Source organism: Pseudopipra pipra, chromosome 3 (genome assembly GCF_036250125.1).
Source record: "Pseudopipra pipra isolate bDixPip1 chromosome 3, bDixPip1.hap1, whole genome shotgun sequence".
Lineage (NCBI taxonomy): Eukaryota > Metazoa > Chordata > Aves > Passeriformes > Pipridae > Pseudopipra > Pseudopipra pipra.
This window is the reverse complement of record NC_087551.1, coordinates 104749191-104871086: the sequence shown is the minus strand read 5'-3', so window position 1 is coordinate 104871086 and position 121896 is coordinate 104749191. Positions and strand designations below refer to the sequence as shown.

Genomic DNA, 121896 nt, shown 5'->3' with positions numbered 1-121896 from the left:
GTCCTTTCTATTAAATTCACATATGATATGATAACACATATACATAGCACTTCAACTTGGTGTTTGCTGTAGATACTGTGTTAGCTTATCAAGCTTCCAAGTCAGCATGCTTAGATGTGATCAGTGTTGAGAACCTCTGCTCCTACTCTTTTCTCCATAAGTTCTATGTGAGTTTGGGGAAAAATGAAGGATTTTCAACACAGAAAATAACAGAGCAGAAGCAGTGTTGTGGTATGGGATAATCGTGACTTCACAGGACACAGCTTGGGTTACTACTTGCTTTCCATGTTTGAGCCAAAGTATGTGAATTATGCCAGATAAACATTTTACCTTGGTAGAAACACTGAAGAAAATGTTTCATGGACTATTTTAAAAACAAAATCTGACTCAAATAGATTCCTGGTCATCTATCTATAGCTCTGAACGATGGAAGTTATCCATCTTGAATTCTCATGATTCCTGCAGTATTGGTTCCCTCATTTGCATAAAATGAATAGAATAAATTGTTACGAATCCAAAAATATACGGTTGCCAGGATACCTCTTGCTAGATGCAAATGAAAATGGGTTTGTACCGACCAGCTTAAAATAGTTCGGTACTTAGATATTTTCTTATTAACATTAATAGTGATAAGTGAAACGTTACATATCCAGTGAGCTATTGAAATTATTGATGTTTGTTTTGCCAAAGGAATATTATTTCAAGCAAATCTGAACTAGTTGTACAATGTACTTCTGCTAAAATACACTGCAGTTAAATTGTACAAGCAGCATGCAGAATGAAGAAATATTCCATGCTTGCTCCTTGATAAACTTTTGAATTTAAAAGGCAAGTTTCCTGTTAATTGTTCTTATGATTTTCAGTGCTACAGCATTAGCAACAAGCTAATGTATAGAAACATTATTATTGTGCTTTGTCCATGTATATGTGGCTAAGGTGGGTATAGTTGAGAACCATACCCAAAGAAGTCCCACGATCTAACCACACTTCTGTACAATGACACAGACAATGTCCCATTATTTAAGGTATATTATTCTGACTTGCTAAAAATAAAATTTATTTTTTTTAAGCAGTATATTTTATATATCTCAATTTTTTTAACTGGATGCATACATATCAATATCTTAAAAAGCCTATACCAGAAGCTTAATCGTATCACTTTTCTGAGTAAAGTTGTTTAATTTGCATTGAATGACTAATTAAGATAATTGAGGCACAAAATAATTAAATTTTTATTGTGTGCCATTCAAAGTGTGTACAAGTATTTAAAAGGGGATTATACATCCTATATATTGACTTCTAAACAGGTAGATAAACACAGATCAGATTTCCAGCTGTATTCATATGAGACTCCAGTACTTTTTGTGAGTGATGTAGCTGCTCTAATCTGCCATGGCTGCTCCCTTGTCAGCAAAGGGCTGGCTGCCCATGCTTCTGCCAATGTCATGGATCAGTTGACACAAGAGATAAACTACCGGTTTACTATGATAAAGGCTCGATGTTCTCTGAGAAAGAAAGCTCTTCAAGCTGAAGATACCTAAAACAATTGAGATGCAGGAATTTTCTCTGTTCCCTTACTAATGGTTGGTTCTTTGAGAGGAGAGAAAAATACTGATGAAGCCACAGCAGCACTGTTCTTTCACAGGAAACAATTTCAAACACAATTCAGAGTTGTAAAATGATAGATTAACTCCCTCCTCTCCTCTTTTGGTTTGTGATGTCTCAGAAGTTGCTGGCTTCACTCCTAATTTCCAGTGCTATAACCGAGAAAGAAAACTATGTTCCTAAATTATAAAATAACATTGTGGTTCCTCTTCAGAAGTTACAAAGAGCTGCAATTCCAAACAATATCAGTGGTATTCTGACTTACGGAAGAGATAAAAGGATTGTACTTAATATTTATATAATTTACTTCATAGAATATATTATTATTATTATTATTCTTTTTTTAAATGGTCTTTGTACTAATTTTCATGTCAGTGTGCACAGAGCTAAAATGAGCATTAAGGAAGATATCTTTATTCCACAAATCAACTCCTACATGCAATACTTGAGAAAACTGCTAGATAAATGCATTAGTTCTGCTTAGCAAGTTAAACATCAAGAGCTGAAAACGCATGTGCCCATCTGTTCTGAGACCGCTGTTTGAATCCAGATGACTGTTGGTACAATTCTGCATAAAGCCATGAGTTTCAAGACCTGCAAGGCATCATGCTCTACAAAAGACTAAACAACACTGTTCCAGGTAGATAAAATTCAAGTATTTGCCAACATTGTAGATGACTTCATGAATCATTCCTTTTTAAAATAAATATAACTATGTCACCATTCAAATTCCAGGAGATGTTATAAGGACAGCACCTAAAAAAATCAGGAGATTGCTGCTAGGCTGCTATGAGCCATGGCAACTGGCTGTGTATACACTGTCATAACTGTGAAATAAAATGTGTTAATGCCCCTGAGATTTGAGATTGCAAATCGATTTGGATGGAATTTAGTGTGAGATTCAGATTCCTAAACTTTAGATGTCTGTATGCATGTGTCTTTAGCTAAATGTCTTAAATATCCACTGTGGTGAAGACAGATACATAGGCAGTGGACATTCTGAGCTACATCTATAGGTCACAGGAGATCCAGGGCTTCTGGAAGACCAGTAGAGAACAAAGCAAGATACCAAGGGCATCTTAAGAATCTCTGAATGATTCTGGTTAACCTGCCCATGGATCAGGACCTGGGTAGCTCTAAGTTGTGATAACGCAGACTCTTACTGGCTGGTCCATTGCATTACTCACCTGAGAACTGATTGTAGGTACCTGCTTCTTGTGATGTGTGAGAGAACCTTATGAAAACACCACACCTGGATTCTAGTACTGCCTGTAATGGGAGATTAGACACCTAATTAATGTCTAAGAAACAGAGCTGTCTGTATACCCAAATTTAGAGGCACAGTTCACCTGTGTAAATACAAGAACATGTTTTACCTGAGAAAGTTTAGGGTGCTTGAGGTACTGGAATGGGGCTGGTAGAGATAAGATAGAAATTTAGGTATCTAATATCTCTTCAAATAAAAAACTAGGCACTATGTGAGATCCCTCACAGAGTCGAAGTGATCAGAATTTACTTCATTGAGGAATCTGATCTCTACTGATGTGCTTGCAAACTGAATTTGTCTCGCACCAGCACTGGGATAACAGTTTCACACAGACAGTTGTGGCTTGGCTGATACACCAGTAGCTGGTTAAATAATTGTTTTCTGATCTCTAATGTCATTGTCCAAAGCCGAGAATCTGAAATCTATCACTCGCCTGCCATTTCCCCTACAGGCTGTTCAACTGCAGTCTTATGGCGGTATATTACGCTACAGCCATGTTCTGATGTTCTACAGTTCATTTCATCAATATACAGCAGTCCCTTTGTTTTGGCAGGGCTTAAAAGCTGGACTTTTCTAACTCCTAAATATTACCTATACGCAGAATAAAAATATTCTTCTGGCTGTCCCTGATGCATTCAGTGTAAGCAACCTGAGAGCATGCACTTACAGAGTCAGAATATTTCCAAATGATGTGACAGCTGCCTCTTCTTTTGTAAAACCATCCGGTTAAGACACATCCATTATACAGCAGTCAGAATGCATGCCCCAGAAAAATAATTAAAAGAGGACGTTAAGCTGCTAGCTGGGAACCTGAGGTTCAGTTCTCTCTCCTGGTTCAAGTTTTCCATGTGACTGTTCTTCCCGCTTGAAAGTGGAGCAATGCTATTTACTTCTTTTAAAGGGTACTTTGAGACTTGTGGGTAAAAAATGCAAGCCAGCAGCTTAGTGTTCTACTAAGCTGGGTGCTGTAAGAGTAGCTATATTAGATATGTGCTACAGTAACAGACACACAGCCTTTTAATAGACTAAGTATGTCACTTGAATTATTTTCTAACTAGAAAATTTGGAATTTTCAGACCAAAGAAGAACAATTCAAGGACATCTGGATACAGCCTGGGTAAAGGCAAGAAGTTAAAGCATGGAAGTGATGCTGCTCTGGAATGCTTGCTCAGAGGGAGTGACAGGAGAGAGGGTCAAGTCGGCAGCAGGCCGACTCAGTGCTCACAGCTCCACCAAACCACTCAGCTTCATAATGCTCCCAAACTTGCCTTATTCATGAGAATCACACCTTTTGGGGCACACAGCTCTATTCAACACATCTGCCCCAGGCAGGACGCAGCTGTGAACTCTCAGGTTCACTGGCACAGAGCTGTGATGGCTTTTGTGGTCAGCATCACAGCTTCTCACATTTAAAGACCTCAGCAAGCAAAACCCTGGTATGAACAAATAAGTAGGTATTTCTGAGCTGTACTTCCAGTATTGTCACTTGTAGGCTCTTGTTTTTCTCTTTCTTGCTTTCTTTCTGTTGTTCTGCAAATGATTCACAGACTGGCTTTTGGGGAAGGGGGAAATGAAGCGCTGCACAGCCATTCTAGCGACTTTAACCTCATTTAACCCTCAGCACAGCAAGAGGAAGTACAAAGTATTTTCACGAGCTGTGAATGGGCTCAGATCTCTTTTTTTTTTTTTTTTTTTTTTTTTTTTTTTTTTTTACGTCTTGAGGAAGCGCTGCCTTCTGCAAAGCTAGAAATTTATAAAAAAACCCCAAAAAACCAAAAACGTATCTGCAGTCCCGAACTCCAGCATTTACACACGCACGCCCCGTCCCGTCCCGCCTGCCCTCCACCCCAAAACAGAGCCCACGGGCTGGGAGGAGAGGAGAGGGGACGGGGAGGGTTTGGGTCAGCGCCGATGTCCCCGGGGGGGGTTGACAGCCGCTTGCTGCCCTGCCCTTATTCCCAAGCGAACATCCCAGACCCCCGAACTGCGGAGCCAGGGGGACCCCACGGACGGTCTGTGCGGGGGTGAGCGACCCATCCCCCAACCCCATCCCCATCCACCACCCCTCGGAGGGCGCCTCGCCCCCCCAGCCCTGGGCGGCGGGAGGCGGGTCCGGGGGAGCCGCGCCCGGGGCGGCCGCCGGCGGGAGCCGCACGCAGCCACCGCGGGGCGGGGCGGCTCTGCCACAGCGTCGCGCTGGGCCGGGCGGGCTGGGCCGGGCGGGCTGGGCCGCGCCGCAGCGCCGGCGGCTGACTAGGAGGAGCAGCGGGGGATGGACGAGGGTCCCTGCAGCGGCCAGCAGCGACGGGCGGCTCAGGTAAGGGCGGAGAGGCACCGGGGGCCGCCACCCCCCCCTCGGGAACTGCCCGGGGGCGGGCGAGCTGAGCCGCCTCTGCCGCTCTTCGCTCGGCGCCCCCGCATCACCCCGCGGCGGCGGGGCGGGGACGGCGCGCTGCAGCCCCGGGGTTCCTGCGCTCCCCGAGCCCCCCGAACCCTCGCAGCCGCCTTTGTGCCCGCTGCCCGGCCCCGAGTCACCCTCCCCGCGGTGCCGGCGCCGGGGGACACGGGGGGGACACGGCCAACTGTTGCCCGGGAAGCGCCGTCCCCGGAGCGCTGCCAGCGCCCGCGGCACCGCGGCGGTGAGTGCCGGGGGGGGCTGCATTCGCTCCCAGCCGCGTCCGGAGAGGCATCGGGTGCGGTGAGAGCCCCAGTGGAGGTTCCCCGCTTGGCCTCGCCCCAGCCTGGGGAGACGCTTCCCCAGCCACTGGCCCTCCTGGGTAGAAGTGTCCGGGTTGTCGCTGCCGGGGGGTGGTGCCGGAGTCGCCGCGGCCGCGGGGACGAGCAGCTCCCGTGCGGGGACCCGGCCCGGGGCAGTCCGGCCGGGCTCCAGCTCTGGTCCGGGTGTTGGTCACACAGCGCGCCGCTGTTCGTGGCTGGAGTGAGTACTGGGGGGAGAAAGGGAGATTAAGCTTCCAACTTTGATTATACCGAAAACTTTCTGCTCCAGCTGCTGGTAGTTGCTGGATGGGGGGTGGCATAAGCGTGGTGTTTCCAGAGGGATGTACCTAGACGACAGATGAAAAACAGGCTCTGTAATGCTGCCTTCCTCTCGTTGGAATCGCTGTCCACGTTGAGAGGTGTTACAGTGAACAGATACCACGCTTGCATCCATTCTTCCTATTATTACTTTTTCCCCTAATTTGATTTCGAGACCGTTTAGCTTTAATTTTATTTATGTGGGGTTTATTGTGCTATGGTCTTCATAATACATGACGCCACTGTGTAAAATCGAATGCTCCATAATTCGCTGGCAACACAGCGAGGCTCTTAATTGCACAGGCTTTCAGTGGTGTTGCTAATAACTTGCCGAGGGTGCTGATGTGCGTTGGTTTCCAGCCTGTTCCTGGTAGACTCTGGTTGTCGTACAGCCCATCTTTGTGCTCTGATTTTGTTTACCAGTTCTAAAGGCAGTTTATATGTGTATGGGGAAAGGGTAAGGTAAGGGGGACAGAGGTGTGTTTCCTTTGCTTCTTCTGTTTTGACCATCTACACGGTCAGAAAAAATTGAAAACAACTTTGGCAGTGAACTCTTAGGTGGGGAGATCTGGCATGAAATACTGTCGTGACATGAGGTTCCCTTGTGGGCAAAGATTTTCACGTGCTCAGCACAGCTCTACAAAAATACCCCAACTCATATTACACAGGGAAGAACTGAGCTGATACTTCCCTTTTCGCTGTTATGGTAACTTTTGTGTTTTTATAAGGCGTTAGGAAGACTGATACATCAGCAATGTACTTTTTAAAAGTAGTATAAAAAGATCAACCTTGTAACTTCTCATGTTTAAATATCTTTTCTACTGTCCTGTTCTACCCCCACTCTCCCACCTCACTAGGCCCAAATTATAAACTAATGATAAACCCCTACTACTTCCTAGGGTAGACTTAAAAAAAAAAAAGTTTTAATGAAATGAAATTACAGATCATGGGAATATCATGAAGGGTCTGACTTAGGTTCATAAAAAGTGTAAGGTAGCAACTAAGAATAAAATTCTTCAACTTGAACAACTGTAGTATAGTTTATCTGGTCTTTAAAATTTCGGTCTATGTAAACTACGGCAAACATAAGCAAGACTTTCTGGGTTACTGGTTTACAAGGGTACAAGGTTTTCTGAATTCTGGTTTCTCAAAGACTGTGCAATGTTTTATTGTATTCTGCTCTGTACTTTTTCAGTACCTTTCTGTGTTGTTTTTGCAGTGATACATTTTTTTCCCGTGAACTTCTGTTCTTTATTAAAAACAGAAAATGAACAAAAAAACAAGTGATTAAAAAGACAATGTATGCCAGTAATTAGAGTAAAAAAAACCTTGATTAAGTCAAAAAGGAAAACTGATGACCATTTTGGATACTACTGCATAGTTACTGTCAGCGGATGTCATTTTGCCATAATAGTGAGTCTATTAGAGAATTTTACAGTGCTGAGAAGATAATTCATTGTTAGTGTGCTTAGCTTGTCCTCATGACATCATTTTTGACACTCTTTTGTCAGGCTGAAATGTTTTGGCCTCAGCAGTATGGTAGCCTCACAAAGACATTGAGGATTTGCATGTGCAGTATGTTGCAGATTTGCACGTTATGTGTTATACAAAATGAGAGCTTAAAATGTCTGTCAGTAATATAAAATGTTATTTAGATGAATAACCATTCCAGTACTTTGACAGAAATAATATTTTATAGATGTACAGATACTACAAGTAAGACCTCTTTAGTCAATCGTATTTCTATCTACTTCCAAATACCCTCCTAATTAGAGTTTTTAGAGAAACTGTAAAATATTTTTGTAGAGTCACTGGCATTCTTTAGCACTAGGTGCACACTACATACAGCAGCACATGAACTTGATAATTCAATTCAGATTTTATACAAACCAGAAAAATACTATTCTATATCCAAACCCTGTATACGATCCAGACATCATTAGGTCTGTTAAATCCCTGGAGACAAACTGACTGTGTCAATGTGACCTATAACATCAATGTACAGGGGCATATGCATGCCAGCAACGTATGTTGATTTGAAGGAGCTGAAAGCTTTTAGTGTTTCCTCTGTACTGAATTCAGAATGTATTTGGATCCATTTCAATATTACCAATCATTCTTTTAGCAGTGCTTTCTACTCATGTTATCTAGGAATGCAAAACAGTAACACTAAATCAGAGAAAACAGTTTGAGAGGCATGAATTAAAATACTTAATATATGGGGCAGCTTGAGAGCTACAAAAATGCAGTCATAAATTTTAATTTTGTTGTTTAAATTAAAATTGTAATAGAAGCTGCTATGCACTGCTGGGAATGATGATGAGAGCAACGTCAGTGATGTGAGATGTACAGATCTGAATTCTTGTGAAGTACCAAGAATTTGCCATTCTTCTGCTTTCATAAAATTCCAATTCCCACTTCCAATTAAAATGAAAGGTGTGTCTTATCTTTACTTACTGCTTATAGAAGTTCTTGGTTTAAACTGGTAGCAGTAGTGGATTCTACAGAAAAACTAACAGTAATAGATATAGGACAAATACCTTTTAGGACAGATGTGACCCAGTACAGCACAGGTGCTTGAAAGATTTTTATTTATTATTGTGGATTTAAAATGTTTAGAAATAATGCCAACCATGAGATTTAGATAAACATCAGTCAGCCTTATCTTTACTCAAGAACAGTTACTTTTGCATGCTAGCAGCTGAAATACTCTTGTCTAATTTATGAACTTCTCAATAGATTACAAAACCAGTGCTCTCTGGGACTTCTGTTTGCTTTTTTTTTTTTTTCTTTATCCATAACAACAGTACTTCTGTAGCACTGTTCATAGTGGACAGGTTGACTTTTAACATCATGGTTTGGATAACTGGCAGTGCAAAAGGTGAAGCTAATGCATAAGTCCCAGGCTTATTTTTAAGTAAATCTGTGTAAGGAACTTATGACATTTGTAACATGTGAAAAGTTAATTTTGAAGGTTCCAGTAGCCTGGTGGAACCTTCCAGTGGTGTTATGTGTCCCTCTGTGTGCTGGTCTGGTTTGGTTCAAGACTTAATAAATATAATTCACAAGCATGTGTCCCTCAGGCATGTTGAAGAGCATCGATATGGCGTGGGAGTTGTCATGTCTAGAATGTGGCATGGAGCATACTGGGATCTTGAGTTTGATCCTATTTGTCTGTGGTGAGCTCTGGATGACAGAGTGCGAGTTTTCACAATTTAATAACACTGGAGGTTGTTTGGTGTTTTTAAGGGGATGTGTAGACTTACACTGACTGTACTCTCCTGTATCTCTCTGATACACATAGGTTTAACTTAAAGTTTAAATAGTTGTTAGAAGCTTTTTTATATATAATTTATGGGGTTTGGGCAGAGGGGGAATCCTTTTCCCTGCTATATTACTGCCTGAATTCATAAATTATTTGAGTGGCCTATTTTACAATTAGATGCCTCAAAGCTAAGGTTGATGGTCTTAAAGCCCCTGTCTGAAAGCACACTTTTCCACATTTTTTACTGTGAAGAAAATGAGATGCACAGAGCTTCATTTCTGCATCCATCCAGAGCTATTACCAGAGACTGTTCTGGAGAGTGGCATCTCTCTCCTGCTTCACTGCATTTGGCATCCAGAGATGGAAATGTTTCCTCAGGATTTGAAAAGCCTTTTTTGCTAAGAAATAAATGCATTCTACCTCAAACCTGAGGTAGAAGCATTTGCAGTGATGTTAATCTCTCCCTCTTCTCTTTGTTTGATGTTGCATTAGTTGCATCCCGTACTCATTAAATATGATGCTTGATTCTCTGTCCTCTTTTCAGCTTTAAGTACCTTTAGCTAACATCACCTTCTTCCCAAGAGAGTGCAACAAGCAGCGTGTCATAAGCTGTCCTTTATTTCACCTGCAACTGTGTTACTTTGAAAAACACCCCAAACAATAATTAGGCCAGAGGGAGAGTGACTCCTGCCCTGTGATTAAGGCATTCAGGTGAGGGAAATCTGGTTTCTATAGGTGTTTCATTGTTTCATCCAGTGAATATGTTTCCATTTCATGGCTTCAGCAGGAATAATCTTAGGACTGTGGTTTGGGGCACTACCCTGGTGTGCAGAGATGTGGTTGGGAGCCAGTCTCTCAACCTGAAAAGAGCCTACCACCCACTTTTACTTCCTCTGTGGTTGCTTTCCTTGTGCTTTTAAATTGCTCGATGGTGCTTGGGGCCATGCTCCTGCTCTCTCATCCGAAACTTCAAAATTGCATGACTCCTTTCCTCAGGAGCTTGTGAAAAGAATAGCTTTGTATCTTGATACTGGGGAGGCCTGAGGGTTTTACAACCCTTTTTAATAACGTAGGTACCTCTCGAGCTTCCAGGAATAGGAGACATCAGTTTAAGGTACAGCCTTCAGAACTTTGTTACCTACTAGATTAGATGTTTTTCTGCTTACTATCCCAGTTATCTTACTTTCCCTTACCCAAATTTGTTGTAGCCATGCTCAAAATTCTCCCGTTGAGTCCAATTTGTGCTTCTAGACTCATATGGACTAATAAATCTAAGAAGAGTATAAATTTGGGGGGTGGAGTTGGAGGCCAGAATTTGGCAAGACTGAGGACTCCAGGAGAAAGTCTTTAGTTTGAGTTTAGAACACAATTTGAGTCCGGTTTAATTCAGTTGTCCAGTGTAGGTGTCTTGTCCTTGATGAGATGCTTTATGACATCCATCACATCTTGGTGCAGACGTGAGGCCGCCAGGAGACCCATGTCTTGCATGGATCCATGTCCTGTAGCGCCTGCCAGTAAGGTGGGATATTTTAAAACAGCTGAATACTATTTGCTTCTGCAACTGAACTGAGCTCAGTAATGTCCTAAGACTATTGTTGCCTAGGCTGAATGTAGTTAGACTAAGAAGTGGGAGGAAGGGCTTGTTTTCTTGTTTTTCAAAGATAACCTGCTTTCTGTTTTATTTTCTTTATTGCGAGTGTATTTAATACCTAACTTGTTCATTATAATTTTCATTTTGCAGCTGCCCCAGATTAAATCTGGAAGGTTAGCTTGAGTTAATGGCTTTCTGGGAAGAGGGGGAGAAAGTTCATCTTCTGGTTTCTCTCATGCATGTTAATAGTGGTGTGGAGCTGTGGGGCAAAATTCATTACTGTTGCTAGCTGGTGTGGAAATGCTGAGTGATGGTACCACTTACAGAGCAGAATTGGTTTTGGAGAAGAAGGAAAATTCTCTCTGATAACTGATCTGTATGATCCTATCTCCAGTAAATTGATTCTAGAATTGTGTTTAAATAGCTTTCATGGGAGATGTACAGTGGTATTTATTTAGTAGAGGTGATCTGTTGGTCCTGATTTTTTGGAGGGGATTCCTATAATGCTGTGGAAACTGAGGAGGGAAACAATGGTGGGGAAAAATTCTGTAATAGTATTTCTCAAGAGTTGTTCAGACCTGTTTAGATTTGAGAAGGCTATTAAGGCTGTTAAATTTGTTACATTTGTTTCCAGGAATAGTCTAATTTTGTCTCAGTTATACTTTCTCCCACCCACACATATATGGTCTGACTCCATGTAATGTATAGCTCTGCAATTGCACAGTGCTCTGCTTCAAGGATCATCTGTAGGCAGTTGGTGACTCCTTCAGATAAAGATTTCATGATGGACATTGGCATCTTTAGAAGATTCTGGAAATAAGTCTGTAATCCTCTCCCTAATCATTGATGGTGGCAGAGGAATTTGAATCTGCTAATTCTCTGTTTTTCCTGTGTTTTTATTATTAAAGCATAAAAGCCCTGTAGGACTGGAGCACTTTCCTCACCCTCTCACAAGGCTGTGCTTCAGCAGGGCTCTGTAATACCAATTACTGTGGGGGCAGTTTGCCATTCCAGATGAGATCATGATGGGGATGCTGGAAAACGAATCTTTCTCAAAATGTGTTTTATGCTCTGAATACTTGAGAGATTTTGTTATAGTGTGATATTTAGGTCTATGGGGTTTATATTTTTAATTAGTGAAAAGATTAAAAAATCCACTTAAAATTTGCTGTCAACATCTCTTGTATTCAACAGGAAAACAGAAAATAATTCCTGATCTTGAGATATTTTTGGGATTGTGTTGCCTGTAGAAGTGATTGGTATTTCTGCAACTAGATAACAGTACTACTTTTGTTTATTTTATTTTTTTCCCAAAAGACAAGGGGAGAGCACGTGTTAGAGGCCTTAGATGTATAGATAATATATATCTATTTTTTGTCCATTTTTATACCATGAGACACAAAATGATTGGGCTCCAACTACTTATGCCTTTGTTTTACTGAGGTTTTGATTCATTAAGACACAGACAGTATCATGTTGTCCTTTACTGAACTAAAAGTAAAACTGCCAAAAAAAAAATCCCCTTTTGTTCTGCTGCTGAGGAACACTGTGGGCTGCCAAATCCTGACAGTCTGAGTCACCACAATTGTAATAAAGTGTTTGTACTTTGGCAGTTGCTGTTATTCAATGTCTTCTAATTTATAAGGCAAAGGGACACCTACAGGTTAAAATACTATTTTTTAAAGAAACAGTCCATGTTTATAATGAAATAACATTTGTCAATAGAGAATTAAATACATTCTTGAAACACTTCAAAGCTTCCAAGGAATAAATGATTAATCTTTAACAGTAAGGAATATATACATTATACATATATATTTAACAAAAATTCCATGTTCTGTGTAAGAGTAGTGCTGGACTTCAAAAAATGATGAGATTATTTTACTCTGCTGTTTTGGCCATCTGATCTGACCTGATAATGATCTGATAACCAGGGAGACTGTTTCCTTCCTTAAAAAAAAAAAAAAAAATGTTTTAAGGACAGGGCCTCTGACCCTGGAAATGCTTATCTGCATTTTAACTTAAATGCGTGGGCCATGACCCAGCAAGCATAGCTCATGTAATTGAATTCAGTTGTTTTCATCATCACTCCCAAATAAAGTAGTCAAGTATAAGTTGTAATAGTCAAATTAAGCTGTAATAATCAGATAACACTCGGAATGACTGCACATAAACAGCTGAGGGAAAGCAAGGTGGCTCTGAATGGAGGATGGGTACCTGTAGGACTGACAGGTATGTTCCCAGACTCCACAGCAGGTGTCCCACAGGTGGCCATGTGTACACGATGGTGATCTGGCTGATGGATCCTGTTGCCTGTGCTTGGGCAGGAGAGGGGAGTTCTTACAAATTCTTGATCCCATCACCTACACATGGAGAGGAGGTGGGTTTCTTTACAATTTCTCAGTACGGTAGATGTTTATGGATGAGAGTCCTCATGTTGTCTGGTATTGGTTATTGGGGCAGAAACAATGATTTCTTTCTTTCTATTGATAAAATAACAACAAGGCTTTTATTCCTTTTTTTTTGCCTGATACATAGGGAATTTTGTGTATCATTTACCTTTCCCTAAAACTGAGCTAATGAGATTTCCACTGTTCTCTCTCGCAAAAAAAAAAAAAAAAAAAAAAGCCAAAATTGCTGAGTTGGATCATGAATAACTTTCCCTGAATCTGTCTTGTAGAGCAGCTGAAGAGAAGGACCGAGCTGGGTGTGGGTGGTGGGCACTGGGGCGGTGTGGGACATGTGGAAATTCATGCAGCAGAAAGCACTATAATTTTAATTGCTGCTCAGTGTCACACTATCACTACAGCTGTTTCCCAAAGAAGCGCTTTGCCTGCTATTGACAGGACGTGCACACAAAGGGAGGAGATGGTAGATAAGCAAATGCAAATATATTATATACCTTCTATCCTTTGGTTTTTAATACATTCTGTAGTAACGAGTTCAGCGTGAAACACTCAGTGACATGTAATTATATATGCATTAAGTGGCAGTTGATTCATAGTGTCCCTCTTTCTGGGTGTATATCCATAATGCACAGAGGTAGGGATGAGTGAGGAGTAGCACAGCTCTGAGCTGCTTGATTCATGTGGCACTGCAGTCCTGCTCGGCTGCTGACTTCCTTTCTCCTTTTTTTTTTGCCCATAAAAGGAGAAAAGTGTTGCCATATGACTTGCTCTAGAGAGAATCACAAGACGAGGTGGCGGGGAGGGGGGGGGGAAGTTATTCAGGTAGCTTTGTTTCTTGTATGTGGTACAAGACATTCTGCTTTCCGTGTTTTAATGTGGTATTACTAGCAAGGCATGTGGTAGTATTTCCTTCAGCTGACAGTGAAGTAAAACATTTCATTCTTTTAATAACTTCTCTTTTTTTTTTTTTTTTTTTTTTTGTTTTCTGCACGGATGAAAGATTCTAAAGGGAAGCTGGATATAAATGTGTTTGGAAAGGAGATAGCCCCGGTTCCTAGGGATTAGGCTATCCTCCAAACCTGCAGACACTTTCCTGCTGGTTGTTAAGGAATGACTGTATGTGGTATTCTCCCATCTTGTGCCAGTGCCTGTAGGTAGACATGCTTGAATTCATTGCTTAATTTTGGACTGTTAAAAAGCTTCATCTCCAGCTTTTCCAGAAAACAGACTAATTGGGTGATTCTCTGAAGACTTGCTCAGAGACCAAATCTGAATAACTGTGTCTTTGTGAGAAGTCCATGAGCTTGCTTACTCTGCAGTCTCACAGTGACTCTTGGTGTACAGTAGAGCAAGAGTTGCCTGACTTCCTTTGGTATATTCTGAGAAAAAGCACAGCCTTGCCACTGATGAGGGTCACATTTTCTCCATAGAGCAAAGGCAATTAACAGCTCTAAATGAGCTTCTAGCATGGGTGGTGTGTGATGGGCTCCTGGTTCTGCCAGCACCAGGATGGTCAGCTCCAACCATGCTGCCAGCTGATGTCCTGCGTGTGTGTTCAAAGCCATCTCTGAGTCGATGATTCACAGTATTGATCAGCTTGGGTTTAGTCAGCCTTGTATGTTCCCTTTATTTACTGATGCTGTGAAACGATTTGACATGGGGGCGCGTAAATCAGCTGTCTCTCTTCTTGCTCAGCCCAACACAAGATGTTTTAGAAATCACAGCAGAGTGGATGTGTCTGTGTAAACCAGACTTTTTCCTTTGACAGCTATGAAAAGTGGAGATCTTTGACCTGAACATTTACTTTCATATGAAATGAAGCATTTTGTCAAGGAGCCCAAAGGGAGCTGGAGAAAATTAAGATCTTAATGAGCAGTCCCTTTTCTGGCATCACCCTTTTCTAGTGTCGCTGTAGGTATCCTGGGAACAAAAGAAAAGGATCATACTAATTCTGGATCTAAAGTAATTTTTTAATTTTTCTTTTTAGCTGTTGCTTTGTGGGTTTTTTTCACATCAGAACTAGGATGTAGGCCAAGATCTGTGAAAAACAGATGTCTTTCTCATGCCTCCAGTGTTATCATCACTAGGATTTAATAAATTTGTTGATTCACATATGTGGGTGGGCTTTTGGTTGTTTTTCTTGAAAGATCTGATGGTTTTTTGGTTAATTGGAGTGATGGTCTTTAGTTGGGTGTTGATGTCACTGTTGAGATAAATTTGTGACTTTTCATCTCTTTGGAAGACTGAAATTGTACCTGTAGTTCAAGGCACTATGATTAAAGTATTCCCGGGTAAATCAGGCTATGGGAGTTCATCATATGGGACTATTAGGTTGAGGCAGGTGGTTATTAGATGGATGATTAAGTGAACTCACTGGACCAGATTGGCAGCCAGTACTCCAATGGTTATAAATGGGTGGTCAAGGTTTGACAGAGTAATAAGCAGTTTTGTCAATACTGTGGTGAATTGACCCTGTCGGGGTGGTAGGTGCCCACTGAAGCTGCTCTATCACTGCCCTACTCAGCTTGACAGGGGAGAGAAAACATAATGAAAGGCTTGTGAGTCGAGATAAGGGCGGGGAGAGATCGCTCACCAGTGACTGTCATGGGCAAAGCAGACTCCGCTTGGGGAAATTAGTTTGACTTAATCAGATCAGAGTAGGATAATTAATAATAAACTCAAATCCTAAAATGCCTTCCCCCCATCCCTCCCTTCTTCCCGAGCTCCACTTCATTCCCAAATTCTCTGTCTCTTTCCTTCAAGCTACACAAGGGGGATGGAGAATGGGAGCTGCAGTCAGTTCAGCACACCTCTACCACTCCATCCTTCTCACACTCTTCCCCTGCTCCAGCATGGGGTCCCTCCCACAGGAAACAGTCCTTCATGAACTTTTCTAATGTGAACTCTTCCCACAGGCTGCAGTTCTTCACAAACTGCTCCAATGCGATCCCTCCCTCAGGATGCAGTCCTTCAGGAGCAGGCTGCTCCAGTGTGGGTCCCCTGTGAGGGGACCTGCCAGCAAACCTGCTCCAGCATGAGCTCCTCTCTCCATGGGTCCACAGGTCCTACCAGGGGCCTCCTCCAGCATAGGCTTCCCATGGGGTCAAAATCCTTTGAGCATCCATCCACCTGCTCTGGAGTGGAGTCCTCCCCAGGCTGCAGGTGCATCTCTGCTCCCTCGTGGACGTCCATGGCTGCAGGGACACAGCTGCCTCATCATAGTCTGCACCACAGACTTCAGGGGAATCTCAGCACCTCCTGCCCCTCCTTCTGCACTGACCTTGGGATCTGCAAGGTTGTTGCTCTCATGCTCTCACTCCTCTCTCTGGCTGCTGTTCTGCAGCAGTTTTTTTCCACCTTTGTAACTGTTACCCCAGAAGTACTGCACCATCGCTGATGGGCTCGGCCTTGGCCAGTGGTGGGTTGTGTCATCCTGTCCTGTTTCCCCTCCACCTCACTCCTGCTACCAAAACCTTGCCATGGAAATCCAATACACAATACCCTTACACTTAAGACAAGAAGGTAAGTCTGAATTGTGACTGAAGAACCATCATCTTTAGGTCAGCAGCTGTAAAAGGGGTGTATGTTTTTGTACTGTCCGGATGACTTTTTGGTACCCCATGACACTGCACAATCACATCTATACAAAGTTTTACACACAGTAATTTTTGCCAAGTATAATATTTACATTCAGATTTGCACCATGGTAGTTGTGTTTTCCTTTGGAAAAATTTTATGTGCCTCTCTTGTGTTTACAAGAACTTCTTGCTTATGTTCTTTTTTGTGCAAAATAAGGGTAAATGTTTCTGATTCAGGTTTGCATTAAATTTTTTAAAGTTGGGATTTCTGACTTAGAAGAGAGAAACAATTTGTGAAGACATATATAACTTTGTGAATTATTGAAAAAAACAGAGATTTGTCCCAAAAATGCTGATCTTGATACGGTGAATTTCTTTGTTGTTCGTCACACTGATGTGGGTGGGGTTTGGAGAAGCAGAGTTTCGGCTGCTCTGCATTGGGATGCTGTCGGTAGAGCTATGCCCACTCTATACCAGCTGACAGTCAGGGCCAATGTTCTACTGGCAGCAGTCCAGGCTTGCTGAAATTAAGAAGTAAGATGCTCGTGTTTAGTCTGCCTGAACACATTAAAAAACTGCGAAAACCTAGAGTGCAAATTTTCACGTGTGCTGCATATAATACATGCAGAAACACAAATGCCCAACTGTTACATGTTTATATTGTTCTGTTCCTTTGGTTTGAAAGCAAGAACCACCTAGCTGAGGATGTGATATTAAAGCTAGGAGCTATAAAGCCTGGAAAAGGTGACCTGTTAATTCTGAAATGCACGTTCTGCTTATGGAATTAACTTCTAAAAATGATATTCTCCAGACGCAGCTGGGTACTGTATTTGTGATGCGTGTTCATAGTAGGAACTAAATAAGGAGTGAATATGGCATGCAACTCTGCTGTTACATTTTTAGTACTGCTCATGATACGGTTTTGTCCTGTGCCAACTAACACTCTCACAGATAATGCCCAAGCATAGTTCTGGGGTTAGGAGAGAGATGGACCATTTCCAAAAGGCTGTTTGGATCTGGCCAGGCTGTTTTGGAGGAATAGGATTTTAGTTGTCCAGCTACAAACTGTACCATGTTTGTTGGTTCCAAGCCCAGAGCGTGGCTGTGTGCCTTAGTCTATTTTCTGACATACATGTGGCCACGGATCCTGCTTTCCAGGAAGCTGGGATTCAGATGCTTCTTTGGGAAGGCAATGGCAGCATTGTCTTTGAAAGGTAGGAGAAAAAAATTCTTTCAAGCCTGGAAGTGAGAGGCTGTGTCTGGAAAGCAGGAAAAATAATCCAGAGCAACTTAAAATCATAGAATAATTGAGTTTCACAATTTTTTTGGTAAGACAAACCCCAGGGAATATGCAGGTATAATCAACAACTTTGAAAACAATTGCTTAAAAAAATATATGTATTTTTTAAGAATTATGGCCTGGCATTTTAAATCAAAATTAATAAATTCAGTGTAAGCAGATGGCATGTACAGTGTCCTCAACCAAAGGATGTATATCTTGGCAGTAGAGTAAAATTTATCCCTGACCTAAGCTTTGCCTTCTGTTAGCTAAAGGAGCAGCAGCAACCTACTAGCGCAAACCTGAGTTGGCATGATTTTTAGGTTTTCCCTGGGGAATCCCTGTCTTAAGCAAATGTCTCAGCCCTTTTTTACTAATTGGCTTTTTGCCTTTGTCAAGGAGATGCAAGCCTAACCTTATATTTAGCAAAAACTGAAGGGTGTGAAGTTTTGTGTGTGGGTGTTTTTTTTTTCTTTAAGCAGTGTTAAAGGTATTAGAGTCCTAATGACTTAATAGTGTCTGGTCCAACAGACAACTCAAGGGTTGACTCTAGTCTGTGGAGCACAACCATCTGTCTCACCACCTTCCTTCTGCAGTACTTGAGGAATAGCTGTTGGGATGGCGTAGGTGTCCTGGTGAACTTACCATATATTCCTCCACCTGGAAGTGGTCCAGTGGTCAGAACTAAGCTTCCAGTCCCTGCATAGACACTGACAGGCTAAGTGCCATTCCTGCACTGGGAACTCCTGCTATCTGGTGCAGTTTGTGGTATGAGGATTGTGTGGGGAGAGAATCAAAGCTCAGGTCAGGATGCTTTAAGGATGAGCTGCCCTGAATTACCTGCATTGCCATCAACATCGTTTGCATCTTTCTGCATAATATTTATATAGTAAAGCTTGGTAATAAAGGTTTTAATGAGTCTGTGCTTTTTCAGTATATACATTGATAAGTGTGTTTAGCTGCTGCTCCTTTTTTATTTTTTGTATCTTAAATCAGAATATAATTCTTTGCTTGATTTTGGAACTTGTACTTTCTAGTTCTTGGGTAAAGGACTTTGAAAACATGAAATAATATTGTGGTTAGGATTGAGAGTCTGGCCTCTGACACACACTTCATCTTATTTAACTCTTCTGTTTTGCCTTTGAACTACAACATTACGTAGTCCATTCTGTAATGCGGCTTCACTTAACTCTTCATTTGCAAATAGAATTAATTTAGCATCTTTGCTATTTATGCTTCGTTGAATACTGATCGTACAGCCTTAATTATTTCTTACACAGCAGGAAACTTTCAAAATAGCAGCTGTGTTTTTCCTTAAGTCAAATTGGTTGTGAACTACGACTGCTCAAATCCCTGGGTGGATAATAAGCTTTACTCCCAGCAGGTCCCCCAGACTACTACGCTGAGGGAACCAAACTGATTCCTGTGTTTTATTGTATAAATGCATTTTAACTAGGGATAAATTGACTTACTGGATGTTACCAAAACATGAAAAGAGAATTTTCTCTTCCATGTTAATATGTGATGGTTTGCCTCCTTGTTGATATCCTTCCCTTAAGGCAGCATTAAGGTTTTGCTAAGGTTCCCAGAGTGTCTTATTTATTTCTGTCCATTTTTATCTTGCTGATGTTAAGGAATGATTACTTTCCTTTCTTTCTAACTTGCAAATTCTCTCCAGGAGAAGAGCGATTGCTCATAAATTTGTTTCTTTACCCTATGGTTAAGTTACAATGTTGCAAGAAGTGTCTTTATATTTATTTTATAAACACATTAAAGTGTTCTTCCTCTTCATTCTCCTCAGCTTTCCTATGGAAAATTCTGATATCAATCTTGGGCTCTTTATCTCCACTTCTAAAGGAATATTCCTTTTTAAATACCTGAAACTGGAAACTTGAAACTTTGCAGAGTCGTTTATCCTCTTTCCCCTCCCGTGGCACTTGCTCTCCCACTCAACCACATCTCTCTCCATCCAAATGTGTTACCTCAATGAACTGGCCTTGCAGCCCATTCCACACAGTTATTGCTTGTGAGCAAGAAGTGCTTCCTGGCATCACCTGGTCTTTTTTTAATGCCCATTTCATACTGGTTTATCACGATAACTCTGTGAATTGGACTGACATTGTTCTTAGATCCCATTTGATCTTTGTGTTAGTTTGATTTTGTTTTATACTGAAATTTGGATATCTGTGATAAATTCTTTAAAAGGTTTAAAAGCAAGCTTCCAGAATGGAATGTGTATGTTGTTAAAAATCTAATTTAGTCCTAACTTCTACTTAAGTTGTGCTGAGGGATAGCCGTTCTGTGTAGGTTGCAAAGTTTTTGTAATTTTATGATACAGCTAAGCAGGAGATACTCCTTGATAGTTGCTGGTTCTTTGTTTCCAAAATTTAGTTTTTCTATATAAATTTAGTGCTGGAGTTCCTAAGTCTTTGGGACATCATTGTTGTTGGGTCAAGAGGGAAGTGTACATATTTTCATATATCTTGAACCAGTAAATGCTGTAAAAATCAATGATATTTAGAGTTGGTTTTTGCAACCCAGTCATGCTGGAGGGTCAGAAGTTGTCTCTTACTACATAACTACTCTGTAGGAAAAGGGATATTTCTGCGTTCTGTGAGGTGCTGCCAGCACTTTCCCTATCCTGAGGTGTTCCTGCTTTGCCTGTTCTCTGATGCCTCTTTCCCATCTTCTTTCCCATGTAAGATGCATCACTCTTCAGGGTGAACTTGGTGTCCTAAACAGTAGTTCACTGTCTGTACTGAGAGACTGACTGACCTTTTACTCTGGGCGTAATACACAGTAGAAGATACCTTGCAGGAATACTCTTTGTTTTTGAAAAAAAGGCAAATTACTCAGTATTTAAGGCATTTAAGTAACTTTTCTGATTTTTACTTAGTAATTGAAACAGTTTCATTAATAACAGTCCTTTTAAACAACTCTTAAAATCCACAGATTGCAGCCTCTGTCTAAGTATCAGGAAGGCTCTGGATCATCTTCAACAAGGTAAGAGTCAACTCTGGTACTTTCAGTCTTGCACAGAACAGCTGTCTAGCAGATTTGAATGTCATCAATGATAAATGAACACTCAGCCACCCTTGAATGCCATCCTATTATGTAGTTTTACTGTTGCACCTAACTGGTGCTTTAAAAATGCTATCTGGGCATAATATTCTCGCCTTGGGGTTTTTATTTGTTTGCCTTTCTTATTATGGAATAACAACTGAGAATTCTTCTTCCCATGTACTTTTTTCATTTACTCCACTGTTTGTTTTGAGTCGTTTCACTGTTATTGTTCTGGTCTGTGTAAACCCTTGGGACAGAATTGGCTTAGGCAGAGAGCAGTTTGTTCTCATCCCTTTTGAAGTCATGATTCTGTGATTTTTACAGGGCTTCTACTGCCATTTTTTCCCCCAAATCTTGACTGAGTTCCCATCAAACTCTCTGAAATATAAGTTCTAAATACCTTCCATTGCTACAGAACTGGAGAGAATTTGCAGCCAGCAGCAAAATAAAGCAATGCTGAAAATAGACATTTTTCCCCTAGAGAAAGGGAGTTCCCTGACTTGACCAGCTACTAATTGGTACAAAGATTTGTTTACACAGAGGAGCTGTTGCTAATTAGTTCCCTGTGTGGGTGTTCTACTTGGGAAATTAGTGTTACATTTTGATTTAATTTAATCTACTTTTATAATGAATTGTTATAATTTGCAGTAAGGAACGTATTTTTAGGAAAAAAACCAATCTGCACCGCATCACCCTTCCCCTGAGTTTCAAAAGATAATTCCTCTTTAGGCAGAAATCAAGCACTCTTACTATTTTGAATTTAAATGATAAAAATGCATAATTAGATTAGAACCAGTTTTTAGTCATATATCTATAAATATAGCTGCAGAAACACAACCATGTGTTTTTCAAAGCTAAAACTTAATTAAGCTGATTTATGGACCTGATGGCTTGGCCTCTGAGGTTTTGTGGATAGTGAACCTGAATATCTGGGAAGAGTGTTTGTGGAGTTATATTAGCATTATTGAGGTTATGGTTGAAATAGAAGTTCAATTCCAAGTTTTCTGTAGTGGATTTATTTTTCTTGTTACCTTTACCTTTATTCTGGAAGCAAACTTGCATCTCTCTAAGTTATTTTATTTAGAGGGTTGAAAAAGTGACATTAGAATAGCTGTCCCTGCAGATCCTTATGGACGAACTGGTGCCCTTGTTTTTCCAGTAGATCCCCCCTCTTCCCCACACTTGCAGAATGAAATTATCACTATTGGGCATTTAAATTACATTCTTCATTTCAGTAGTTACAAAAGATTGGAAAATTAATTTCTGAACTTAGAACTTTAACTGGACTTTTTCAATATAAATACTGTTTTAAATAAGTATAGCCGTTGTACTAAATTGCTAAATGTTTTGGAAATGTATTCCCATTTTCATGATTTCATTATTATATCTTTTAATTCTGTGCACACCAGTATTAGTGAACATTATTTTCCTTTGGTTCTACCAACCTTTGCAACAGCTCATTATAAAATCCAACTTAAATTGATTCTGTTCTGCAGAATTATATGGGATAAAGTTTAGTTTAAGTAGCTGATTGTTTCGACCCAGCTGCATTTTTGAATGGTATTGCTCCAAAAATTTTGGAATGATACAAAGTTCACTTTGAATAGAATAATTTCTATTTTTCCCGGGAATTTCTTTTTTAAACTAGAAAGCTTAGTCTGAAAATTGAGATAGGGAAAAGCACAGTGATCCCAAGTGTAATCTTGAATGTTTCTCATGACAGACGGACATTGAATGTTTAGCATCACCTCTTTGGATTTTTGAATGTGAATTGGAACCACTGTATTCCTAGGTAAGACATAACCAAGTGTTTGTGTTACGTACTCCCTTTCTTTATGTGTGAAATGCAAGAAAGCTAAAGAGTGCAATATGCTGGACTTTACTTTGTGCAGTGTTTATGTCTTTGTTGAATGAGTCCAATGTTATTTGACCTTTTAAATAATAATAGTTCACTTGCCCTAAATTTTAATATTCCCTGAGAGAAACCACACCAACAAATGTATGACCATCTATGTGCAGGATTATCTTTATGATCGGGTGTGTAGTTGTTTGATCAGCATGTTGCCGTCCAAAGTGGCAGGTGAGTTCTGTTTGCCCCTTTTCTTCTATCAACACCTTCACTCAGCAGGATATGCTGGTTTAGGGAATTTGCTGCTGAAAATCTGTGGGATTGCAAAGGCTTCCTGGAGGATTACTTTTGTCAGTGTAGAACTCTGCATCAGCTCACTGCAGACTCAAACAAGTACTGGTGTCAATGCAAGGAAATCAGTGCCAGTATCTGCAGCAACAAATTTATTGGCTTTAAACTTCTTGTTTCTCTCTGCTACAAGAAAAGGTTTGATATATGAGGAAGTCTATGAAGGGGTTGTGAACAGCTGCAGACTTCAATAACTGAGGAGGAAGCAGAGGAGCTAGAAGGTTTTGATCTGTAGATGTAATTAAAAGAGAATTTGTCACTGAAGATTAGCTTTTTTTAGTGAAATACTAGAGGTTGTGCCAATTTGGCTATCCATGTTTTCTGCGTAGGTTACAAGGAACAGAAGGGAGATCTCAGGGTCACACTACACATGTGGCCAAGTTGAGGTCAGCACTGTGACGGGGTTTCCAGGCTGCGAGTCACAGACACCAGGTCTGCTGGTTCTGCCCCAACCACTGCTGTTTGCCAGCCCTTTCTGGGCTGCTGGGAAACGTAAAACACAGGAAATTCGACTTGGCCACTTGCAGCATCTAACGCTTAAGATCTGAAGGGCAATATCTTTATCGTGGGAAGTAAGGCTATGCTAGATGGTAGTTTTGATCTGGTGTTTTCTCAGAGATGGAAGACACTGAGTATGGAAAGGACTCTTTGAGCTAACCCTGCTTTATTAACAGTGAATGATGTCATTAATTAAGCTGCTATGAGAGGCATCCGACAAGCAATGCTGTGGGCAAAAGACCACAAAAACTTCCATTTGTTGCAGGTAGAAACAAACCCAACATGGCAGCAGCCTGACTGAGTTTCTGTTAAAGCAGGTTCACAGTATCCAGGTGAACACAGGGCAGTCTGTCAAAATAAAGGTGTTTGTAATCATGCAGGTATACTCAAAAGAAATAAAGCCAGGTGCAGAGGTGTTTGGAAGGTGTAGAGATTCATTAATTTAAGGCCACAAAGGATGTGGAACCAGCATAGTCAAAAGACAGCAATATTCCTGTTTCAGTTCACTGGATGGGTGAATAAACCCAGGACCAACAGAGAAAGTGAATGTGAGGGGTGACAGTAGAGACTTACTTAGATGAAAGGCTGCAGTCAGAGCTTTGACAATTTCTGCAGTGTAGGAAATTATTCTTCTCTGTGTTTTAAACTAATGATGTGAACTTGTAAGGACTGTATACTTTACCAGCGAAGCTACTTTGTGTATTTTATTTTTAAGTTTTATTTTCTCCTTTAAAATGCCTTCCAGCCTTCCATTTTGTTGGAGTTGTATGGAATTTGAAGTAGGAATTATGTATATGACATACCTATTAAATTTTATAATAGCAATTTAACTAATTAATGGCCCAAGCTACTTTTTAAATGCAGGATGATCCTTCTGAGTCAGAGAGGACAGAATCTCAAAAATGAGTGCTCTGCATGGGCTTATCTACCCCAGGGGTGGGGAGGACTGAGATCTTACAGACAGGACAAGTAGAATGAAAAGGGAGAATAAAAGGAAAAATGGTAAGAATGGAGATAAATACTCTTGACGTGTCAGAAGAAACAGAAAATGAGGAGAAAAAAGGAGGGTGAAATGAGGAAATAGAGGTTTGTTAAGTTACGGATTATTTCAAATATTATTCCATAGAAAGTTAATATTACTACAGCATGTTTCACTGCTTTTATTAAGCTAATTGTCAGGAAATAATAGGAATTAAAACAGGTAGGAAAATGTGTTAGTTTTTTTCTTTTACCTGATATATTTTTGAAGTCCTAACTGTCTACCATTAGAGACCTTTTACAGTTATTAAGACTTTTTTTTCCAAATGAAGCCCTTAAATATGCCTTTAGTGACTTTAAAGATTGATTTTTTTTTTCAGAAGACTGACAAAATACAAGCTATAGAAGCATCTGAAGATTTTTTTTTAAAGAAAATATTCTGAAAATCAAATCTTAATATGACAGTGACAAGCCAATAATAAATTCTAAATACTAATGTGACAGAAGCAATTCTTTGTGCTCATAGCTCTGAGCTCCTTGAGCTGTGCTGGGAATTTCACATGACAAGGATTTCGTTTCTCTCAGTGCAAAGAGAAAGACTGAATCTCGTGGACCATTTTTAAAATGACCAGTATCCCTTAAAACTATTTGGAAAAGTATGACATTAAATATTGCTTTAGTTCTCCAGAATTTGAATTTTCCTATCAGATTAAATAATTGTATCTGTGTTGGCTTTTAAATGACCTTGGGGGCAGGAGAATGTGGGGTGGGAAGAGAGTAAACTAGTTTTCATTTTCAGTTTCCTGTTTTCTAAGTATACATAGGCAAGTTTCTTAATTAAATAATACCATAGTAGATCTAAGTTAGACAAAGAACTATGATGGTGAACTATGATGATTCAAGTCTTCAGATGGTAAGTATATTCTGAAATAGTGACTGGTTGACAAGAATTAGGCATCATTTTCTACCAAAAGCAGTGTGAACTGTTAAGATGAAGTTAGCAATGCAGGGAGAACAACATCAAACTTTTAACCTAATTTCCACAATTAAGTTGGATGCCTGAAGTATGCTTCACTAACTGCTTGAGGTGCCAGAATTAATATCTAAAGCTGAATCTCTGGAGTGAATTTGTGCTTCACACACAAATGTGTCCTTGGGTATCACCTCAGGCCATGATAACTTACTAACATCTCAGCTACCTTGATAAAATAAGCACTGTGGTCGTAGAACTTCAGAATGCATGTTAGAAATTTTTTTAGAAAGTAATTAAAAGTTTATAAACAAGATGATAACATTTCACACCTGTTGCTATGCAGTCTTGGAGAGATTGTTTTTATGCCCACAGAGTACCTTGTACAGACCTGTTCTGTACTGTTGCAAGGAGTACCATGTAATGAGGTTTTCAACACTGATTACTAGTTAATTCTTTGGCGAGTATTTTACAGATATAATGCATAATCATGTTTCGGGAAGACCTGTGAAGAAAAGTACTCTGATAACTGTAGGGGGCTGCCTTGCATTGTTGGCCAGATGTGTTTTCCCAAGAACTGGGCACAGTCTCAATCTGGAATTTGGCTGTATGCTAGATTTTGGTCTGTTGTGCTAGACTGTGACTCAGTCAGAGCCTAAAATTAAAATGCTTTTTCTGAGTTTTGCATCCTCAAAGAAGGATGGTTTCCCAGCAGGTGTTAATGATGAGTTGTTTGCTAATTTACAGCAGTGAAACTTAATGAAGTTTTTGAAATAAAGGGTAAAATTTTTCTAAAGTAGCAAATGACACATAATTGACTTCTTCTGAAATAAAGGCTCTAATATTTCATCAATAGCAAAAAGTACGGCTTTGTGTTATCTCTTTTTTTAATAAAAAAATTTGCAAGAGATTTTTCTTTCACAAAAAAGATTTGCAAGCTCTTTTTTTGCAATGTTCACCTTCATTAGCACAACTTGCTGACTTCCTTCCTCAGCTGCAGTTCTTCCTACACTCAGAGGTCAGAAAAGAGCAAGATCAACAAGCCACACATCTGGCTGTCCCTCTTTCCAACTGGAACAAAGAAACAATTTTTTAATGGCTTTTTGAGTTAATTGTAAACAATTTGGTTTTGGAGTCGCTGACTTGCAGCAAATGTTTGTAGTAGGCGGATGTAGGGAAAAAGGACCATGTCCAAATGCAATTCCTCTGTGGCCAGTGAGGAAAAAAAAATCACTTAAAAAAAAAAGGAATGTCTTGCTCATTGTAGCATTGGAGTATGCTGAGAATTTTGAGTACATGTGTAGGACATTTCACAAGCTTAAAATGTATGCTTTGATGAGGCAGGGAGACACTAGTTGCTCATTTAAATTTTCTGTAGTCTTGTCTACAATAATACTGATTTTTTCCCCTTTATTTTCTGTAGCTATTTATGTATGAACAAATTGACAGTGATAAAAGACCAGGGACAAACAATAGGAATAGGGGAAAACTACTTTAAAATGAGAGTTCTGTTCTAATACTTTTTTCTGGTATTTCTACTGTTCCTAAAGGCATTTTTCCAGCAAACAATTGTCAAAACCCCCCAATATTTACAGTCATTAATCCTTAAGTAACATTTTGAAAACAAATCTCTAAATAATTAGTGAAGTGTCATTTTCTTACTTTCCCAATTACTGTAATTTTTTAATACTATATAGCATCGGGTAGCATCAGTATATCTAATTTATTGGATTTACTTTTTTTTTAAGTGTTTTATCTAAAGTAAACACATGGTGTGACTTTTATACTTCACAACAGGAAATACTAGAATTGTTGATTTGCAGCACTACTGAAACCCCAGCTACTTTTAAAATACCTTGTTGTACGTTTATGTGTCTAATTTGAACTCATATTGCTCCCAGATTTTGGTTGCTCTGTTTAATAGGTCTGTCATGATGGTTTTATTTCTAACCTGACAATCCTGCTAAATATTTCCAAATGTTTTGATGTGAAAAGTAAATTGGTAATGCTATTTGGAACAATGCCAAGGTTTAGGAAAAACTGGAATAAAACGAATCATTCAAAAAAAATGTTTTCCATCAATTTGTTTGCAGGGGATAAAATGTTCTTTACAATGATTATTTTTTGTCAAAATTAGGTGTTTGGGTTGATAATGCCACTTAGTGGATAACTGCCTCAACTGCAGCCCACTTCCAAAACCAAATCAGGTGCTGGACAGCTATCTTGATCTGTATTGAAGTTTTCCTCCTGCTGGGAATATGCTGACCATAGCATGTTTTCAAAGAACCTTTAATTATCAGCCCCTTTTTAGGAATTTTATTATAGCCAGTTCAATTTCTGAGTTAAGTGTATTAAATGTAGGAATTATTTATTACAGAATTTTAAACTTCTTATATGAAAGTAAGGTTTTTTAATTTGATTTGAAACAGTAAACAACAATCTTGGTCACTTTGCTCTGATTCTTTAGGTTAATAAAATATTAATTGGTACTATGGTGGTAATTTTAGGCAATACTTTGTTTTAGCCCTCATGGTTGGAAGATGGGTGGCTGGGCAAACACTGAACTAGAACAAGCCCGTAATTCAAGAACTGAATTGAAGATTCAAGTTCAAATTAAATCAAAGTCTGATTGAGAGTAGTTATTGCCTTTTGTTGGGTGACAGTGTGGAGGCCATACCCAAAACAGGAGTGTAGGACTCGAATGGGCCTTGCTGGAGTTGGAGTTTTTCTGACTTCAAATAATTCTCCTTCAGAAGATCAGAAAAGTGAGATAGGCACCAAATGTGCATTCCACCACTGTTATTTACAGTTATTATTTCTTGAATATATTCCTTCCATAAAAATTCTACAAAGTAGTTTGGATGGTAGTATTAATAATGTGGTGTATTTGATATAAAATTTAAATATATAAAAATCCAACTTTAATACCAATGTAGATATACATATATATAGTTTATATTGTTCATATATGTATATTTTTTCCAATATTAGTGTTTAAAAAAAATCTAGTCTATAATAAAAGACTATTAATCTTTTTGCAGTTTAAAGACTTTTTTTATAGAAAATATTTTTGCACTTTTGAAATGTGTATTGATTTAGGTCTTTTAATTTCTTTTCAGTCTATAAACTCTGTTCTTTGAACTTTTTTTTTTTTTGACCTAAGTAAATTTGCATTACTTGCAAACCTGATAGTCTTCAATCACTGAGTATTTTTTACTTATTTTCTCAGGCTTTTCTGAAGTTTTCATTGATGTCGTTTTTATTAGTAAGTCAGTTGAATAAATTGCAACTAAAATAGTAATTGAGTCAGAGGAGAATAAAACAAAGTTCAATTTCCAGAGATGTTTCCAGTGCTGTGCGGAATTCCTTGTGTACATGAGTATATGCATATGCTTGGGGAGGGGAGGGGTGTCTGCCTGTGTAGTTTTTACACAATTTGAATTTTTCAACAAAGTTCTAAATATTTTTTAATTTCCTATTTAAATAGTTGCTTATACTTTGAAATTTTCTTAGAAACTAATGAATGTTGTCCTTACAAGGATGTATTTATTTTAGATATGACTTATGCCACCTCTAAGTGTGAATGGCAAGTTAGTTACAACTGAAAATGAAACAAGGTTATGCGAAAGCAAAATTTCAAATTTTGCTCTAAACCTAAATATAGTGTATTTTGTATAGTTCCATGATTTGCCTTTCAAACAGGATTCAGCAAAGGCAGTAAGAAAATCTTGGATGTGACTGCTTCCTTCCATTTTTCATTGCAAGTAACTGGCATTTTAAAGTTAGTGTATCTCATACCAAGTATCTCTTCTTTAGTCAGACTACCAAACCATTTCTTCTTTCTCAACTTTTAGACTGCTGCTTAACTTCAAAAGAAATAATGCTAATCAAAACTGCTTGAATAAGTGTAAATAGAAATGTTATTTCTGTTCAGAAGGAGAGAACAGGACTGGTGCTAGGGCTGATGTGGAATGTGTCAGATGCCCTGCTGAGAACACTCACCACCCTCGGGATTTCACTCTGCTAAGCCTAAACAGCCCTCATGTGCTGTTCAACCTTTGAGTGGAAATGACAGTTGTGGTAATTTTCGATGCAGTCACAGTTACTTTTAAACTAAGTTCTGAGTTTCAGCAGGAAAAAAGGGAAAGCGATATAATTTTATTTTTTTTAATATTGGTATTAGTTCTGAAGTGTGGTTATTAAAATATTGGCTGGGTTAGTTTGGGGTTTTTTCAAGCTGTAAGGGTAGAGGAGAAGATCATCTACTGATGGAGGAGCTGGAGTCCCTGCAGGAATCCAGGCGGACGCATGGGTCTCCTGCAGAGGGATGTTGGCACTGTTGGGCTGAGCTCAGCTGGCGTTAGGGCTCATCCTGGCCTTTACTTAGATGGGGAGATGGGCTCTGGAGGTGGTCAGTGCACTGGAGCACCTCATTCATTATAAAGAAAGGCTGAGGGAGCTGGGCCAGTTTAGCCTGGAAAGGAGAAAGCTGAGAGGGGACCTCATCAATGTCTTTAGTTATCTGAAAAGGGGAGCATCAAGAGGATGGAGCCGGGATTTTCCCGGCAGTGCCCAGGACGAGACAACGGGCAAGACACTGATGCCCAGTAGCAGTCCAGCTGACCCCGAGGAGGAGCTTTCCCGTGCGGGTGCCCGGGGAGGCCGCGGATCCCCGGAGCCTCGGGGCTGTCCCGCCGGGCGGCAGCAGGGGGCGCCCCCGGGCCGCGTGTCCCGCTCCCGCCGCTTTCCCTGGAAAACGAACCTCCGGGGCTTGCCCATCTCCTGACGGGGAGGGAATAAACCGGCGTACATCGGTTTGGGGCCGATCGCCATCCACAGCGGTCAGTCAGCTAAAAATGGATATATAGCAAAGCAAAGGAGTGGAGTATAAGGTCACGACTGTGCATCAATTTTATCCGCTTAATAAAAAGTTACCGTGCAAATTTCATTACTTAAATTAGGAATAGCTTCCAGTAGTGATTAGAATTAATTACTGATGAGCCTGTCAGGATCGCTAGGTGATTTCAATTTTTTTATGTTTACAAGGAGTCTTAATTTTTAATTAAGAGGATGGTTTTAATTTGGTGTCGTCTGCAGTAGGTCCTTCCCTGTTTGTCATCTTAGGCAAATAGCAGATTTGTTAATATACCCAAAAAAGTTACAACGGTGTTTAGCTAGCTCGTGTTGGGGCACAAGGCTTGTTTGGCAGTCAGTGTAAGTAAAACACTGGTTTTGAAAACAGATTTACTAGGGAATGCACTTCTTAAAGTATTAAGCACAATATAAAATTAAAAATCTTTGTGTTTGTATCATTAATGTGCTTGTCTACTAACTAAATGCAATTTTCAAAGCAGGCTGTTTTGCAGAAAAATGGCATGGAACCATTCTGCCCTGTATGTCTTAATGAATTGAGTCTTTAATGTGAAAGAAAAGGAATTAAGAAAATAATATCAGAAGGATTTTAAAAGTGATACAAAGTTAATTAAGAAAAAAGGGGGAGTTTTATTGAAATTTATACTTTTCTGTAACTCATGCATGCTTACCCTCACCCAGAGACACCTGGGTGACCTTTTTCTGAAGTTCTAAATAATTTTCTTAAAGTCTGTATTAACCTCCAGTTTATCTACTGTGGTTTTTTGAATATTTTTTTTGCCTAGTGGAACTCTTGCTATTTCTGTCAACAGCTTTGTAACAGAAATTGGTCAGGAAGTTTTCTTATTTTGTGTAATGAGATATTAAATAAGACCACTATTGCACAAATGGAAGTATTTTAAACTAATAGCAACTAATCCCTACAAAGATCCACATTTCATCTTTAATTCCTCAAATTGTGAGCTATTGGTACATATAGTCAGCCATAGCTCTCTTAATTCCACTAATGTCAATATCTTCGATCTGAATGTATTGTCTGCTTAGTATTTTAATATATTGTTTGACTTCCCTCCTCTTTTCCAGGAAGCAATACTTGTAAAGACTGCTTTGGATCTGTATCTTGCAGATCTGGTTTGTACCCTACAAACCAGAAACACAAAATGGCAAAATGCATTATGTCCTACCTACTGACACATTTAGAGCAGATCACTGGCAAATATGCAGTAAGGAATCCGGTCACTGTAGGATTTATGGTTTCATATCTCAGGACTTGACTGAGATTAGATGTACTGCTTTGGCATTTATGTATTAAAATGAGAAGTAAAATAGAGAAAGACAAAAATTAGGATGCAAAGACTTATTCCTGTTATCAACTGGCACAAGAAATAACTTGAAAATAAAATCAAACTGAGGAAAGTTTTTACCATCTTTGCCCAAAAAACTAGATTATGATGGTTTTCATCTAGTTTTTTCAGCCACTTCCACTGGATTTTCTGTGAGTATGATAAAAATACTCTGTGTGGCATAGTCAGAAGACAATAATCAGCAGTCATTTATAGGCAGAAAGGACCAGCAACATTTTTTTCCTGTTTCTAATTTTTCACCCAAGAGTCTGTTTCTGATTCTGTATCTAAGAATTTATCTGATCAAGAATAGATTTTTCACTCATTATATTCACAGATGTTGAAACCAGATACCTTCTCAAATATTCAAATCATTAGATTTACAAAACTGAATGGTGTTTAAGATGGCTTACTTCCTGTTTCACTATGATTTTGGTGAGAAATTATGAGGACAAGAAACTTTTAAGGGGAAGATGTTGGTATGGCTGCCCTTCTCTTACCAAAGCTTGGAAGAAATCAAACTCCACTTAGGAAAAAATACAGTGGTTTTGTTTTGAAGGAAGAGACACTTAAAACTAGCTGTCCCTGCTGTGTATCAGTTTGGTAAGCAGTGGTATCCTGCTTTGCTTATCTAACAGCATCAACTGATAGAGGCTCCATTTATCATGTACAGAGGAATTATGTCCCCATTTTGTGTAAAGCATCTATGCAGGCAATGGCATATTCAGACTAGGTTACTGTAGTTACTCTACACTCAGACAGAAGAAGCAAAGTGCAACAGTGTTTTCCTGATTTCAAATATAATTTTATTCTAATTACTCAATTGGCTTCCATTTCACATTTCTATTGGTGTTTTTTTGTTTGGTTCATTTGTGTTGTGGGTTTTATTATTAGTATTATTATTATTATTATTATTATTATTATTATTATTATTATTATGACCTATGAATCAAAATCCAGATATTTTGGTTGGCTGGTTTTCATTCTTTCATGATGGCTGCTCTGACATTATGTACTTTGAAAATACATACGAGTTCTGTTCAAAGTATATTCAGGTGTGAGAGTTGACATATAGAAAAATCCTCCTGTTGGATAAATTTTAAGTACATCTAAGGTAATTTTTTTCTTTTTTTACCTTTTAATTTTAACAAAACCACAAGCCAAGCTCTGTAATCCTTGGGGCTACGGGTACTAATGTTGATGGCCAAGTCTTTAAACATTTTATGATTAGTGAAAATGTATTTGTTATTACAAACCATTTATTAATTCCCTTTTACTTGTCTCACTTTTGTTTAGGTTTTAATTGTGTCCTGCAATCTGCATATCAGTTAACAGCAAAAGCTCTTGGCTGGAAGTGTTGCTTATCTAGGAATTTTAATAAAATGATTGTTCAAAGCAGGAATGATTCTTTTATCTTGAGTTACTTTCACCTTGAGCGACTTTCTTCTCTTATTCCACTTTTCACTTCTTTATATCTATTTTTTGGCTTTGAATTTGTCGGGGTTTCTTTTTGTCTGTTTGTACTTCACCTGCCTAAGGAATGTGTGGCACTGATTTTTCTTTGCTTGCATATAGGTTTTCTCTTGGTGTACTTTATGTATGTCATTTATATTATGAAAATCTTATAAATACAGGATTTAGAGGCCAGCATTGGGGATAATTTTTTTTTCTGGGAAATGAATGTAGCTTGCTCTCTGAAAAAAAAAAAAGGATATTTGCTAGAGAATACTGTATGTACTTCACTATCAAATGTCTTATATATATTGGTGTTTTGTGCAATTAGCATCTCAAACACAAATATATGACTATTTTTACTTTTTTCTTTTCTTAGTATAACAATACAGTCTTAAACTTATTTCTAAAATTAATTCCATGGAGGATTAATACCACTTTTGAAAACTAAATGTATTTGCACAATTGAGACTATTAAATACTAGTTGTTATGTTATTCTTAGTCAATGCAACTACAATTTATAAGATTTAAACATTTCTCAGTAAAACAGTGGAAGATAATGATAATAACATATCCATGCAAGTATTCTTAACTATAATAAAAATGGAGAGATGATTAAAAAGAAACCTACTGTAGAGTTTGATGGGAATAAATTATAGGATCATAGGATCATTTAGGTTGGAAAAGACCTCCAAGTTCATTGAGTCCTGCTGCTAACCTGATTCTGCCAAACCCACCACGTCTCTAAGCACCACATCTACATGACTTTTAAATACCTCCAGCGTTGGTGGCTCACCCATTTCCCTGGGCAGCCTGTTGCAATTCTTGACAACCCTTTCAGAGAAGAAATTTTTCCTAATATCCAATCTAAACCTCCCTGGTGTGACTTGAGGCCATTTCCCCTTGTCTCACTGCTCATTATCACTTCCATAGTCCTGCTGGCCATACCATGACTAATACAGGCCAGGATGCCATTGGCCTTCTTGGTCACCTGGGCACACACTGGCTCATGTTCAGCTGGCTGTGGACCAGCACCCCCAGGTCCTTTTCCTTTTGGCAGCTTTCCAGTCACTCTGCCCCCAGCCTGTAGTTGCCAGTTGTGCAGGATCCGGCACTTGGCCTGGTTGAACCTCATACCACTGGCCTCGGCACATCAATCCAGCATGTCTAGATCCCTCTGCAGAGCCTTCCTGCTCTCCAGACAATAAACACTTATGCCCAACTTGGTGTCGTCTGCCAACTGACTGAGGGTGCACTTGATCAGAGAAGCACAGAATCATTTAGGTTGGAAAAAAACCCCCAAGTCCAACCTTTGAACGATCACCACCAGATCAGCTAGACCATGGCACTAAGTGCCACATCCAGTCATTTCTGGAACACTTCCAGGGATGGTGATTCCACCACTTCCCTGGGCAGTCTGTTCCAATGTTTACAACCCTTTCCATGAAGAAATCTTTCCTGGTGTCCAGCCTGAATCTCTCCTGTCACAGCTTGAGGCCATGTGCTCTCATCCTTTCGATAGTTGCCTGGCAGAAGAGACTGATCCCCGCCTTGCTACAACTTCCTTTCAGGTAGTTGTAGAGAGCAATAAGGTCACCCCTGAGCCTCCTCTTCTCCAGGCTAAACAACCCCACTCCCTCAGCCACTCTTCATAGATCTTACTCTCCAGACCCTCCACCACCTTCATAGCACTTCTCTGGACATGCTCCAGCACCTCAATGTCATTCTTGAAGTGAGGAGCCCAGAACTGGACACAGTACTCAGGGTGCAGCCTTACCAATGCAAATCTCCTTGTCCAGATCACTGATAAATATATTAAATGGGACTGGCCCCAATAGTGAGGCCTGGCAAACCCCACTAGTGTCTGACCACTAGCTGGATGTAATTCCACAGCTGAATGTAACTCCACTCACCACCACTCTCTCAGCCTGGCCATCTAGCCAGATTTTCACCCAATGTCCAGTGCACCCATCCAAGCCATGAGCAGCCAGTTCTCCAAGTAAATTTTTTGCATCTTGCACTTCTGCTGTTTCCTTACAAGCATTTCAACAAACTGTATAAGTGAATATCACAATGATTTGGAATCCTGCTTTTGATCTGAGAGATCTTGAGTTTGTTCAGATGCTGGTGTATTTTTGAAACCACAATTAATTATTCATGCAGTAAGGTCAGTTCCAGTGCTTTAATGGCACTTATGTGCTTAATGTAGTTCCCTCAGACTGTGGACTGGATGCCTCCTGTCTCTACTCATGCAGGTGTGCCACTAGAACTTATGATTCCGGATCTTTCAGTGCCTCTTCTGAGTTTGGGAGCCTCTGTTTCTCCTGAAACTCCCAGTGGAGCTGCTCATGAGAACACGCACAGCCCTGCTTCGTTAGGGTGATCTAAATGAGTTTAAGCAGTAAGTATTTGCTGATCCAGCTCATTTTGACAAAAGCCTTTTAGACCGTGTTTATGCAAGCAGGCAGATTTAGGAAATAGTATCTAGCAAAGGAGCACTGATGAGCAGCAAAGGCTTGAGCTGGTGAATGTGTCCTTTTTCACTAACATGTGGTTTAAATGCTTTATCTGTCTATCTTCAGTGTAGCTGCAATGTTGCTGATAGTTTTGGGTTGGTGCTGATTAAATTAGTCCTGTAAGAGAAGAAATCAATTAGTACTTCTCTAACAATTTATATTTTACTGTAGCTGTCATTTGAAAGGAGTGCAAAACTCCACACTTGAAAATTATGTAGTTGCTTAAAACAGTGTGTAAACAAAGATTTTAAAGAAGAGTTAAATAACATGATATTTAGCTTTGGACATTCAGTGTTTCGTTACTAATACCCAGTTTGTGAACACTTACTACATTTTCAAAACTGGATTTAAATATATAATAAGAAAATATTTTGGTATATAAAATCGATGGCAAATTTGTACGGTTGAGTTCTGATTTGTTTGGGGGAGGGGGCATAGTGTTTTATATATCACAATTCAAAAATAAACTGATTGGTTTAGTGGGGGAGAAGAAATTTATTTTCCCATCCTAGGTAATACCTCTAGAATGTTGAAACTGAATCAATGAAATTTTAGGAACACAGTTATGTTTTGGAAAACCAGCCCATGCTATTTTCTTCAAAGCTCAGATTTTTAAATATGCTACTGGATAATGGTAAATAAAATGCAAAATTCTAAATGTACCTTCTTGTTCATTACTGGTGTTATGGCTTATGTCTGTGTGCTACTAATTAAGTGTTGAGCATCAAAAATCAAGCAATGAGCTTTAAACTCTCAACAGTATCTTAAAAAAGTATTTTCTATATGCTTATGTAATATCTTATGGTAAGCTTTAATGATTTGGATAGCAGTAGAGAAAAAGAAAATGCAAACGTTGTTGTCAACATGTCATAATTTTTAAAGCATAGTTATAAGTTAGAATTTTAAGGGATTCAGAGACTAAAGAGAAGCCACTGTCATTTAGTAGTGCAACATCAGCAATATTTTTATATATACATTGAGTCTCATTTCAACATTTAAACTGATTTTACAGTAAGTAAAATAAAATGCTTTCCAGTTTTATTAAATGGATTTTTATGCTCTTAAGTTAAACCTTCCTTATTTGCTTCTGTGCATCAGCTGTTATTTGCATTTTTCTTGCAACCACAGTATATATCCTGACCTGCTCAGAATGATTTCCATTAGTTACTTTGAAATTCCATTAAAAATTATCCTGGAGGTAACTTACAGTTCCTGAGGTTTGGCATATGTTGTTAGAGTTTTTAAGGGAAGACAGTTTGGAAGATCCAAGTACTGGGAAGCAGCAAGCTATCCAGAATAAAATAATTCAGTTTGAGGCAAGGAATTGTGTTTATTAGCACATCCATTAAGGTGAAGGTTGGCATTTTAATTCGGAGTCAAAACTTAGTGTTGAATGATGAATTATACTTGAAAACTTCTTGGAACTAGATGTTGCTTTTAGTTTTGTTTTTTAGAAAACCATTAAGAAATTATTTCAATTCATAGAGAATTAAAGCATGTTTAGCAGCTGCCTGAACCATATTTTCTGGATGTTGATGTTGAATATGACTATTTTTGAAGTTGAGGTACTTTGAAAATAGATGGTGTCAAGCCAGAGCCTTCAGGATCATTGGAAAATGCTGCCTGACCATGAACATGTGTATAAGTTTGTACAGGGTTCTGTTTCATACTTGTGACCTAAATAGCTGAATCAGTTTTTACACAGGGATTGAAGGAAAGGGGAATAAAATGAAAAACAAGCTAAAAAATACAACAAAAGTTCCAGAAAAATACTCAGAAATCTCCCAAGCCGAGTTGTGCTGTACTTGTGTAAGAAGGATCAGAAAGCAGAGCTTGAGCACATGACCTCAAGCTACTCAGTGCAAATGAGGGAGCATATCCTCAGGTTTTTGGCACAAAGGGTTTCTTGCTGTTCGAAGCATACTATCAGCTAAACCAGTTCTGGATGCAGTGCAGACTTTGGCAGTAGAAGAAATGGTTGGATACTCTCTGAAGATTGAAGGCAATGAGGTAAGATATGGCTTAAAATGAGTTGAAAGTGAAGAGTCCATGCTGAGTCAGTCATTTAGATTGTGTTACTATTGCATAGTGTAATTTTTTTCTTTCAAGGTTGTGAAAAGGAAAATAAGTGTATACACATTGTCTCGTTCCTCTTAGCTAATGCTGATAAAATGTATTATGCCAGTTTGATGAAAATATTAAATTATTGAAGATACAAGTTTTAACACTTATAAAATCTGTTTTGCTTTGTCTGCATGTTTTTCCCCTTTCTAGGAACAGTATATTTTTTTTCCTGCATATAAATGAATGTAACTTTACAAATAATGGAAAATGCTTCTTTATGTTTCAATTTTGTATATGCAAGATGCTGCTAATTGCAAAGGGCTTGACAGTCTGCTCACTGGATTTGTTCTGGAGAGAAAATTTTGAAGTAGTATTTAATGCAAAACAAAGCCATTTGTCTAACAAAAGCCTTGTTTACATGAAGCTGCATGCTCTGAAGAGAATATTGATTAAATTTATATCATTTTATGGTATGATTGTGGCTATTTTGAAATCTGCAAGCCTCACATTACCTTCCTAGGTTTTCCTGCTATAGAAATATATCCCTTATATGTACATAGAAATTAGGATTGATGATACTTTCTCTACTGTAATGCTTGTGGGAGAACTTGAAAAAAGCTTTGTCTTGTAGTATCAGCCATGTACATGCTTAGAATAATTTTTTGTGGTCTGATTTCTTAAGTGGGAAAAGAGTTAAACTGAATCACAGATGAACATCAGATCTGAGCCCCAAGAGCTATGGCATAGAGTACTGAGAATATCTATCTTTGAGGCAAAAATCAGTTTTCAACCTGCATTTTAAATCTAAAATTACATTTTTTTACATCCCTCCAGGCAAACCTTTGTCCTTATATGTGCTTTTCATGGTTTAATTATTCTCTCTTCTGACAGAAAGTTTAAGTTTGACCAAGAAAGCTCTACTTCTACATAGTTTTAGAATAATTTATCTTCTTAAGGACTGTACTGGTAAAAAACTTTTCTTCAAATCTCCTTCCTACTTATCTTTCATAGAGGCTTCCTTTTTTAAGAATTGGTCACTTTTTCTTTTGGGAGTTTTTCATAACTTGACATGCAAAGACTTCCAAGATGATAAAAGATAGGAATAACAGATAAAAAGATAGAGTTTGAACCTCCTCTTTTTTTCCTTTTTTTTTTTTTTAATGCATACATGCATTTTTAAAAGTTAAAAAGAGCTGTTCTTTGTGATAGATTGTCGCAGTAATATTTTATAAAATCTTGGTGATTGGAAACAGATTTTTTTTCTTAAATTGGGTTATTTTCTTAACATGGAATTATGCTGAGGAACCTAGGACAAGTATTAAGACCTCAGTTTTTACTTTGAAATGGTGTTTGCTAATAAAGAATCCAGCAATTTAGAGGATTTACAAATAGAGATGTAGCTCTGAGTTTGTTTCTCTTGAGAAGTAAATAAACTCATAAATACCTGTTTATATTCTGGGATGTTATATGGAAGTTTAAATTTCAAATTGTTGAATGGAATTATTTCTGTGTTTGTCCAAGATTTTCCTCTTTCTTTCACTACTTATAAATACCACAGAACTGACCATCAAAATGTTTCTCATGGTCCAGAATGTGACAAAGTGTAGAATATATGATGCAGACTGTGTCAAGCCTTTAGCTGTAGCATTCTGTGTTTATGTGTATAACTGTTTACGATTTTGTTGCATTTACTAGGTTTGCTGGGATGGGTAATCTTCTTAAGGTCCTTACCAGGGAAATTGAAAACTATCCACATTTTTTCCTGGATTTTGAAAGTAAGTTCAAACAATTACAAGACAATGACAGATTCTTTTCCCTGACTTAACAGCAAATTGAGGAAAAACTTTTAATATCTGATTGCTTAGAGTGTGTATTTTCCACCACAACCAATCTGTCCAAGTCCTTGTCTCTAAAATCACTTGTTCACTCAGGACTCCTTTTCTCTTCCTTTTCTATTTTTCAGGAACCAAATGGGAAATCTTTTAAAAGTTCTCACTTGCACAGAGCTTGATCAGGGGCCAAATTTTTTCCTTGACTTTGAAAGTGAGCAAAGCTTCTTGCCTGGCTTGCCTTCTTTGCTTATTATTTCCTAATAAACTGCATGTGCTCATGCATCATAAAGCAATTCAAAAGGGATTTGCAAACAAATCAAATTACACTTCAGTAGAATACTGGTTTTTGATATTTAAAGAACCATACAAAATTCCTTCAATTCATTCTGAGCAGAGAAAGAGACAGAAAGGTAGATATGCAAGTAAAACCTTACCTTCAGTTAAATTCAAAACGTTTATGAGCCATTGTTAAATTTACATGAGTTAACTCAGCCTCGGCTTTTTTTAACAAATCAGGGTTAAAAAAAAAATTATGATTCTTCCTTGAATGGAAATACCTATTTGAAATAAAAAGCTGAAAAAATATAAGCAGTGGGGGTGTAACTATTTTGGTTGGTTCAGTGATGATTTAACTGGGATTATAGTTTCTAAAAAGTAGTGAAAGGGTCAAAGTGTATGCACTTGATTGCATCTCTCTTAATTGCATGGTTATGAGTTTGCAGAACGGCATACTAATTTCCTCATCCTGTCTATATTTGATTCAAAGCTGTTTCACTTTTGCTGATTATATTTTCCCTGCATGTACTTCTAGACATTCTCATCAAATCCTTTAATATGGCTTTAATCTTTCTTCACTACATACATGAAATGCTTTTCATTTAAAACACTAACAGTGTGTGATGTTTTGTCTCTTAATACCTCTCTTCTAAAAAAAAATTCAAAAAAAATTTTGAGAAAAGCCAGTGTCTTTAAAATAACTTTCTTTTGTAGCATTGGTTTAAGAGAGCATTTTGGATGTTTAGACACATATTTTATCATCTTGAAACAGTTTTGTTCTTTCATTATTTATTCCTGAATTATTTTTCTGAAAAAAGTAACTGACATATTCTGAGTGTATGTGTGTGTCTGCACTCTGAAGCACTGCTTCAAAGAGTCAGCTAGGGTGTATGACTGTAACTGTGTTCATATCTTCTCATCTAGATCATAATAACCTCATTATGAAGAATCAATTTTAATTGATGAAAAAAAGTTAATTGGTTAGTTTGGGTTTAGGACAAGTTACTGTGAGCCATGTATCCCTCCTCCACTGTCTATATCACTTGAAAATTTTATTATCATCCTGCGATGACAAACTTTATCCAAATCACCACTTAATTTTTTTTTTTAATCAAACTTTTGAAAGCCTTGTGCTCTGTGGCTTTGCCAAGGTACTGCGGAAGTTTTCAGCTGATACCAGCTGAGGTTCCAGATTTAATCAGCCCCACTGTGGCCTGGACAATAAGAAAGTGTTCCTGACCCAGGCTGCAGGAAAGAGGTGGTCTGGCAGTGGGAAGCCTTGGTAGAGGTAGTGATGAGAGGGGAAAATATCAGGTTTGTTGCCTTGGCAGTGAAGGTTGATTTTTGTTCTAAAGGCACATGTCCAAGGACTGAATGTGTTGAAGTGCCTTCTCCCAGGGAAGGTCCAGTGGTCAGTGCACACTAGTCAGGCACAACTACATGCAGAGGAATGAAACTGTCACCTCCAAATTTCCGTGGGTTGGTGCTCATGAGTGGAAGTTTAAAATGTTTTTCCTGTGAAATACAGTCCTGGAGGTTTTTGTTGACACAAAATCTGTATTGGGTCAAAGAGGTGTGACTGAAGATCGCTGTGGTTGTGTGCTTTGGTCTCCTTTAACTGACCATCTTACAGTACAAAAGGATGCTCTCAGTGGACATAGTTCAGAGTCTGGTGTGTGTGGTGTGTGCTTGCTGGACATGTGACTTTCTGTGGCCTGAGCTGTCAGTTTGAGCTCATGGATGAAAATGGTCACTTCAGTTGGCCATTTGGAGGATGAGGGGTATGCTGAGCTGATTTACTGTATTCATTGTTTGCATCAGCATATTGCTTTCTAGGTTTTGTGCACGTTTTCATTAGGCAGGAGCTTAAATCTCAAAGTAAATATGTCAGCACTGCTTCTGAAATGTTTACAGAGGTTTTGGATTCTCCTACCCCGGCATTTTTTTGCTGTTCTTCATTTGGTATGTATTGTATCTGAAAGGAGGGGGTGTGACGTACTCCCTGCTATGTATACAACGTGCCACACAAATACTGCTTAAAAAGCAAGAAACAGCCTTCTTTCTCCTACGCAGGGGAAGAACAGATACAATATGTCTACGTGCCTCAAAAAAGCAGAGGCTTTAATGTGTTTATGTAAAGAAAGTGGGAAAATAACATTAAGGTGTCAACTTCATTTGACAGTTGATTTAATCTGTGCTGTTCCCAAAGGGAACCATCCCATGGGTGATGGTTTGCCACATGGTCTCATATCCTTGTGCTAGAATTGAGATGAACAAACACATGATTGCACTCATCATGAAGGACAGCTGTGTGGGAAAATTAACTTACTAAGAACTAGACCCCACCAAATTACCACTTTACCTCTCTCCCCCACCTACTAAGTACTCGTCCAGTCAGGTCAGGGTGATGAGGATGATGGTGTGGTTGGAGGAGCCCTAGCAGTGGCACATGGATAGGAACAGAAATGCAGGAGGGGATGACAAGCACTTGTATGGATTTAGATTTATTTATGGTTTGGATTTTATTTATTATAGATAGCCTATGTCAGTATAGTAGCTTTTTATTCTGTTATTTTCCCTTATTATCCTTAACTAACACATTTTAGAGGCAAGGATGAGTTGTTCCGTGCAACAAAAATTAATTTATTTTCTTGTTAATTACTCTTCCCCAGAGCAAAATTCTGTTTTGCTGAAAAATTTGAGGAGAACAATCTTGTATTGCATCTTTTGAAAAATTCCATTATGGGTTTTTGTTTGTTTAAAATATACTTAGTGGCAAGTTGCTTTTCATCAGCTGCGTGCTCACTTTGCTCTTGCATATTTTTCACCAGACTGATTTTTTCATATCTAACCTTTCAGCATCTGTTCTATGAAATTCTTGAGGTCTTGAAAAATGGGCAGGTAGAAACAGGAACACTTAGAAAAATTAAGTTTTTTCAATGTATTCTGTTACTTTTTCAAACTCTGCCTTGTGCTATATTTGAAAATGGGAAGGAATCATGAAAAAAAAAGAAGTAAGTCTCAAAATTTCACCTTCCATTTTTTGTTGTTGGGTTTTTTGGTTTTGGTTTTTTATTTTTAATAGCTATTTTAATTTTTCCCTAGAAAAGTTTAGGTTTAAAAAAAAAAAAAAAGGTTTAAAATCATCTCTTTTCCACTGCTTTCCTGCAGCTGTCCACATCATCAGTTGTAATTCCTTTTGACACCTGTTGCTTACATTATTCTTCAATCCAAACTGGGAATCAGGTTTTGTAACTCCATGGTCATACTTGAAAAAACTTGAATCCAGCATTAATTGTAGTTAATGTTGTATAGCAAAAGCAATTCTGTTTGCTCCCCAGTATTAATTTTAGAGTTAGGCAGTTACTCTGGATCTGTGCAAGAAGCAATCTGAAGAAACATTAATCCAGCCTTGAAAGCAAATGAGAAATGGGAATTGTGGGCATGTGGGGAATAGTGTTCTCCTATGCAGGTGGAAAAGCCTTTTCTTTGAGGTGAATTGCAAACTATATGTATTTAGCCAAATTACTCTTTTTAAGGTCTACTGAAAGGTTTACATAAAGAAAAAGAATTTCGTACTTCTCGGAAAGTGCACTGTATGGCTGTTTTATACTGGGATCTTGGTGTGGGTATTTTTAATCAGACTGCTACCTATTGGATTTGATTATATACCACTTACTTTACCTTAAGTTCTTCTTAGTTCTCAACTTGAAAAATAATGTTAGGAAGAGAGAGTGCCTGGCAGGTCTTGAGAGTCCTAGATTTCAGGATTTCACAAGCCCACAGGGTGAATTCTCTTGAAATGGATTTTGTCAGTTTATGAACTGTTTTGTTCTTTAGATGTTGACCTTATTTAAATTAGTCACAGATAAATGAATTCTGGGTATTTGAGCTCTTTGCATAGCAGCTTACAATTGCTCTTTTTTGCAGAAAATCTATTGTCAAATTACTGCTGCCTTTTTCAGGCAGAGTAAACAAATAATTCCACATGAATTCTTGGAAATAATTTGGAGTTTGAGGCAACAACAATTTATTTTGAACCTAAAAGACTAAAGCTTATAGATTATTGAGAGGAGGTGTCCTTAAGGGACATCTACAGTCCCATCCTCTCCTCAAATACCTTTTAAAAGACCAAACTCTCTAACCTTAATGTGAGCAGGCTCCTTTTTTTCTTAAATGTTAGCTGGGTGGGCTTGTTACCTGATCCTAATTTAATCCCTCTCATAGCCCCCATGATTCTTATTTTCTGAGATTCCCCCCCATCCCCAGAACGATTCATGAAATTTTCAGTTATTGTTCATGTATGATTAAAAGGGTCTCTTATTAGCACATGTCTGGCAGCAAAACAACTGCCCACTTTTCACATAGTAGGATATTAATTAATACCCTTACTGCACAGGCAGCAAGGCTGGGGATATGCTCTGGACCCAACCTGCAGGAAGTTACACTCACCTCCTGTGCAGAATGCCCTAAGCAGGAGCTACAGCTCAGCTGGAGAGAGGCTGGGTGTCCATTCCATGTCCACCACAGAGCTGAGCCCGGCGCTGGCATCCTTGGCACAGCACTCTGCCTGTAGGATAAAATTCAAAAACCCATTGTAGCCTGGATAGGGTACTGGTGCTGTCCAGTATTAGGGTTTTTTAATATATGGAGTATAGCAGGTTCTGGCACCCTCTAAAGTGTATTACTCACTGTAGTTGTAATGCCTTTGCTCTTTTCTAGGAGTTTTTCATCTAATTTTGTGCCAAATTGGCATGGAAAAAAATATTGTCATGGTTACAAACTTGAAATAGGACTTTAGCATTATGCAGTTAAATATGTGTACTGCTCTCTTAACTGGCTGGATGATGGAATTATTGGCCACCTTCAGCAGATGACATGAAAAGCTGAAAGCAGAGCCTGTGAGAGCTCTTGTTTAACTCACTTGCTTTTGCTATGGTATTGAGGCCAGAAGGGTATGGTATTTTTATGACAAATATGATTCCATATTCACTGAAATGGAAGCACTAACCATCCTCAGTGGGAATCTTCTTAACCACCTGAGAGTGGAATAAACTTCTGAGCTTTTGCTCTGCATTTCAGATTGAGAAAGGTTGTGTGAGTTTGAAGTGCTTCTTTTAGTACTGTTTTGTTATCTCTTCATTAAAATTAATTACTGAAATACCATTATCCTTCATTTTGTATTGATAAAGGCTTCATATCCTTTCTATATTTAATCTGGTCCTATGAGTACTACTGTCTTACCTCCCTAGCAGTTTCTAATGCACATTTGGTGAAGGATGAGATAGATACCTTGCACTGCTGTAGGGGTTTTCTGAAACAAGTGACAGGTATTTTTCTAAGATAATAAAGAAGATCCCACTTTCATGCCTGAAAGTAAGTATTTCATTCACCTGAAATACTTAATGCATCCACAAATGGATTGTGTTGGATCCAGCTTTCCTCCTTGTTTTTATGAAGTGCAAAGTGCCATCCAAAACATGGTATGGACCATGCATAAAGGTGAAAGAGAGCATGTGTTCATGGAAGGGATGAATTATCATGTCCTGGTTATTTCTGATGGAACCAATAGAACTGCATTTCTCTCCAGAGCTAAAATTTTGAAATTTTGCTGATAGAATCTGTATATGGAAGATTCAAGCCTCCACTAGGATTCATGTAGTTGTTGGGTTTAGGGTTCACATTAGAAATATTTGGCCAAAGGGCTTTCTATTTTGTCTTATTAAAGACAGCATGCTCTGAATGCTACTCATGAGTACTCCAAAAACTCAGACTTGAAATCAAAGTCTGGTCATTACGGTAGCTTATTACTAAGAAGGGCTGCATCCAGCATGAGTTAGTCAGTGGCAGTGGTTTTATTTATAAATGGGCTCAGATTGCTTAAGTGTGTGCTGGTTCTGTGGTGGCATGAGGATAAGTGGTGAGCGCTGCCAGGCAGTGATCCCATACAGTGATTCAGGACTGGCATTTTTTAGTTCAGAACATAGAAACAGGCTTTGGTATCATTGGAATAGAAAGCAGGTTTTAAAAGCCAAAATCTGCCATGAAGTCTCTATTCCTTTTAGTTCTTGTTGCTGTTTTTATTGTTGTTGTTGACAGTAAGATAAAATTGTTTTCAAAGTGATCCACTGAAGTTAATTTAGCTGACCATTTTTGGCAGGATCTTCATGTAAAATCCCTTTTGAAACATGGCCATGGTCTTTTCAGAACATCTGTTTGCATAACATGTATTTCATAAATAAGATGCATGTTTTTTTTTAAAAGCCTGAATCATCCTCCCTACCTTTATTTTTAAGCTAAACATTTCCAGCATAAATATAAACAGCTTCTGCAAATGCAAGCTAAGCCTGTTGCTCTGTAGCCTTTGCAGCCCTATTCCTCTCCCTTCTCTTTCTTTCCCATCTCCCACACACCTACCTTCCTCTTGCTCCTACTTCCCCAGGTGCTGTGATATTACAGAAAGCTCAATGAGTTTCAAATATTCCTCCTTCCCCAACTCCAAAAGATAAATTTGAAAAATATTTACAATAAAGGGTGTAACTAAAGGCCATTTTGAAGTCCAAAAGTGCTGAGCAATCTATAGCATTTACATCCCTCTTAGGCACTATTATTTTTTAAGCAAAGAAATTGTGAAAAGTAACATAAAAGTACTTTATTAACCAACAAGGTTAACAACATGCTTCACATGCAAATTTTACATTCATGAACTGCATTATCAAGTTATTTTTCTCTTTGGTGTTAGTATTCACTGAAAATGTTATTTTAATTAACTTTTATTTAACTGTTAAAATATAGATACTGATTTATGTGCAACTCTTACCTTTCCCTACTCTGTTGTTATATGATTGGTAGCTGCTTAGCAAGATCACCACTTTCCTCATTAAATTCAGAAGGGTTTTCTGTTTTGCTTGTTTATCACAAGGTGACAGACCCTTTCCAGTGTATACCTGAGATTTCTTGCAGCTTGAGGAAAGAAGCAGTCTGGAACACTGTAAACTTAATGTAACTGATAGACTGGTTCAACATCCATGTCTCAGATGGGATTTTCCTGTGAGGTTTTTCCCTTTAATGCTACTTTCCCTCACTTTTTGAAAGATAATGGAATTTTTTAGTCACGTGAAGTATTTTGGCTATAAAACCCAGCTAAGTAAGCCCAGCTTATGTTTGCTTTCACTTTTTAAATAAGATTAAAGAAAACTTCCAGAATAAAAGGAAAGTCAAATCAATGTTGTTTTATGTTGCCAGTCTCATGGGACTCAAGATGCCATAGGAATATAGGAAAGATTTTAAGTGCTATTTGCTTCAGAGCTACAGACATGTAAATCTCAGCCATTTGTGTCCCGTTCATGCAAGGTCCATAGATAACTTGAAACATCTAAACAAATTATCCTCACCTGAAACATCATGGAGAGGGTGACTGTTCTTTCCATACACTCCAATGTGAACTTGGTTCATTTGCTTCTGATGGGGGCTGGGTAAATGAATCCTGTACCGATACATGGGTATAAAAATGTGTCTGTTGTCTTAAGAACAGTAATAAGACTAAATAGAAAAAGTATTTTTAATAATTCTTGTCTACTAATGTAGAAATGTGTACTGTAGCTCGTCTTAACTGATGAGTTTTGAAGTTATCTCGTTCCTTTTAATTCAAACAAATAGTCACTAAGTTCTAAGATTCACCTTCAAAGTAATTTTTTCCTTCCCTAAAAATTAAAATTCTATCTTTACAAGCTAATACAAAACTAAGTAAAAAAAAAATAGTTGTATCTCTGTAGAAATCTGCTGGGGCAACATCATTGCAATCCCATATATAAGTCATCTAGTCTTTGGTCAGTGCTTGTCATCTTCATGTTTTAAAGCAAGAGAAGACTTGTCTAACATGCCTATGTTCTGGTCATAACATCACTCCTGGATGTCACATTGCTGTGTAAATCCCATAGGATTAGATTTGAATGGGAAAATTGATCTACTTTCAAATGTCATTTCTCTGAACAATAAAGGTCTACAGGTCACTCCCACCCTGAAAACTGATTATTGGCAGATCTGGATTTATTTTAGTGGCAGAAATGATCTCTGGCATACTGAGAAAAAATGTATTTTTAACAGTAGCGTATCTGTGTTTTACAAAAGGAGAAATAAATTACTCTAGTTAAGGAAACCCAGAGCAAAGTCAAAGTGGAGTAATATCCCACTGCTCCGTCCATTGAAAGGCCTGATTTTATCCCCAAGCTGCAAGAAAAGTGAACAATTCTTTGTAATTGAGCTGTGGAGCTCATAAAAGAGAGGGACTGATGCGTTATCCTATTTTCTAATAACATTGCTTTATGATACTGCTGCTCTTTAAAATGCTGCATTTTGAGAAGAGGCATTATGAGCCAGAGCATAGAAAAACTGTACTATTTTTCCTTCCTTGCTATAAAAAGCAGAGACTTGGATGTTAGCAGAATGGCAGTGCAGTATAATTGTATATTAAAAAAAATCTACATCAGTATGGAGTTACTCATAGTCAAGCTGGATATAGTGTTAAGTAGAACTGAGTAATCTTGCCATTTGTATTGCAGCTTCCTTTTGACTTTGTGCATTTTGCTTTTCTGTTTCTTAGATGCACAGCCCACAGATGGAGAAAGGGAGGTATGGAATCAGATCAGTGCAGTTTTACAGGACTCGGAAAGTATGCTTGCAGACCTTCAGGCTTACAAAGGAGCAGGACAAGAAATTAGAGATGTATGTTTGTTAATGAGAGTTCTTTGGAAGCAAAATCAAGCAAAACTCAATGTGTTCCTAGCTTCTGTTCTCTATCCAAGGACATTGAATGAATTTATATGAAAGTCTCATTAAAATTGTATTTATAAAATGCATTACAGATTATGCATAATATTCAATATAAATGCCTAATGTGAAGTCATTAAATGATGGCTGTTGGAACTTCTTTTAGGTTTTTGTTAGTAATTAGTAATTATTTTTCACTTTAAGAAACACCATTTTATATACCCTGTTTCATGTATCTCCTAGTAGAGAAGTTGAGGACATGGAAGAAATAATACTTGGATGTTAGAAACACATGACAAAAGTAGTTGTTCTTCTGTGTAAGTGGAATAATGAACCACAGTAAATTTTAACCTTACATCCACTTTATTCTGTGAAACTGGTCCTGAAGTACAGTTTTGAACTGTAACTTACAATTTTTCTCAGGTGACCAAACCTTTTCCTGCATCAGCTTTGCAGTTACTGTTACTGTGAGCTGTTGATTACTTAAGAACTTCAACATGTTGAAGATCTCAAAATCATCAAAACCTTGAATAAAAGGCTACTTCTGTAACCAGTAGTCATATAAAAGGCTTTTTACCTGGTGCTTTTACAATAGTTTTGTTCCCAAGAGAATACACTGACACCCTATGTCAGTGGTGCACTGTAATGAATGATTTTAAATCGGTATGTTACAGGGGGACAGGGAAGGTGGAAAACATGGTATTTTTTTTATTTATTAATTTTCTGTTCCTATGTAATATAATTTCTCAGAATTGTTCTGTGTTTTATAATACTTACTTTCTAAAATAATGTAGAAAAATTACAGACTGCCTTTTGCTTGTTATTTGTTTATCACAGTTCTTTACAGTAATATTTTCATTTCAGGCAATACAAAATCCCAATGATATCCAGTTGCAAGAAAAAGCATGGAATTCAGTCTGCCCTCTGGTTGTAAGGCTGAAGCGCTTTTATGAGTTTTCACTCAGATTAGGTGAGCCCTGTTTTAGTATGTTTGTTTAATAGGTTATTTATATATAGCAAAATAGAAACTTTCTTTATACACAGATTTTTAAAGAATTAATATTCTTTCTGTTTGATATCAGCAGACATTTAACTGCATTACATTTTTCAAGGCATATTTTTAATCTTAATTTAACTTTCTCATCTCTATAAACACAAAAAATTATATAATTGCTCTTTGAATTAGGACTCTGGAAGAGAAAAAGTTTGCAAGAATATATGTATGAAGTGGAAGAGCTCCCAAAGCAAGGGAATTCTACAGCATCCTGCTAACTAAGTCTTTCACTTTTTGAGTTATGCTGGTAATTATAGCCACAAGAGCTGATTTATATTACTATCAGTGCCTAGGAGTACACTTTTAGTAACAGAGATGCCAGAATAATCTATACTGAGCTGATGGCTAATTGGGGAAGATGAAAGAGAAAGAGTTGAATATCTTGAATGAATATAAGAGTTGAATGCAAGAAAAATGCTTCCTCTAGAATTCTTGATAGGGACCCCAGATAAAGGGAAAAGAGCTCAGTGATACAAAATGGAGAGAAAATGGCAGAGCCTGAAGAGGCAGGTGTCTTTGACTAATGTTTCTCACTTTAGGATAGTAAGAAAAAGCATTTCTGTTAGGGCTCTGCATGTTCAGAGGGTTCCTTCCCTTCAAAAGCCGTATATTTAGATATGCACTTAAAACTTTGTCATAATGTGGACTGACTAGAATTTGTGCTTCTGATTTTATATTCAGAGAAAGCCCTGCAGAGCTTACTGGAATCATTGACCTGCCCTCCTTACACTCCGACTCAGCACCTGGAACGGGAACAGGCTCTAGCAAAAGAGTTTGCAGAAATATTACATTTTACTCTTCGTTTTGATGAACTTAAGGTTAATAAAATCTTTTAATACATTTTGATTTTACCATGTGTTTTGAACCAAAACTGATTATTTCCTATTTGTCTTCTTGAAAGATGAGAAACCCAGCAATTCAGAATGACTTCAGTTATTACAGGCGGACAATAAGTCGCAACAGAATAAACAACATGCATGTAAGTAAATAAACTCTGATCTCCTGCTCACACTGAGGTATTTATCAGGATACATTTATGCCATTTATAGTAAAGTTTTTGCTTTTGATTCGCTAGCTGTCGTGTTCTCTCCTTCACACTGAGAGTTAATCAGCAGTCCGGATGAAGTGATTAGAGTGGAACTATTCATGCAACAATCTGCTTGCTGACATGAACGTGTACTGTATCTTTTTCTTGCTGCTGGCAAGATTTTAAAGAGCTTTACTGACTGTTTTTTCTCCTGTTTTCATCAGCTAGATATTGAGAATGAAGTGAACAATGAAATGGCCAATAGGATGTCCCTGTTTTATGCAGAAGCCACACCAATGCTGAAGACACTCAGTAATGCAACGACACATTTTGTATCAGAAGTAGGTAATGGGGGAGAAAGGTCTAACACAAGCATCCTTGATTTTAATTTTGCATGATGGTTTACTGAACATGGACTTCTTTTTTTACCTTCCAGAACAAAACGTTACCAATTGAAAATACGACGGATTGTCTAAGTACTATGGCCAGTGTATGTAAAGTCATGTTGGAAACACCGTAAGTTTTATCTTAAATCTTGGGGGTTTTGTATGAGAGAAACCTGTATTGTATTTTAAGTTGCCACCTGGGGCACCTCAGTTTTTTCCAATAAAAACTGTATCTTTGCCTTAAGTTGTTACCACTTTTTGTACACAAAGCACAGCCTGGTATTAGAAAACCTTGCCTCCTGTTTTAACCACCTTATGATGTTTTCCATGAATCAGCATTAAGTTTTGTTCGAGGGAGCTTACATGGTCAGCCTGCATTTCAACAAAAGGTTAAAATATGAGTGGAATCTCATGCACTCATAGGCTTCAGTGTCCGTGTCTTGTCTAGCCTGGCCCATAGGCCAACTGCTGCCTCCTGTTTGCCCATGCTGCTCAATTATTAGCACACAAAGGCAAGATTTTGGCTCTTCCACGCAGAGCTTTAGCAAATGATACACAAGGACTATTTCAAGGATCATTGAAGTAGATATTTTTTTGGATGTAGCCATCTTATTCTAGATATGAAAAAATTCAGCTGTATGATTTTTTCATTCATATGAATGTATTCAGCTATACAGTTGTGTTCATATCTACTGGTGTAGATAATAGCCAGTGGGGTTGTTTATTATTGTTTTGCTGTGCATTTAGCGGAGTATTTTTTAGGTTAGATGTCTCTTTAGTGGAAAACACATACCAGATAGAGCCAAAGTAGAGCTTTCTGCCTTTGAATCATTTGCTCATGGTGCCATGTAAAAGGCAGAATTTCTGAGGTTTGTTTATGAAAATTCTGGAGAAGTATATATTGGGGCAGGACTCATCTCACAACCCCAGGACATCGTAGGAATAGTAATTGAAAAGTAGCCGTATGTGTCAGCTCTTTTTTTGGCCAAAGAAGAGAAACAAAGTTATGAGTCATCTACTAGAAGATTATCTGATATTTAATTCTAATTTTGGGATAATCAAGCATTATCACATCAAAATGTCTGTAGCCTTTAAATCTGTTCGTGTTATGATGCTGTGTAAGAATAAAAGTTCAAATTGGAAACTGAGAGGTACTGTAGTACAGATTTTAATATTTTTAATGTCATTTAAGTGAAAAAATCAAGTTTTGTATTGAAAATAAATTGATATTTATATTGAAATATTTCTACATATTATTTATATTTATAAATTAATTTATATTGAAATGAATTTTCTGTTGAAATTAATGACACTAAACAAATCTATGTATTATCTTCTCAAAATAATATTTGTTAGAATAAATATGATAATTTCTTTTTTTCCCAGTTTCTATTTTTCTCTGCTGCAGTTCATTTTTCATTTCCTGACAATGGTTTCAGGGATTACAGCCTAGAGGGGCTGTCTTAACAGTGCCATCCATAGTCTTATGAAAAGTCAGAGAAAAACTCTGGAATTAATTCAGACGAGTCCTATCTAGTGGTACTTCATACTGAGACTCCAGTGTGTTGGGTCTCTGAAATTAAACAGAAGTATGATCAGTCTCCATCATATTTCATGAAGTTTTCTCTGAAGTTATCATCACATACATTTTGTGAAGTGAGGATCTCAACTGTGCATGAGTATTAGCAGAGGTTTACATCTCTCTATTTGCTTTCTAACCATTCTTCTAAATTGACAAGGGCTTATGATACTCAAAGATCTTTGAAGTCTTACTAAGGTGCATCTTCAGCCTTAAAATACACTTTTGGTTCAGATTTCATGCACTCACTGTCTAATTTTTTTAAATTGTCTAGTAAAAGTCAAGACTATTTGTTTCTTTTGTTCTGTTTTCCAGAGAGTATAGGAGTAGATTCACCAGTGAAGAGACCCTTATGTTCTGCATGCGAGTAATGGTGGGAGTTATTATTCTGTATGATCACGTTCATCCTGTGGGAGCTTTCTCAAAGACATCAAAGATTGATGTAAGAGATGCTTTTCTTTAATACTCTGTAGGTTTGGGAATACTAGTCTGCAGCTCTCTTTCAGCACAAGCTTATGACTTGGTACAAATAATTTTAATTCCTTTTGGATGGCAAAATTTAGAATTTGTCTTCACCTGTGTACTTTAATACATCAGTTCGTTTGAAAGTAAAATAAGGATCAACTTTTTTTCTTTGCATTTTCTTCCAGATACAGATAATAATTTTTTTTTTGTTAGGTCTGCTTTCTTGCCAAGTTACAGTAAAATAATTTTTTATTACCTCTACCCTGGAATATGGTCCATGGTCATAATTTTTTTTAATCATGTATTTTATTGACCCTGAAATGCTCTTTTTGGCAGTAGTTCTCTTGTAAATAAGTAGATATTCAACATTGTCTCTGCTTTGTGTGAGATCTGAAGTAGCAGAACTGAAATGTTACTGTTGTAATGCTGATAATGATCCTTCAGTTTTAGCATTAGCATGGCCAGTCACAGGGAAATCAACCTTATTTTTCCTTTTGAAAAATTGCAAGCACACATAAAAAAAGCACTCTTATTTTTTTCTATATGGTTTTACAAACCTAAATCTTATGCATGACGTCTTTCAGCAGAAATAATCTGTTATTCATGAAAAAAGATGCCAAGTCTTTCCCTTTACAAGACAGCTCGCTTCAAAAGAAAAGAAAAAACGTATATATTATTGCCCTCCCTGACCCTGGGTCTTCATTAGCATTTTGCATCTGCAGATACCAGTGTTTTGCCGCATCTCCTCTTTGACTCTATGCAGAGGGAAAGATGTGTCACAGAGAGGTGAATTGATCTGCTCAAGGTCATGAAGCAGATGGAGCGTGGGACTTGAATGCAGATTTCCTGACTGCCAGTTCAGTTTCTTGCCTACAGAGATAACACAAGTGAAATTTTGATAGGACCAAATATACATACAGTGTGTGTACTTTGTTTCTCACGTTTATCCTAAAGCCCTGTAATCTTACAGTAAAGTTATGGAGAGGCAAATGGGAAGCGGGAGGTGTATGACTCAGGTTTTTTTTAATGACTACATGGTCCCAATCTTGACTAAAACTAATTAGTTTAGGGATTCTTCTCAAATTAAAACATCTTATAATATTTCAGATGATGAGTTTGTTTTACTGTGAAAAACAATCCTTTTCTCCCACTTCTTGGGAGCCATTTCAAGAGAATTTCAGGGACAGTGGAGTATATTACCCTTTCCTTACTCTTTCAAAACTGGAGGCTGTATTTCAAGCTGTTAATTACAGGCTCCTAGCTTAGGCAGCCTGATAGCTTCTCTTTTTGACTGTTCTAGGGATTCTGATTCTAACAAAAATGAAAAAGAACTGTTTGAATTTTCATCCCCTTTGAGGGGGATCTGACAGGACATGTACACCTCTACTGAGTGAAGTGCATATAGTCTTGAGTGTCTCTGGTTTGGGAACAGTAGCGGTGTCACTTCAAAACACGTGGTGCTACCCAGAGAGTTTCATCTGATCTGCTATTTGCAAAGCTAGTTATGCTTTCCAGGTAGAAATGAGCCAACTGAGCAGTAATCAGTGTCTGTTAGGCTGGTCACTGCCAAGGAGGCTGAACTACTTTTCTGAGTAATTTTTGTTGGCAAATAAATGGACCCTGACTTCAGTTAAGTTTTTCATCAACCACTTCCTTAATAAGGCAGAGGTGCCTTTTAACTGCAAAGAAAATACTGGTGCATAGATTTAGCACTCTAATGTGACCTGGAAAATTAGAAGATTCAGATCTTGAGTCAACCATGCCTTGATCTGTCATTTTGAATAAGATGGAATTCATCTAGACTAATTTCTGGATAACTTTATTAGATGTCTTCATAGCAGTGGGAAGAAATAGGTACTTCTGGGGCATAATTCATTACATATAAAAGTGTGTTCTGAATAGGTTAGAGAGATTTCTTGTTTCTCTCTATTGAATAGATAGGGAGTCTGTAGAGTGGGTCAAATGAGTTCTACCCCTGCTTTCTCTACTTCATTTCCCTTTTTGTAAGTTTGGACAGAGTTTCAACCTGTTTTTTGCAGTCTCTACAAAGATGTTCATTCAGTGTAGTGTTTAAAGTCAACATCATGGACTTCTTATCTCAGATTAAATTTGTAACCCCTTGTTATGAAAATAATCATAAGATGTCACCAGTTAATTTTACAACTAAAAACTGAATACTGAAAATTACTTCCTTGTCTTCAAACATAAAAAGTCGAAGTTAAAACATCTCTTCTGATAGTTGCTAACAACGAGATGGAACTCCCCAAATCTTTTTTTTTTAGCTTGTATCAGCTGTTCTTAATTTTTTTTTTCTAACTTGGAATTGGAGAAATCATATTCAAGTGAAAATATATATATACTTGATATGTAATTTACTCTCTACAAATGCTTATTAAAGGAGATGTTTTCTCCAAAGTTGGGTTTTTAACTTAGATATAATTGTTAATAAGTTTTAGTGCTTTTATTGTGTCATATAAAGCAGCATTAACACTCAGTAGGAAAAAAACCCTGCCTGTCTATGGTGAAATTTTTCCTTGTTTTCAGCTAGTGCAGTTCATATATTATTGTTCAATAGTGGCATGCTTCTGTTCCCAGATGAAGGGATGCATAAAAGTTTTAAAGGAACAACCACCTGACACTGTGGAAGGACTTCTGAATGCTCTCAGGTATGTATGGAATAATTGTGTGATTCAGTCTTAGAAAGTTATCTCTTTATAATTAAGACTCTTCACCTTAGAAACTTGATTTATTAAGACTGTCCTTTGAGGTTTGCCTTCATTACCTGGAGTTTTCTTAAGTAGCATTCATTTCTCTCAGTTTCATTTCAGTTGGATAAGCAAGGATTATAAATATTGTCAACAGTGTATCTAAGCTAAGATTTGTTATATAAAATGCCTCAGCAACTAGAACATTTTAGAAGCCAAGTGTAGGATTTCTATTTCTCAAAGTTGGAAAAAAACCCAATAAAGCTCTTCAGTCTTCCCAGGACATTTAAGAAAGCTGCTTTAAGTAATAGATTATGCCAAAAGTCAGTCTGGATTCCTAAGTGCTTTTAATATTTACCATATTTCTTATGTCTTTCCATGATTTTGCTTCTTTTGAGGCTTTTAACTGGGGAAAAAAAAGGGAGAAAATTTTGACCCAAATTATGACAGTGTTGTAGGTGGGTAGAAAACAGAATTTAGCCACAATTCTCCATCTTTTAGAAGGGAATAATTTATTGCAAAGAGTATTTAGAAGATGAAGAGCACCAGACTATTACCAGTTAAATTCCAGTGAAACATGTAAATTCCTCCTTTGTGAAACTGAACTGTGCTGATTTCAAAAAGAGGCTTCCAGTTTTCAGACTTTCCTAATGCCCATTCATTTTATAAAATATTATTTTAACTTGTAATTTCTAGGTTCACTACAAAACACCTGAATGATGAATCTACTTCAAAACAAATTCGAGCTATGCTGCAGTAGTATCCTGAGACAAGTAGATGTTTGTATTGATCACAGAAGATGTGTATGTTTACATAATTTAATACAGTTTGATGTTAATACTTGTGTGTATTTACATAACCATTTTCTTCACATTGCTAAAATATATGAATCTGTTCATAACCTGACTGACTTTATATAGTGCAGCCTGTTTTTATGCTAGGCTTTATCTTCTGACCTTTAAAATACTTTTTTACTTAGATACTTCAGTTATGACAGTTTATCTGTGCATTTTAATCCTTAAAAACCTTCTCTATCAGAGAATTAAGTAGTAGTGAAGACAAAATGGAAATCAAATAAACTGAAATGTCAAAGGTACCACAAAAAAGGAGCTTTAAAGAAGGAGAAAGTTAACATGAGGGAAAGGAAAATTCATTGGATGTGTTTTAAGAACATGTGCATAGTTTTTTGGTCAGTTTTAGGATCTCATCAAACTACTATGAATAGGAGAATACCTGAATGTTCATCACTCTCATAAAACACATTGTCTTTCCTGTAATAAGTGGAGATCCACCTAATTTTAAGAATTATGTGCTGGCTGTCATCCAAAAATGTATTGCAAAGAGATAATTTTACCTTTTTAATTAAGTATAATGTACCTTTCAGCAATTGAGGAAATTAATATCCTTTTTCAGATTCAATATAAATAAACAGAAAATGTGTTTAAAAACCATTGATAAATTTTGAAAATTCTGTATAATTTTATTAGATTTAGAAAGAAAAGGGAAAATACTAATGCCTTGACTTAATTGGAAAGAGTTTGTCAGTGTAAATATATCACAATGAACATTAGCTCTTTGGCAGCTCTAGCTGGTAAGTAATTTTTTTGCTGATCTAAACTGGGACACTCTTCTGTAGCAGCAAATTTCCCTAGTGTCAAATTGGCCTCATCAAACTAGGGATGATATAAATTTAAGAGCTGAGCTGTTCTTAGGAACTCTATCAAGTTCCTTACAGTGTTATTCATTAGATGATTCAGAGTCAACACAGAAATATTTGTCAGCTGACTGCTCTTCATTGGTTTTTGAGATGTGATTGATACTTCAAGGAGTTGAGTTCCTTGCTGCGTTGTTTGTTCTTACTTTCTAGTAAATTTTCCAGTAAATGGAATAGAAATACTTTGCCAAAAGCAGCAAAGTGCTCATGCTCTGTTAAGTGTGTGTCTTCTGGGTGGTCTGCGGTTGCTGTACATATTTTTGCAGAGGTCACGTTCTAAAAATGTGTTTGATTTTGTGTACTTTGCTTGCATTATATGTGTGAAAACTCCAGTGCTTGTGCACAGATTCAGATTTACATTTGCTTATTCCTGTGTACATATATCAGGGTTTGTATGCTTTCACTGGAATTTTCATGCATATCACTTCTAAAAACATTACCTTAAGACTTTGAAGATGCATTTGGTCTGCTGAAACTTGGCTGCGCTGTGACAAATTGTATCATTGAACTCAGCTCTTAAACAGTATTAATATTACAAGTTCTCTGGAATAGGGATTGACTTAAGAGTTTATTTCTGAGCAGAACAACCACTATGACGTTTCTCAGACCTGATCAGAACCCACAGGTGCCAACATCATACAGTGGTGATACTGGACAGCAGCACATCTCCAGCATTCCTGTCACACGCCTGCGGTTGCAGCAGCCGATCACTGTGTTGTTGTCGGGAACAGAATTAGAACTCACATTAGTTTTTGTTTGTTTTGTTGTTTTTTTCTGGAAGCAATGGTCACACTGTTTTTTCCCAGTAGTAAATCCACTGTTTACAAGCTCCATTTTTAATGAGAGGACATTTAAAAATGTATATTAGGGAAAATCCTGCTTTGTTCATAGTCACTTCCAGTTAGGTGAATCTAGGTGGATGACAGACCATTCTGTTGAGCTTTGAAGTTAATACATGCTTACCTGCAATTATTTGTCAAACATTGAAGTCTTCTCTTTAAGTAGCCCAGAGAAAAGCTATTCGTCACTTGTATAATAAAAGTGTAAACCTTAAATCATTCCGTGAGTTGTCATGTGCTGTTTGCTGAAGTCACAGAATTTCTTTGCCTGCTTTGATGTTTTTGTACAGAAGTTTGTTTGAAATAATAAAAAGTTTGGTACAGTAAGCATTGGGACTCCCTGTGTTTAGAGACAACATAAACAGGTTGTGAAATACCTCATTTAATGTTTTGGATCAGTGATACAGTAGTCTCACATTTATGTATCCAGTTTATATTTTATTTTAAAACCATTGAAGATGTTTCACTTGTACACCACAATAGTATAACCTCACGTCACTTAAACAATTCCTGTCTTTTTCTGACAGTTCTTGACACTTGTCTGTCATCTTGATAAGGTGAAAATGCTGATATTGCTGAGGGCATGAATCTCTTTTCTGTGACTTTTATATCTTCACATTAGTCATCCTAGCCTATGGTGGCCATCTCAGGTTTGTGTTTACAGTCAGTAAGGTCACCAGAGGATGATTGATTTAATCATAAGGTAAGTGCAAATGAATTACTTTCGGAAGAATAGCTGTGTAGACTAGTGGTCAGAGTTATTGTTCTCCATTTTGATGGTGTTTCTTCTTATTTTGTCTCATCATTATGTAAGAATACATGTTTGTAGTATGATAAATATTTAAGCCTTGTAGTGATAGCACTTCGGAATGTTCATAAATGACTGTGAACAGTTTGGGTCAGAAGAGCCCTACAAATTTGCTAGTTTTGTGGTGGAAGAAAATACTATTTTAGAGTAGTATGAATTTGAAAGGCTAAAGTTTGTCACTTCAAATGAATGTGTTTGAAACATAATTTATGACTTCTAGGTAGATTTAGGAAAACTCTGCACCATTTTTTCATACCATATCTGAACTAAAGCAGTCCAGGTGTCCAATTCTCAGTCTGTCAAGGTCTCTGCGTGGCAACAAAACCATCTGGTGTATCAACAACTCCTCCCAGTTTTGTATCATCTGCAAAATTCCTGAAGGTACACTCTGCCCTGCCCTTTGCATCACTAACGAAGATGTTAAATGGTATTGTTCCCAGTATCAGCCACTGGGGTACACCAGTAGTGACTGGCCTCAAGATGCATTTCGTGCTGCTAATGACATCCCCTTTGAGCCTGGAGTTCAGCCAGTTCTCAGTATACCTCACTGCCTGTTTATCTCATCCATGGTTCATCAGTTTATCCATGAGGAAGTTATGAGAGGCAGTATCAGAAGCCTTGCTAAAGTCAAGATAAACAAGCCTTCAGGGACATCAGCCAGCTCACTCGACATTTGTGGTGCATCTCATCAGGTCCCATAGACTTGTGTAGGTCCAGTTTGTTTAAATGTTCCCAACGTGATCCTTCTCTGCCAAAAGTTAAGTCTTCCTTGCTCCAGATTTTTCCTCTGGTCTGAGAGGCCTGGGATTCCTGAAGGCAAATCCTACCATTAAAGGACTGAGGCAAAGGCAGCACTGAATTCCTTGATCTTTTCTACATTCTTTGTCACCAGGTCCCATACCCCGTTTAGCAGCAGGCACACATTTTCCATAGCTTTCCAGTTGCTGCTGATAAACCTGTAGAAGCTCTTTTTTGTAGACCTTCATGTCTTTCACCAAATTTAAATTCAGAAGAGCTTTGGCTTTCCTAAGCCCAACCATGCGTGCTCAGACAAAGTCTTTACATTTTTCCTGAGTGTCTCATCCTTGCTCTAAATTCCTGCATGCTTCCTCTTTCTGTTTGAGTTTATCCAGCCGCTTTGTGTTCATCTCTGCAGGCCTCCTGCCATCTTTTTTGGTTTCATGCTTACCAGGAAGGGCCATTCTTGAGCTTGGAGGAGGTGATCCATGGAAATAAGCCAGCTCTCCTGGGCAAAATCGTTTCTCCAGTGCTGTATCCCATGCAATGCTTCCAACCAGATCCCTGAACAAGCCAAGTTAAAACTCCCAAGCAAAATCTTTTTCGTAAATCATCTTGTGGCTGTGTAGTCAGAAATATGCTTTTAAAATTGCATGTTTTCTAGGACTATTAGAAGTGCATGATTGTGTGAACATCAAAAGTCAAGAAATACAAAATCTTGCATATCCAAAAGTTTGCTAGTAGTTGTGAATAGTTGGAAAAGGTGAGGTTTTGATTTTTTGCTTTAAAAACTAGGGCACTAATTACTGTTCTCTTACCTCAGATTAATTCTCTAAGGCAAAATTACAGAATCTGTTACTTCATACTTTGAAGCATGTCAGATAATGCAGTGCAAGCAAGCAGGCTTAAACAGTGACATGAATTTGATTTGCCAATAAGAAGATAAACCCCATTTTGGTTAGAAACCAGCATGAAAAAACTAGGATTTTAATTTAGCAATCTTTTAGTAATGCTTCCTGCTACAGACTAATAAATGTGAATTCCTGACTGCCACATAATCCAGATTCTGCAAACACAGAATTCTCTTTCACACTGATTTGAGACCTGTTTCTGATCAACACAGGTGTAAACAATACTCTTTGTCTTTTCTCAGCCATGGCCTTTGACCCAAATTTCTTACTGCTGACCAAATTGAGACTTCTAGTGAGGATCAATGACATAACATGATAATCTTGCAAAGATCTCCTGTGCTTGACTGCTTTGAAAATAAACTTAAATGAACAATTAAATAAATAAAATTAAAATGCAGTAGGTGTTCCAGAAAATAAGTATATAGTTTAAATGTAGACCAACCAAGTACTATTCCCTAGTTTAAGAGGAAGACATATCATGATTTTCCAACAGATATTAATTTGGGGTCCAGCTGGAATTAATATTACTCTCTTGTCTTGGATATTTCAGCTGTTGACAATTAAATATGTAGACTTGGGTATTAAGAACTTAGCATACCTCTTGACATTTTAAAATTGCTAACAGAATTTAAAGGTTAAAATATTACTATGTGACTTGGATCAAAGTTCCTGTTACAGCTCATGATAATTCTCATTCTGATTCTGCATCCACCTGAATGAAATTTCAGGGTTTAAAGAAGTTTTCTGTGGATTTTAGTGATGTGTCAAACAGCCACTCTCTTACTGCCTTGAAAATTGTGGAAGAGTTTGTCTTCTCTAGACACACAAAAGAAGCTGAAAGAGGACAGTGAAAGATGATCAGCCTCAACTGGCTTAGATCTTCCATAATGAAAAGAGAACAAAGCACGAGGCTCAACATGGATGCAGTCACCTGTCCTGTGGGTGGTCGACATGGCATTGTCATCCAAGTCCCTGTTAGATGGACGTGAAAGGCTTTGACCAGGAAAGGACTCTACCCAAAATGAAGAAACTTTGCTTTACAGACACAATTTTAGGATGCCATGGTAGGAGGAAACTTAAGGGCTCTCTCCAACCTTGCCTCTCTCCCCAGGGCAGCTGCACAGCACTGTGCAGAGTCTCAGATTCCACTCTAGCTGCTGCCTGAGGGCCCTCCTCAGGCCATGACATCTGCTCTTTGGTGCTTGTCATTACTGAGTGATGTAAAGCAATGTGTGACGGAATGTGAGGTGGCTCACTTTGGCTTGTCTGTGTGCAACCTCCATCTGTCTTCTGGTGCTTTACACAGAGTGAATTTAGAGAGATGGGCATTGAACCTCATTTTGAGAACATTTCTGACAAGGTTATTGAAAAAACTGGTCTTGCACAGTTTTCTCAACAATATTAAGATTTGGCAATTTCAGATATGTTTCTAAATCAAATGCGGTGGGTTTTATGATTTTAATTTTTTGTACTAGAATTGTCTATGCAGTTCCTATTTGTGTCTTTTTACTCATAATAAAGAAATATCTGATGGAGTAAATTTTGGGAAAACAAATGTTTAAATCAATTTAATATACTTCTTTTTTGTATTACATATAAACACTTCACTTCAACTATTAAACTCAGGCTTAAATAACATGCAGCATCAAAACTCAAAGGCTCCTTAATAGAAACCTTCCCAAACAAGATTCCTTAGAGGGGACTTGAATTAGGTTTCTTAGATGAACTTACTGAACAGATATATGTGGTCCTAGCTGCTGAGATACCAAATATATCAATAGAAGACTGAAGCAGGCATTGAATCTCTATGGAAGTTTTCAGTTTGGAGAAAGAAAAGTTGTGCTACCTAATTAAAGGATTTTGTGGAGATTTTTGTTATGTGTTTCTGATGAAATGTACATATTGGTTCTTCTGGTCAGTTTTGGATTACCCATACTCAGGTATACATTCATAATAATATCAATGATACTCATGCAATGAGAAATTCTTTTAACCACTGACAGCCAATTCTTTGCAGCTGCGTTTTAAAACTACAGAGTGAATGCCACATTTGTTTTACACAGCCTGTCAAATTGACATTTGCTTTATTAAATTTGGAAGCTTAAGATTATTTTTGTTCAGTAGTTTCACATTCACATTGAAGCCCATTATTCTGATTATACGTTGTACAACTGTAATTACTTTGAGACACAAATAAGACCAATTTTTTTCTTTATTTTTGTCATTCACTATATAACTGTCCAGATTTTTAAATAATGCAATCCAGCGTAGGTTAAATGAAGTCAGAAAAAGTACTCAAATGCATGCTACCAGAAAATTTCTGAAAACTTATGAGACAAGATTATTTTTCAAACAAGTATCATTAGTCCTTCTCATATGTATAAATATGTTACAGATATTACCTGAGTGTGCAAGTAATTCAAATCAAGAAGCACAGTGTAACTGAGCTGAAAAAAGACAGAACAATTTTGTTAAGAGTTTGACCCAGGTGCCCAAGGCAATGATCACTCTTCATGTTGGAAAGTTAGAGATTCCTCAGTTCTTTCATACTGATGAAATGTAAAAAAAAAAAAAAAAGTCATTCCTCTCTGACCCCAAGAACAATTTGAAACGCCATACTTAATAGAAATCAGCCTATACAGTCTAACAAGCAAACACTGTGGTTTTTAGCTTTTGAAAAGTACAGTCTTCAATTTAATTGAGATTATTTTCATGCCAGGTAGTAGTGGGCTATTTATGTGTAAGATAAAAGGCCCAGGAAATAGCAAAGATTTGGCCTCATGAAAAGTCATTTTTGATTTTGCGTGTATATGGAAAGTTCAGTTCTCCTGGGGTGTTCATTCAATTGTATCACAATTAGAAACTTCTGCTGAAAAAATTCTCTGGGACATCTTCTGTTGACTTCATGGGTCAAGAAGCATAAAAATGAAAGATAGCATTCTAGACTTGGCAGTGACAGGTCATTTACCTCCCTGATCTTGAAAGCAAAATGAAAATAACTAATGATCACAGTACTGGTATCAGAGCTCCTAAAATGTCATCCTCTCACCCTCTTTTTAATGGCATTAATTTTTTAATTTCTTTTTATCATCTCTTTTCAAAATTAGAAAATATATTTTTACCTCCATTTGAAGTAGATTAATTCTTCCATAGCTTTGTTCATCTTAACCTGATATGCTTTTTGAAGCATAGAATTTTGTGTCCTGTCTGCCATAAAGATCTTGAAAATACAAGTGACAGGAGTTACAACCTTAGTTTTCATATGACATTTCAAGGGACAACACTTGGAACAGCCATAGGCTTTGCTTGAGGTAGGAAATTATGTCCTATGTGCAGTCCTCCAAAGAGTATGGAGAGACAGACCTCTAAAGAACCTCATTCTTTGTATTAGGGTAGATTAAATTGCCTCCAGAAATCACAGAATCATAGAATGCTTTGGTTTGGAAGGGACCTTAAAGATCATCTAGTTCCAACTGCTCTGCAATGGGCAGAGACACCTTTCACTAGACCAGATTACTCAGAGTCCCATCCAACTTGTCCTTTAACACTCCCAGGGATGGGGCATCAACAACTTCTCTGGGCAACCTTTGCCAGTGCCTCACCACCCCCACAGTAAAGAATTTGTTCCTAATACCTAATCTGAACCTACTCTCTTCCAGTTTGAAGCTATTGCCCCTTCTTCTGTCACTATACACCCTTGTAAAAAGCCTCTCTCCATCTTTCTTGTAGGATCCCTTCAGGTACTGGAAGGCCACAATTAGGTTACCCCACAGCCTTCTCTTCTCCAGGCTGAACAATCCCAATTCCCTCAGCCTTTCCTCATAGGAGAGGTGCTCCATCCCTCTGATCATCTTGGTGGCCCTCCTCTGGAGGGCCTGCTCCAACAGGTCCATGTCCTTCCTGTGCTGGGGACCCCAGGGCTGGATGCAGCACTCCATCTGGGATCTCAGCAGAGCAGAGCAGAGGGACAGAATTCCCTCCCTTCCCCTGCTGCCCACGCTGTTTTGGGTGTGGCCCAGGATACAATTGGGTTCCTGGGCTGTGAGTGCACACTGTTGGCTCATGTCTAGCCTGTGATCCACCAGCACCCCCAAGTCCTTCTCTGCAGGGCTGTTCTCCATCTGTTCAGCCCCCTGCTTGTAAGGATACCAGGGATTGTCCCGACCCAGGTGCAGCACCTTGAACTTGGTCTTGATAAACTGCGTGAGATTCCCATGGGCCCACTTCTCTGTCTCTCCACTGTTGCCTGTGGAGATCCTGGATTATTGCCTTGGATGAAATGCCATTTCTTACAATGACCTTCAGGAGAGGTGACTAACTGTGAAAGTGTTCCCAGTATCTGACAGTTTTTGCTTTGAGCGTTGCCTGTTGCTATCCTGTGCTGGGATTTCTGCAACAGCAAGAGAGAGGCAACAAAAGCAGCAATATAAAATAAATGAAATGGCTTTTATTTTCATTTAGTTTATCTTTGAGGATCTGATTCAAAGCCTGTTTGAGTCATTAGCTTTCAAATTGCCAAGCTGAAAATAAACCAAAAAAAGGCCAAGCAAAACCTCTTTATTCTTACAAGTTGTAACTTTTTCTTCATGTGTGCTAATAAATCATCTTTTCTGTCTAGTAGCACTCAGCTACCTGACAGCATCACCAGCAATGCTAATTTCCTCAACAGGGTTCAGCAGTTCAACCTTACTGGGTTACTAGGAACTCCTTTGACTTACTCTCTCTGGTCTCTTCCATCTGTATCCACTTAGAATAAATGTCCTCTAAATACGTTTTAAGTCATGTTACCTTACATTTGCCCAAACATACATTTCGTGCTCTGCAACAGTGGTGGAGAGTTACCCAAAATTTCTTTAGTGATGTCCAGTTGATATTCTGTACTCATTGTATGTTGTAATTACAAGAATCTTAATTGTAGTTTGAAATAATTTTCAATTCTAAATACAAGTAATTGTTCAATTGGAACTATTCAATAGATAGAGCACTTACATCAGTAACAGTATGCAACAATTCATGAAATCACAGAGCTGTTTTATCACATAGATTCTAGAAAAAGTCTCTACTTACAAAACTGCAGCACATACTAAAATAAAACTAAAGAGTAAATTCAAATAATATCTGTTTATATTATGATATTCTGGGGGTCTACTTGCATTTTAAAATAAATATACTCCCTATTTTATGCCCATTACTGTGTTTGCTTTCTTTGAGATGTAAGGAGTGTTCGCTGATAGAACAGGGTCTAAGTGTAGATTCTAGAGCACACAGAGGAAAGATTTGCTCCTGAAACCAATCCAAAAATTTTACTTATCCAAAGAAAGAATAGTAAACATTCAGCTCAGCTGGAGATTTCAGCATCAGACCAAACCACTGTTCAATAACAGCTTTCAAAGCTGTGTTGATATTTTACATTTAAATCCTTTGAAGAAAATTACAAACTACTGATGGACAAACAACTAACAAAAGAATTCAAATTTAAGTTGAGCTTCAACTTGAACTGCATTCAGTAGAAAGACTGCATGAATCTTGACTGACTTTGGGACAGGTTTAAGTTGACTTTTAATGATTACCTTTATTTTGAAGACAGATCAGGTGTGACTAAGTTATAGCTCATTCTCATTTTAAGTTTATTTTGATGATATGAGTGAGAACTTTTCTGAGTAACGTTGAAGGACTGGGTCATTTACTGACTGAATTTGCTTTCATTGTTTGTGCTTTTCCCTGAGTTACACTTGATTGCTATAAACTGCAAACATTCTGCCAGCCATGGGCAAAACCTCTCTGCTGGCATAACCCTATTAATATAAGTGTCCTAGACATAAAAAGCAGCCTTTATCACAGATATGGTATGTTGCATGAGGCAAAGGCTGTAATGTGCTATTTATATCATGAAATGCAATGCAGCATAGGGAAGGATAGAATTTGGCCCTTAGTTTAATCTTATTAGGCATTTATTTTTTCTTGGTGTTCATTGTGAAATAGATTTCTCCCTTATTACCAGTTCCTACTCTGGCAACTTTTTTTCCCTGTACTTATATTTCATAGAATTTTTTATTTTTTTTTTTTCTTTTTTAATTCTGATCAGATCTGCTTTTTTCTTATAGGGAAAGAAAATTAAAAGACTGGTCTGTTATCTCACATTTCAGTTAAGTCTAACATAGATTTGCTTAGGGGTAAAAAAGGTTGAGGAAAAAAGGGAAATGTAAAAAATGAATAATAAATGGCATATAAACAGAAGCAGATTTTCTGTGATATGTTACCCCTGATAAACTTGATAATGTTTCCCAAATGTGTTGCCTTGGTTCAAATCCAAATCTACTGGTCAGGTTTTATGTGCTATTTTTAATTTTACTGCTTAAAAAACTTTACATCATCTTGTAGGAATTCCCTCCTACTGCATGGCTGTATCTAGTTATTTGTAGGTTAAAATTCATCTTAATATAGATTCATATAAAACACATGTCACCACAGAGGCAGCAAAAAGGCAGATCTGGGTGGGTAAAACAAGCTGGATTTGTAAGGAAACTCTTTTTTCTTTCTAATGAAATATGTTTTCCTTTGAGGTCACTCTGCTGTTTGATATTGTAGACTCCAAGGTCTTTCCATTCAGTAAACTTTCCTTGCCCTTTAAACAGTGAAATCAGAACGTGAGAGGCGAATACAAACAACCAGGGACAGGGAGACCTGGAAATGTTTAGGATCCACAAAAAGCCTCTAGAACTAGGCTGTGACCTTGAGGTACTGAAAAGCAGTTCAGCTCTTTGGAATACTTAAAACCAGAAAATTTGTCCTGTACGCACTGCTGTACTGACTTGCTGGGGTTACTGTGGACTGATAGGAATGGAGATATTTTTAGAGAAGAAACTTTTTCGACATAAAATATTAAAGATCTGGAAGCATTAAAATGGACTGAAAAAGGAAACGAATTACGCTTCCAGTGGCACAATACTGATATGAGAAAGCAGAACCCCAGTAACAGAAGAGCTATGCAGTGTTACTTGCTGCTCAGTCCATTAGGTAGTGGTTTTTCACCATTATCCCATAGCAAGTAGGAGATATGCTGCAAGTAATATCCTTAAATACTGAGTTCATGCTTCAGTACACCAGCTTTAGCTAATTGCAATATTTTGGAGCAGGTTGGGCCTGATGAACTTCATCATAAAGAATTTGATGAACTGGCTTAGCATAGAGTGTAGTTTGCCACTTCTAAAGGGGAGATGAGTCATGTGCCTGCCCTTAGAAATCAGGTAGGGGTGTGAAAATAAGAGCCTGCTTAGATAATGGGCTGTGTCACACCATGTCAAAGCAGTGCAATCTCCTTAGCAGAAAAAAGTAGCAGAGAAGCAGCAGCAATATCAAGTCATTTGCCTCCATGAAACTTTTGATACCACCTCACACAGATGGTCTGTAAACAGCTAAAGAAATGTGGTCTAGATAAATCTGTTACAGGGTAAACCCTGGAATGCAGACACTCCAGCTGTACAGGGGCCAGGGCACAGGTGTGAGCGCCAAGAGCCTCTCAGTGCCTGGTACACTTCAGTCCCACAAGAAATGCCTTCAGCCTTTGCTCTGTCAGTTGTGACAGTGCTGTTTTGGAGGCAGAGACAGAACAAGGGTATGGTTGTAGCCATATCATGCCAGTCAGCCCACTGGCCAGAGACTAGACGTGTTCAATTTATTAGTAGTGATATAACGTTTTTGTGTAGGCACTTTGGATCTTACTCTGGATAACTATGATTCAAGAAGGCAGAGATGTTGAATGAGGAAAAAACTGGTTCACCAGACATGTTTTGAATTACATTATACCTTTTGTGTAGTTATTCCTTTAAACAAACACCAAAATATGTTAGTTTGTATTAAGAAAAACATTCGTTTAAATGGTTCATTATTAACTGGTATTATATAAAACTGTAGCCAGGTGATGAAATAGCAACTCTGCCATGTAGTCTAAAATATGAAGGACTTAGAAGGCATTTCTCATCCTCTGCTGAAGCACCTTAATTGATTTAAACTGTAAGAATTTATCCTGACTGAAGTTTATGAACATTAAGACAAAATACTAATAATAATATTTTAAAGCTTCAGTGGAAATGAATGGATAAAATATCCTTGTGCCAGTTCTCACTAGGAAAGCTACATCTTTGCCTTTGTTTACCAGTTCATAAAACAGGGATAATTAGGCAAGGCTAGATCATTTAATCAGTTCGTTAACGGGGCTTGTATGAGTACCCTGGAGTCAGAGATTACGTTTGTTTTCCGTCCTTATTTGAGTGCGCTTTAACTATGAGTGGTCTGCGAAAGCCATGAATTTTAACTAATATAATCTAAGAGAGGTGAAGTGTAGTATAACTGAATATGGGAAAAATGTTAGTTTCACTCTCTTATTCTTGCTATATAATCATTATCAGCAGATAGTCAAAATAAGTAAAACAAGAACAAATGAAAGTCTTATGCTGGATTTAATAAACATGGGTGCCAAACAACAGCAGAGTTTTGTGAACCATTCTTTATCTCACTTCCATCACTCTTAATCTTGCCTGGGGAAGAAAAGACCCTTCTCTCTTTTCAGTATAAACTGTTGAAAAAAAAATTTTGGAAGCAAACTTAAGTATTATGCATTTTATATTTTTGGTTTGGTTTTTGTGTTGTGTTTTTTTTTTTTTAATGCCTATGGAGTAAAACCAGGGGCATGTGAGTTATGGCTGACATAGGCTAAATGCTGAGCCATTGACTTTCCCACCCTGTGGTTCACTTTGCTGCTAAAGCCAGGGGTCTTGGGATCTGGAGCTTCAGAGGAGCTCCCGGTCCCTGGCCAGGGCTGATGCAGCAGTGTGTTCCTGCAGTCTGCAGGCTGGCTTAGAGAGAGATACTGTTCGTGCTGAAAGGCAGGAGTGCAAGCTCTGTCACATCCTGCAAAGAGGCCAAAGAAGGAAGCAGGACACGGCAGCAGTAAGAATCGAAGGAGAAAAATGGGCTGTGTGTAGGATAGGGTGTGAGGAAAGCAGCAAAAAACACAAAAAGGCCTCTGAGTGAGTTGGAAGAGGGAACAATCCAGCTTTATACAAGCCATGCTCCATGGAGAATGATGTGTGTGCCGCTCAGAACAAGGGTTTCCTCACACAGACATGTATGTAAACATGACTTAGGAAACCGAATCTCTTCTTTTGCATATTGTTTATATTCTAATGTAATTCCATTTGTTTAAATCACATCAGGAAAAAAAAAAAGCAAACACTTTCCTTTAATCTAAACATTAGGAAAATAAATTATTATCCCTCTGGTAAAAGCCTCAGAAGAGAAATCTCACATATTAGATACATATAATGTTGCCCCATTCATGGTGGGAAGGTAATAAGGGCAGTACAGGAAACTATATAGGCCTTGTACCCTGTTGAATTGTAGAAGGGTGCAGGTACAGTTTTGGAGTGCCTGTCTTTGAAAGCAAATTAATATAAAGACAGAATGATATTTAGGGAAGGCAGCTGAGATCTCTGGTGAGCTGAACCCTTCCACAAGGTTTCCACCTGAGTAAGGTCTACTTGAAGACTGAGGAAAGACCTCCATGTTGGGTTTAATTGTGGATATACAACAGGAGAGATATGAAGCCTTGTAATCATATTATTTAGATTGTGATTTTTGCTTGTGAGAGCAGATTTTTTTTGCTTGTTTTGTCTCCTGCCTTGTTTGAAAAGGCAGAAACTGGAGCTTATAGGTGAAACAATTACAGAACACAAGGATTACTACAGTTGTTATCTGCAATAAGCATTGGCAGCAGGTCCAGTATTGGCTTACTGACTTGTAGAACAGCCTTCTCTCTGTTTTGCCCTAATACCTAATCATAACCAAGCTGGAGAGACAACCCAACAACCACATAGGTAGCAATAGAGGCACAGGATCAAGATGGTGCAATCAGAAGTCAGCATGGACATAAAAAAACAACTTCCAAGGGGGAACTGCAATCTTGTAATCCACCTACAGTGGACATTTTTATTTCTTAAGTACAGTACTTTCCTCATATCCTATTTAATCCTGTTTTCAGGGAGTTTCCCATTTGTCAAGATTTTGAACTCTGTTTCTGACTTTTGGTGTATTATTGGGGTGCAATTGCCAGGTCCCTTTACAATGTCTGTGGCTGAAGGGGCACACTATTCCTTGGTCTGAACCAGGTGTCATGTCACTGTCACATCTACAATATGCAGTTTCAACTCCTGTATGAATGTGCCTGAGAGAAAGCACGGCCTGGGGAAAATGGGACTATTTTTCAGTAGCAAGATGTATCTGAGCCTTTTTGTTGCATTCTCAGTCCTTCCTACATTGGTATTACCTACAAATGTATTGGAAGTATTCTCTAGCCCATTATCTGTTACTTTTATAAATACATTGAAGAACACCGGGCACTAGGACAGGCCTTTGCAAATCTTAGAAAAGACCTTTAGGATCATTGAATTTTGCTGTTAACCTGTTAATCCTGCTGTTAAGCACTGCCAAGTCCACCACTAAATCATGTCCCTATGAACCTCATCTACACGTCTTTAAAATACCTCCAGGCATGGTGACACTACCACTTCCCTGGGCAGCCTGTTCCAATGCTTAACAACCTTTTCAGAGAAGAAATGTTTCCTAATATCCAACCTAAATCTCCCCCTGATGCAACTTGAGGTTGGTTGTTCCTGCCCTATCACTTGTTACTTGGGAGAAGAGATTGACACCCACAAATCTTCTTTTGACACATACCTTCCTTCTGACAATTAATTGCTGATTAGTCTGTTTTTCTTTTATGAGATTTATTTAAGTGAATTATTTTGGATAAACATGGATTTTTAGGTTTTTTGTTTTTGTTTTTTATAGACAGATTTGTCTATACAACTATGTTCATACTAAGCTGGTAATCTCAAAGAACAAGTATTGGATGTGCAGTTTTAGGATATCCATGGACAGGATTTTTACAGATACGGAGATGTTAAACCAAAAAACTGTCCTTGGCAACTATGAGGAGTATATTCCTTCATCAGTCTTCAAGGATGCTGTGTCTAATTTTTAGGAACCTTTTCTTCATAGCAAATTATCTCCTGAATTGGCACAAATCAGAATAGTTCTATTTAATGAGTATCTCTAATTTATCCAAGTAGAGGTTGTGACCTTGCAAAGCACTGTATTCTGAGGCAAAATACACACAGTTTACACTTGAACCTTGTGTAACTATATTGTCTGTGTAGAAATACAGGCTCTTATTTTCAGTGTTCAGTTATATATATAAAAAAAAAAATCCAAAAGTAAAAGGCAAAAGTAGAAAACTGTGAAGATTCCAATATGAGCTGAGGATGAAATGCAATTTTCACATATTAGACCACATCAGCTACAGAACTACCCACACTAGAAATGATGATGACTGGGACCCCTGGGCATCAGCAGCATCTTCATCAGTGTCAGAAAAGCTAAGCACTCATATAGAATCTTCAGAATGGGCTTTAGTTGTACTGGTTTTCTGCAAAGCGTGGAAAATTTTAGGTGCATTGGTCTCTGAGGTCAGGTGGTAAGTGCTGCAGACTTAAGGTGTGCTCATACACTCTGCATTCTGCATTTACCATCAGAGATGATAAAATAAGGAATGGGTACACCATACCAAGTCCCCAAAGAGGAATTTAATTTCATCATCACGTCCTCTTTCAGCAGTCTTTACCAGAGTGTACAACAAATTTAGAAAGCTTTATTATTCCCATGAGAAATAGTCATAGTGACACTTTTTTGAAGAGAGAGATTTATCTGACTCTGATGGAACTTTTTATTCAATTCTCAAGAACATTAAACAATAAAAACCCCAGGAAGTAGATGAAAGGTATGTGCAACTTCACTACAAAAAAATCAGGGCTTTTACCTGAGGAGACCCTGGGTTTGTAAAGAAGAGAGCTGTATGAGTGTGAGCCAAGCTATGGTCTTTGGCATCATTTATTTTCAAGCATAGACATAGCCTGAGGTCATCAGACACATATTTCCCACTTCCTTAATATCCAATCTTCAGATTAAGTCGAGGATGTGTGAGTTGCATTTACCCCCACTTCTCTTGCAAATGAAATGTGTGTGTGGTGGGGGCAGGACTGTTGTGCAAACACAGTAACCCATGGCTGGATCTGAGATAAGGGCGAGTGATATGGCAGTTTGAATCCATATGCAGCAAGTCCCAAGGTAATAACATATTTGGATGTATCTGCCTTAATTTTTTAATTTAGATCAGAGGTTTTGAAGAAGGTCTCTGACCCATGCAGTGGAGTTGTCTTGAAGCACACAAAACAACTACTTTGCCCTGATAATAAACAAGGTGATGTGTTCTAAAAGTTCACTTCACAGCTCTGGCTTCTAATGAGCATTCACTCCATATCACCAGAATAGATCTGGCCTTAAATAAAACCCCCCAAATGTGTATATGGGGGACATCATATCAGCACCCCAAGTTTTGCTCTACAAATTCACTCCTTTTTGACCAAAACAATAAATTGGGCCAAATTCATTGTCATTTAATGCTAGCGGAGCTTTAGTCTACACTTCTTTATTGCCACAATCAACAGGACAACAGACAACATCAAAGGCTCAGCCTCTTCCCTGATCTCCCAGCAATTACAGGAAGATGCAACTTGCATCAATATTCACCTTTAGAAAAAATTTGTATGAAGCTGGCCAGAGCTGCAGCATCTCAAACAGGAACCAGCAAAAATCCTCCCAGAAAACTATACCAAACCCAAGCAAAACCCACCTTCCCTACAACCAGATGAACTCCTGCCTGTGAACATCAGTGAGTAAAGCACACTGCTATACAGCAGGTTACTTCAAAATTAATTTGAGAAAAATAATCTTCCCTTTAAAAGTCTACTCTTCCAGTGTTGCATAATAAAGCATAGTCCCAAGGTTCTGTAAAAATTGGAATTCCTAGAAAACCAGCCTGAATTTTTGCCCGTGTCTGGAGATGTGCTTCATTGGAGGCAAATTCACCCAGATGACTGAGCTGGAATCCAGTTTAGGACGATCATCCCAAGGGCCAAAACCAAAAGTCTCGCTCCACTTTTTCCCATGTTCATTTTCTTGTTCCTAGCAGTTGCTTGTAATAATTTCCAAGTGTGTAAGCCTGATAGGATGAAACAATTAAGAACTTTTTGCTGTCAGCAGCAACCTGAACTAATTCTGTTTTATTAGTCTTATGCAGGATAATTTCTCACAGAACTGTAAAAACTGTCTTGGGAATATTTCCAACAAAATCTTCTAGAAGTTGGTTTCCTCATGAGATAAAGAAGTTTTCCAAATTCTGTACTGTTTATTCTCTGTCAGAAATATTTAACAGAAAATTATAATCTCGTTAGGCAATCTCATTAATCCAAAATAATATATGTGGATAGAAAATTGCTCATAGCAATGTTTTTCATTAGTAAGAACAGTAAGGAACAAGCTGGACTTTCAACACATGGACAGGGACTGTATATAGAAAGATCACATACTGTAATTTATGGGAACATATTAGAAAGACAAAAATAAATACTGTGACACAGCTAACTTCTATCAGCACAGATAGCCAAACTTTAATGGCATGATGTTATGTAATACAGTAGTGTTCCTTGGAAAATGGGATAAATGTTGCACAATTCCCCATGTGAATGGTTTCATTAAAATCATCAGAAACACATGGATGACAAAACAAGCAGGTTTTTAATTTTAATTTAATATTTTGACTATGCTCAGCAGTGCCTCTCTGAGTCATAGTGAAGTATTCCCAGGACTTCTGTTCGACTGTATTCACTCATCCAGGTCAAATTCTTTGGATTGAATCCAGCAACTTTACAGAAGTGCAAGTTCTGTCTGCTAGAAATGTCAAGATCACCTGTGATTTCAAAGCAAAACTTATGAGCTTGCAAACAACTATGCTCCACCACCCCAACAGCCTTATTAAAGCTGGTCTCAGCAATGCAAAAGTCACAGCACCAGAAAATGGGCAAGTTACAGGGTGGTGCAGGAGGGAACCTCTAAGGCAACAGTTAGAGAACTTCACCTGGGTCTCAAAATTATCTGTTTGCTAATCACAGTAAACTACAAAATGAACCATTTATTAATTAACTAGGACCATTCCACTTTCTGCAAATTCTGAAAAATTTTCATAGGTGCCACCAGTTCATGCCTTAAACTGAGCACAGAAAAGTGCTTGCACCAACTAAATACATTGAGCAGCATGGAAATGCCAGCAATGTTTTGAGAACAAGCAATCTAAAGTCATGTATTGCAAGTTATAGAAATAAAGGAATTGGGATGGCTTTTTGTTTGTTTGTTAGTGGGTTTTGTGGTTTTTTTAGATAAATCCATCCATCTCTTGATGAGAAGGGTAGCATTTTGTATGCAGTGCCAATCAGAGCTTGAATTTTTTGAAAACCTATCTGATATTGTATGTAAATAATATTTTTTTTTTAAATAAAAGTATCGCTGCCTAAAATTACTTTACTACACTGCTTTTAAATGTCCTGTTTATGTGCTGACAAAATCTAAACAAAGTCTGATCGTCAGCACTATGAAGTGCTTCATGAAATTAGTAAGAACAGGTCTGTGTGTTTTGTGAGGTCACGAAATTGCCAGTCTTACAAAGGAAAAGAACCCAAAAGCTGAAATCAGGTTTACCTTTTACCTTTGAAAGTCAGAGCAGTTCACCTAAACTTTCCATCTTGTTGCTTTTCCAATCCATGTAGTTGTCATGTATATTAATGCTTTCTTGTTTAGCATCATAGTGTTGTTATTCAATGTAACAGTGTGCATTCTTCATTGCTCACCTGAAGTTTGAAAGTATAAACTGTGAGCTGTATAACACTGTGACTCAAAAGCTTCTATATCAATCAGTTTTGCTGTGTTTCACTGGAGTATTATTTTTTTATATTGCCTATTAACTCAGGGAATACTGGGCACATCAGTCAAGGTCTATCAGAAGCAAGCTCAGACAGTTTCTCATTGCTTCCCCAAGCTTCCCAACCTTCTTTTTATGCCTCTGATTCATGTGTATGTGCACATCGAAGACAAGCATTTAGTCCTTTCTGTAATTTATCCCTAAAGTACAAAAACCCCTCCCAAATTAGCTATGCTCAGTAACTGTTTTCAGAGAAAGCACACCCTTATGCTGATACATAAAAAAAGGCCATGGATGTGATATTTCTAAACCTGTGCTAATGATATCTAGAAATATTCTACATTTTGTACACATAACCCTCCATTAAACTCTTTTTGAAGATGACTTATTCTTCATTCAGTCCCTATCCCCTCCCTAGCCCAATTAATTACATAATTTCTTTTATAATATTTGTACTTAATCCTTCATGATCCTTCTTGTCTCATTATCTAAAATATAATCGAAAGTGATTGAAAAAATCCAGGTTAAACTGCAGCGTGTTTCCTGCTTCTAATCAGAGATCTTTTTTTAGCTTAAAAGTGGCACTACTGCTGTGCTACCAGAATTTTCAAAGCTTCATTTTTTTCTAAGTATGAGTTTGAAGCACATATCCAAGAGAACTTTAGATACTTTAGAGCATCAATAGCGCTACAAAGATGATCAGGGAACAGGAGCACTTCTCTTGTGAGAAAAAACTGAGGGAGCTGGGCCTGTTCAGCCTCAAGAAGAGACAACTGAGAGGGAACCTCATCAATGTCTGTAAGTACTTGAAGGGAGTGTGTCAAGAGGATGGAGCTGGGCTCTTGTCAGTGGTGCCCAGCAATAGGACAAAAGGCAACAGGTAGAAACTGATGTATAGAAAATCCCACCTGAACATGAAGAACTTTGCTGTGCAGATGCCTACAGACTGGAATAGATTGCCTGGAGAGGTTGTGGAATCTCCCTCACTGGAGATGTTCAAAACTGCCTGAACACAATCCTGAATAACATGCTCTAGGGAACCCTGCTTCAGCAGGGAGGCTGGAGGAGGCAACCCCCAGTGGTCCCTTTCAGCCTTAACCATTCTGTGATTCTGTGATCTAAGACAATTTTGTAGGAAGTGATTGAATCACAGAGTTAGATGTTTCTATCACTGGAGACCCCAGCAGTGTCACCCCCCCAGCAATGTCACCCCCCCAGCAGTGTCACCCCCCCAGCAGTGTCACCCCCTCAGCAGTGTCACCCCCCCAGCAGTGTCACCCCCCCAGCAGTGTCACCCCCTCAGCAGTGTCACCCCCCCAGCAGTGTCACCCCCCCAGCAGTGTCACCCCCTCAGCAGTGTCACCCCCCCAGCAGTGTCACCCCTCCAGCAATGTCACACTCCCCAGCAGTGTCACCCCCCCAGCAGTGTCACCCCCTCAGCAGTGTCACCCCCCCAGCAGTGTCACCCCCCCAGCAGTGTCACACTCCCCAGCAGTGTCACCCCCCCAGCAGTGTCACCCCCTCAGCAGTGTCACCCCCCCAGCAGTGTCACACTCCCCAGCAGTGTCACCCCCTCAGCAGTGTCACCCCCCCAGCAGTGTCACCCCCCCAGCAGTGTCACACCCTCAGCAGTGTCAGCCCCCCAGCAGTGTCACCCCCCCAGCAGTGTCACACTCCCCAGCAGTGTCACCCCCCCAGCAGTGTCACCCCCCCAGCAGTGTCACACTCCCCAGCAGTGTCACCCCCCCAGCAGTGTCACCCCCCCAGCAGTGTCACCCCTCCAGCAGTGTCACCCCCTCAGCAGTGTCACACTCCCCAGCAGTGTCTCCTCGGCGCAGTCCCGGCTCCGGCCGCTGGTGGCGCTGCGGCCCCGGCGGTCGCGGGCCGGGAGAAAGGGCTCCCTGTGCCGGGCCAGGGACCGCGCGGTCCGGGAGCGCCGGGAAGTCGTGCCGGCTTCTGCTCATCCATCACCCGCCGGGGCTCTGCCCGACAGCCCCGGGATGAAAGGGCCCCGCTTTGTCCATTGTCTCTCTCGCCGGCCAGTCTGTTACTGCTCCCGCGTCGGAGCGTTGATGTGAGTCCCGGTGAGCCGGGGGCTGCCCGGCCGGTGAGTTAGTGAGCAATCGTTTAGGGACAGATGTTCTATGGTTTTACCTTACCTGCGTTACCTTCCCTGCATTACCCTCCCTGTCGTGCGGCCCTGCACCTTTGCCAGCCGCACTGCTTTTTCCCAGCCGGGCGTCCGGGTCTCTCTCTGCCCCTGACTGTGGTATCACTGACACCGTGTTCTGTGCAAAGCCACACACAGCTCCCTGCAAGCTTTCTGGTATCTGTTAAACAGATAATAAACGTAAAAAATATCTATTAGACATGCACTAGTAGAGAGTGAGGAGTTGTGCCTTAACACTAAACTACGTAGACTGGAGTGTGTGTGAGGCATCTTTGATTCTACAAGAACAACTTGTCCCAGTACCAATTTGGACACAGGATACTTGTTCTGGAAGCACCAAGAGTGGTGATGAGTGGTGTTCCTGAGGGGTCCCTATCGGGGACTCTTTAATCCAGTTTAATATCTTCATTATTACTGTTGAATATCTTCATCAATGACATTGGGATTGAGTGCACCCTTAGCAAGTTTGCAAGTGACACCAAGCTGAGTGGTACAATTGACACAGCAGAAGGATGGGATGCCATCCAGGGAGACTTGGACAAGCTTGAGAAGTGGCCAACAAGAATCTCATGAAGTTCAACAAGTCCAAATTCAAGGTGCTGCACCTGGATAGGGGCAATCCCAGACATGAGTGAAGACTGAGAGAAAAACTCATTGAGAGTAACCCTGTGGAGAAGGACTTGAAGATGCTCATGGGTGAGAGGTTGGATATGAGCTGGCACTGTGTGCTCACAGCCCAGAAAGCCAACCGTGTCTTGGGCTGCATCTAAAACACTTGGCCAGCAGGTGAAGTGAGGGGATTCTGCTCCTCTACTCTGGTGAGACCCCACCTAGAGCATTGCATCCACCTCTGGGATCTCCAGAACAGGAAGGACATTGATCAGTTGGAGCAAGTCCAGAGGAGGCCACCAAGGTGATTAGAGGGATGGAGCACCTCTCCTATGAAGACAGGCTGAGAGAACTGGGGTTGTTCAGCCTGGAGAAGAGAAGGCTTCTTATTGCAGCCTTTCAATTTGCAACCTTTGCAGCCTTTCAGTTTGCAGCCTTTCAATTGCAACCTTATTGCAGCCTTTCAATACCTAAAGGAGGCTCATAAGAAAGATGGGGACAGACTTTTTAGTAGGGTCTGTTGCAATAGGACAAGGAGTAATGGTTTTGAACTAAAAGAGGGTAGATTCAGGATATCTACAACCATGAGGATGATGAAACAATGAAAACATGTTGCCCAGAGAGGTGGTAGATACTCTGTCCCTGGAAACATTCAAGGTAGGTTTGAGGGACTCTGAGCATCCTGATCCTAGTAGAAGATGTCCTTGCCCATTTGCAAGGGGGTTGGACCAGATGACCCTTAAAGATCCCTTCCAGCCCAAACTATTCTGTGATTCTAAGAGCTTAATACTGTGGACATGGTCAACCCTTACTGATTGACCTGGGAGACCAAGGACGGGACTTTTCTTCCTCTGTGCTCCCAGGAAGCACAGGGAGGTCTACTGCCTTCCTAGGGCCTGGGTGAGGGATATTAGTAGGAGACTCCCTCAGCTAATTTGGCCCTCAGATTATTATCCACTGTTGGTAGTCCAGGCTGGCAGTGATGACATTCATGAAAGAAGTACCAAGGCAATTAAAAAGGACTTCAAGGTGCTGGGTCAATTAGTTGATGAGACAGGAGCACAGGTAGTATTTGCCTCAGTTCCTGCAGTAGCAGGGATGAATGAGGAGAGGAGTAGGAAAACCCATCTTATCAATAGGTGGCTAAGGGAATGGTGCCACCGGCGGAACTTTGGGTTTTTCGACCATGGGGCAAATTCCATCATACCTAGTCTCTTCAAACTAGGTGGGCTTCATCTATCTAGCAAGGGCAATAGGACTCTAGCCCATAAGTTGGCGGGGCTGATAAGGAGGGCTTTAAACTAGGTTTGAAGGGGGAAGGGGTTGAAACTGGGCTCTCCAGAAAGGAGCCCAAGGGTGCACAACCCAAGTTAAGAGTCAAATCAGCAGCCCAGCTGAAGTGCATGTACACCAATGCTTGCAGCATGGGTAACAAACAAGAGGAACTGGAAGCCATCGTGCAGTACGAAAGCTGTGATGTAGTCGCTATCACAGAAACGTGGTGGGATGACTCACATGACTGGAGTGCTATCATGAGTGGCTACAGGCTCTTCGGAAGGGACAGGCAAGGTAGGAGAGGTGGAGGGGTGGCTCTATATGTTAGAGAGTCTCTTGACTCTGTAGAAGTTGAAGTCAGTAACAATAAGGTTGAATGCCTGTGGATCAGAATCAGGGGGAAGGCCAACAAGGCTGATATCCTGGTGGGAGTCTGTTACAGACCACCCAATCAGGATGATGAGGGTGATGAATTATTCTACAAGCAGCACTACAGACTGGGCACAGAGTGGCTGGAGAGCAGCCAGGCAGAAAGGGATCTGGGAGTTTGGATTGACAGGAAGCTGAACATGAGCCAGCAGTGTGCCCAGGTGGCCAAGAAGGCCAATGGCATCCTGGCCTGGATCAGGAACAGTGTGGCCAGCAGGACCAGGGAAGTGATTCTTCCCCTGTACTCAGCACTGGTGAGGCCACAGCTCAAGTGCTGTGTCCAGTTCTGGGCCCCTCAGTTCAGGAAGGATATTGAGGTACTGGAGCAGGTCCAGAGAAGAGCAACGAGGCTGGTGAAGGGACTGGAGCACAAGTCCTATGAGGAGAGGCTGAGGGAGCTGGGGCTGTTCAGCTTGGAGAAGTGGAGACTCAGGGGAGACCTCATCACTCTCTACAACTCCCTGACAGGAGGTTGTAGCCAGGTGGGGGTTGGTCTCTTTTCCCAGGCAATTATCAGCAAGACAAGAGGACATGGTCTTAAGCTGTGCCAGGGGAGGTTTAGGTTAGATATTAGGAAGAAATTCTCTTGATAGCTGAAGGATGTCTTTTTTAAGACAGGAGATGTTTGCTAATGCTTTTTCTACCATACTGACATTTGACATGGCATTTCAGAAGTGTGTGAGCAACTTTGGTGAACCTGACTCCTGATTTTCCTATATCCCCTGTGACTGTAGTTTTATGACTTAGTGTATGTCAGCTGAGTGGCAGTAGCTCGCTTTGTGTGTGTGGCTCTAGTTTGTAGCAAATGTAGATAAAATGAGTCACAACAGACCTTGGTAAAAGAGGTAATACTTGTATGTTATCCTTGGCGGCAGCAATGGATTAAGTATGCAGGAGTTGCTGGTTCAGCTGATGCATGGTAACTCATTAATATTCAACAACCTGATCATGAGTCAGAGCCCTCAGTTTTCTTTAGCTCCTTTAAAAAGTCTTACACAGGGATTGTGCCTTGGGAAGGACCTTCCACCTTGGACAGGTATGATTTTCACAGGAGTTTAAACCTGCAGCAGCTCAGGGCTGTTCTGCACTTGAGACTCTGCTGTGAATCACATCTAAGTATGAAAAAAATCCTTCCCTGGCCTCTGGCTGCTACAGTAAATCTGTAAAAATCACTCCTGCTGAGCTGTATGGATCCACGTAGGCCTATGCAGAATGTAAATCACATAATCCTGAGAAAACTGCCTGGGCTGCATAGTAGAGAAACTGCAGCATGCACAGAATATATAAGAGCTTGAAAAGGCAGACTCTTCCCCCACAGGTGATTTGTGAGACTTATCATTTGGGTTGTGAGATATTTAACCAATACCTTATCCCTCAAACTGTTTGGGAAGATGGAAGCTGCTCCTTGCAGCATAAAAGAAAACTGAGCTGGAGTCTCAGGCAAAAATAAGTTTTATTAAGCAGATTTTTAAAAACAGGCAATTAAAACTAGGGTCTTGTACCCCTTTCTGTCAGCTAAAGCGGATTTTTATGGATATCAGCTCATTGGACTTGACTGAAGGTATACCAGGAATGCGGAATAGGTCGGCTGGGTGATGAAACTGACATATCCCAAAGGAGTGAGACACGATCCAAGAGCAATACCACCATTAAAACATGTGTTAGGGGGCATCAGGAAAGAAAATTATCAACACCTCCTGCTTTTAATAGTTCTCAGCCTGTGCAGCAACAGTGAGTGGTCCATGACATGTTTTATTGACGACACCGTGGGCTGTGAGACAAACTCCATAGGTAAAGATTTTCAGGTTTGCTTTATGGCCTTTCCAATAAGGAATAATCTTTTTTTCAATAAGATAAGAATTATCAGAAATCCTTTAAATTATAATAGATCTCTGAAATACACCTTAGCTAATTTAGCATTTATAGGAAGATAATTACACAGCCAATACATACGTATTGATTGCTATAATCATGTTTACAGGCCTTCATCATCTGTCTACTGTTATGTGCACACAGTCTGCCAGATCTTTGAATTAGTATTTTAAAGTCTTAGAGGGTGACCTGTATTAAGGTTATTAGGTATTAAGATTAGAAGTATTGCTGCATACAGGAATCTAATTTCAGTTGTTTAGAAGTTTTCCTGTTTTCTGGGCTATTCTTTTAAGCCAAGTGTGTGTGTGTGGAATTCTGTGCATGTGCATAGAAAATTTTATCCAAAATTCTTCAGCTGTTTCAGAAAACTAATACATTGGTTTTAAGAAAAGTATATGATTTTGTTGGTGTTACAGAGGTGATTTACTTTAAGTAATCCAATTACCTACATGCCGTGAGACTTTAAATTTGTCAGACTGGGGAGACGTGCCTTTTACAGCATCTTGGTCCTTGTCTTCCCACAGCAGCACAACCATGTCACCACATTCTGTCTGTAAAGCCATTCCTTTTTCTCATTTCATTGTCTTCACTTTTACAGACCCACATGTTCTCAGGCCAAGGCTTTTTTGGGGCCTGAATGGAAGGTTTGGACAGGGACCTCAGAAAGCCCCCTCTCAGGCAGCTGATTTCATGCTCCTCTGCTCTTCACATCCTGCTTATAATTTCCTCCCAGTCTCCTGCCACAAACTGATTATCATTATTATTATCATTATCATTATTATTATTATCATTATTATTATTATTATTATTATTGGTGATGGTGGTGGTTTTGTTTATTATTTTCACAGAAACTCAGTGTCAAGTTCAAACCTCCATTTCACATTCCTAAAGCTTTGCTGTTCCTGAACTTTATTGTGAATTCCTTTTCCCTACATTTTTTTTCTTGATTTTCCTGGGATCTTTTCCTTTTTTGAAGCACATTTAACCATATCTGGATGCTTCTAAGTTCCTTTTGTGCCATACTAGAGCTACAGCCTTTTACCTATAGGGGACTAAAAAGATCACAGAGAGTGGTGAATCTCCTTGTAATTTCACCTGCACATCTGCACAAGGGTGAGGCTCCGTTTGCTTCCTCGAGGCTCACTCATTCCTCATGACCTCATTCAAAATTCTCAGCCAGGTAAAACTCCCCTTTAAATTGATAGCTATAGAGATTAATTAAGAACTTCTGGACTGGAATCAGACATCTTGTCAAAAGCCTAATTAGTGATGATTCAAAGTTGATTGTCTACAACAAATAAAATAGGCCTTCTTGATTCTCTTCTGCTCTTCTAGGAAAGTTGAGAGTGGCTGCAGGGAAAATGCTTGTGTGATGTTGTGCTTTGTGCATGGCTGTATGTAGGTGGCTTCTCTGTGAGTGTTCAATCCTGTACAAAACTTCTTGCTAAAAGAAAGAAGCAAATAAAAATAAAATTATAAAAAAAATGGTTAAAATTCACAGCATTCTTTCAATGCAAAATTATTATATGAATCCTTCATGAGATTGTAAGTCTGGTAATATGTTTCATTTCCATTACTTTTTCAATTCTTTAAATTCTGTAACAGGCTGTTTGCTTTAAATTCTCAATGGGATCTGACCAAGCTACAGTCCAAGCATCACTAAAGTAACACTGAAAAACTCAAAGGGAATCTTAATGAGGATTAAAACAGCTTGTTAGACTCTAGAAACTAAGAGTTAATGGTGAATTAAAGAATGGGAACATAAACAGCCATCTGTAAAGAATTCAATAATAAATATATACAGTATGATACAGTTCCTGTAGAGACAAGACTTGCATATCTAGAGCTGAGATTATTATTTAGGAAAACATGTTCCCCATAACAACAAAAGAAGCTAGTTTGTACTGATGATGATGTTGTAGAAGCCTGACTATTGAAGTCAGGCAAGCTAACTTGGGCGTTTACACTACAGTCTGAAATATGTGGTTTGTGTGAAAAAATTTCAATGAACAATACCAAAACACTAAAAATTGTCATTTATAGCTTTATTTTGTCCCTCAGTGACCTGTAGAATTTCATTCATGCTGACATTCATGGACAGCAATTTCCAAAAAATGAGAACAGAATAGTAGTTATTTGTGCAATATATTTCAGATGTGGTGATCTTTCTCTGATTCCGTTTCTTTCCTTGGCCAAGTGGGGGTGTTCTTGGCATAACATTTCTCAAGAATACGATCCACAAATACATGGCAATTCTCTGCTGACATCTGGGAAGAGTTGGTTTTAATCTATGTTCCAGTCCTGACAGCAACCAGATAGGATCCCCACTTTGACTGGATCTTAGAAATGGTCTTGTTCTGAGAGTCCTATTACAACAAAATCTACAGCAGTGAGTCTAGGGCAATAATTCTGGAGCAATGGATTATAATTATTATAATCATTGAACACAATGTGAAATAATTGCCCTGATAAAAATGTTCTGTTTAATGTTTAAATCTATAGCTGAGAGAAGATTTGGGGGAAAAAAAAGTTTTGGTTTTTTGTTTGCTTGTTTGTTTTTGCTAAAATAATGAGGAGAATAAGAATTCTGGAAATAGTTTTTTCTGAACTCATTTATCCTATCTCTGTGAGTGGCTAAGTAGCTTTGGAATTATATTAATCTTGACTTAATGTTTACATGGATATATGTAGACTTTTTTGCTTTAGTACCTTTATACCTAAAAAAGAGAAAGGAGTAGTAGCTTACAATGACCTTGTTAGACAGTGCAAAAAATGGTACAAGATTTCAACTGACAAAGAAAGGTTGTGACCAAGTCAGGAAATTACTTTGGTAGTGCCAAATATAACACCATCTCTCCTATTTTCTTGTCACTCTTTAATGATTACTAAAAATAGGAGTTAAGTAAGTAGCTCAGAGAACTGATCCACTTGTCCCACTGCCAAGAATAACTGAACGTCAAAAAGGTTCACTCTAATTTTGCAGATCTTTACATTAAGGCTGTGGACTTTCTCTTTTTCTGTTACAAACAAGAGTTGTAGCTTAAGTTGCTTTTCCAAATAAAGGATAAAGTTAAATTTCATGTTTGCTTTGTCCCACACTAAGGAAATCTTTCCACTGGGCTATACTGACCCTGTTAACCTGAAAGACATGGGTCTTCTTAGTAAACATCATCACCTTGACACAAAGCGTGTTTCAACTTTTATTATGTAAATCACAAGCCAACATTACCCAGGAGATAATATCATAAGTCCATATGACGATCCCTGCAGTGAACAAAGTGAGATTACACTCCACTTGTACATATACAGGAATCTATGCACATGGGTCTGCCATCAAGTCCATCTATATCCCAATAATTCTGAATCACTTAACTGGTTTCAACCCAGTATGGCAGAAGTTAACAGGAATTAAATATCCGGTTTTGTAGGAATAGGTGGCTGAGCAGGAACAAGAGATGTCATTAGCGGTCAAAGCGAGTCAGAGCTTTTCTGATTACAGGATTGCAGTATGCTCTCCATCCTCTGGAGAATTCACACAGAAGACAACTATTATGGCTGCCTCAACCACAGGAAGAGTTTTAATTGGTACTCGCACCAAAGAATCCAACCACAAGGCACAAATCTATTAAAAAACCCAAGCTTCATTAGCTCTGTTGCAGATGGAACTGCTTGTCTCTCCAGGAACCACTCTTTACTTTATTTGTGGCAATTCCACCAGACTTTTCATGTTCCATTTCGTTTGAGCTAATCTCTCTCCATCACAGCTGGCCTGCTGAGCTCTGAGGAACAGATGTATGTGGTCCCTGACTGCTGCTTGGTGAACTTGGCTTGTGCCATCTCAGTTCTGCTCTTCCACTCCCTTTTCAATCCCTGAGTACTTTGAGCTATTACAGTGCAGCTGTGGATCAGAGAAGGTTTCACAGAGAGTACTCTTATATTTACAGGGGAAAAAAAATCTGCAACTCCTTTATCCAAACTTTATTTAACTTTATCTTTTTCCAAAAAGACCACCTCCAGTTTCCCAGTGTTGGCTAATGGACGCAGTGAGCTGGTTTTGGAACATATGTATTTTATCCCTAAACTAAATCCAGTTGTCTGAGCAAGCTTGGTACAACCTCCTATTATCAATAAATTGTTTTTTCCTGTCTCTATAAACCCCAGATTTTCCTCTCTTTTTGAATTGCTTAAAAGATCACCCTCTACAGAAAAAAGCAAGCATCTGAAGAGAGGCATTCAGGCCAGCTGTTTTTAGGACATGTTATAGGCACTCTTTCACAGTGCCTATATATATTACTAATATGCAGGAGCAGTGTGTCTTGATAAGTAGCTTTGATTAGGTACCTAAACTTGAACATGGTTGAAAATATGTTACAAAATATTACTCAAAATATATGGACTATAACCAGTCATGAATATAACATAAAGCAGAACATAATGTCCAACTGAGAAAGGAGGGTTGAAACTTAAATGATGTTTTTGATGACAGCCCGGTTCTTATTTGAAATAACTGGCATCAGCAGCCATCGAAATCAGTAAGATCATGTTAATAAAGCATCAGCTAAGGATGTGGACTCAAAATAACACTGTATTATTTTCACCAAATAGAAAATGCTAGGGAGGTAGCTGTGGTCTTGAGAAGAGCCAAGTGATTTGCGATACTTTCTCTATGCCCATCTCTATCAGCAGAAAAAGAAATGCTGACACAAAAAAGTCTTGTGAAGGTTAGCATCGTAGAGAGAACAAAAAAATCTAAAAATAAAATCTGTTTGTTGGTTAAGGGCTATTCTATCACCAACTCAAATGGTCAAGAGGCCACTGAAGTCAGCTGGTTTTCATCCCACATGGGAACTCCGCATTCTCTTTGCCAAGTGTAGGAACGAGATACAATTCCACATGATGACCGTGGGCTCATAGAGACGTTATCTGGCCCTTCAAGTTTGATTTATAGTGCTCTTTACCTGTGGAAGAAGGAAAACCTTTAAGCTGTCATCTTTAGGTTCAAATCAGATGTCCTACTTTAACTAACAGATTCTTAAAAACCTCCAAATGATCAGGGACTTCATATAGGTTACTAGGAAAAGGAAATGCAACAGTCAATATTTTTTAAAAAGAACTGCTCCTGTCCTGAGTTAATTAGTCTAAGTTCCTTGTAGTTGTAGTTCACTTGGTTTATTTCCATGGACAGTATTTCATTTAAAAGATCTTCATTCAAATATGCCAATAAGGGTAATGCAGTACTGCTGTACTTTATAAATGAGAAATTGAATGTTTGATTTTTGAAAAGGTGGCTGTAATAGAACCAGGTATGACTTCTTAAAAGTTCATATTTTCTATTTGTTGGTGTGTAGTTTTCCATTCCTTAATCATTATTTATTATGTTTCATCAGACTCTAGTTTAATTTCTTGTAGACAACTGTCAAGATACAGAACATGTCTGTATTAAAACTGGCAAATTTACAATGTACATTTACACTTTATAGAGCACTGGTCTAATGGAAATGGCTTTTATTTACTTCTTAAAATGCAATTTTGTAAAAATTAAAAATAAAACTATAAATCTGAGTTTGCAGATTCAAAACTTTTATGTGATCAAATGCAATGTTTTTGTTTATAAAAAAATACTATACAGAAAGGCTGATATTTCAGACTTGAAGTATTGGGTGTTGCAAGAACACTGGCTCAGTCTGCTGTTGAGCAAAGACTAGGCACACCAGTATGGAAATGGTATGGAAATGTCTTGGATATCGAAAAAGCAGTGCTGTTCTAATCCAGGGTATATGTTAACTGAATTGAACTGAATATCAGGAAGTCCCTGGTGTTGATTTGTGAATGTGCTTCCATGCCTAAAAACTAAAAAGAAAAGAAAAAAATCAAGCATTCAAGATGTTAATTCCTAGGAAGTATATTTTTTTTTAATAAAGCCAACTTTAAATCTTACTGTTATGAGATCTAATCAATCCTTTATAAGTATAATTATAATAAATCCAATTTTATATTAGCATATAAGACTTTTTGATTCATATTACTTTCCTAATTATTATAAAAACTATGGACATTTTTATCCATCTTTAATGTAAAATTCTGCAGTGTATTGGAAGAACATGACAGTACCACTCTAGATTTTAAGACAGGCTAGAGGAAAAAAGATATAAGTTACCGAGATAGCTGAGAAATTTCAGAAAACTGCCTATCCCCAAACAAATTTGGCTGCAGATTAATATGCTTTTGCTTTGGAAAATATGCACTGTGATATGCAAAGGCCTCCATCTCATTTTTGTGTCACCCAAGGGCAACAGCATGAAGGGCTTTAACACAATTTAGGGAAAACATCATCAGAATTTTCTGAAATATTTCTTCTCTTGGTACAGTTCTAGAAGTCCTTGATTTATGTCAGATCCAACAGGCTTCATGACTACAGTGAAGCATATTCCATCATGTGTGATGCATGACCTTCTTTCATAACATCAGCTAAATGGAAAGATGGAACCACAGTAGCCCCATTATCTTTTAATTTTTTGAAATCTCAGAATGCCAAAATTTCTTATTTTAATATCTTCCTTTGAATTTTGAGAAGGAAAGGGCCACTACTGACAGATAAATGAAAACATTTTTCTACCTCTTCTGGCTGCCCATGCACCTCCCAAAACCATATGCACGTTCTTGGCAAGATGCCAGGCGTTCCTGTGCTGTTACATCGCAGTGCTGGCAAAAAGCCAAGGAATCAGCAGATTTGGTTTCCATGATGAAAAAAATTCTTCCCAGAGAGTTCCTATGTGATGGGATTTTAATGTGATCCAGGATTTTTCTTAGATCTGCAAGTCTTTTCCACATGGTGAAAGGAAGCAACATGAAGAGAAAGGCCCTAAAACCCGGCAATAGGGGTGTTTTTGGAGGTAACTCTAACCCTCCTCTCGGCCTGCTGCCCCTCACTGCACACAGGGAAACTGTGTTCAGATAATGATATCCATAACTGGGGACTTCAGAGAGCTGTGACAAATGCAGCTGATTGATTGCTTTTCTCAGGCGTTGCTTGCTCTGTTTTTCAAGTGCAGACCAGCTGCTGGAGGATGTTATATCAATTCTTGCTGTAAGCCACAGCTCTTAGTTTGGGGTGCTACTTCAGCCTTTTCTGAAAACATCAATTCCCCCAAACTGAAACCACGGACACTGTATGGGGGCATTTGATTCATTTTCCTTTCATATTTTAAGCAATATCTGTTAGCATTCAAGTTATTGTCTGCTTCCTGCAATGCCCCCTAAGATAAGAGTGGTTCAAGAATGTACGTTTGTGGTAATTAAACCGTCTTGAAAGTTGCAATGTCAGGAAATATATGGTTCTCCACTCTTTCTTCCCCTTCTCTTTTTTTCCCTCTTGCCAGCTACTTGTCTATTTATAGAAATACACCTCACCATTTACTTCGAAGGCAGTGACATGGAGAAGCAGATATTTAGAGGAAGTCCATTTGCTTGACAAAAATATCCATTACCTTTATCACCAGTGGAGACCAAAAAAAGAATCAATTACAATACTTCACTTGGGAATGACCAATTGAATTGTGAAATATACTGACACTCTGAAGTCACTGTGGTGAGCTAAATACTGACACTTGTAAAAGTCAGGAAATGTAGATAAGATGCTGATTCAAATTATTTGAGATTAGAATGCATTTTCTATTTGTGTTGATGCTCTAGGTTTGCCTAATTTCCACCAAGTCTTATTAATCAAGGGTCAGAGAATTAGCTCAGAAGAGAGAACTGCAGAGGATTTGCACCTACTGGGTTCAGCTATGAAATTAGCTCTGAGTGCCAAATACACTGCATCCCATCCTACAGTCAGAGATCAGCTGTCAACTCCTTATTCAGTCACAGAACCACTTAAATTAATCATTTGGCTGGCTTTAGTGGTGCATCTATCATATGTCCCTATTATCCTCCTCCACACTCTCTAGCACCTTCAATTCCTACAGGTGATGGCAGAGAATGTAGGCAAGAGTGTTGCTGGATGGTCTCAGCTTGATGTGCTCTGAGTCCTCATCCTGCTGCTGTTCAGCTGTGTCATATATTACTGCACATCGAATGACTCCTCTGAAGATGCCTGGATTCATCATCTTTGATGTTAAATTCTTAGGGAGATCCTTGGCACATCATTAGCTGGAGCCAACCTGCTTACCCCAAATGCCTCAGAATTGGTTCAGAAGCTCTCACAGGTATGCACATACCATTTCCAGGAGGCACTTTGGCTGAATGGCCTCCATTTGGGCATTCACAATGAGTGCAATGTTCTAAGTACAGGTGTCCTTTGACCTCAGTGGCAGAGAACAATATGGCTCAAATTTAATTTACCGGTGCAGATATGTTTCCATGTTGCAATAAGTAACTGTTCAGCATAAAATACTGTAACTCAGGAAGTCTGGCGAAAGAGATCGAAATATTATATATATACTGCAAAATTAATCAAATAATACGTTAAACAACTCAGTTAATTCAAATATAAAAAGCTGCACATGGATATAATATAATTATTACGCTTGCTTAGTAACAAGCATGTGGTTCATTACTGAAGGATGAACTCAGTGCATGTACTCAGGGGATCCTCTTTTTCCCATTCCCCTGAGCTCCATGAAGGAAAAAGGGATGAACTTCCTGCCCCGGTGGAATTGACCCTACAGACACATCCAAATCAAAAGTTTGTTTTTATTTCTAGGGCTTTCTGAAAAGCTTCTGAAGACGAAAATGCTTTGGTCTTTGCAATGTCCTAGGGGCCACATCCAAACACTTTGTGAGCAAAGGGAATTGCTGAGTTTGCTACAGAAGGTGAAATCTCAGTGCCATAGAAATAAAAGCTGCCATCCCCTTGATCCACTAAAGTTAAGATTTAAGTTCATAATATTGAAGAATTATACCTCCATATCACTCAGCTTTAACACTTTGAAATAATAATAGTTCAGCAACATGCTTCAGTGTAGTCAGTGCTTCTTTTATCTACATAGGAAATAAAAAAACATTCTACAGGTATACTTAATTTAAATACTTAATTGAAACTGTTTTCTAATTTTTTTCTAATATATTTTGTTTAAATACTAAAAGAGCAAGTCTTGTTTACAAAATGAAGTAAAATGTTAGATTTTCTGGATTCTTTCCCTTAAATTGACTCATGCTCCTATGTATCTAAGGGATTTGTGATTCATCATGGTGTCAGGAAGGAATGTTATAACTGATCAGGTTATTCACTGCAGCAGAAGGAAAAAATCAGGAAAGAATTGTGTGTTTATGACCTGTGATCTGAAGAAGAGTAGGTTTAAAGGCCAGAAAGTGACTGCTTCTAATACTAAGCTCAAGGCGGAGGCAAAGGGAAGGGAAGAAGAGGAAGACGGGTAAAAAGGGTAATTTTGATGCATATTTTTAGTTCATATTTACATTACAACATGCTTTGGCACTGGACATCTCATGGGAAATGGTATTTTAGGTACAGTTTACCCGTGTGGAATAACTGGCACAAGCACCTTTCCTTTTCAGGCAGGAACAAGGTGCCATTTTACACACTGAACATTAAAGAGCATGTCCATGACCCACTGGATGACGTGATGCTATTGAGTGGGCTTTGGCACTAATTCTGTGTCAACCACTGCTTAAGAGAGCAGTATCCATAACTTAGATGGATAAATAACAGGGGAAGAAACATCTGAAGCTGAAGGAACTTACCTATGGACAGACAACAGCAATCTTGTAGGACTGGGGATTAAACATAATTTTCTAACTCAATCTCATGCCCTGCTTGTTCAGTGATAACAGCAGAACTGTAAAATGAAACAGAAATTGAAATAAACTCCTCTATCTCTTTCCCCTCTTTGCCCTTCCTTGCATCCCTAGTGCCTTAAGGTAAAGTTTTTACTTATTACTTCCTAGCCAAACTGTTTCCTTAAACCTCATTAAAATAAGCTTTGAATCAACCAGGATAAGATTTGGTGTTAGATAATTTATTTTGAGTAGTTATTTCTGCTTGTGAATAAGATGCAATGTGTTTATTAATATATGGATAGAGCTAAGAGGCCAAAATGTAGCTTCAGAAAAATAACTTAAAGAACACAGACTTGTTAAATAGAGATGCCAGGTCATTTGTGTGTTCAAACACAGGGTACATAGAAATTCTCTATTTTAGAAACAGGTTTTCACATATGGTGTGGATGCACGTGTCTTAGAGCTCTTGAAATTCAACAAGTTTAGAAAACTGTGATGTCATCCTAAAAATCAGATTTTTTTACAAGGAAGTTCTGAAAGTGTATACAAGAACAAGCACACATTTTTTCAGTCATGTCACATGCAAAAAAATGACACTCACTCCAATCTCATTGCCAAGGGTTTACACCACATATTTTCAGTGCACCTGTTATGCAAATAAAAATTGCACTTCCAACTGAAATTTTATCTGACCATGTCCACAGTCTGTAGTAAAAGTTGGCTTGCAAATGAAAAGTCAAACACTAGAGTCTGAGGATGGGACTGAAGAATTGTTAACACAGATCCTCACTTTTCCCATGTTTTCAATTAAGTAGAGGATGACCTTCTAGATGGAACTTAATTTTGTATAAAAAAGCAGTCATGAATATAGATGCACTGTGGGAAAAAGAGTCTGGCCAATGAACTGGAATGAGATGGCCAAGAATGCAAGCTGTAATTCCCGCAAACTCCTTTGGCAACATCCAGTTATAGGTTTGTCACAAGACAAGAATGATATTTGACACAGGAAAGTCTTTGTTTGTGTTCTCTTCCTGTAAATCTTTACACGAGCATCAATTCACAGAACTTACATTTCCTGAAAAATTACCTTTAGTAATCTTATATGGGAATTATACCCATGTTGCTGTCAACATATTTTATATTGTCCATAAATGATGGCAAGTGTGCAGAGACCCTAACAACTGCTTAGAACCCTGGCAACTGCAAAACAAAGATGTTCTGTGCTGGCCTAAGCTTGAGAGAATGAGAGAAGTGCTGGAGCCAACCACATACTTTGGGAGTTTTCCAACTCCATCAGAAACCCCTTTTTTTTTCTCTTTTGGTAACAAATGGCACTAATGAGAACAACGAATTTCAGTAATTAAGTTAAGAGGCTTAAACAAACAAACTAACTAGAACAATGAAAGATGAAGACAAGAATACAGATTATTGTAAACTTGTTGTCATCATAGACTGATAACAGTTTAGTAAGCTACCTGGCATCATTATAATTCATTTAATCACAAAATTCATTCCAGAGCTGCCCATTTCTCTATCTACTTTTCGGAACTAGGAGCAAATAAACTACATAACAGAACTGGAAGAAAGTAAATCTGAGAGTTTCTGGGGGGTGAATTGACTGCACAGGAAGTACATTCCTTGTTCAGCCAAAGAACAGCTGTAGTTTTTATAGAAAGGGACCTCAGTCCATAAGTTAATGTCTCTAGGTTTTTGCAGCATAGGGTTCAAATCCCTGCTTTGCCTCATGTTTTGTGTATGATCTTGAACAATTCATTTGAACAGTTTCCTACTAGTAAAAAACTACACTAAAATACAGAAAAAATTCTGTATTGCAGGAGTATTGGAAAGGTTATGATATGATCAGATGAGATCTGATTTCAGATCTCATCTGAAATTTAAATATCTTATTTAAATATCTTATGAATCACTGTAATATTTTGTAAATTACCTTACTAATCCTGCCTTTGCATGCAGGCTTATGTTTTTCATGTTTTCCTTTCTCTGTGACATTTGTTCAATGGCTCTTTACATGTAAAGTTGCTATGCAGTTTCCAAATTTTCCCTTTTTTTGTCTGTATAATCAGTCATGGCAAACATGTTTGTAAAGAGAATTCATGTTTAGAACAGTTAGCAGAGAAATAAGGAAGGATACTTCCACTGAAGTGGGAAAAACTTCATTTTAGTCTTCAGGACAGGGATTAATGTGATTATAAAAGTCATTAATGTGATTATAAATTATAACATGATTATAAATAAATGGAACAAGTGAAGCTTCTTTCCATCTCTTCAAGCTTTCCCAGCAATGTAACAGGATGCAGTAAGTGATGGTAACGAGTGGTCTTGAACTGGAAATGTGCTGCTTAAAGACCATTGATTGCAATTTGTCTATATTTAAGGCAAAGAAGGTATATATAAAATATTAATTATTTGTTTATTTATTATTTAAAAGTGTCTTCAAAAAGGCTCAATTTATTAAGGCAAAACCAGTTTGATAGTGGCAGTTTGGGGGAAAAACCAACACAATGATATACAACATGTAGAAATACCTATGTATGTAACTTGGAGGTTTAAAAAAATGCTGAAAAAAATTATGTGAGAAGCTAAAAATATGAAGGGAAAATGTTAGCATGATAAAATGTAGATTTTTAGTGTATGTTGGAATAAAAGTATATCTTGGCATAAAATTGTCCTGATTTTGGAAACAAATCATCAAACTCTTATTAGAAGACATAGAATAGGTAAAATTCATAAAAATAAAATACAGATGCAGTACTTCTACAGTATAAGAATAACACATTTCTTTCTGGCTTGTCATGGTCTGAGGGAAATATAAAGCAACTTAAAGTAGAATTAAACACTTCTAATTCAGTGGACACAGATATTTTGCATACAAATTGATCTGGGAAATCTTTATTCCTCGTTTTTAACAAATTCTGGAATAGCAGGAAAATTCTAGAAGACTGAAAGCGAGTGGGCCAATATTCAGAAAAATCTGTCGAGATGACTGAAGTCAGTGTTGGTCAATTAGTCTGACATCTGTTCTAGAAAATATAATAGGAAAGTTGGGAAGAAAATCAGCTGAGAAATAATTAAAAGATGGAAATAAAATTAATTCCAGACAACATGGTTTTATGAAAAACAGATCATGTCAAAGAAATCTCACTTTATTCTTTGATGAAATTGCAAGCTTGTTTGAATAATCTGATTTTTGTAAAATATTTGAATTTGGCAGCACAGCATGTTCTGATTTAAACATTGGCATCATATACCATTAATAAAGCAAATGTTTTATGAATTAAAAACCGGTTAAGTGATAGATCTTAGAAAGAGATTGTCTCTGGAAAATTATCAACAGCTGAACATACTTATAATGGAGTTTCATGGAGATCAGTAGCAGACCTGATACCATTCAACGACTTCACTGATTATTTTTTAAAGCAAATAATAAATCACTTATGATAACATTTGTAAAAAAAACTGGAAAAAACCCCCACAACTTGTTGAAATAGTACATAAGGAAAAGGCAATGAGGCAAGATGATCTGGGTCTTTTCAGATATGGGACCCTGAAAAAGACCTAGGGATCAAAATGAAGGAATGCCCTAATGTGAGGTCTCAGCATGGTAAAAGTGCTAATGATTAACTCTAATTGCAAATGCAACTCTATTTGCAAATGCAACTCTACTGTTCTCTGGATTCAGGCTCTTTCACATGCAGTCAGTGCTGATGTCTGTGCTGCACTTCTCTACACTACCTCTTGTGCTGGTTGCTATAAACTAAGACAGCTCAGATGCCTTGGATGCCTCTGCCAGCATGAGGTAGTTTTGCCCTTGATCACAATCACACTACTTTCACGGGGAGAACATAATGGGTATTAAATAACCCTTCAATCTAGGAGGAAGGAAGTAATGTGCATGTCTGGAAGATGAAGACATGCACATTTGAGTTAAAATGTATTATTGTTAGTATGTACACATCACTGAAAGAAATTATCAGGGGAATGGCCAGCTTTAGTCAAGTCTGTGCCTTTAGAAAGATATAATTTTTTGAAAGGGCGTGAAAAACACCATATGACTTTCTCACTGTTGTTTTTAAGAACAGTGACCTGGTTGCAAGTTTTGTTTATTGCTCAGAACAATCAGTTTGCTGACACTGATTTTGAACTGGAAAGAGTTGCAATCTCATACTCACAGGCAGAGAATATAATATGTACAGAAGAATTTGTGTACAGAAGAATTTGTAAAGAAAAAGAAAGTTCATACTATAAAGCACTAAAAGTAAAATCTGAAGCTCTGCTCTCAGGCAACAAGCCTGTCAATTGAAAAAAAAAGTCTTAAATTGGCCCATGGCTAATGCTTTTCAGATGACAGAAAGGGTATGACCTTGAGAGGTCATCCCCTATCTTAAGTCAAGATCAACTCCACTGAAAGCAGATTAAGAGAAAAATGAAATGCCAGTAATGTTAAACTCACAGGTATGAAAAATGTCCTGCAACAGCATAACTGGCTTCCAACCCAACTGAACTCCCCCCTAGCCCAGGAATCGGAGGGAAATAGCAGCTTCTCATACAATTTGTGAATGTGTGGACCCTTTCAGAAGAATGCTTAAAATTCCCCAGATGTGCTGTTTTGTCAGAGACTGCAGCTACAACACTAGAAAGCACTGCAGCTAAATCTGTGTATTGTGAGCTAGTTTGGGTCAAGGATTAAAGAGTGTCCTGACCCTGAGTAAATCCAGCTAGTGTGGAAGTTCTGAACAGGTTGTATTTCAACAGCATAATGAGAATGAGTTCAACTACAAGTGATTGAACTTCTCAAAATAGACAAGACTTCTTATTCAAAAATATACTCTTTTGAATTCAGTTTTATAGTAGGATTCTGTAGTTAGTATCCTAACCTGCCTATAAGTCTCCTTCTGCCCATTGCTGAAACTGCAACCCCTCCAGACTTTTCCTGTAGAATCACTTATGCTATCTGACAATAGTATCCTTACAGATCTTTAACTTAGACTTATTGATTTGGAAAACCACAGTAATTTGCAATGAAAGAGTGATATTGAAATATTTTCTTGGCAAAATTACCTTAAAAATCACACCTTATTCAGTATTTTTTAGTTGGTCTATGTTTGTACATCTTCAGCACAATTTCATTTAGGGAACGTTGCTGTAAGATGGGCTGACTGGGGAGCATGCTGGAGGCAGCGTTCATTTTCCACTATGAATCAATTGGCATGTAAATGTTCCCCCTCTCATTAATGATTAAAATAAAAATATTGAAATATTGAATACAATATTGAAAGAGATATCCCCCATCCTTCTAGACAAAATATTGTAAGAAGTAAAAAAGTTCTGATATAGCTGCTTTGCAAACTATCTGAACTTCTACTTGTGTATGACAATGATTTACACAGTCTACTCAAATTATGTCTTACAAACCCCAGACAGAAAGCTAAAGAAATGTTGAACTTGACATTGCATCAATTTTAATAAGCAAGGCTTGACCTAAAAATAGTCCAGAGGAGGCCACAAAGATGATCAGAGGGCTGGAATAACTCTCCTGTGAAGACAGGCTGAGAGAGCTGGGGCTCTTTGGCCTGGAGAAGAAAAGGCTTTGTGGAGACCTTACAGCACCTTTCAGTATCTAAAGGGGCTACAAGAGAGCTGGGGAAGGACTCTTCACAATAGGGGAAATGGTTTTAAACCAAAAGAGAGCACATTTAGATTAAGTACTAAGAAAAAATTCTTTACTGTGAGGGTGGTGTGACACTGGAACAGGTTGCCCAGAGAAGTTGTGAATGCCACATCCCTACAAGTTTTGAGAAGAGTTTAGCTGGGGCTTTGAGCAACCTGGTCTAGTAGAAGGTGTCCCTGGCCATGGAAGCAGGGCTAGAACTAGATGATCTTTAAGGTCCCTTCCAACCTAAACCATTCTATGATCCTATGAATACCATTCACAGGTCCTTTCTGCTCCCACTCACTATCATAGTGGTGTCTGTTGAGAATAATGTATTTGGCTCTATGGGTTTGAATTTAAAAAGTAAGAAATTTTTTTTTTACATTTTATATGTATTGTGAGAACAAATTTGGAAACAAGGAGCGTAGGTTATGTCATAAAGGGACTTGCACTGGTGTGAGGGATTAGCTGGGAAGTAGTCAGGGTAGGAACAGAGCAAGATTATCCTGTCAGAAGAAGAGTAGATGAGCTCAAGGCAGATGTGAAACCCCACCTAAAGTCTCTCTTTTCAGGTTAGTCTGCACTGGACCCCAAATGCCCTGATGGCCCAGCTCTTGTCCCAGGCTTGCTTATGTAGGAGCTCTGGTCAAACATCTGTACAGGCACAGTTGGCTCGGGCCCTGGCTTGATCTTGCACTGCTCCAGCAAGTGGTACAGACATCACAGGGCTGCACAGGCTCTCTTCTTATGTCCTGTGTGATGCCAACACACAAGGAAAAGATTGTGCCTGGCCCAGTTTTAAAGATCTTAAAAGACAAGTCTAAAGTGAAAGTCAGGAGATGGCAGAAACCAACAGATGCAGCACAAACAGTAAGATGTGTGGGAATTTCCCCAGGAATGCTGGATCAGTTGTCTTTCCGTTAAGCAGCTATTTATACACAAGGTGAGAATCTAGCTTTGACAGTCAACACGCAACATGTAAATCACCTCTCAAACTCAGATCAAACAGATGACATTGTCATTTTCTCCCAAGACCAAAGGCAGCAGCTTGTGTCTCAGAAGTACTTTCTCTAATAGACATCACAAACATTCTCTTTTGGGATAATGTTCACATCTCCTACTATTTGCTTTGCAGTGCCAGCCCCACTATGCTCAATAAACAACTCCACCGTGACCCTCTGGAGGCAGTTGGTAATAATGACTCTCTGGGCACTGCTAGATGAGAATTGTTAAGAAGGTTATATGTTTACTATCCAAATTCCAAGGCTTGATGATCAGGAGGATGGACAGCAGCCAAAATAGCCTCTCCCAGTAACTGTAGGGGATTAATTCTTTTCCTTTGTGGGCTTACTAGACTGTCTTCCCCAGTTCAGCAAACACAGGTGGAGGAGACACCTGTGTTAAATCATCCCTGGAGGTGTGTAAGGCCAGGTTGGACGGGGCCCTGAGCAACCTGGCCTAGTGGAAGTTGTCCCTGCCTGTGGCAGGGAGTTTGGAACTAGGGGATCTTTAAGGTCCCTTTCAACCGGAACCATTCTATGATTCTATGATTACATAGTTCTATGAGATGAAATTGATAAAAGAGAGGAATTCAAATAGACTCTCTGAAACAGGTCACACATTTCTTTTGCTCAAGTAAATCAAAACCTCAAGCCTAGTATATCAGAGGAGGGGAATATGAAAAACACTTTATGTAGAAGATAGATGCATTCTTTTAGATTGGTGTTATATTAACCCTTGTTACACTGTGTTACTTATATGGAGAGTAAATTACTCTGTGCTTTAAGAAAGCACAGTTGGCTCATTGATGACAGACCTTGAAGGAAAGCCTTTAAGCTGCCTCAGGATGGGTTCAGCAAATGTATTTCTCAGTCCCCTGCAGTGTGGATTGAATTTACTACTCTGCTCCTTGTCTCACAGGTTATCTAAAACAGTCCTTAATAATTGTCAAAACTCTACTTATGTTTTAGTATAAGCACAAGCTTATATTGCTGTAACTTTCTGCCAGTTACTCTGGCAAAAACTCACATGCAGATTCAGTTACACAAGTGTACAGTATCAGCATATTCTTGTGTCTACAGTAGCTATCCTCATCTGAACAGCTCTGTACAGGCACTTCTTCTTTGCCTGGAATTGTAGTCACACTGTGCTGAATAAAGCACTGTATGCTATGCTGCTGTCTTTCTTGCCTGAGGCCAGAATTAACCCCGAATTTTTAACTTGAACCATTAAAAGCCAAAGGTGGTGTAACCGCAGAATGACAGCTTTTCCTCTATACCTCCAGCTGCTGGAGTCACACTTAGCTTTTCAGAAGTCTTTGAACTTGTGAGTTTCCTTTGGTGTAATGCACAAGTACAAAGAGTATAGGCTTCAACTGTGAGTTTTCATACAGCTGCAGGCTTCAGCAGTCCTGAATGTATAAACTTCACCAAAAGTGATGCGGTTGATTCCCTTAATATTTACTTAAGCACTGTAGTAAGATCTTGTCATAGAACATTCATATTTTCAGTGTTATCTTAGGGCTTTGCTACTCTGAAGTAATCACTAAGGAAGCGAAAAACAACTACCAGCTCAGAAGATGAAGGAATAGATGTCAAGTAAAGAGCCACTGACCACCAGAACATGAGAAAAGAATTAACACATTTTAAGTGGACAGCGGCTGATCTGTGGTGGATGAATCACAGTTCAGTGTTTCTGTCACTGCTCCAACTGACTGACCTACAGACTGGCTCCAGAACAGGGAACAGCTTGACCAGTTATCAGCCCAGAAAAAAATGCTTTAGCAACTGAGCATGTGAAATAGAGAAGGAAAAAAGAAAAGTGATAATGAGATTCTATATGGAGTTTTGTGGGGAAAAAAAATGTATATAAAATATTATATAAGTATATACTTATATATACTAGTATATATTATTCTAGAAATAATGGAATAACACATTGAAAGTGATAGTGCCAGGGAGGGGGAAAATAAAAAAGAGAAATTTTTGTCCGAGTTTGGAAAGCACTAAATTTAAGAATTTAGAAAATAACAGACATTAAATAAATAAAAAGTGAGGTGGCCTGTTTAGAACTGTTTATTGTGAAAATGCAAAATCTCGTTCTAAATGTGAATAATGCATATCCACATGGAGAATGTGCAGCCCATGTAGAGGGGTTGCCTCAGTCTGCAACTGTATAATTACATCAGTTCATGGTGTAAGTAAGTAAATGAGTTCCTCATGCAGTGAGTAATTAGACATTGAATAGAGGTGGAGTGTCAGTTCATGCACTGTGTGCATGAAAACTGAGACAAAAGGCATACACGTGATTATTTCTACACAGAGTATGTACATCTTTATTAGTTATATAAAAATGTGTGGAAGCTCTTTTTTCCTCCATTACCCGAGTCACTGAAAAATAAAACTTTGAGAAATACAAAAATGGAGAAAGTTTCTCAGCTATTTGGAGAAGTGAAGAATACAGGAGAAAAACGTAGTATTCAGAAGAATACAGGAGAAAAGTGTCATGGCTAGGCTTCGTGAACGAAGATCTGGGAAGGACTCTACTCACATTTGCTACAAGTGCTGGTGGCTAAAGAGGCCAATACGAGACAGACAAGTCTGGTTGCAAAAGGCACAGCAGAAGGACTCCTTGGATGGTATCGACAGGATACAATTCTTTCTGCGTTGTCTTTTCTCTTCGATGGTGACCCTGCGTGTGTTCTCAAAGCAGAGTTATAGATGGTGTGTCTCCAGACCTCCCGATTGGAGGCCAGGGTAGACCAGCAATGAAGATCAATGTGGCCACGGCTAAGATGTTGTTTCAAGGAGTCCTTGTATGTCCTCTTCAGGGCTCCTCTCTTGTGGCAGCCAGTGGCAAGTTCACCATAGAGCACAATCTTAGGGAGGCAGTAGTCCTTCATCCTTGACGTGTGTCCTGCCCAGTGCAGCTGTTCTCAACAACATGGCCTCAATACTTGTAACTCCAGTCTGTTCTATAACAGACATATTAGTTACATAATCTGACCAGTGGATGTTTAGGATTGTATGGAGACAGCATTGATGGAAGTGTTCTAGGAGTTGCAGGTGGTAGTGGTAAAAGGAGAAAAGTGTAGGCTCATGAATTAATAATGCTGAAAGGCAGAATATGACGGGAATATATGAAGGGCAGAATACGCCAATTCTGTGGGCACAGGAAAGATTAAGCACCAGTTTCTTCAGTAAGTGGAGGTACTGCAGCTGTCTCATGAACGTAGGTTGGTCATTGATGCAACTTCAGTGTTTCATTTGGTAGTAAGATGCAGGATTGATGTGCTCAGTAAATGGATCCTGGATGATGCTTTCTTCAGCCTTTTCAGGCTGCATTTGTGCCTCCAGATCTTCTTTTGTGTCACTGCAACTTCTCCTGAAGTTATCACAGCATTTTCTGCCTTAAGTGCTGCAGTCAGTTTTGCCATGGCCTGATCTGGTACACAGTGAGTCCTAGTTAGAGGATGCAGGATAAACCTTCTTTATCTGTGAGTAATAACACAACTGGCCAAGACATGTACCCAGGGCAGCAAAGAAGTTGGATTGCATGTCTGGGACCTTATTCTCCTCCCTGCATTTTGAGAAGAAACTCAGTTTTAGAGAGAGGGATTCTGTAGCTCAGCTGCAGGCAGTCTGTTCCCTCTAGTTTTCTACAATACCACAATAAACAGGAATAAGTAGAAGAAAATATGAAAATTTTGAGCACAAAACCAAAGCAATTCTTGCAGGATGCATGAAATATGAATGTGTAAACAAAGCAAAAGGACTTGAACACCTGCAGTGATAAAGATTGTTTTGCAAAAATATTTTCAATATTTAAATAACCGGTTTTGGTAGTCTTTGGGGTAACAATATAGCTGAATTGCTGACCATTCCCTACAATAGAAAGTTAAGGGATATCCAGTATAATTTTACTGTAATAAATAGAATCCGAAAAAAACAAACTGTAAGGCTGCAAAGCAGTGTGTTTTCCTGAACTGCTTTGCCCTCCGAAATATTTTGATGGCATGACATACACTGTTTATTGTTTTACATGTCTTTATAGCCTTCAGCCTCTCTCTCTGTCAACACATTACTCTTCAGCTTCAGTGTGCTCTTCTGTCTTCTCTGGTGCCGTGGGAACATAAGGCAAATGATTCTACTGTTCTCAGCTAGAAATTGTTTTTCATTATAATTTCAAGAGGGGCTTTGAAGTATCTACTTAGGCTCTCAGAGCTAATAAAAGACAAGGCAGTTGCTATGCTACTTGTTGATTAAATGAAAACCAGACCTGATAACATGTGAAACCTCCCTAAGGGAGGTGTTTCTCTTATGGAGATGAGTACTGAAAAGTTAAGACCTGAAGCTGTATGTCTAAGGTTAAATGCCTAAATGGTCATTTTAAGCTCTGAAAGCAATGAGCTGGCTATCTTGAGCCAGAGTGTCAGTGGGTGTAAAACATCACTGACAGCAGCTAACCTTTTGAGCACTAGAGGTTTTGAGGACAAAATGTCCATTTTGTATTCCAAGCATTAAAAATCCTTCTTGGTCTAAGGAAACTAAACTTAAATTTTAATTTAAGAACTAAATGAAAAAGAATTATTTTTCAGAGGTGCTATGTGACAGAAAATTCTAATGAAACCCAGGAAAAGAGAAGATACTCAGCTCTGCCAAAACCAAGATAGGATATTTAAGGCCATAAATAACATGCAGTTTCATACTTGTCATAGTTTGAAAATGAGTTTCTAGCGAAAGCTCCAAAATACAATGTACGTTTCTGAAACAGAATATAGACCTCTAAATTCAGGACATCAGTCTAATCTAAAGCCCTGAATCTGTTTAGACATTGGAAGTTTCTTAAGTTTGTTGTACCCCTTAAGTGAGATTTAACAGATTCTGAGAGCATGAGTTCAGAACTAAATATAAGTCATGATGATGTCTACTGTGAAACACAACAAAAAGAGGTGCCAGAGTAGTTAATTCATTGATGGGTTTATATATTTAGTTTAAAATGTCATACTGAAAACCACAATTCTTTTTTTTTCCCTTTACTCTTGAAAATGAGCAACTGTGCAGCAAAGGATATAAAGAGCCACGAGACCAAAGAAAGAATAGGTAAGAGAAAGCATAATTTTATAGTCCAGTTATTGAAACACTATTGGGAGGGAACAGAACTGGTTCTGCTCTGTGCATCATTTCCTTTTATGTCTGTTTGTCTGATTAAATTGAAATGCAGAAGCAATCCACAGCAGCAGAATAGAAAATGCTATTACACCTTGTTATATACAACAATATATACAACAATACTTGTTGTATTTTTGGTCCTACACTGTGGTTACTGTGTGAACTGCTTGAGGAGTGGCAAATGTACCTATAAGCTTATGGTTATCCTCTTAGAGCAGAGGAGATCTGAGTTTAGTTTCCTTAAGATAAGAAGGGCTTTTTTCTGTTCCAGTTATCGGCAGCAAGACACCTGATTTTGTAGCTGCTCACAAATTAACATAGATAACAGGGGTCTGCATTCTGGCATGACTGAGGAGCAATCATCTATTAGACAGAGACATTGCATGGCAAAGCTCAAGACACAGAGGGATGCATATTTTTCAGATACATTTCTATCTCCAGCTGGAAGAACCAGCCAGTTGCTGTCAGCACCCTTCTCTCCCATGTGTGTTTTCCACCTCTACTCCGGGTTGTCTAGATTTGAGGTGATACATCACTGTCTCTTGAATCATATGACTTTCTTTGAATGGGGTTCTATACAGAGGTCATCAAGATGTGTTATCTACCAATGTATTTCATGCATATGGTGTGTTAACATTTCAGTGATTGCCTTTATGATATATACTAGGTGAAGAAGTAACAGTTCGCTATCAATGTGTTGTTAGACAGTAACATTGGACTTTTCCTGAATATACCAGTTTCTGAAAGTAAAGATACTTAAGATGTTACAATAATATGACATTTATTCTATTGATTCTTGCTTTCTTAAGGGGAGGTTAAAGTAGGGAGATTCTCCTAGGGCGGCAATGTCCACAGATATTTCCCACTTTATACCTTTATTGCACTTTTCTTTTAAGTTTCTATTTTATATTATGATATGGAGTTGTTGTTGTTTTATTTAGGCGTTGGGGTTTTTTTGCCTTGAATGACTCCTTTTTTTAAAAACATTCTTATCCTTAACAGTTAGATACAGAGAAACAGATGAGTAATTTCAAGCTCACAAAAGAAAATTATATGCTGGGATAATTTTTTATTTATTGTTTCAAATTTTCTTTATTGCACTTGGCAATTGCATCCAATCTGTGCACTGAAAAAAAATTCTTTTATTTCCAAAACAAACAAAAATTCCAGTTGCATGGTAACCCACCCACGTACTAAGTCCTAGAAATATCAGAGCCAGAGGACTTTGCCTGCCTCTTTATTTAAAGAAATAAAGTGCTTTTAACTGATTTCTTCATATCATAATAACAGGGATTTTAACTATTACATCATAAAATATGATGCTGTAGCCATATTTGTTGTCACTGAATTTAAGGGAGTTACATCATTGCAGAAGGAGATTGTAGCTCTTCCCAAGCATTTTGTCCTTGTGCAGCCTGCAGAGGGGAGTTTGCCTCCATCAGAAAGGGGAGGTCTCATCAGGTAACATGCTCTCTTTGTCAGGAAGGAACTTTACTTTAAAGAAAGCATGAACTCTAGATTCACAGAGTAACAGGACATATGAATAAGGGGCATGGGGGGATGCAGGAAGGCCCCTCAGTGTTTACCATCCATCTAATGGTTGCAGAGGAAAAAAGACAGACACAGATGAATGATTTTCCTCTGGGCATTTCACATGAACATGATAGCTTCAAAGGCTGCAGTTACTTGGCTGCCCTGATGATGTGGATCCACTGGAGGTATGTTTCAAGAAGCTGGAAGGACTCATGAAACTGGTTTAAGTGCCTTGCTAAGGGTTACAAGATAGGGAATCACAGTTTAACCCCAGCCAGCAACTAAGTACTATGCAGGTGCTCACTCACTCTTTCCCTCATTCCCAGTGGGATGAGGAGGAGAATCAGGAAAAAAACCCCTGAAACTCATAAGCTGAGATACAGACAGTTTAATAGTTGATACAAAGTAAAATTTACTAACACTAATACTAACGAGTGATGTAGTGCCGTTTTTCAGCTGTGTTCTCAGCCTGCACACACACAGAGGCACATGATAGTCAAGAGGTATGACTCTTCACAAGCACATGAACTCCAGAAGAGAACTGTTAATCTTTGGGAGGACTGGGGATTCAGCAGACTGACAGAGGTGAATCTCTGTTGAAACGAGCCATATTTCATTCACACATTTCATTCATGCTCTCTGTATGCCCCTCGTTCTGTGAGCAACACTTGGTCCTCAGATTTGCCATAGTTCAGTCTGATGCAGCTGCTTGTTGCAGCCCAACCTATGTGGTGTTTTTCATTGCCCCTCCATCTCTGCTTCCTGTCCCATGTCCTTTACTCACTGTATTTTTGACTCTGTGGATGTGACAGAAGACATCTCTTTTCACATTTTCAGGTCTATAAGTCTGTGTCTTGATTTAAGTGTCCTCTCTCTTGCTAACCACAAAAACATCAACCAATTCCAGTCCCAGTAATACAGATAGGTTTGCTCAATCTGTCTGGTCCCAAATCTGGACAGAAAACGGGCAATTGTCTCTTGCTCTGTGGTGGTCACAGGGGGTATCTATGCTACCTGTGCTCTCCGGGGTGGACTGTCAGACTTCTAGTGGTCTAGTTTCAGCTGGTGTGGTTGATCAATCTGAAAAATAAATGGGTGAAACTCAGACACTTTGATTTATGTATGGTGCTCTTGGAGCAGATTTGCTGCTGGAATGAGACAGGATTCAAGAGAACCAGCTGGAGTCTGGTATGTAGGATTTTCTGGACTAAAGCCAGGGAGCTTAGTTAATAACTCAGCAAGATAGGCTGCTCCATGTCCTAATTGGCTGACAACTTCAGGCCCTGAGTGCCCAGTTATTCATGCAGGGGCCAGCACAACTGAAAAAAGATCTGTATTGGCTACAGCTTTCATAGTTGGTGTATTCTGTCAGAAGTGGTTCAATTAATCTGTCTCTTTGCAGACAAAACATAGGTTGCAAGTGGCTTGTGAGCTGCAGAACCTCTGAATCAAACCATGAACTTGTCTCAGTCTTTATAAAGAACTGATGTGAAGTTCTGTTATTTTGTCAAGACAGTGTCAGATCTGAGGTCCAGAAAGCTTACAGTCTTCTGTATCATCTCTGTCTTTAAACCTGAGCTGGAGATAAAACAGCATATGTGATACCAGGCAAGAATACACTGCTCCACGGAAGTATCTATACTCTTAGTAGTTGTGAGTGACAAACCTGTTGTAATTGGGTAACCATATCTGATTGCAAGGGGTCCTTCCCTAAGACCTGTCTTACTTGAGTCTTTGGCCATTTTGTTTCAGAATTATGGTCTGAGTTGAATCCCACTTACAACCACCAGCCTATAAGATTTTTTAGGCAATATAAAGTTAAACACTTTGCAATCAGTTGGCCAAACCTGTAGAAAGCATCCTGTAAAGTACATGCGTCAAAAACAGTGCCCTTGTGATATTCAGGTTGACAAAGGATTTGAGGGAATGTCTTGGGAGAGATGTATGTACACGTAGGGCACTGAGGTGGGGAAAACAACACTTAGGAAAGAAACACTTGTCAATCTCCAAACAAGTGTTGAGAGCCTGGTCCTCAAAGCAAATAAAACAGAGCTTTTCAAGAATGCTTTTTTGGGGGATAAAGTGCTGGCTGAAAAAGGCATGAAACTTTTCTAACAAAAATAAGTCTTCTCTTGTTTGCTTCCTCCTAAGTTCAGTTAAACAGAACTTTGTATAGTCTTTGTAAATAAAAGAGATTGGCAAGACACCTGATTTGAACACTCATACCTCCTGCAATCTGAAACAAGCTTCAAGACTCAATTGTTTTGCTAACTGGGAATGTCAAAGGAGGCACTGTAGAGAATCCCTTATGGAAGTGAGTTAAGAAGAGAAACAAAATCTTTGAGCATCAAACAGAAAATGATATAGCTGAATTACCCCTGTGGAAAATTGTGGCACTGCAGAACACAGCAATGAAAGAGCAGGAAAGCCACTGAGGCAGTGGCAAGACAGGCAGAAAATATCTACAGCTGTATATGAAATTATGTGGAAAATAAGGGAAGAAGGGAGGTCATGTAGTTTAGAAGAGAAATTATGCCAAACAGGCAGTATGTGTGGGCAGCAGGGATGTTGAGGACGAGGCTGATTTTGTTAGTATTGTAAAAAAAGGAGCAGCAGGACATTAGGGTGCGAAAAGGGCTGAAAGAAATGAAAGGTGACATGAATGTAGAGAGCCTGAAGAGAGAAAGAAAATCTTTCAACCTCCAAAGAGCCAACTGTGATTATGCAGCTGTCAGCCCTGCCCCTTTAATTAAGTAATTGATTAATTAAAATAAAGCACTTAATCTCTCCATTTACATATTATGCCTCCCACTAACCAGCGCTGACTGTGAGGTCCTCGTCAGAAAGCTCCTTCCTATTTGAATTCATGTTGGTTCCCAAACATATTACTTTGTAAATAGGAAATGACAACATTGGCTCAGTGCCCCAGTATCGTCGCAGCATTGCCATATGTCAGTATCATGCTAAACATAGTAAGCAGAAGACCCAACAATATAATTATTGAGGACATCTGTCAGCAGCACAAGCTACATCTGGGATTAGTAGCTGTAATACTGGAAAGACCTATAAGAGGCAAAGAGGAAAGTCCTTTTTTGTTGGCTTGGATTTTCAAGAATAGGAGCCAGGTCCTCAGCTGGTGTAAATTTAAGCCATTCAAAGAAGCTAATGAATCCAGCATCAGCTGATACTAGCTAAGGATCTGACACTGAAAATGAGGCCAATGTCATTAAGTATGAGATTTAATATTTTCTTTGTAAAGGTAGAATGCCTCAAAACAACCTGAGTTTACAACACAGAAGATCCTTTGTTAGTGGAGCCAGCAGGTAGAAAATGTCTTTTATCTCAGATCTGAAGGATTGTGGACAAGTTTGGAAAGATGCTGAAAAACATTAAAAATTCTCTTTAATGTTCTTTATATATCAGGCATGCAGTAGTGTGATTTTATATTTCAAATAATTATAGGTAGAAAAAAAAGAATCTTTCAAGCACATTTAACACTTGCTAAATTTTCTGCATCCACAGCAGAGTTTATTTTGTAGTCTGACCAGGCAGACTGTCCTGTGAAACCAGTGACACATACAGATTATAGCTATGTATTAATCTGAGGGCAAGCTCCTGTTGGGAAGCCAAGTAGCTGCATTAGTGGAATGATGCATTTGAGTTAATATCCTCTGTAGAAATCATATAGCCATGTTTGTACCATGCTGTGCTCATTCTAACCTACCACAGTTCTCATCAAGACTTAATATTTCAAACACCAGGTTGTCCTAATATTGGTTTTATTGGGATGGAGTCTATCTATGTTTAAATACATGGCAGAAAGGCTTCGCTCCATGTGTCTGTACACAAGCCCTGAGGATTTCCAGTCAGTTCACAGCCCTGTTGATAGAGCACCAACTACACAATGATGAGTTGCATCACTGCCTTCAACAGAGAAGCTGAAGGGATTACGCCTAAGAATTGTTAACAAGCAGATTTTGAGCAATACCAAGAAATGTTGCTTTCTGAAGAAACTGCCTTGTGATATATTAGATAAGAAGGGTTAACCTCCCCCTATAAAAGCTATTCCTGCATGTGTCACATAAAACTTTTCACTCCTTTACGCTATGGATTTATGAACAAGGGCATATTTGCCCCAAGTCAGGTTTGTAGTAAGGAGAAAACGAGCTTATATACTGAACTCTCTCCCCATTAAAAAAAAAAAATAAATTTTTTTTGTTTTGCAAGATTTCTTTGAGCCCTAAATCCACAACCTATATGTAACAAAGGATTATAATAAAGCAGTAGATTACAGAATTTACAGAAAGTAGATTTTTTTCCTTAAACTGAGAAAAATCCTTTCTAATGTAAATACACTGCATGTTTTGGGGGATCTAACAGAGGTATGCCTCTTCACCTCACTCATTCAGCAGGAGATTCACTGAGACACTTATGCTTATGGATGTGTATTCACGTGCTTGTACACGAGCTAAGTGTTTAAACTCTTCCAGCAAAAATATAGCCCATAAAGCCTGTAGGTCTACAGAGTGATTCAGCTGGTTAAAGTGTCTACTTTAACTTTGATGCTTTGAATTGCCTTCCTGAGGTGTTTATTGCTCTCTCACGACTGTTGAGGAAGCATATGGAGTGTAATGCCCTAACTGAATGCCTCTGTACATTGCCCCCAACAACATACCCTGTTCAGACTGGCAAACAAGGTAGCCAATTAGCCAAGGTTAGAAATATTGGTTATTGTGATGAGACATGAAAAAGTGAATTCAGAAGAAAAATAATCTGATACAAACCTATGACTGCATCCAAATCCATCAATATATTTTCATTTACATAACACATAAAAAGCATTTTCTTTCCAGAATTCAGTTGTGCCTTTCCTAGACAAGACAGGAGGGAAAAGAGGCCTGAAATGCAAAGGGGTGGGAGAACGGAATGTAGATGTGCAATGTCTTGTTGCTGGTGGTACTTTTCAATGACCTGGTCACTGCTTAAATCTTGTATGAGTGTGATGGATGAAAACACATAATTTTTCATTGACTGCAAGTACTCTTCCATCAAAGGCAGGATCTCAGTGAGCAGTGGTTTTGTTTAATTCCATTTTATAATAAATCAGAAAAAAAACTCCTCTAAAATTGTTTCAGGCCTCTAGTCTCACACCAGTTCATCCTCTCCTCTTCACATGACAGAGTTTGATTTTCAGGAATTTTTTTCCTCATATAAATAAGGATAGCTGTGTTGTATTTTTTTATTAAAATGTAAGACAATACAAATGGCTTGAGCCAATGGTCTGATCCTGAAAACAAAAATTTATCAGTGTCAGTAGACCTATCCACCTCATTGACATTACTTACATTTGGAAATCTCTGTCTTGAATAATAGCTTGCAGGAATTGTTCCAAGTGGGGCTGCAGTGAGACTCAGATACACACCTTTGTCTTGGGGGTAGATTTCACAGCTACTGTTGAGGGAAAACACCCAGTTCAGAAAATTATTCTATTTCTTTCTAAAAAGAAAAGACAGTTAAAGGAACACAAACATACAGAATTAATAACTTACTCTTGGCTGATTGCAGCTCTGTAGTGAATTTTGATGGTTGAGTTGAAAATAGTGCTTGGATGAAAAGGAGTCTATAATGGAAACCATGTAGGAACTTTAACACTACCAGCACTGCCAGCATAGAGCTCATAAGTATATCAGTCATATGGGGAACTGTGCACCTATTGCACGTATTCACCAAAAGATTAACTTCAAAATCTCGATTTCCTGAATTTAACTGTGTTTGAATGATCTGTGAATTTTAGAGTAATATATATGTAACATGCCTCTCTAGAGGAACTATGGACCCATACAGTGTGTCTTTATTTGCTATGCTATAGACCTTACAACCATTCATTTAGGTGTATCTTATTTAATATTTTTAATGGGCTAATCCTTGGTCTGTCAGGAGAGTTTTTCTATATACAAAGCAGTTACCTAAACTAGTGCTTATTTAGCTCACCTAACCAGAGCAATCACATAACCTTTAGTTTTTTTCATATCTTGCCAGCAATTTTATTAACGGAAGCGGGCTATTTCTATCTTAAATATTCTCTTGCAAGTGTTTCCAGGCAGAACAAGAATGTGAATAATCTAGTGTTCAGCAATGAGTTTTAAATAGATTCTTATCTTTCTGTCTGATTTTGATAAGGTAAATACAGTAGCCATCACATAGACCACAGTTATGCCATTACAGTTAATTTTTTTTATGGCAGTTAACTAATATCTGTGTTCTTAGAAGGAGGATTTGAGAGAAATATGGAGGACGCAGTCAGAATTTTTCTTTGTTCACATTTTCAAATCTCCCTCCAAAACACTATTCTTATTTTTTCTTTGGTATCATGCCGCAAGGCCTGGCTGAAATTTTGACTTCCATTTTCTCAAGGTTCTGCTGTATTGTTTTGCTGCTTGGACTTCTTCCTGTCTTCCCCCTCATGATGGCACATGCATGCACACACATTCACACAATTATATCAAAGAACAAAGAGCACTTGGATTTCAACCTTTGTTAAACCCCAAACTATACATCCTAACCCACATGCAACAGCTGCTTTTTTGGTTACCAGTTTCACAAAGGCATTTCATAACTCCTTACATCAGCTCATTCTTTATGGAACTCATTCAGTTTCATACAACTCTCAGGACAATGACATTTACTAAAAATAAATGAATAATTACCATCATTATTCTATTGTTGTATTTGCAAAAACCAGGGACTGACTTTGATTTTGCTCAAGCCAGTCTAAAATCATAACAATTGTCCTGACATCAAAGGACATCTTCATGTCAAAGTGCTGTATGCGAATAAAGACTCTGGCCAGGTCGTTTCATATTGTAGAAGAAAGATGTTAATTGTGATTAAGCCATGTAAAAGTGAAGCAGTCACAACCCCTTTCCTACTCTACATTCAGCAGTCAGACTCACCATTGCTGTATCTAAGTCCCTGCCAGGGTGCACTAGGACACGACTCGCATCTATTATGTATTTGTTTACTCCTTTCCTTCCCAGGCAATAATCATGTGCAATGACCAATGTAGAATACACCTTTATGCTTATACTACTCAGGGTAAGGTCAAAGATGGACAGATTGCTTTTCCAGCAGGAGGTGGTGAGGTTTGTTGCAACTCTTTGTTCCCGTGGGAACTTATTTCCTACTTTGGGGGAACTCTGAGGGAACTCTGTCTCTTGCTCTGACACACTTACAAATGTTTTACCAAGGCAGCTGCTTTGACTGGGAAAATTTTGATGTGTGGTTTTATGTGTGCTTTCCTCTCAGGATGCTATGAGTGGACTCACTTTGCCTTTACTTTTTCCTCCTTCATACAAAATGAGGTCTTTCTTAACTTTGCACTTCCCACTTTGAAAATAAAGTTAAATCCTTCTAGTTATATCAGGGGAAATATCTTTATTTATTAGTGCACCATACTGAAAGCAGCCCCTCCAAAATTCTACTGGTTTCTACCTCATCAGTAGAGATGATATTCTCAGAAAGCTCCATTTGGAGCTTTCAAATGTTGCAAACTAACCATCCAAAGGCATTAAAAGCATAGGAATGTAGAAAATATTTCACAACAGGAAAGCAGGGAGAAGGAAAGCAAACAATGCAGAAAACTAAATATATAGGGGAAATTCATCATAATGGAAGAAACACGTTGGGAAAAGGGTACTTAAAAATAGAAAGACATTCCATATTTGAAAAGTACAACAATTGTGATAAAGCCTCATAAGTAAAATATAGTAAAATAAAATATAATTGCAAGGTACAGAATTTTAACAAAATAGATGCCTCAATGGTTAACATGCTGGCTTTGCTCATTGCCAGTATTGTTATTTCAAAGTGGTGTTCAATAGTGCTACAGTCAAGACTAGGAGGCAGGTTACAAACTGTTAGAGCATTACCTGCAACACAGAACATTATTTGCTAGCAGACTGGTCCCAGGGTCTGACTTTAAAAAGAGCATTTGCGTAGCTGTGAACACGTTTAATTTTTATGGCAACACATTGCCTTCAAATTGGATTAATTATTGCAGTGTCTTATGCTAAAAACTTGTGATCTGATTATGCAATTAAAAAAAAAATTACATGCTGCTGCTTTAAATACATCAAATTCCTTTCATTTTCTTCTACAATGGTCACAGTGAGCTCTGAAGACAACTTTTAATGCTGACTCCTCTGCGTTATGGCTTTGTTTGTGAAGGTACACAAGCAGCCACGACAGCCTCAAACATGACTTTCAAAACACACTGCTTTTGTACTTCAAAAGAGATATGTCCCCATTTCTTTCTCAGATGTCTTTTCTCAAGCCTTTTATTCTTCACAAAGTAATACAGAGCTGACCTGACAAAAACACTTTTCTTGACAGAGTAATCAAAATTATCCTGCCTGAGTAAATCTGAGAACTCTTTTCCTGAAAGAGTTACCTAGGAGCATAAAGACATATATTCTGTTTGTATCTCTTGAAAAAAATATTGACTGAGGTGTAAAAGAACACAGTTATATTTAGACCTAAAATCTTACGCCTGATCTTAAAGAGACAAATAGCTCTCATCTCAGATGGAGACCCACTGAATTCACTGAATGCACATAAGGGTCTTAAGGACCACAATTGTATTGGGAACCTAGATGCTCATCTTCTTCACCCAAAATATCCCAATGCCTGCTACCTTGGAAGGCAACACACTCCCCAGGGTTTGACACCCTCCAGTTGTCCATACTGCTTGAAGGGTCAAAGCTGGTAAGTGTGCTATGAACTGGTTTGCCAGAGTATTCCCAGAAAGAAAGAAAAACTTGTATTGCTCCTTTTTTTCCCCTTATTCACCCAGAATGAACATGTTCTGTGAGAGGGCTTGCTCTCATCTGCTTTATTGCATTCCTGTTATTATAAAGGCAAAAAAACAATTCTTCAGAATGGCCTCTTTCCACCAGCCCACAACTAAAGAACTCAGAACAAGAAGGACAGATAAACATTTCTGAGGAAATGTAACAACTACAAGGCTTTACACTAAAAAAACCAAAGCCCCAGTGAAGTAAAATCCCCCTTACCAAGAAAAGCAAGCCACGTGTCTTTGCAATACCTTGCCAGAATTTTTGCTTCATCCAGGTCCACTGTTCAGCACACCTGTGTTTTCTTTGCATGGAAACCAAGGATAGGAGGCAAGAACAACTGACTTTCAACAAGTCCAAGACACACACTTGAGATGGGGATCAGACAAAGTCTAGACAGATTCCTTAGCTGTTTTGTTTTGTTTTGTTTTTTAAAGATTCTTTAATACTAACCATTTGGCCTTTAAAAACATTCAAAATGTTGCATGTATTACTATTTTTTGGGTGAAGTATCAAAAAAATCTCTGCTTCAGGGTCTGCTGTTCTGTTCTGAGTCTGTTATTTTAATAAATGCAACATCTCCTGTTTCTTTTATTATTTAAATGCCAACATTAAAAATATTCAAACATTCAAAAGTCTTATTGGAAAAATGCATATCTGAAAAAAAATGTTTTTAACTCATTTGAGGACTGAAAATAATGTTGTGTGCTCTTATTTATGAGGTTTTAGTAAATGAAGGACTTTCAGATGCTGACTCTCTGTTTCACATTCTTCATTGTCTTATATAAAATAAACTAACTTTTAGAAGGGGCAGAAATTCCCAGAGCTGGACTCACAGGGTATGGTGGGAGTCTCTGTGCCATACACAGAGGCTGCTGGCCACCTTCCCCACACAGATGAGATGACAGCCCCACAGTAATGTGGAAAACTGTAAAGCTGATCAGTAGAACTTTGGTCAGGCTGTTTAACAATGCTGCCTTAAATCTTGTATTATTAAACCAGTAATGTATTAAAAAATCCTCCATGAAAACAAGCCTGAAAGGTAATGGCTTGGATAATGAGTCAGTAGTTCCAGAGATTCTGAGAGACATGAATTTAAGTGTGGAATTTATACACATTCCTGGTATTTTCCCAACTCATTGGCACAGTAAAGCTGCTTAAATAAAATAGAGTGGGGGAATTCAGCCACACCAGATGATTCATGTATGCTTCTGCTTCCATTCAACTCATATTTTAAACAACATCTTAATGAAGTTTATAATCAAGTGGTTATATATTTTTTTTATGGTATTGGTAAGCAATGGTCCCTTTATCTACAATCTGTCTCATAAATATAAAGTCAACTGTTATTTCATGTTGTATTAGATCTAGGTATAGGAGACCTTTGTTAACCTAAATAGTTTAGAATTCTCCTAGTTATTCCTAATTTTCTTAGAACCCTGCAGTTAAATTTACATTGGCAAGTCCATAGATTACTCTTTGCCAAGAGAAAGCTCGTATGGAAAAATACATTTCCCATCCATATAGTTGATGAATATGACTGATAAAGCAATTGGATAATATGTTATCTTTGAAATATGTACGTTCTTACTCTGTAAGTGACAGTAAAGTTTAGGTAGCTTTAGCAGCAAATCTCTTTAGGAAACAGAAGGTGCAGAATCAAAATATTTTCTGCTGTCCTGTGTTCTATATTATTGTCCTCTATTTCAACAACCCAGATGCCAAAATGCAACTAGTTTGGTCTTTGTTCTCTTTTGAATTTTCCAACTTAAAATGTATCCATTTATCACAATCACTGTGCTTTTCATTTGGGAAAATTGACTTTCCCCACCATTTTTGTATTCAGTTAGAATCATGCAGAACTGCATGATTGTGGAAACTGTGTCATTGTAGAAATTCAAAAGGATTCATATGAGACACTTTGATGAACATCCCCCTTACATATACGGAAAATAGCAAAAATAAAGGACCATCAATTAAATCCATGCCCGACTCCAGGTGGAAGCTGACTATTTCTACCATCATTCTCTATGTGGATATTTTCTTTTTATTCAGGTCTTCCAATAAAGTCAAAGAATTCACCAGGGAGCTTCACGTGGTAAAAGACAGTTAAAAAGATGTGGATCTGGTAGACCTTCTAAATCTCTAGTTTTTAAAATGTTTCTTTACAGCTGAAGTGTAGATCAGAAGCAAACTAATTAAAAAATGGGATCTGAAAACAGCTGTAAACTTGTAAGATGATGAGGGACTTCGTCTGGAGACAACATCAGACAGACTGTACACAGGACATCTGGCACAGATGTGATGAGCCCACCTAGCTGGGCACTTGCAACATCTGTTGTACATTTGATCCCAGCAGGCTCAACTTCCTGAAATGCAGCATGCTAACCAGTGATCCACAGGGTGACTGTGTTCTGTGCTTTCAATAGGCCTGGCAGCCACAACTAGAACATGCATGATGACCACCCCTGGCATTTCTGAATGTCAAACAGTCTAATGAGAGCCATTATTTGGTATGGTGCATCCAGTGTTTTTCTTGAACAAACATATTTCATCTGGCAGGAGTGGTAAGAGGTTAATGTACCATTAGTCCTGACAATAAATCAGGATGAAGAGTGATGTGTCCCTGTCTTGAGCTGGAGATAGCTTTGACTTCCAAGTGCTTTAACTTTCATCCTCAGACCTCTTCCATATATCATTCCACAAAGGCTTGTTATGAAATAGGGCATTTTCCAAATAATCAGGGAATCATTAAATACATGTCACTGTCAAGGAGTTTTTCTTGATATCACCCTCTTGAATTGCTCCAGTTTTATCTCCATGTAGATACAGAAATAGCTCCTCACTTCTTTGATATTTACATTATAAGGTTATTTGTGAACTATAAACTTTCCTACCATTGTTCAAATACATATAATTTAATTAGCATCTCAAGAAAAGGGCTCACTGTTTCTACAGAACAAGCATTACTTTTTACAGTTCAAATATCAGTGACCAGTTCCATCATCAGTTCACATTCTGGTAAAATATTATAAAGTTTATTTATATATACTTATTTTTTAATCAATTCTTGCAGACCCATTATCACATTCCTTTGATCATTCGTACTTGGGCAGAGTATAATTTATATTTTTCAATCACTTTTCATGTGCAGATTCCTTTAGTCTCTTTGAGATATATTGGAAGACATCAGAAATATTATACATACCATTATGCCTGAATAACTGAAGGGTACTGTCAATTCTTCTGTTAAAATATTCACAGTTTTAACTGAAATACAGTTTGGATAACAGACGCATCTCTCCTACCCACCTCAGTCAACTGTTTGCAGGACAATTTTGTGATTTCTCATTAGTTAGCATGTCTGCCTTCTGCCACAAACTGACTTACATTCCTCCCATCTGTTGCAAACCTAATTTAATTATCAGTCACTACTACAAACACAACAACAAATACTTTTATGCACAGAGGTTCTGCCCTTTTGTCCATTGTCAGAATTTTTGTGAGATAATGTTTTCAAGTAAAGTTTTCACAACAGATTTTTTCACAAGATCTATTTCTGTATACATCATGTTTTTATTAATGTTAGGCTCCGGATCCATTAAGATCAATCAGTAATTCAAATGAAACCTGTATTTTCATACAGATTTATCCTATTTTTTTGTTTGAATGTTTGCAAAATGGAACATTTTTTGGACTATTTCTACAACTGCAACTAAGTTAGAGATTTTGCAATCACTTGATATTCACATACTACGTTCATCACATCATTGTCAGTTACTAGGATTATCCGAACTAGAAGGACCAATAGAAAAATGAGAGATCACTAAGAGATTAATTAATATTAAACTAAAAGAAAATTAACTAACACCCAACAATCAATACATAATAGAAAAATTAAACAACAAAAAAGAACTGGAGAATCATTATATTTAGTGGAAAAAGAAATAATCTCTAACTGAATTCTGATCTCTGTTAACCGATTATCACTCCTAAGAATCAAGAGGAAAAGTCTGAGCTGTGTAGAAAAAATCGTCATAGTTCATTTGTAGACTAGTCAATTTATATGTTAATACTGTTAAAAATTATTTTTACATATACTAGCAATTATTTAAAAAACAGAAACAACAGCAAAAAATCTTTTTCCTGTTGAAAATTGGAAATTTTGAAATAAGCTTTGAAAATACTAACACTGTTTTAAAATTGTCAGTCTTTTTGTGAGCCTCTGATGCTGCTTAGCTGGATTAATTTGGAGTTTTTAACATACCAACCTATACTGTTTGTCCTAGGTTTATGTACTAAACCTTTCGTAGTGGGGAGGTAGCTGCAGTGTTGCCAGACTGAAGACATCAGAACTGCCCTCAGGTCATAAAGAGCCAGTTCCAGCCAGATCCAAGAGGGACCTGCCACTGGCAAAAGCTGCACCTATTAGTGATTTTGGTAGCACCAATGTTCTACCATATTTAAGAAAGGGATATAAAATCTCAACAGCAGTTGTGAAAGAGTGAGAAAATATAAAAGAAATAGGCCTACAGACACCAAGGTCAGTGCAGAAGGAGAAGGAGAAGGTGTTCCAGGTGCTGGAGCTGAGATTTCCCTTTCAGCCCTTGTGGAAGACGATGGTGAAGCAGATTGTGTCTCTGTAGCCCATGAATCATAGAATCATAGAATCAGCCAGGTTGGAAAAGACTTCCGAGATCATCAAGTCCAACCCTTGATCAAACACCATCGTGGTTACTAGACCATGGAACTAAGTGGTACATCCAGTCTCATCTTAAAAACCTCCAGGGACAGCGAACCTACCACCTCCCTGGGCAGCCCATTCCAATGTCTGATTACTCTCTCTGTAAAAAATTTCTTCCTTATATTCAACCTAAACCTCCCCTGGCACAGCATAAGACCATGCCCTCTTGTCCTACTACTGGTTGCTTGGGAGAAGAGACCAACCCCCACCTGGCTACAGCCTCCTTTCAGGGAGTTGTAGAGAGTGATGAGGTCTCCCCTGAGCCTCCCCTTCTCCAGGCTGAACAATCCCAGCTCCCTCAACCTCTCCTCATAGGACTTGTGCTCGAGGCCCTTCACCAGCCTCGTTCCTCTTCTCTGGATCTTCTCCAGCATCTCAATATCCTTCCCTGACTGAAGGTCCATGCCAGAGCAGATATGCAGACTGCAGCCCATGGAGGACTCCTTGCTGAGAAGGCTTCTGCGGCCCATGGAGAAGAGCTCACTGTGGAGCCTAGTTTGCTGGCAGGGCCTGTGGCCCATGGGGGACCCACACTGCAGCAGTCTGTTCCTGCAGGACTGCACCCTGTGGAAAGTATCCACACTGCAACAGTCTGTTTCTGAAGGACTGCACCCTGTGGAAAGGACCCATGCTGGAGCAGTTTATAAAGGACTACATGCTGGAGAAGGTCATGAAGGACTGAACCAGAGCATGATGATGAAGTGGCAGACATGAAGCATTATGGACTGACTGTAACTCCCATTCCCCATTCTCCTGTGCCATGCTGGGGGAGGAGGTAGAAGAGTTATGAGGGAAGTTAAGCCTGGGAAGAAGGGGGGGAGGGTGTGGGAAGAGGGTGGTTTTAGTTTTGTTTCTATTTCTTACTATCCTACTCTGTTATTAAGTGAAAATAAATTAAATTAATTTTTCTAATTTGTGTTTGTTTTGCCTGTGATGGTAATTGGTAAATGATCTTCCTGTCCTCATCTTGACCCATGAGCTTTTCCATTGTATTTTCTCCTCCTCTCCTGTTGAGGAGCAGAGTGATAGACCATCTTGGTGGGCATCTGGCAGCACCAAGGTAGATCCCCCACGTTGCATCTGAATAGTGTTTTCTGAAAATAATGTTATGCTCCATTTTACAAAATGCATCTTTGTTTTTGTTTGGGTTTAGAGAGAACAATGTCCTAAGAAAAATGTCCTTCAATCTTACTTCCGCAAACCATTTTTAATATACAGTAGAACTTCAGTGATATCCCTAAATGATAAAGTTGTCTGATATTATCTGTTAGACTGTGCTTTGCTTTATCATTTGACCAAGCTTCATTTTGTATGGGATGTCTCCTATTAGCTCTCTTAACATTTTTAGACTGAAAGAAGTTGGGTTTAGATAAGATATAAGGAAGAAATTCTTGATTGTGAGGGTGGTGAGGCACTGGAACAGGCTGCCTGGACAAGTTGTGGCTGCCCCATCCCTGGAAGTGTTCAGGGCCAGGCTGGATGAAACTTTGAAAAACCTGGTCTAGCGGTGGATGGTATCCCTGCCCATGGCAGGGAGGTTGGAATGAGATGATCTTTGAGGTCACTTTGAACCCAAACCATTCTATGGTCCTACAGATTTTCTCTGGACTCCAGGTGACTTTAAGTCCTAGTAATTAATTTTGGGTGAGAGCATGAAATAATGTGACAGTTTGCCAGGATTATGTTTTTATAGCATTTTTGAGCACATGTGATGCCTATGCTAAGACACGGCACCGGGAGGCACTTGAGAAGGCAAGGCCTGCCCAGGAGGATTGTCCTAGGCAGAGGAAACTAAACCTGGCGTAATTAATGTTCATGTTATCTGGCTGGAACATGCTTTGCTGTGTACTGTTTTATTACCTGTAACATTGTTTCCTCTGGGAGAAAGCTGGTTGTGTCCTTTCACCAAAAGATGGGAGAAATGAGCTGGCACATGTCCAGTGTTAATAAATAGGGGTTCACATCTGGGAGCAGTTGCCAAATCTGGAAGATAACTATTTGATAAATCCCAAAGCCAGGATGTGAAGAAGCTGGATACATGGCAGGGGACTAAGAAGGGCATTGAGGCAGTCAGGGTATTGAGAGGACTGGGATAGCATCGGTAATGATGGAATAAGGAAGGGACAATTGCTTCTTGAAGAAATCCAAAAAATCAATTAAGTTTTGTAATGTCTTTCTTCATTTTCATGTTATTTTAATACTCTCACTCTGATTTATTTACCTTCCTTATGACCTGAACTGCTGCAGCCCTTTCAGTTTATCTATGAAGTGTTTTCCAGGTCCTGTTGTTTGAATATGCTCAAACACCACAGACACGTGAATGGGATAATCTGAAGCAAGTCTATTATTTGTCCGACTACTAAATGATTTTGCATCACTTCCAAGGTCAAATTTATCCCTGGAATTTCAGAGCTCACCTTTCAAAGCAAAAGCTTTCTATCTTCTCTGCCTTAAAATACAAAGTTTATTTTTTCCCCCTTTTTGAAGTGACTTGTTCACGTTTATGCCTTAGGTTTCACATCTTTGTTCATTTATTGACAACATGATCTTTCAATATTTTAGACTGCCTTTACTGCCAAGTCAAGAGAGGATCAAAAAATGCTTGCCATCCATTGAGAATTAGCTGTCTTCCTACCTCTGACCCAAAGTAGGGCAAAACCACACTAGTGGTGTGATTGCTGCCGTGAAACGCTTACTCCACCTAGGATATTCACAGACAAGTCTGTCAGAATATAAGCCTTAGTAGCAACTGATGTACATATTAACTGCTTCTTGATCAAAATTTTGGTTGAAAGAAACTCTTCTATGATCAGCATTTCAGCAAATAATATCCTTTAGGCTACATCTGATGTTGACTTCCATCAGTACGGTATCGAAT

The 121896-nt window shown here is 38.6% G+C and overlaps 1 protein-coding gene across 8 annotated transcripts; it reads left to right on the top strand.

Moving 5' to 3' along the window:
- The first annotated feature begins 5078 nt into the window (after nucleotides 1-5078).
- Nucleotides 5079-58956, top strand: CYRIA (CYFIP related Rac1 interactor A). Of its 8 annotated transcripts, none has more exons than XM_064650567.1 (13): nucleotides 5079-5189; nucleotides 20982-21032; nucleotides 22816-22884; nucleotides 39947-40026; nucleotides 48694-48815; nucleotides 49725-49830; nucleotides 50596-50732; nucleotides 50816-50893; nucleotides 51166-51282; nucleotides 51378-51457; nucleotides 53222-53348; nucleotides 55967-56037; nucleotides 56773-58956. In XM_064650567.1, exons 4-13 carry the CDS (start codon nucleotides 39954-39956, stop codon nucleotides 56834-56836), a joined length of 975 nt encoding a protein of 324 aa, XP_064506637.1. In that variant the 5' UTR covers nucleotides 5079-5189; nucleotides 20982-21032; nucleotides 22816-22884; nucleotides 39947-39953; the 3' UTR covers nucleotides 56837-58956. The 8 variants fall into 8 exon arrangements, with proteins under 8 accessions (XP_064506637.1, XP_064506632.1, XP_064506638.1 ...); XM_064650562.1 differs by having other exon boundaries at nucleotides 5103-5189; nucleotides 55916-56037; XM_064650568.1 differs by lacking the exon at nucleotides 39947-40026 and adding an exon at nucleotides 39679-39758 and having other exon boundaries at nucleotides 5103-5189.
- The last annotated feature ends 62940 nt before the right edge of the window (nucleotides 58957-121896 follow it).

What these genes read in the sequence shown, in the direction of transcription:
- CYRIA (XM_064650562.1), top strand. Translation starts at nt 39,954, where the DNA reads ATGGGAAATCTTTTAAAAGTTCTCACTTGCACAGAGCTTGATCAGGGG. An exon ending in CAGGACAAGAAATTAGAGAT is followed by an intron (nt 48,816 to 49,724) that starts GTATGTTTGTTA and finishes TTTTCATTTCAG; the next exon opens with GCAATACAAAATCCCAATGA. An exon ending in CAAAGACATCAAAGATTGAT is followed by an intron (nt 53,349 to 55,915) that starts GTAAGAGATGCT and finishes CCTTGTTTTCAG; the next exon opens with CTAGTGCAGTTCATATATTA.